General features: G+C 42.8%; 1 protein-coding gene, 1 long non-coding RNA gene, 1 other non-coding gene and 1 pseudogene across 6 annotated transcripts in view; all 4 read left to right on the forward strand.

Annotated features, from left to right (window-relative positions):
- Nucleotides 1-8,438, forward strand: part of LOC137643905 (muskelin-like) — a 148,386-nt gene extending 139,948 nt beyond the window's left edge. For both annotated transcript variants that reach the window (XM_068376655.1, XM_068376656.1), the window contains 2 exons: nt 2,612-2,751; nt 7,276-8,438. In XM_068376655.1, the coding sequence (XP_068232756.1) occupies nt 2,612-2,751; nt 7,276-7,594 (459 nt within the window). In that variant the 3' untranslated portion in view covers nt 7,595-8,438. The remainder of the gene's footprint in view (nt 1-2,611; nt 2,752-7,275) is intronic.
- An 11,933-nt stretch (nt 8,439-20,371) lies between these two features.
- On the forward strand, nt 20,372-95,142 carry LOC137643536 (uncharacterized). 3 transcript variants are annotated; one of them, XR_011044994.1, is made up of 5 exons: nt 20,372-20,690; nt 31,259-31,730; nt 57,098-58,024; nt 92,594-92,726; nt 93,333-95,142. It is a non-coding gene; the product is annotated as an uncharacterized lncRNA (long non-coding RNA). The 3 variants fall into 3 exon arrangements; XR_011044995.1 differs by lacking the exon at nt 92,594-92,726; XR_011044993.1 differs by lacking the exons at nt 92,594-92,726; nt 93,333-95,142 and having other exon boundaries at nt 20,375-20,690; nt 57,098-58,342.
- Nucleotides 38,005-38,123, forward strand: LOC137644729 (5S ribosomal RNA; annotated as a pseudogene).
- Nucleotides 61,739-61,857, forward strand: LOC137644682 (5S ribosomal RNA). Its single transcript, XR_011045172.1, has one exon. It is a non-coding gene; the product is annotated as a 5S ribosomal RNA (ribosomal RNA).
- Nucleotides 95,143-144,179: the final 49,037 nt, after the last annotated feature.

Consider the following 144,179-nt stretch of genomic DNA (forward strand, 5'->3'; position numbering starts at 1 on the left):
CCAATATTTGCTTCTCAATGAGCAATTTATTTTTCCTATATTCAGGTAAGTCATCATCATTTGATAGTGGCTAGAAGGGCTTCAATTTCTCAGGTATATTAGCTCTGAATCATTACCCAGGAATCTTGATGCTTGGTAGTTTCATTTGGTTTCTTTTGCTGTGGAGACTCGTGCTTGTGCAAAGCACTTCACTGGTGTGTACTCATTTTCCTATGAATCAGTTTCTATAATTTTGTACCATGAGAGATGCCAATTTGAATCTCTGCAAGATAACTCCTTAATCGAATAGGCTTTTCACATTAAAACCTCTTGCATCCCAGTGGTCTTAAATTTGAGTGCCATACTTTGGTTCCTCACCATGTTCATCTTTGCTGCATTAGCGTACATCACACTTCTTCACAGAGTACTGCAGATTTTCTTACCAGACTTAGGCTCCTTCAGATACTGGAACCAAGCATTATAACACAAATAAAACTCACATCAATAGTGCCTTGGAATCGCCCTACAATTTTGCTAGTAGTACCTCAGAATGGATGACAATTATGTCAATAACACCTAGGATTTTCACTCATACTGTATAGCACTTCTACATTTTCTACTAATAGCTCCTCTATTATTCTCTCTTCTGTATCTTAAATTTATAGCACTGCGAAATCTCATGCCAATCGCTCCTCTGATGGTAGCATTAGTCGGGCTGCTAATGCTCTTGACACTTAAGGTCCCGTGCCTTGTTCGTCTAGTGCATATGGGTCATGTGCTCGATACGTTTGTGACCTGCATTTTAGAGCCTCGTTTCATAAGATCCCCTGAAGTTAACAACTATCATAAGGAGAGTCATCATTTAATGAGGAAAGATTTTACTTTTCATAAATCTTCTCTGAATGTAGAATGTTCACAAGAAGACCATATAGAAACTGTTATTTCTTTTGCTTTAGTAGTAAGTCAAGGAGCTTTCAGTAGATAGCAATCTGATTCAGGAGGTGATTGAAGTCATTATGGAGTAAAATTCCCCTTCCTTTCTTATAAGATTATAATACTGTATCTTGAAAGAAGAGGATGACTCCAATGCTGCGTTTGCCTTACCAACAATTTTTTTTCTCTGCTATACAAACCTGAGCTCATTAAGCTTCACTTCCTGCCTCAACCACCCCGCAAGGCCTGGGTGAAGGTCAAAATTGCTTCTGTGTGTCCTGGCGAGTGGGTGGAGCTTCTCCTGCTACCCACCAATAATTACCAACACACCTTGTTCAAGTTTTAACAGCTGAAGTTCCAGCCAAGTTTTAACCATACTCTTATATTAAAAGACTTAGGTTTGTATAGTTAGGAAAAGATTTTATATTAATATAAAGATATAAAGAACTCATAACTTTTCACTTACAATTTTTGTTTTGATTACTTCTGATAACAATAATCTGTGATAAGTGGCTGCTGAAATTCTGCGTGGAATACCTTGTGCAGTCTAGAGAATGCATGGAAGACACACTGTAGGTTATAATACCTTACATGCAATATGAAAGTTCTTAATTCAAAGTCACATGTAGTAATGATATTTTTACTCTCAGAACCACCTCATATTATAAGAATATGAGTTTTCGCTGTAAAGAAAAATATACATTATACTATTACTCTATTCTGCAATAATGATGTAAGTCAAGGACATATGCTCCTCAACATCCAGATTTCAGCATTGATAATGTTTCTTTAACTCTGTATGACTTTAAGAATTTTAGGTGTAATTCTCAACAGTAAATTTACTTTAGAGAAACACATTAGGTCTGTGTCTTCTCCAATTGCACAAAAATCTGGCTTATTGAGAAAATCTTATAAGATTTTCGGTGATCAATCTATTTTGAAGAAGCATTTTAATCTTTTAATTTTACCTGGCTTTGAGTATTGTTCTGTCTGGTCTTCAACTGCCGATTATCTTCTTAATTTGTTGGGCAGCAACTTATGGACTATTAAATTTCTTATTCCTGATCTAGGTTTTAATCTCTAGCACCTTTGTTTAATGAGTTCCTTATGCATGTTACATAAAATTTTTCATAATTCTCACCATCCTTTACATTCAGATCCTTCTGGACAGTACTATCCTGTTCGTAATACTAGGTATGCAGTTAATTCTAATAGTAATGCCTTCTCCTTCATGAGGCTCAATACTACACAGTGTTCTGGAAGTTTTATTCCAGCTGTAACTAAGTTGTGGAATAATCTTCCTAATCAGGTAGTTGAATCAGTAGAACTTGAAAAGTTCAAACTTGTAACAAATGTTTTTATAGTGAATAAGCTGGCCTAAGTTTTTTTATAATTTATATATGAAAGATCTGTATTAGTGTTGTTACTGTTCTTAAAATATTTTATGTTAATTGTTCATTACTTCTCATATAGTTTATTCATTTCCTTATTTCTTTTCCCCACTGGGATATTTTTCCCTGTTGGAGCCCTTGGGCTTATAGCATCTTTCTTTTCCAACTAGTGTTGTAGCTTAGCTAGTAATAATAATAATAATGTTTTATGTAAAAATGGATGTCATTGAGATTCCTGAAGCAAAGTTATTGAAGATCACTAATGCAGATTAATTGCAGCTTCTGTATGTTTTGTTATTTCATTTCAGGTACACTACCTGTTTGGAGGCAACCCAGGGAAAGCATCTCTTCCTAAGATGCGGTTAGATGACTTCTGGTCGTTACGTCTCTGTAGGCCTACTGCAGAGCAGCTCTTGCACACTTGCATCCTGCTCATCCGAAAGCATAGGTATTCACAGTTTCCTTTTTACTGGCACCTGCTTTTATGCAATTTGATTCAACTTTTCAAAAGTAGATAGTTAAATGATCTATCAAATAAAGATTCAATTATGACATGTACTAAATGGTGATATTTGTTCCTATGCATATATAAACTTTCTTGGGGCTTTGAAATAGGAAATGTCTCCAGAGGATCTAGAACGGCTGCTGAAGTCGTCAATAAAGTACTTGACAAAGATTTCACTTTTGTCTTTGCCACAATAAGTATGGATGTATAGAAAGTCCTCAACTTACAAACTTAATAGGTTCAAAGAAGCTTTGTGAAGTAAAATTTTGTTAAATTTTGACCTAGGGTAGGCTTTACCTAACTCACATACCTACAATTTTCAGCTGCAGAAGTCAACAAATAGTCCTGTTTCATATTGAAAATGTCATCTTACTTACTGCATTAAATTATATAATATTGTTTTATTGCAGTATTTCATTATGAACTTTTGATATAATATCTGAGATTTATGATTTCAGTTAGATTTGTGTTTGTATCACTGGATGTTTGTAAGTCAAATATTTGTAAGTTGAAGACCGTCTATTGTTGTATCTTACTTAGAGCTGTTTAATCTTTTTCTCATACAGTATTTGTAGTGTGAACAGATGATTCTGGCTTTGTGATAGTGATGAAACGAAGCAGGATTTTGCAGGAGATTGAAGGATGTACACCGCTTTGGTTTATGGCTAAACCGACGATGAATCCATATTCACTCTACACCATAAGGACCATTAGGGGCTTGATTTTTCACAGTTATCCTCATATGGCTAATGTAGATCCTGGCCTCCCATAAGGCAAGCACATCCTTTGAGGAGCAGGAAGGTTAAGACTTCTTCATAATTCTTGGCAACTCTCATGACTATGGTGGGGAGACTGCTTAGCACTTACTTCTCATCAATTTTGCCGTTCAGTGTAGCCCCTGGGTTGGTCCTTAGTAGTATGTTTCAGGAGCAACAAAAAAGTGGATCTACTTCAGGGAGTATTTTCAGGGTTTGTGGAGTATGATGTAATTGCCACACTCCATCATGGGTTGGAAGCTCTTCTTTGCAGGTAAACGACTAGTAACCTGCCTTGCAGGTAGGCCCTCAGTTTCATTTTTGAGGGAGATGGTTGCTAAGGCTACTTTTCCCTCTGTGTCCGCAACGTTAATGGTGAGACCATTGATATAGACTGTCTGTGATCCCATTCCAAGCACTGCCCGGTGGTATCTCACCAGCGTACCCCAAACCAAGAAAGCAGCTAAGGAGGCATCTCAGAAGCTTCATCCCCTGTGGAAGTAAAATAGTAAAGCCTGAAAGGTCTGTGATCCCATTCGAAGCACTGCCCAGTGGTATCTCTCCAGTGTACCCCAAGCCAAGAAAGCAGCTAAGGAGGCATCTCAGAAGCTTCATCCCCTGTGGAAGTAAAGTAATGAAGCTTGAAAGGTCCTGGGCCTGTAAAAATGTGATTGTAGCTTCAGTGCCATTCACCCCTAAGCCAGTCACCTAAGTACCAGTAACCCCCGTCCTTGTGCCTTTTGTCATGAGTGCCAGTCAAAATGCCTACCCCTTCCCCTGTAGTTTCTGTTGGAGCAACACTGTTGTTCCCCCTGTGGGGAGCTTTGTTGTCGATGGCTGCTCAGACGACTTATTTGCTTGCAGTGCCTGAGGGGAAAATTGGTAAGAGTTATAAGTGAGTTCACTCCTCCTCCTCTTCCCCTCTAATTCTAATACTTCTTTAAAGAAGTAGTCCTGTAAGACTAGTGTTAGTCGCAAGAATAAGGCTCTTGACAACACCACCTCTCCTACGGGAAGGTGAATGGCTCCCAGACCATGGCATTACCGTGTAGGTATTGGACCTTGCCCAAATATCAATGGAAGCAGAGAACCCAGAATCTAAGTGTGCCTTTATTGAGGTTGTTACACTGGATCGAGTTAACGATCAGATCTGTGGATCTAAGATTCTCACTATCCAACTCCACACTTTGAGGCAGTGAAAGTTATAAGGGCCTGAGTCTTCTACCTCAGCACTGCTCCCGGATACCTATCAGTGTGATCACTGAGAGGGAGACTCCCATGGAGAGACTTCTGGTATGACTACCCTCCAAGCAGTCTCATGATTAGACCAGTGATCATGTGTGTAGATGTACAGTACTTTGCAAAGATGGCAGGGTTATCAACTCCTGACTTGTTAGAGAAGTACAGGAGTCTTGTGCTGTCGGGTGGAGAGAAATGATCTTTGATCACCCAAGACAACAAACCATTTGCTGTCCGGAATGTGCAACTCAGTCAAGAAGAAGCTCCACGTCAATTGCCGAGAGCTGCAATTTATTCTAAAAGCCATATCATTCTTGTTACTCCACCAGGTTGCTCATCCACTCATGTAACCGTTGGTAAACATGGATTGCTAAGGTATGCCGCCTAGCACGGTAATCGTTGGTATAGAATCTAGTAATGATCAAGACTGTCTCTCTGTACTTGGACATTCCACTGCATTGTCTTATTTGAGAAAACATGGAGAGACCAAGTTGAGGCTACTTACCCAAAATACATTTGATTCCACCCTCCTCCCCACATCTAATGGAGACAAACATGAAAAACGGATTATGGATGCCAGCCTAAGGCTACCATATAATGGTATATTGTAGGAAGGCTAATTATGAATATTATTATTATTATTATTAATATTATTATCATTATTATTATTGTCCAAGTTGCAGCCATAGTTAAATAGCCGAATTCTACAAGCCTAATGGCTCCAACAAGAAAAGTAACTCAATGCAGAAAGGAAAAAGAGATGTAACAGAAAAACTATAAATAAGAAATAATGATTTTTTTTAAATTATTAGGATCTGATGTAACGTTTAATATTCAAGTCATACGTAAGCAATGAAAAGAGACTTACATGACCCGTGCAATAGAAAAGCATTTGCAACAAGTTTAGACTTCTCAAGTGCCACTGGTTAACTACCAAATTAGAAAGACCATTTTACTGTCAGGTCACAGCTAGAATAGAGCCTCTGGAACACTGTCATATTGAGCCTGTTGATGGGGACGACAAGACTTAGAATTGAGTGCATACCTAGAATGGTGTATTGGATGTTATGGAAGATATGATTGCAAGGTATGATAAGAATTGTGAAAAATATTTTGCAACATTCACAAAGAACTAACTGAATGGCAATTCCAGGGATTAATATCCAAATCAGGAATAAGGAATTTAATAGACTACCAGCTTTTATCCAAAATTTATGATGGGAGTCTCCAACTGAAGACCAGACAGGAGAATAATATTCAAACATGGCAGGATAAAAGAATTTAAACATTTCCTCAAGATGGATTGATCACAAAAAAATTCTCAGAACTTTCTCAATATGCTAGTTTTTTAATCAAATAAAGAAGCAGACCAGATGTGTTTCTCCAAAGTGAACTTTCAGTCAAGAATCAAGCCTAGAATTTTAAATGAGCTGTATGTAGACATTTTCAGTGAAAAGATCTGCGTGTTGATCTACTCACAATTATATTTAAAGTTTTGATATGATTCATCTTCATCCCCCATAATTTCCACTATGCACTAAATTTAGTTAGATATCTATTAAGGGATTCAAAACCCACACAGCTATATTCAAGAGATGGAATTGATGCAAAGAGAGTAGCTTCACCTGCACATGCTGCAAGCTTGTTTTCAAGGTCAAAGTTCATATGCGCATATAATAGGAAAAGTAATGGGTCGAGAACATTTCCCCTGAACACCAGATATCACATTCCTATAGTCACTATGGTTCCCATCTACAACTACTCTGCAGTTTGTTACTTGAAAATTCAATAATGGTGCTAGGAAAAGACCCACCTACGCTCATCTGTTTTAAGATTGATAGCAGGGGCCTGACGACTACCATGGTCAATGGCAGTACTAAAATAAAGGTCACAATCAGGTAATTTCTGTACAGAATTGGAAATTTTAAGAAGAGCCTTACTTGCTCCAAGGCCTTTGTGAAAAATAATATACAAACTAGGGATCAGATGATTACCTTCAGTATACCTAATTAGAATGTTGGGTAAGTATTGAAATAATTTTATTTTCAATATTATGACATTACTTTAAACCTTAGAAAAAGGTGGAGAATAAAAATTAATGCATATTTACATCAATGTATTTTTCTGTTCCTTTAATATGGAAAAGCTGATTACACTTCGAAAGTAATACCAATGAGTGTTGGCAAATTGTTAAATTTGCCTGAAGGTTTTTCATTTTTCAGGACAGTCGTTTTTTATTGTATAGTTTCAATTGATCTTGAAGTGGAAATCATTAGGTCGCATGTGGAACTGGCTCAAATGGTTTTTTTTACACAATTATATATCTATTTAAAAAATTCAATATTTCAAAGATTCAAGACATGTGTTAGCCAAGGTAATATTGTTACCTAAACCAAGTAATTGGATCAGATTAGTTTAACAGTCTCTGAGAAGAGGCAGAATTTCTATAATTTAGAATACCATTTCTTTGAAGGTTTAGCGAGCTGGCTCGTGATGATTCAGTTTCTGCCTTGAAGTACCTGCAAACTCAACTACATAATGCTGTAGACCACTCTGATCCAGTACAAGTCCAAGAGTTCCAAGCACTGGCCTCGACACTTTTCCAGCCTCCGGAAGAACCTACTCTTCTACAGGCAGCTCATTGGGAGGAAGGGGAAAACTCAAAATTAAAAGGAAGCAACCTGGGATGGCATCATAACAGTCGAACATTGTTATTTGATAAATTAACACAGTTTTTCCCTGAACATATGACTCAACCCAGAGGTAATCTAGTGGACCTCATACCTTATTGAATTTGGTAAAGGTATTTGCAAGATGAACTTGATCTGGATTTGATTGGCAGCTTTTTCAAGATCAGGATGAAAACGGCCATGAAAAGTCCTCGTTTTTTAATATGCAATGGAATATACCCCTTCACACACACACCCCTGTCTCTCCCTCTTCTCAAATGTTTACATTGATTTTTTTACCCTAAATGGCCTTGTTTTGCTCTTTTTTTGTTAGTTGCATTATATTGTAACTTGTATTGGAAGAGCTATATGATAATTGCTATGGATTTATTGAATTGGCTGTAGTTCAGTAAAATATGTGAAATAAGACAAATTATGTTATAAGCTGAAGTCACATCTGTTGAGACAAAACTAGTTTAATGAATGTCATTTAGTAGTTAAAACATAATTATCTTCACTTTTAAAATATTAATGAAGGAATTTACAGTACTTTTCTGTAAAGATGCTAAAATATTTTGCCTTTATTTCAAAGTGCAATTGAATGTGGCAAATAGAATGATGTACAGTTACATTAATTGCCTATTCCTGCATTTTTAGAATTCATGTTTCACAGCATTAATTGGTAGGCTTTCAAAACAAAAATTCTGCAATAGAATTATTTCTTCCAAATTACAAGCTGTAATTGTTTTTACCAAAGATTCCACAGTATTTTGTAAATTATGATTTATTGGAAACTTTTCATTTTTCCACCTCTTCCCCCCCCCCCCACCACTTGAGTCCTTGTATTTTTATATGGAAATATGGATTATCATTTTTTCCATGTTGATTACTTTTGACATTTGTCAACAATTTCTCCTTTGGTTTATTCACACTGTATGTTTATATTTTAATAAAGTTTGTTGAGTCATTAGTGTATTCATTTATTGTATTAATATCTTCTTGTTGGAGGTTAGGACCCCTGCCTTGCAGTAAAGGTACAATACGAAATTGGATTTTATGTTGTATAGTTACAGTACATTCCTCAATTATTTTTTATACTGGTTGATGTTAAGTGATATTGAGATTCCTTTGCAATATCTTTATTACATTAAGAGATGATACAATATCTGTGAAAGATGAGACTAACATCTTCAAGCTTATTTTTCTCAATTTAACATAAGGATGATATTAATATAATATATGGCACCATTTACAACATTAACTAAAGCATGCTCGGCATATGTTAAACAGTACAAATACAGTATACTAATACTGTTCTAGATTTAAGAGCCAAATGCCCTGTAGAGGGCTACTGTTTTTGTACCTCTTGCAGTGAACTGTAGACATTAATTAAGGGTTTTGACAGCTTTCCTCTGTAGTCTAGCTACACTTGCTTTATATTCTTCTGCTTTACCTCCGTTCTTGCTTCATTCCTTCCTTCCATCTTCTTTTCCAGCCTCTTCTAAATTTGACCTCACAGTTTAAATAAGCTTTTATCCAAGATACACCTGGCTTCTGGATGGCATCACAGGCCCGAGACCTGGGCTACACTATGTAGCCCAAATCTATAAACACAATCCTAAGCAAAACCCACTCAAGTCATTATATCATGTACTTAAACTTGACGTCTAAACATATTGAGCTTCAAGTTGGCAACTATTATACCAATTGGCCAGTCATTAGATAAAGACTAGCAATATTCTAACCCAGTTAAGATCTCGAATTAGTGTGCTCAGTCATAACTGCATCAAGCCTTATTGAACACAACATCCCTTGTAAATACATGTTTGAATAGATGGTTTCCCTTTACTTTGTGGTTCAATACTCAAGAATAAAATGTATAATGATACTCATACCAAACCATTCATAACTGTCATTGAAACAAAGTGATATAAGAAATTATGGTCAACATCAGTGTAAATGTTGCAATTCTGTAGATTAAATTGCCATCATCCCTACATCATCAAGAAATAATATCAAATTTAAGTTAGGTCATAGTACTAAAGTAAATACACATAAGCTTGAAATACGTGTGCAGTATGTACATGAAGTTCTCATTTTATTGGCAAACACTTACAATTTCTCCCCTGAAGGGAAACTCACTTGTTATCTTTGGTAAGTCTATGCTCTAATTGAAATACTGTACTTCAACTCTTTTACATAGAATATTTTCAATTTTGTTTAGAAATTAATGTTTAATGGAAACTAGGTTATATGATAAAATACAGTGTAATAATGTAAGATCTACTTGAATATTCAACATGAAGTAGAAAAACTTAAATACTGTACAGTAATCATTATATATAACTCTGCCAGTTAGCAAAGGATACTGCTCATTTTCGTGTAGTATTCTACAGGAGTCAGGAGAACCGGGATCTACAGTGACAAGTTTTTCATGCTTTGGTGGTGTGTGGAATTCTCCCAGCAACAATCTCACTCCAACACATGCTGAGAGCTCTCCCATTGCCATGCAGACATCTGCTGATGAGTTTGACCTAAGGAAGACATGGCTTTCTGTAGGTCTTATAGGTAGGCCCTTTATAACTTTAAATGAGCTGATACTTAAGACTACTTCACCACTAGTGATCCCAGTGCCATTAATTTTGACTTTTAAGAGTGTGTCTTCAGTGCCCATCCCTATGCTAGTAACCTCAGTGCTTGTTAAGCCTGCCTCCGTAGGGCCTAAAAAAAAAAAAAAAAAAAAAGCCTTCATTGCCCGCACCTGTGTAAGTGGCCTCTGTACCAGTGAGACTGGTGTCTGGTAAACCTAAAAAGGTGCCCCTAGTGCTTGTCCCAGTGCCAGTGACTGTGAGTTTCAAGAAAGAGACCAAAGTACCCATCACACTTGTGATCCTGAGACCCATGGCTCCCACGTTGATCTCTTTGACAGTGACCCACCTGTGACGCCTTCTCTAAAGACCAGTGCTTGTTTGCCAAGTGATAGTTCCCTCCTCTTCCTCGGTGACAGTGACCTCAATTTTTGTGGTCCTTGTCAGTGGAACTGCTATGGTTCTTCTCACCATGGGGACATTGATGATGGTCACTCAGACCTCAACTCCTCTGCTGCATGCAAATTCTGTGAGGAAGTTCAATAAGGTGGAGAATAAAGTCCAAGAAGGCTGATCACAAGAAGTCTCGTAAGACTCAGTGATTTCGCTCCTCCTTTTGGAAAGGTGGATGGCTATGGCTGCCCTGGTAACCAGGTCGGCTGAAAGTACATGGCCTTGTTGGGGCCTGTTTGTGTTTTCTACCAGCCAGGTGTTGGAGGAGCTTGACTGCCCTTCCTCATCCTTCCTGCTCAGATGTGGGAGCACTGTTCTCTCCTTTTCCACTAAGATAGAGACATTGTATCTTTCGAGGATGTGTGCATCCAGCGACCTCGTGTGTGACAGGCCTCAGCCAGTCTCCGACCACGATCAACATAGGGAAAGGTACGTATACTATCGCTTCTGCCTGAAATCAGTCTCTGATGTCCACCACAGCTAGTCTCAGCCTTGTATCATCAGCCCATGATTACATTGCCAGCTGGTCCCTTGTCTCTTGCTTTGGATGAGAGCGCTTAGGATTTCCCAGACTGGAAGGCTCTGGACCTTGGCCCAGTATCAGTGTAGTCGGTACTGTTTTGTTTTTGTCATTTATTTAATGCTTTTTTATTTCTGTGGATTTTTCTGAAATGGTTCTAATATTACAGCCCTTGGACTTAAGAATTTTGCTTTTATGACTAGGCTTACTTAAATGAATTGAAGGTTACAAGATATTTATTAAAAGGTTCAGTTAATACTGTATGCATTTTTGAAAATTAGCAAATTTAAATTTTACTTTGGTGTGCTATACAGAACGAGATCTACCTCAAAGAATACCTTGCATTAGTTGCTCAGATAAATAGATCCACCATAAGTGTTAATGTGTTCACTGAGAATTTACAGATTCCTCTTCACTGCTAAATGAATTTTGAAGAACAGCAAATTAAGGGGATTGACATTACAGCCTGTCCGTCAATCCAGAAGAAGGTGATGATAGCAAGGTTTTGGTCTACTCATCACTTGTGTTACTAGAAGTAAAATTCACATAGTGTTAGAATTCTGTAATGTTGGCTGTGGAGGGTGAAGGTAATCTGCTGCCCCACTGGGCTAACTTTTAATTGAAACATTGTATTCACTTGCACAGGGAATAAACGTAAATTAGTGGGCAGAGTATTTGAACTTGCAAATGCAGAAACCACTAGGCTTGAACTACAATGTACAGTATAAGCATATTTATGTGATTATTTAATGAATTGCAACAAGATCCTTTAATTTTACTGAAGAGTTATAGATAAGAAATAAAGAAAATATTTTATGTTAAATATAATGGAAATATATTTATTAACTACATAATCGTATACTCTCCTAGCAAAACATTAAAAGAAATTGTCAAAAGGGAAATTTACATGGATCTTTGTACAATACTGGAATAACCCCTATTCTTGTTACAGTTATTGATTGAGACAGATTTAGATAAGATTGGTCTTTAAGGCAGTTCTCTTACATTTGACAAACTTAATTCTATAAATACAATAAAGGATTGGACCTGGCCCTTCTTCAGAATACTTCTTTTTATACTTTAGCAGATTAGTAGGAGATTACCAAGTTATACATAGCGCTTATCTTTCATGTAGTCTTCCAAATACTCCAATGGTTTAGCAACTTCAATACTGTAGATCATATTTCAACTGCAGACATTATTGCATGAAAAGCAATATAGATTGAAACCAGAATGCCATATGTTCCCTCCTTTATTGGAAACTTATGGTATTATGCATAAAATCTATTTGCCTCTAAAAAGACCGGCTATTTAGCAAAGGCAATTCTTTCTGTGAAAATAGTAAAGAAATTTGATACAATTAAGCTGAAAAAGCAGCTCCAGTCCTACAATTGTATGTTAAGGGCTTAGGAAGCATACTGCCAAAAGCAAAATCCCAAACAACTTGAGCAGAGGCTGCTGAATTCACATTTTTTTGGGAAACTATGAATTCTTAATACTGATCATATCATCCTTTCCTAATTTACAGGCATCAAACTGGCAGCATGTTTCTATGAGTCTAGCTGAAAGTTAAAAGATTTCAAATGCAGTACTGAAGTTTTTTTTTTTTATCAAAATTATGGAATATGGCAATGATTTACCATTTAGTACTGTACATAACAATTTGAGTTATAAAACATGGGCTTAGCATACTAAATATTCATCTTAACAGCCCCACCATCATACCAGACATGCCATCCCACCTGCCTCACAATCTCCATTACCAAAAATGGAGAAAAATAATTGCCAGCTTATGTATCAATTTCCATCGAATGTTTTGCTATCGATTTTGGTGTTAAAAAGGAACAAAAAATTATAATGGATTTCATACTTTTATCCCTAAATCCCAAAATAATACATGACTTCACCAATGTTGGGTTGATAGAATAATTTCTTGTACTGTATGTATAAAAAAAGTGGTCAAAATTAACTTTGGCACTATTTTATTAAATATGTAGGATAAGCTTATAGTAAGGTGCTTTTACTGGAGAGTACTGTATGTCCTGTCTTTGGGCATTTAATGAGTCAATTCTATGCGAAAGCTGTCTTACTTGCCCCTCAGCTTCTAAAGAGGACCTTAGTACAAAATATCTGTGGCCTACTATTTTAATCAGCCTCTACATTTTCAGTATACCATATTCAGTAAGTATTTAAGAAATTTTTGAGAATATGGAATAAGCCATGTCTCACTAGGCTACTACCCACCCTCTTATCAGTAGGCATTTTTTTTTTTTTTTATTTAGATCCCTCGCATTCTATTCTACTTTTGGTGGACCACAAGACACAGGTGAAGGGAAACCAATTTGCCTTAGGTCCACCATTCATGTAAAGGTTAATTTTGTGGTTTAGAATTATATATTTATCTATTACAGTCCGTAGAAACCCAATATCATTGAAGAAGGTGAGGTGAGATGTGTCTGTACATTCACAATATAATGGAGAAAACAAAAATATTTTAACTAGTTTTATTTATTTTTCCTTTTACTTTTTAATCTCCATGGAATGCACCTTCAATCTATCCCTTTTTCTTCTGCGCTACTATTAGGGAAAATAATTGAAATTTATTCTTTGGCAACAGAGAAATGGAGAAAGAGAGAGGGGAAGTACTAATATATTTGGGGAATAGTGCAGATATCAATGACTTTGTTATACAGTATTTTTTGTTTCTGGTATATATCTCTTGAAAAGGCACATGACAGCATACTAAGACAAGAAATATGGAGAGATGTTTGGAGGGGGGAGATGGTAGCCTACCAGAAAAGTATGTCAGAATTATTCAAGAGTTGTACAGGAATGTACATACTAGAGTGAGAAGCAGTGTCGGAGAGACATACGGATTGGAGACAGGAGTTGGATTATACCAGGGGTCGGCACTTAGCCCAGTCATCTTTAACCCTAAAACGGGCTACGCAACGATTTTATCAATGCATTGTGAGCTGTCAAAGGATGACATTGATATAATCAATGCTTTATTTTACAATTTTGCGGGACTCCCGTACCTTCTGCGATTATCTCGGTGACGTATATACATTCTTTAACTAATCAGCTTGCGGTTGGAGGAAACTATTGCCAGATACTGCATTGTTATGCATACAGTAAAAGGGAAAAGGTAACATCAACTTCAGGGGGTGGTTCGAGCTATCGATGTATTTTTATGTGTTAGAGGTAAGGATGTTTTTCATTTCTGATACATTTAATCATTATTTAGTTTTTATTCATTAGTATGACCTTCCATGATAATAATAATGATTCTTTATCATATGCCAGTGACTTTGACAGTGATTGTTACATATTGAATGATGACAGTTACGATTGTCCAAGTGCAATCGGTAAAATTTGTGGGTACTGTACTAGCGAATCTGCTTGAAAAGGAATCTGAAATAATGATGTATAAAATAAAAATGGTCTTTGAATATGTAGTCTACAAATATGAATATATTTTGAATATTTTTTTACATATGGTTATGTCTTCTTTCTTGATTCATAAGGTAGGTAATAATACAAGTGGGTTGGAGTGTGAGTATGCAAATACACACACTCACACATCCATTCAACACAGAATTATTTCTTGTAGCCTATACTGTATCCATCAAAAACAAAAAAGTTCTAAATGTGTTTATCAATTTTAATTCTTTAAAATTTTCAAGAAATATATTCTTTACACTTCTTTGAGATTTCATTATTGGTTATTAATCTCCATTTCAAGGACATTCCTATGATATATAAGTATTGGGTAATTTAGTTCCTAATAAATCAAAAGATTAGTTTTATGTTAAAATCGCGAAACTAATGATGCGGTTGTTGTCCTTTGGCAGCATTCCCTTAGCACTCCGTGGATTAATGTCGTGATCGATGTAATGACCAAAGAAGCAGTGCCATGATGCATGTTATATGCAGATGTAGGCCTAATAGTGCTGTGTGTAGAGAGGAGTTAAAGAAGCTGGAGAGGTGAGGTGGAGAACAGCACTTGAGAGAAGAATGAAAATAAGCAAGCCAAAGACCGAATATATGTGTGCCAGTATTACTGAGGATTGTGGACAGAGCATAGTAATGGATGAAGGAAGAAATAAAAGAGTACAGAAGTTCGAGTACTTGAGATCCCAAATAGATGCTAATGGAAGCAAGGATCAAGAGGTGAGACTTAAAATCTAAACAGGATGGAACAAATGGAGGTCTGCATTTGGGAATCTCTGTGACAAGAAGGTTCCTCTTAGATTGAAGGGAAAGTTTCATAGGACGGTTGTAAGATAAGATACATTTATATGGAACAGAAACTACAAGTAGAGAAAGACGGATGTAGCAGAAATGAGAATGTTGAGATGGATGTCTGGCGTATCAAGGGAAGATAGGATTCGAAATGAGTAGGCTATATGAGGATCAATAAAAGTATTTGAAGTATCAAAGATAATACATGAAAATGAAGGAAGGGTTTGATGATATTGTCTCTGGTTACGAAGATGAACATCAATGTTGGGAGACATACAATGGATATGGAAGTTCGAGGTAAGTTGACTGATTCATAGGGAGAAAGGAAGACCAAGAAAGAAATGAAGACTAGGATAGCAGGAGGAAGGCTAAGATTTGTGAAAGGGATAGAAGAGGGGAATAATGATTTGCTGAAGGCAATTCTGGAAGAAATGAAAGCAAATGAAAATAACAGGTGGATGAAAGAGACTAGGAAATGGATGAAAGATATGGAAATGAACGATAGAACCTTTAGGAGAATGGGAAGAGATGAGCCCAAGGCCAAAATTAGAGAAGTAGATGGTAAAAAGTTGAGGGATGAGATAAAAGATAAAAATAGTTTAGAAATATACAAACAAAAGGTAAAATAGGAGAAAGAATGTTTTATGATAACAAACCTGATTCTATTATCATGTACAGAGTTAGGGCCAACTGTTTGAAATTAAATGATAGGAAAAGACATGAAGTAGGAGGTAGGGTAGAATGTATGCTATGTGGGGGAGGTAATGAAGACCTCGCCCATTTCATTCTATTTCTTGACTGTCCAGACCTCAGCCTCAGCGACGAAAGAAGAAAAATAGTGGAATTGCAATAACCGTATGAAGAAGAAAAGAAGATAATAGGAAACGTGCTGTTCAAGAAAGAAGGAATGGGGAAAAGAAAAGAATATATTTATCAAATGTGGAAAAAAGAGAAGAAAATAAAAGAATTAGAATAAAGAAAACTAAGGAGGTGCCTATGGAAAGGAGAACCCTCCGGCCAACAACTGAACTGAATAGCATGATTGCATAGGGGAAGATTTGCTATGGAAAGGAAATGACGAAAACGAAACAAAGAACCTAAATCGATGGCATCGTCGGACTACTCATTCATAATGACGACCCCATGAGAGTTAAAGCAGATATTTGAAAAGTGGCGTGTTTACATTAAAAGTAACTTACAGTCATCTTTTAATTTCAAGAGGGCTCTCATGTCCCCAGGCAATAAATGCTTTGGTAAGAGATTACGTCATGGAACTAAAGTCGCCGATGTCAGTGTTGCAAGTGCGTTCCCAGAAGGCAAGTCGATGTCCTTTATAGCAGATATACATTAATGTAATAGCGAGTTTAAGACCATGAAAAATCGCGTGATATGTTTTATCAATTTTGTGATTTGGTTTTAGTTACTCTAAATTAGCGGCAGAGCACATAAAAAAAAAACACTTATACTAATGTGATATAGTTAAAATACTATCATTAAGGAATAACACACGGTTGATTAATTACACAAAAATATATCGATAGGTAACTTATTTGACGATTTTATGATGCACAGAGCAATGGTGGTACCTCGATTTATCTATCTACCAGTGCACTTTTCTTCTCTTTGCTCCTCCCTGCCTGACGAGGGATTCATCCGAGTTTAGTTGTTACTGCTAAGGTCCCACAGTCCACCCTTCCCATTATTCACCACAAATGAAGCTTCATATACTGAATCCCCTACTGCTGGAGGAAGAAGCAGGGCCTATCGGAACTGGTGGTACGTATTTGGTTTAAGTACTTTCTTTTAAGGAAATGAAGATGGAAGGTAAGCAGTTGTATATATATATATATATATATATATATATATATATATATATATATATATATATATACATATACATACATACATATATATATATATATATATATATATATATATATATATATATATATATATATATATATATATATATATATATATATATATATATATATATATATATATATAAATATATATATATATATATATATATATATATATATATATATATATATATATATATATATATATATATATATATATATATATATATATCTTCGGCTGTAACTAGTCCCTTGCAGGACAAAAGGCCTTAGACATGTCTTTCTACTCGCGTCTGTTCATGGACGTTCTATAGCAGTCTATACCTGCAAATTATTTTAGTTCATCAATCCACTGTCTTCTCTTCCCTCCCCTGATTCTTTTGCAATCTCTGGGGACCCATTATGTTTTATATATAAATATATGTATATATATATATATATATATATATATATATATATATATATATATATATATATATATATATATATATGTGTGTGTGTGTGTGTGTGTGTGTGTTTGTGTGTGTGTGTGTGTATTGTGTATGTGTTTGTGCAAACAAAATAAGGTTGTTTCAATTTTCAATCGCTGATGCATGGAGAAATCTCATGTGCAGTAAATCATCCACATCAGCCACTCCATACACATACACAGAAACCTCTTTAGCAGCACGTCAAACTCCATATAAACACTGTCCCATTCACATCTATCTTGCATTTCCTATTAAACTTCCTAGACATATAGGTCCTTTCTCTCCATCGTGTCTTTCAGAACCATTTATCCGTTCCTTTGAAGGACCTTCTCTCTTTCTATACCTCCAAAAATGTCTGAATAATAATCCTGTTGCCATCCTTTCTTTTCCATATGATCAAACTACTTCAAAATGCCCTGCTACTTCCTCTGTCATTTCTGAAACCTCTTGTATCACTCCATCCATAGATGTTGAACATCCATAAAGATATAATATACCCTTTTCCCATATCCCCTTCCACACTAAACCAGCCACTTGCATATTTACAATCTTCTTTACACACTTTGTTTCTATCATAAATCCTTTAATTGTTTTGAACAACCTATTTTCATTTTCAAATAATCCCCACACTCACATTAACATTCTGTAGAATATATTGTGAACCCCTTTTTTTCATTGTCTGTGCGTTCCTATTATAATTTTCATTTACTTTTAAACTTCTCCCTCCATTGTTTAATAATAAACACTTAATCCAGACAGTCTCCTCTGTATGTAAATTTAGGCTACACCAATTTTTCATTATCAGTCTCTTTGTCACCCGTTATACTTTATTAATTAAATGCCTACCATAAACTATCCCTGATAAGTATTGTTATTTATCTAGAATTGTAACCCGCCTTCATACCCTTTATCATGTACTCATTTCTCTCTCCCATTCCTGTATCATGTGTGTCTGGTAAGACATATGAGGCTTCAAATTTCTTGTTGGACATAATTAGATTTTAAAGATCAGATGCTGCAAAGAAATTTCAAAATTATGAAAAATACGGTATCATATCTTAACCTCATTATTTAAGTATAAATTTGTTTCTAACGTCCTTCTCATCAGTAATTATAGCTATTGATATAATTAACATAATGAGGAAATATCGTGGTAAGTTCTATTGATACTACTGTATTATATAGCAGTAGACTAATAGTGAACTTATTAATAGCTCGAAGTCTTCCCTAAGCATGCTGTAGAAGGATATTGACTTCAAAAATTCACTAATCATTTCATGATTTATTTATATTATATATATATATATATATATATATATATATATATATATATATATATATATATATATATATATATATATATATATATATATATATATATATATATTATATATATATATTAATTTATAAAAGCGATAATTTTGTTTATACAGCACATGCTCATCTTCAGAAAGGAGTAATGTCGCTATATTTTCAATGTTTTATTTATTACAGTGTTGCAAACTCTGGCTATTAAAACTCATTATTACTTCAGAAATTGTTGTTATTGGAAGTTTTTGCTAAATCTAGCCAATATATAGCTAATATTTTGTTATTTTACTAGTCTTAGTATAAAAAATGTCTTGTGCACCAGTTTGGCTTTTATTTAGAAAATTGTCTGTATTTTATAATATATATGGAATATTTTTAGATGGTATAGAGCAAAATAGAGTATTTTGTCGTACATTAAAGATCTAAAAACAACGGTGTTCATTCATGGACCTGAGGGATTAGATATTTAATAAACGATAGAATTATAATCTGGTTATATTATATATATAGCTTATGTTATATACTTATGCAGTTTAGATAAGTCAAAACACAGAATTTAAGCATTGCAAATCAATGGCTAAATTATCGATGTCTATCCTAGCCATTTTCTTTAAAATAATACGAAAATTACTCTCCCTGCAATTTCCCGTTCTCTATGAATTAGTGCTCTACTCTACTGCTCTTGGTAAGCAAGTGGCCACCTATTTTCGGCATATAACCAATAAAAAGTTATATTGTGTTCTTAATCTTACTTTTTCATGATGATAATATATTTAAGGCATTGGATGTTACCACATATTGTTTTTTGTGATTTTAATTGACTTTTAGTTACGGTATAATAGGCATTTCCAGTATTCTGAATTATATGGTCATCTTATTACTATATTATTTACATATTCGTTAGACACAGGGCTGCCGAAACGTGGAATTTACGTCATCGATACGGCTAATCTGCTCCACATCTTGATCAAGTGTGGAATGTGGAATCCGAGTATTAATAAATTCCACACTTTGTAAAGAGATGATGTATGTCGATTAAAATGTAATAAAAAGTAATGAATAATTATTACGAGTGTTTTATTATTTATTTTCCCCGTGATTTCTATATAAAAATTACAATAATTGTAAAGTCTATGAAAGTGTGGATGCTATGGGATTAGGAGGCTCAGTGGAGTTCAGCGTTTGATGTTGCCGACTCACTGAAACACTGATTCTTGAATCAGTGTTGAGGGAAGTTATTGCAATTGCCGCACAACAGTTGCCTTTTGACGAATTGATTCGTCAGCTCAAGAAAAATCTATTCTTTTTCATGTGAGTATCTTTTTGCAATTTCTGTAGATAAAATACTGTGAGACTTAGAGAGGTGAAACTAGGACTAATCAGCGACACCGCTGACGCTGAGCGTGGAGTTGCCTAGTGTGGAGAATCCGGCAGCCTTGGACACTGACTAGGAGGCTCAGTGGCGTTCAGCGGAATCAGCGCTTGATCATTGATGTTGCCGACTCACTGAAACACTGATTCTTGAATCAGTGTTGTGGAGTTGCCTAGTGTGGAGAATCCGGCAGGCCTGGTTAGACATCGTTGGCTTTATTTGGCACTTGTACCATAGCCTAAGAGGATATCAGCCTAAGGTTAAGGACATATTGTCCAAGGTTAAGGGACCAATTTGAAGGTTGACTGCACTGGTAAAGATATAGATTCATGGAAGGGCTTTAGGCCTAGTTTGCCCTGACCAGACCACCCCTCGTCGTTATTCCCTCAATTCTGTCCGTCAGTATTCTGAACTTTATCCTATTGTTTGGCTATATCCTAGCGGAGGTTTTTTCGTAGTTGATAATTAACTTTCCTGCTAAGGCTTTTTGTTCACCAGAACCGAAAATAGATTTAATTTGTATTTTGATTAAGTGGTGTCATTTATTTATATGTGTTTATAATTGTGCCATTTCAGTTATCATGAATTTTACGTGGTATTATTTTACTGTATTACAGGGCAATGTAACCTAGGGAAAAAACAAATTTTTTCTAAAGAAAAAATTCCGCTCCGTAAATTGACACTCTATCCCGTGGAAAATGAATAGTTTCAGAAATATATATATTTATATCCAACGATAATGTGGGACCCCAGTGGGAACTCGGGGTTTTGGGTGGGAAAAACATACAAGGGAATGGTATATAATGGTAAAACAAGCCCTTTCTTCCCTATATATTACCTTCTTGGATAAACCGATGAAAAAATATGGAAATTTTGAGCTCCGCAATCTAAGAGTAGCAATGTCAGCGTAACATGCTATCATTAGCAGTGTTTTTCAATATTAAACTTACCCGATAATCATGTAGCTGTCAACTCCGTTGCCCGACAGAATTCTATGGAGGGATACGCCAGCTATCACAATACTAGAAGGGGGTGTACTTACCAGCGCCACCTGTGGCCAGGTACTCAATCATTTGTTGTTGACACCTCCTCAATTATTCCTCTGTCGTGCTTCCGGCTAGACGTTCTGGGATACGCTCATGGTCTTCGAGTTTATTCATGGATATTTGGTGAAGTATTCTCTTAGATTAACGGCTGTCGCATACTGGAATCCTTTTTATATTAGCTAGTTAGCTTTTATATAAACTCTGATTAACGGTTAATGAATTTTTGCTTGTTTTTGGATCACCCTTTGACTTACTCTTTGAAACAAGATGTCTGACGTTTCGCAAGCTCCCTCCCATAGACGATGTAGGTCTTGCAATAGGCGTATTCCGAAGGTCTCGGTAGATCCTCACACCGCTTGTTCTGACTGTAGGGACAGGCCCTGTCTATTAGAAAATCGGTGTGAGGAGTGCGCCGGACTTTCGGAATTGGATTTTGTACGTCTTTTAAAATATTCATCCAAGTTAGAGAGAACTAGAGTTAGGAGAAGTTCTTCTCACTCTTCTATGTTTTCCTCACCTCATGATCCCCTACCTTTTCCTACCCCTGTAGTGGCTACCCCCGAACCTACTGTGTGCCCTCCGCCTGATATGTCAACTGTTTTGCGTGCTATTCAGGCTTTAGGAGATAAAGTAGAATCAGTGGTAAGTGACCATAAGTCTCTGATGGCCGAGGTTAAAGAACTGAAGGTCAAGAGTGCAGTGGGTGGAAATAGTGCCAGTGCTGTGACGAGTGCTAGTGTCTGTGCAGTGCCAAGTGCTAGTGGTGCCAGTGTGGTGCGTGAGGATTTTTCTGTGCGAGCCAGTCGTCCTCCCAGTCCGGGACCTCTTGCAAGCTCCCATGCCCAGGGGAGAAGCAATGTCGAAGGGCTTAAGGGTTCGACAGGCCTTGTTAGGCGCACAGAATTATCCTCGGTGGTTGCGGGCGTGTCTTCCTTAGACCGTCACTCCCACCTGCAGACGATTGAGCCCGTCTTCTCGTCCGCTGATCTTCATGCAGGGAAGAAACGTTGGTCTCAGGTCTCGAGACCGCTTAAACGTAGAGTTCAGTCAGCGAGTGCTCAGCCAGGTTGCAGTCATTGGCTCAGCTCCGACTCGCCTCTGTCATCGGTCGACTGTACTCCGCCCAAGAGGAGTAAGGTTCTGCCTATACAGACCCCGACTGTGACTTTACCTCAGTCTGTTATCGTTTCTGCCGACCCCAAGTGGACCCTGCTTCAGTCCATGCAAGTTCAGCTTTCGGACTTGATGCGTGAGTGTCGGGCTGAGAGTGTTGCACCTCCTGCACTCCCTCCACCTGTTCTCGCTGCACCTGTGCTCGCCCAGCCTGCACCTGCTCCGCCTGTGCTCGCCCAGCCTGCACCTGCTCCGCCTGGTCGCAGCACCATCTGCCAGGCGTACGATGTTGAACCACTTTCGGAGTTTGCTGTTCACAGTGTTGTTCAGCCTCAGCCTTCTTTAAGGCAACCCTTGCTTTGGGATCAGGAGAGTTACACTCTTCCTCCTCCTCCCCTTGCTGCTCCACCAGTGGTGCAACTCTCGGTTGGGGTACAACAACCACTCCCCTCCGTGAGTCTGTCTGCTCAACCAGCGCTGCACCGAGTTCAACCCTCATCTAGGCAAGCTCATCTACACCATGCACTTGCGCCTCAGGAGCCTCAGCTTGCTAGAACTTTACCTTGTTCTGCGCAGCCTCAACCTTCTCATGCTCCACTCATCTCTCAGGAACAGGAACGGACTACTCCGCCTCCGTCCTCCGCTCAGCTGGTGCAATCCTTGGGTGCAACTCTTGCTAGGAGTCAACCTCCTTCACCCTTGCACCTGCCTTCTGCTCCGACTGTTGTTCAGCCTATGCAGTCTGAACCTCAGGTTTTCCCTCAAGTTGAGGAAACCTCTGTTGTTGTTCCTACCCGTTCTGACTCTGCGGTTCAGCATTCTGGTCCTTTTGCTTCGCTACCTTCTGCTGATGAAGTGTCGGATGATGAGGAGGCACATCTTGATCCCTCATCAGACGTGGAGGAGTCTAAGCTTTCTCCATTGTCTGTTGATTTTAGAAAGGTCTTGGCTCTACTCAGGGAGCTTTACCCTGACCACTTCGTCTCTGCTGTTCCCCGCTCTCCTCCATCTGAGTTTTCGCTAGGCGTGCAACAAGCTAAGTCGAGCTATACTAAGCTTGTCCTAGCTAGATCCTCCAAGAGGGCCTTAAGGACCTTAGGGGAGTGGCTTCAGTCTAAACAACACCTGGGCAAGACTTCCTTCATGTTCCCTCCAACGAAGCTCGCATCGAAAGGTTGCGTTTGGTATGCCACAGGGGAAGCACCAGGCTTGGGAGTTCCTGCCTCTGCCCAGGCTGACTTCTCAAGTCTGGTGGACTCGCCTAGGAGGACTGCGATGAGACGCTCGAAGGTTTGTTGGACCTTCTCAGACCTGGATCATCTTCTGAAAGGGTTGTTCAGAGCTTTCGAAATGTTCAACTTTCTCGACTGGTGCCTGGGAGCCCTCAGCAAGAAAACATCTCCTGCGGACAAAGACTCTGCCATGTTAATTATGTCCTGCATGGATAAGGCTATCAGGGATGGATCGGGTGAGCTAGCGTCGTTATTTGTATCAGGGGTGTTGAAGAAAAGGGAACAACTGTGTACCTTCCTCTCAGCCAGCATTACACCGTGCCAGCGGTCACAGCTCCTTTTTGCTCCACTCTCAAAGTTCCTCTTTCCCGAGGAGCTAGTTAAGGACTTGTCGGCTGCCCTGATACAGAAGGACACGCACGATCTTGTAGCCTCATCGGCTCGTAAGTCTAAGGTTACCACCTCTGTCCCCAAGACTTATCGCTCTCCAGTGGCTGATACCCCGGCCACTAGGTTCATACCGCCCTTTCGTGGTAGAGCCCCCAGCCGAGGAAGCTCCCGTCCAGACTCTCACAGGGGCAAGTCTAAGAAAGGACCCAGGACATCTAAGGGAAAGCACTGACTCTCAGATTCTCCAGACAACAGTAGGAGCCAGGCTCAAGATCTTCTGGCAAGCCTGGGAGAAGAGAGGTGCAGACGCACAGTCTGTCAGTTGGCTGAGGTACGGTTACAGGATTCCATTCTGCCTCAAACCGCCTCTGACCACATCGCCCATCAACCTCTCTCCCAACTACAAAGAAGAGGACAAGAGGCTAGCATTGCAACAGGAGGTGTCGCTACTTGTGCAGAAGAAGGCAGTGGTTATAGTCCGGGACCATCAATCCCCGGGCTTCTACAACCGTCTCTTTCTTGTGGCCAAAAAGACAGGAGGTTGGAGACCGGTGCTGGACGTCAGCTCTCTCAACGAGTATGTCACCAAGCAGACGTTCACAATGGAGACGACCAAGTCGGTCTTAGCAGCGGTCAGACAGGAGGACTGGATGGTCTCGTTGGACTTGAAAGATGCATACTTTCACGTTCCCATTCATCCAGACTCCCAACCTTTCCTGAGATTCGTTTTCGGAAAGGTTGTCTATCAGTTCCAAGCCCTGTGTTTTGGTCTAAGCACAGCTCCTATGGTCTTTACTCATCTGATGAGGAATGTAGCGAAATTCCTGCACTTATCGAACATCAGAGCCTCCCTCTACCTAGACGACTGGCTGTTGAGAGCCTCCACGAGTCGTCGTTGTCTGGAGAACCTCTCTTGGACTTTAGATCTAATCAGAGACCTAGGTCTATTAGTCAATATAGAGAAATCTCAACTCATTCCCTCCCAATCCATTGTGTACCTGGGAATGGAGATTCAGAGTCGGGATTTTCGGGCTTTTCCATCGGCCCCCAGGATAAACCAAGCCCTACAGTGCATCATGAGCATGCTGAAGAGGAGCAATTGCTCAGTGAGACAGTGGATGAGTCTCACAGGGACCCTCTCATCTCTGGCCCTGTTTGTCGAGCTAGGGAGACTCCAGCTCCGCCCTCTTCAATTCCATCTTGCAGCTCATTGGGACAAGGGCTCGACTCTAGAAGCAGTCTCTATCCCTATCAACCAAGAGATGAAGACCACTCTCCGGTGGTGGAAGCACAATCTTCTTCTCAAGGAGGGTCTATCATTGGCCATCCAGACCCCCCATCTTCATCTCTTCTCGGATGCATCGGACTCGGGCTGGGGTGCGACCTTGGACGGACGGGAATGCTCAGGAGTATGGAACAAGGAACAAGGATTACTCCACATCAACTGCAAGGAACTGTTAGCAGTCCATCTTGCCCTGTTGAACTTCAAGTCCCTCCTGCTAGGCAAAGTGGTGGAGGTGAATTCAGACAACACCACAGCCTTGGCTTACATCTCCAAGCAAGGAGGGACCCATTCGAGGAGCCTTTACGAGATCGCAAGGGACCTCCTCATTTGGTCAAGAGGTCTAAACCTCACACTGGTCACGAGGTTCATCCAGGGCGATATGAATGTTTCAGCGGATCGCCTCAGCAGAAGGAATCAGGTCATTCCCACGGAATGGACCCTCCACAAGAGTGTGTGCAACAGACTTTGGACGTTGTGGGGTCAACCTACCATAGACCTGTTTGCCACCTCCATCACCAAGAGACTTCCGCTTTATTGTTCCCGTTCCAGACCCTGCAGCGGTTCATGTAGATGCTTTTCTTCTGAACTGGTCCCATCTCGACCTGTACGCATTCCCTCCGTTCAAGATTATAAACAAAGTTCTGCAGAAATTCGTCTCGCACAAAGGGACACGGCTGACGCTGGTTGCTCCCCTTTGGCCTGCAAGAGAATGGTACACAGAGGTACGTCAATGGCTAGTCGACTTCCCCAGGACTCTACCTCTAAGAGTGGACCTTCTACGTCAACCACACGTAGACAGGTTGCACCCAAACCTCCACGCTCTTCGACTGACTGCCTTCAGACTGTCGAAAGATTCGCTAGAGCTAGAGGCTTTTCGAAGGAGGCAGCCAGTGCGATTGCCAGAGCTAGAAGAATTTCCACTCGTAGAGTCTACCAGTCTAAGTGGGAGGTCTTCCGAAGCTGGTGTAGAGCCAATTCAATATCCTCTACCAATACCTCTGTGATCCAAATAGCTGACTTCCTTCTTCATCTTAGGAATGAGAGATCCCTTTCAACATCTACGATTAAAGGGTATAGGAGCATGTTGGCCTCAGTCCTCCGCCACAGGGGTTTGGACCTGTCTTCCAACAAGGACCTTCAAGACATTCTCAAGTCTTTTGAGACGTCTAAAGAACGTCGTCTTTCCACTCCAGGCTGGAATCTGGACGTAGTCTTAAGGTTCCTTATGACATCTAGGTTCGAACCTCTCCAGTCAGCTTCCTTCAAGGATCTTACCCTCAAGACTGCTTTTCTCGTTTGCCTTGCAACAGCTAAGAGAGTCAGTGAGGTTCATGCCTTCAGCAAGAACATTGGTTTCACAACCGAATCAGCTACATGTTCTTTTCAGCTTGGATTCCTAGCAAAGAACGAGCTTCCTTCACGTCCTTGGCCTAGATCGTTCGAAATACCTAGCCTCTCCAACATGGTAGGTAACGAACTAGAGAGAGTTCTTTGCCCTGTCAGAGCTCTCAAATATTATCTGAAGAGGTCTAAACCTATTCGAGGACAGTCAGAAGCCTTATGGTGTGCCATCAAGAAACCCTCGAGACCCATGTCCAAGAATGGGCTTTCGTACTATATAAGGCTTCTGATCAGAGAAGCACATTCTCACTTAAAGGAGGAAGACCTTGCATTGCTGAAGGTAAGGACCCACGAAGTAAGAGCTGTAGCTACTTCGTTGGCCTTTAATAAAAACCGTTCTCTGCAGAGCATTATGGATGCAACCTATTGGAGGAGCAAGTCAGTGTTTGCATCATTTTATCTGAAAGATGTCCAGTCTCTTTACGAGAACTGCTACACCCTGGGACCATTCGTAGCAGCGAGTGCAGTAGTAGGTGAGGGCTCAGCCACTACATTCCCATAATCCCATAACCTTTTTAACCTTTCTCTTGAATACTTTTATTGTTGTTTTTATGGTTGTTACGGTAGGCTAAGAAGCCTTCCGCATCCTTGGATTTGGCGGGTGGTCTATTCATTCTTGAGAAGCGCCTGGGTTAAAGGTTTGGTAGAGGTCCTTTAGTAGGGTTGCAACCCCTTGTACTTTGGCACCTTTGGGTTGACTCAGCCTCCAAGAGGAACGCTGCGCTCAGTAAGGAAGACGAACTTTAAATAAAAGGCAGAGTAACGGTTCTATTCGACTTCCTTACCAGGTACTTATTATTTCATTGTTATTTGAGATAACTGTTATATGAAATTTGGGATACTTAGCTATCCTTTAATCATGTACACTGGTTTTCACCCACCTCCCTGGGTGTGAATCAGCTACATGATTATCGGGTAAGTTTAATATTGAAAAATGTTATTTTTATTAATAAAATAAATTTTTGAATATACTTACCCGATAATCATGATTTAATCGACCCTCCCTTTCCTCCCCAGAGAGAACCAGTGGACCGAGGAATAATTGAGGAGGTGTCAACAACAAATGATTGAGTACCTGGCCACAGGTGGCGCTGGTAAGTACACCCCCTTCTAGTATTGTGATAGCTGGCGTATCCCTCCATAGAATTCTGTCGGGCAACGGAGTTGACAGCTACATGATTATCGGGTAAGTATATTCAAAAATTTATTTTATTAATAAAAATAACATTTTTCTTTTACTTTTTGGGTAAAGTTTTGGATTCAACCAAATTGGGAAATGTATTATATTAATATATTTTCCTAGTAAAGCACGTGATAACAAAACACTTCTTCTCAATACATTATTGTCGCTAATGCATACTTACAGAGAAAAAAAATATTTCAGGAATTGAAGGTCTTGACTTTTTTAAGTTTAGTGTTTATCTTTCCATGGGCACGCAAGGTAACTCTTGTTCGTTTGTATGTCTGTTTTTATCTTACTTGGCTCCGCCCCATTGCGCAATGTGACAATATTTACTTGAATGCGCATTTGCTCCTCCCACTAATGTCGCTCCTCCAATCGAAATACTACTTGGTTCTTTTCAAGGGTTATTATTGGACGATTCATTGGTCTCTCAGTCTTGTTTCAAGGATCTGTTTTTCGTGCAATATAACATTGTAAACGATACTCTTTTGTTTTTTTCCCTATTTCATTATGGGAGAAACCCGTGATTGTCGTTTGTTTTCGGTTTTCAAAAGTTCCGGTTTCTATATTTTCATCACACGTCATTTTACTGTCATGGATCCTCCGGTACGGTTGTGTGAAATATGTCGTTATTCCTATTTTGATGTGATCGGCCGATTTCATGGGAATTATAATGGAACTCCTGAAGTAGTGAATCGTTTTCTAAGGGAGCATTCCGTATTACCTTTAAGTGTCCAGTGTGGTAAATGTGATTCGCCTTTACATTTTCGTGAGGATAGACATGTGTGGTATTGTACCAAATCTGAACGTATTCCAGTACTTGATGATTCAGAAGAGGGTAAACCACAACCTTCCACATCTTCATCATCATCTTCCGTTTAAGGTAAGAAGTGATTTAACAAAATATATATATATTAAAATTTACCCCTGGTTAAAGGGGGGGGGGGTCGCAGGGGGGGCGAAGCCCCCCCCGTTAGGGGTACAGGGCCCCTAGGTTAGGTTAGGTGGGTTTGTTAGGTTCTGTGGTGCCTTGAAAATTACTGTGGCCATAAGGGGGGGTCGCAGGGGGGGCAAAGCCCCCCCGGTAGGGGTACAGGGCCCCTAGGTTAGGTTAGGTGGGTTTGTTAGGTTCTGTGGTGCCCTGAAAATTACTGTGGCCTTAAGGGGGGGTCGCAGGGGGGGCGAAGCCCCCCCCCCGGTAGGGGTACAGGGCCCCTAGGTTAGGTTAGGTGGGTTTGTTAGGTTCTGTGGTGCCTTGAAAATTACTTTTGCCATAAGGGGGGGTCGCAGGGGGGGCGAAGCCCCCCCCCGGTAGGGGTACAGGGCCCCTAGGTTAGGTTAGGTGGGTTTGTTAGGTTCTGTGGTGCCCTAAAAATTACTGTGGCTTTAAGGGGGGGTCGCTGGGGGGCCCTACCCCCCTCCCCCGGTAGGCCTAGTTAGGGGTATGGGGGAGGGGTGCTGGAACATTAATTATTCATTTATTGCAAATATCATTCAATGCCCCAACACCCTCCCCCCCCCTTCCCCCACCCAAAACCCCGGTTCCCAAAGGGTGTCCCCCATAATTGGTGGGATGAACTAGGGTATACATAGTAAATCTCTAAATCGGTTGGTTTGCAGTCAAAATAAACGTTAAATTCATTGAAACCACACTATTTCTGATGCAACAAATATATTTTTATTGCATTTTTCCAAATTTGGCTGAAACTAAAAATTTACCTATTATCGTAGCATTGGTAACGTTAGCAATGCCATCGCAACGTTGGTAACGTTGCGTAACATTGCTAATATTAGCGTTCACAGTACATACGTGAGTGAAGTGACATGGAATTTGAACACGTCATTATATTTAAACATTTTAACAGAATATATATATAACAAAAGACATTGTATTGAAATATTTTAACAGAAAATATGTCTTCCTGTAGAAAATAACGTGATTTAACCGGTTTTCACCTTCATTTCATCTGTAATAACAGCAACCAGTTCGGCTACTTAAAGTTAGTTGAATTAGTTATTCTGTTTGTTTGCGGTTGAAGTGAAGGTCAAATTCATTCAAATCACGTTATTTACTACAGGAAAACATATTTTCTGTTCAAAATGAGATTCCGCAATACAGTAAAACTTTACCTTTTGCGTTCTCATGTTGTTAGCGTAGGTGAGAGCTTTTCACTAATGAAACCTTCCTGATTTATGTGGCACTTGCTGTCATTGTCTTAGTATATTTACATTTACAAATAGATTTCTAGATGGCAAAACTATATTTTAGGATAGATCACCATTGTATAGTATTAGGTCCAATAAGAAGAATTATACTGAAATATTTTGTAGCCCAAACTGTCCATTTATATCAGGATAACTTGATGTCTCATCACTTAACAGGAGAAAGCTTGAGCAAAGAATATATTTCTCAGGCTTTGCCGTATTTTCATTGAAAGAACTAATTAAAATAGGGTCAATTGATTTGAGGCCAGTGGTCACAGGAAAGTTTTCCTTGACTCATAAAGTCGCGGTAAGATGCCCTCTGTGATAACATGAATTTATCCTATCTTTGCATAGGCCTACACATAGGATGTACTTGAAATTACCTCAAATTGGAAACAAAATATTATTGAATATCTCCTTGTTAGTGTAAGGACAGATTTACTGACGTAGGTTAGATTGAGGATGGTAAATTTCAAGAACAGTTCCATCTTGGAGCAGCATATCGTGCTTAATGCAAGTAGGCAGCGCAATACTAATGGTCTATTTATTCATTGGTCTAGGTTACTTCCCTTAGGGTACTTTGAATTGTTTCCGTTTGCTATTATCCCATTTTAATCTTCAGCTTTTACAATTTTTTATAGGCCTACTTCAAGTTTTATTCTATATGTACAGTACAGTACATTACAGTATTCAAGAATAGATCTGACTGGTTTAGCAGTGTCTAGAAATTGTTTATTGTTGTATAATACTGTACGTGTTTATTATCATTTATTGAACTGAGATTCTGGTTGAGAGCATGTTACTTGTAGCAATTTAAACAAATTATATGATTGTTTTTATCTTATATTTCAGATTTATTGTACATTAAACCCAATACTGTATTTCTTATGAGAATTGGGTTTGAGGTTACTTGTTGGCAAATGATATATAATACAGTGCTGTAATTATTTTTATGAAAGTCAAACATTTCCCTTATTCCTTGATTTTATAATTTTCCTTCCTTGATAAGATTTTTTTCTATGTATGATTATGAATTACATGTACAGTCCAATGTAGTGTGGCTCGTGTTTATTATTCACAAAGTAAAGTTTTTTTTTTTTCTGTTCCTCAGGCAGACGTTGATAACGCCATCGAGTAGGCTATGTTGACCATCCTAATCTTAGCAGTGGTGGGAAAGGTCAGCTGTCATATTGCCATTGTGAGTTCTTTTACTTCCTTAGGAGTACCATCGTACAGGGTCTGAGGCCATTGCCATCCAGCCTCTTAGCAGCCAATGAATTCTTAGTTGGAACCTCAGTTCTTCTCATCAGGGACCTTCATAGCTCATATTCCAGCTCCCTTCATCATTTTCAGCGTTTGTAAAGTCAGATAAGACACTTCACAGGAGAAAACCATATATCGGAAGCCTGTATCGCACAGTCTTTGGCTCCTTCTTCCACTATTAGAAAGAAGAAATGAAGAGAGGGATACTGTACATCTAGAAATAAGGAAATAGGTGGTTTTTCTACTTCGAACTGCCTTATCTAAATGATAAAGCTTACAGTTATTGGGTGAAGGAACATCTACTTAAGGCTCTTGCATTGGTGAGTTTGAAATCAGTTTGTTGGGTACCTTGCCATACTCACATATAAAGTAGAAACACTCTTATTGTAAATGTGCTTTTATTGTTCACTTTCATAGTATTGATATGGTCTATTTTTGCCCAATTTTTGGTATTATTAGTTAGGCAGTTGGTAACGAGCGAGCAACAGGGAGAGAGAATTATATTGTTGTTTACCCTATAGTTTACTGTATTGCATTTGTTCATACTTCCATCTTGAATATCTTAGTACCGTAAGTATTCCAAATTTGATACCTTACAAAAGCAATAGGATCCCATATAGGATTGCGATGTTTCATAAAATTGTGAAGTCAGATTGATAGGTATTGTTTTAGGCTTCATTGCCTCATAATGTATTTGTCCTTCAGTCGTGATGAAAAGATTTTAGGAAAAATTACCTTTTAGTTGGAAAAAAAGCTCACTTGGAACATATGTTAAATGTCGTAAGGTATACCAGACTTATCTGAATGTACCAAACCTACTGGATAGCTGTCTTAACATGTGTCTAGAGGTTCAATTCAATCTAGAAGTCTGATCCTCAAGTCCCACTACATTTCTAACATCTTTATGTCCAGCCTCTTAACTGCTACTTGTTCCGTAACCGAAATACAAACCACGCTATTTACATTGGGTTTACCTTTTAGCGTAGCTGAAATGGCGAGCCATTAGAATTTAACGAGGGTGTATTACCCCCGCGCTAGTTAGCGGGTGGGTAGGGGAGTGGTAGCTAGCTACCCCTCCCCCCCCCTCACACACCGGTGAATGCTCACTTTCACTTTTGGCTCGGACATGGACAGACGTCTCTGTCTTTGTCCTCGCTTGGCAGCCATTGTTTGTTTTGTCTTTACTTAATCACTTACTTTTCTTTTACTCAATATATATGTAAACATTTTCTCATGTTTATGTATATATTTGAGTATAGAAATCAGTAAGTTTCATTTTCAGAGTTTGTGCTTGTGTGTGTAGTGTACGATATCTCTGTGGAGCCCTCGGCAGTTAGGCCACCATGGTGTAATTTTATGGGTCGCGATCGAGTTTGACTTCGGTCTTTCTCTCTCTCTCTCTTTGAGGTCGTTCACCCTTTTACTACGTTACCACGCCTTTTGTAGCTTCCTTCCCGAGTGGGGGGGGGGTGGGTTGCTACGCCGTACGTTTTGTCTCAATTAGTTTATGAATCTAATTGTATTTGTTGATTTTTCAGTTTTGTAGAACGATTCCTTTCGGGGTTTTCGTTCTTTCTTTAGTGTTCATTCATTTTTTAAATTACATAGTTACATAATTATAATTGTTATAATTCTGTGTTGGTTACAGCTCTCCTTCCGTGAGTGTACAGGTAAGTGGTTGTGAGGGCACGTGCCTGATGTGTAATTCTTGTGTTCTATTCCCTCAGGATTCCTCTTCGGAGCCTTCCCGGGGGAATGAATGTTAACTAATGATTTTGTTTTATTTTTTTACGGTTACCGATCTAGTTCGTTTCTGTAATGTGACTACGGAGTGAGCTGTCTTGTTGAGGCTTGGGGTTTCGGCTGTTGCTGCCTCCCCTATAGATCTTCGTCAGGGGCGTGTTCTCCTTCTTCTGGAAGTACTCCCGTGACGACTGACAGCTCTCCAGTTCATTTTGGAACTCTCAGGAGGCTTGCCTCCTTGGGTGGGTAACTTTCCTTCCGAGGGAAGTTTTTTTTCCTGTCCAGGCTTGAGTTTTTCCCCTTTGGGGGGTTCTTCTCTTGCCCTTTTTTTCGTGCGACTATGCTCTTGGTGCTGAGCGGTCGCACCTGCAGTTACGCTCAAGAGGCTGGGCGACTGCAGGAGCCCCTCTTCGGAGGATTGCTCTTTTTAGGTCACTGGTTGACCCGTCTCTTCTGCGAAGTGTTTCTCTTTCGTTCGCGAGAGAGTACACTCATAGAGACTCCTCTTCGGAGGACTCTTCTGCTGTTGTTGCTGTTGGCCTCCTTCGCCGTAAGGCTCACCGTCCGCTACGTCGTAAGGGCCTCCCTTCTCCCTATAAGGGTGCTAAGAGGCGCCTTTTTGAATCTCCGTATGCAGCCTACAACTCCTTCTTCTTGATCTTCGCCCCTGGTGCAGATGGACAGCAGTCTGACCTTGTCTTCCGACGGGCAACGGTCTTCCCGACGGACAACGGTCTTCCCGACAGACAACGGTCTTCTGACGAACATCGGTCTCCCGATGGACAGACAACGGTCTTCCGACGGACTTCAGTCTCCCGACGGACAACGATCCCTTCGGGGCAAAGGGTTGCCTCCCACGGGGGTTCTTCCCTTGCGCGTCAGGGATCCCCTGCGTGCCCTTCTGCTGTGTTCTCTACTGCTCAGTGTTATCTGTGCGCTCTCCTGCAGTGTTAGCGCACAGGCGCTCTCCTGCTCATCAGCGCTTTCCTGATCGCTAGCGCTCTCCTGATCATCTCTGCTGTTCCTGTTGGTTCCTGTTGTGCGCCCACGTTCGCCTTCGCGATCTAGAACTTCGGTTCAGGTCTTGGACAAGGACTCTTCTTCTATGCACAGGCTTCCACGCGTTGCCTTCTGCTCCCCAGCGATCTCCAGCTCGCCAGCGACCATAGACGCGTCAACGTTCGCCTGCTCGTCAGCGATCTCCTACGCGTCAACGATCGTCATCGATCTGCCACGCGTGTCAGTTTCCCTGGACACCATCAGTAGCGATCTAGCGCTCGCCTGCTGTGGATCACGATCTCCGGTAGCTGAGTCTTGCCGTAGATCTTCCTCCTGCTCGCCAGTGCTCACCTTTACTTCTGTCCTTCTGTGCTCCAGCTTTCTTCTCGCCAGCGCACATCTGCGCGCCCTTTTCTGCCACGCATCAATGGGCGCCAACGGTTTTTCTGACCGTCTAGGATCGCTTGATTAACAGCTTGCCTCGGCGCTCACCTTCCTGATTCACCTGCGCGCTAACCATCACTAGTCTCTCTCGCGATTCTTCACCTGCGCGCTAGCGTTGTGGAGGATTTATTTTTTGTTTTATTTTATTTTTGGTTTTGCCAAATCCTGTGAGAGAGAGAGAGAGAGAGAGAGAGAGAGAGAGAGAGAGAGAGAGAGAGAGAGAGAGAGAGAGAGAGAGAGAGAGAGAGAGATATTGTGTTAGCGAGCGAAAGTAGTTAGGTTAACGATCGTTTGTGGTGAGAAAGACTTGGTACAAATGAGATTGTTTGTTTATGTTTTAGTTAGGTTACGACAGTGGTGAATGTCTTGGGAGAATGCTTATTTTGATTTCGACTGCAGCTAGAGGCTGTTGTGAATGCTGGATTATTATTTTTTTGACCAGCGTGGAAGTGATTTTTATGTTCTGAGTAAGTACAGTTTTGTTTATCTTTGCTTGTAGTGATTGTGAATGATAGGAACAATTTATTATTTATCTTTGATTATAGTGCGATAGTTCAGTTAGCTAGAAGTGTTCGTAAGTGTTTTTCTTTCTTTATTTTTGGCAGGCCGTGATTCCTCCTTTGGAGAGGTTTTCTTAAAATGTAAAATTGTTTGTTGACGACTTGGCCCGTAACCGAATTTGATAGAACTGCTCAGATTGATTTACTTGTTGACGACCTGGACTGAATGAACTTCCGATTATTGTTTTGAGGATTGCTGCTGATGATGATGATGAAGATGGTGATGACCCCGATCAGGGAATTAAATTAGCTGTGGCAAATTGCCGCCCGATAGACTGTTTAGCACAAAGCTGTGACAGTGGTAGTTTGCCATAAAAGACAGTTGGCAGTGTGTGGCGACAGTGTTGGTGTCGCAATATCTATAAACATATTTTGAGTTGGTGTGCGCGTAAATTTTACGATTTGTTAGGTTTTTTTTGCTTTATTTGAATGATGTTTTGTTTGTTTGTATGTTTAGTGTAAGTTTTGTTAGTGCTTTATTGGTTTTTGAGGGTTTAATTGATTGTGGAAGTTATTTTTAATAATTTTAGTTTGTAAGAAATATAGTTCTAAGGATATGTTTTTGTTTATTTCGTCCTTTTGTCTAAGAGTCTAGTTTTAGATAACGTAAGGGGAAAGTTTGTGTTGTGGGACCATTGTCAGTAAGTAAGATTCAGGGTGTGGGGCTTGTTTTTTTAACATCCCGCCACAGCGTTTTGTTAACGCACCACCACTCGCCGACGCGCCATCGCTTGCCAACGCGGCCTCACTCGCCTACGGGCTATCGCTCGCCAGAATGCGCCATCGCTCGTCAACGCGCCATCGCCCGCCTATGCGTCATCGGTCTCCCGACCGCCTGCGCGTCCACGTGCCCGCGCGCCTACGCTCATGCGCGACCGCGCACATGCTCTCCAATGTTCGCCCGCGCGAAATATCGGTTTTCCATCGCGCGGACGGACGGTGTTCCGTCGCGCGGACCTACGGTGTTCCGTCGCGCGGACCTACGGTGTTCCGTCGCACGGTCCGACGGTGTTCCGTCGCGCGGTTCGACGGTGTTCCGTCGCGCGGTCCGACGGTGTTCCGTCGCGCGGTCCGACGGTGTTCCGTCGCGCGGTCCGACGGTGTTCCGTCGCGCGGTCCGACGGTGTTCCGTCGCGCGGACCGACGGTGTTTCATCGCGCGAACGTCGGCTTGATTCCTGCAGTATCCATTGCTCGCTTACGGGTCATCGCTCGCCGATCACCAGCTCTCGCCCTTCCTACCACGCTTGCCCTCCTTCTGCGCTCCTTCACGCACTTTCGTTTGCGTTCCTGCGTGCCCGCGCATGGGCGCTTCCACTTTCGGCCACGCGCGAACCATTGATTTACCTTCGCGCGAGCGCCAGGGCGATTGCGACCGCGATTCCCGTTGGGGTTTCGCTGCATGGCCAGCCTGGCGAGTCTTCTGGAGCGTATTACCAGAACACGGCCTCACCCCGTAAACGCAGAGCATGGCACATGCAAGAGCATGAAGAATCTTCAGGGAAGTCTGAGCAACATTCTTCTTTCCAGAACCTGGGTTAGCCCTTCCCCGTCATTCCCGGGAAGGGTTTTTGCCAGGGATCTTTCCGTTCGAGATTTCTCCTTCGGCCAAGGGGTGACTGGTTTTCCCATTCCTCTTCTCCATCTTGTGAAAGGAGCTTTCCAGGTCTTTTCCCTCCTCGGTTGCGACCTGAGGTTTTGTTCAAGGAAGCTACAGGATGATCATGGGTACTTTCCTACTCTCGGGCTCAAGCACCTTGGCGTTTCGTCGCCAAGTTTCAAACTTGCAGGCAAGTTCGATGTTGGACATCTGGACGCAATGACCGAGGGCTTCCTTTCGGGTGTCTCATCCGTGGATGTCGACAACCTCAGACACCCTTCCATCCTTGGGAAGAGCTTGTTTGTGCCCAAGGACACAGACATAGTCAGCGATTGTGAGGAGGAAGTCGACTCCCGTTTTCACTCCTCCAAGGCGCTTTCTTCCAGACCCTGCAGGCCTCCAGCGCCTCTTTCTTTCTGCCTCGTCGGCCTAAGTTTTTGGACCGGCTGCGACAACTGAGACAAGGTGTGCTATAGCAGTCCCCTCCTGTCAGGAACAGGTAGCACGTGAGGCTCTCCGGGGGGGGGGGGATGATCCTAGAGGGAGCGCCTGAGTTCATGAACTCTAGGATTGACTACCCCCCCCTTGCAGGTTTCACGCTGGGAGGATGCCGAAGGTTACTCATCCGGATAACAGCTTCCCGATGCCGATTTCTGCACGATCTCCGTGATCAGCCAAGGATATCGCGCCTGCCGTCTCTGTCAGCGAATTCAGTGTTCTCTGAACCTCTATGCCATAGGGTCGGCAAGAGTTTGCCCGTTTGGGCAGAATGGTCCATGCCTTTGGAGAAGGTTCTCCATAGGATCATCGACGGCTTCACCCCCGGCTTCTTCAGTCGATCCTTTCTCGTAGGAAAGTTTCTGAGACGAGAGCCCGTAGCCGACCTCTCAACTCTGATCAAGTTTGTCGAACAAACTTCGTCCAGCATGGAACAGCGGAATCGATCAGACTGGTAACGAGGCGACAGGACTCCTTAGGCCCTGGATCGGAAGGACGGGTATTTTCAGTTTCCATTCCATCCATCTTCCAGGAAGCTCTTGGAATTCAGCCTAGACTACAGGCCGCCGTGGCATCGCAGGTTTTTCTCCAGCAGGCTTCCGCTCCTTCACCTTTTGGAGGTCTGGTCAACTCCGGTAAGCTCGGGTTCGACCTTCTTCAACGCCGGGACATGAGTGGGGTTTCATGGTAATTTGCTGGGAGCCTTCTCTTCTTCGGCTTCAACATCTGGAGTATCTAGCCAGGATTTTGAGTCAACAGCCATACCACGTTGGATACCCCGCTTCTCGTCCGTCCAGCGAGGTTAAGCAACGTCGGTTCTGGTCGGTACTTGGATGGGTTACCGCCTCGGGACGCCAGATTCTGTTGTCGCCTCCTCCGAGCCTTCCCTTCAGTTGACTCTGGCAAAGCTGAGGAGACTCGCAGTCCCTGTTTTCAGTCAGGCAGAGCTTTCAGCCCTACCTTGGAACGTTTCTTAGGTCTCTTTTCCTCATTGACCCGTCTAAAAGTTCCGAATGGTCGCCTCAGAATAAGTTCCCTGTGGGGCGGCCCAAGTTCCGGTGGTTTCAAAGCAACGATTAACCGGACTTTCTGGCCCCTATGGGACCAGCGGAACGATTAGACCTGCAATGGGTGTTGACCTATGGAACCTCTTGATGGGAGTGGATATCCTCGTCCTTTCCCCACATTTTTTATGCGGTTCTCTGACTCATCAAAGAAAAGGGGGGGGGGGTGGCATGTTCCGGTCCAGGCCTATGGTCAGGACCTGAAGGATACCTCTCCATCATTCAGGCAGGCTTAGGGGCCGTAGTCTGGCCCCTCTACAGATCATACAGCTCCTGCCGAGTCGCTCCGTGCGTGACGACTTCATGGTACTGGCGTGTTCTAACCAGCAGGGGACGCATTTTCATATCTTCGCATCTTGCAGTAGTGATACTGAGATGATTTGAGATCCTCTCAATACCACCATCGGCTCGCGCATTCCGAGCAGAGGAATGTTCTCTCCGACTATCCGAGCAGAGCCTCGTAGAGAGAGTGTACCTAGGGGTCTTTGGCCTTGAGTAACCAGCAAGTCCTGGCCTGGGGGACCTGATCGCGACAGCTTGGAACCTCAAGCTTCCGCTGTTCTTCCCCCCAGTTTCAGACCCCGAGACTCTGGCAAGATGCATTCCGGTGATGGTGGGACAACATCGACGCCTGCGTCTTCCCTCCTTGGCTGTCTGTTGAGAATGGGTCTCAACAAGACCAGGTTGTCTGTCAACCTTTCTATGGCCCTGAGAGCTCCACTGGGACTTTACGCAGAACGGTTTCCGGACCCTCTGCTTCCCCTGTCGGAACTCCCGGGAGAGCTTCTCCCACGGCACAGGCTACTCTAACAACCACACTGCAACATCTTTCGCGAACCGGGGCGTCGCTTCGGCTTCATGCCTGGAGACACTACGCCGCCTCCTCAAGAAGAGATAACCCGCTACAGTCGCAGGGCGGAGGTCGCGTCTTCTGCTATAGTCATCCGCAGGGGTCTTCCAGGCGAAGTGAAGAGTGTTCTGTGGTTGGTGTCGTGGGAGATATACATCTTCCCTTGAGGTCTCTTCTCCAGCAATAACGAACTTATTGCTTTGCGGCAGGAGAAAACTCCTTTCCGCTCTCGGCATTGTAGCCTGGCGCTCAGCCTTTTCCTGACCTTCAGGCTTAAAGGAATAACTTTCCTTCCCGCTGGACCTTTCCTCGCTCATGCGAAGCTGCGAACGTCCCTGCCCTAGTCGGAGTGAGACCTCCACCATGGAACATGGCTCGGTCTTTTTAGTCCTTTAAGAGATCTTCTCAAGACCCTTTACGTCAGGCCTCTTATCGTATTCCGTCTTGGGTCTCCTGCTCACTCTGGCCGCGGCCAGTGTGTAAGCAATCTTCTTAGTCTCGTACGGCTCCGCCCTTTCTGAGGAATGGGGGAAGGCAACATTCAGGTTCGCTCCTGAGTTGTTGGCTAGACTCAGAATCTTGGGGACCCGGCCCTTCGGTCCAATTCCTTCTAGATTTCGAGTCACCATTCTGTATCTGATGTCCCAAAACCTTCTCCTTCTTGCCAGTAAAGGAATTGAGAGGTTAGCTTTGGGAACAGCTGCAGTTTGTCCTCACGCGCAGCCGGTTTGGGAGCACAAAAAGGACACGGGGGAGAGTCACCAGTATACCTCTTCAGCTCGGACTCAAGGACATTCATCTCGACCTGAATCCAGACCCTCCCCCGTCACGTCGCCCTACAGCACGATGTTGGATACATCGCAACGTCCCTCGCCTTCGAGTAATACTACTCTATTACGCAGGTGCTACAAGCTGGAGTTTGGAAGCGTCTAATGACCTTCGCAGCCCGCTTCCTGTAGGGCGTGACCCACAGGAGTTTCGATACGGTTCTATCGCTCTGTGGTGGCTAGACAACAGCTGGTCTAACCTCAGGCTCCTTTTTGGACAGGTAGCAGAAGGTTGAGGGCATTGTTATCAGGTTTTAGTCTGCATGAACGAAAGAAGTATGTCTGGCCCTTACTTCTTTCTTCATCATCCCCTCTACTGGGAAGCAGCATCCTGGTCTCTGCATAGCTGACCTCAAACCTCTGCAGGTAAACCATGCTTCCTTGTGTTCCGAGTATTGAGTCAATACTGTCGCGTCCCCCATACCCTGACAAGGTGGTATTGGGAACGTCCTAACTCAGAGTTCCTTCTGGAACTCCAGGTCAACTGCCTAGGACGGGTCACACTTCTTCCTTCACACACGAGCTTATGTAGGCCACACGGTTCCTTGCGGAGCAAGGAACTTGTGAGGTGCAGGGACTACTTTTCTCGAGTGCGACTCACTCGGATTCTGAGTCCCCGGGTAAAGCCAAAGCCAGTATGGCTGGGGACTTTCCACCCTTCCTAAGGGGTAAGTCACCCAATGTAAATAGCATGGTTTGTATTTCGGTTAAGGAACAAATGACAAATTTGGAGATAATTTGTATTTTTCCTAACCATACAAACCTTAGCTATTTACACATATTTGCCCGCCAGCCCTGTCCCCCAAGACAAGTCCTACCTCTAAGTGAAGTAGTTCACCGGTGTGTGAGGGGGGAGGGGTAGCTAGCTACCACTCCCCTACCCCCCCCCCCCCCCCCCCGCTAAGTAGCGCGGGGGTAATACACCCTCATTAAATTCTAATGGCCAGCCATTTCAGCTACGCTAAAAGGTAAACCCAATGTAAATAGCTAAGGTTTGTATGGTTAGGAAAAATACAAATTATCTTCGAATTTGTCATTTCACAGTGCAACTGCAAGATTTACTCCCAGTTGCACCTGTTTACAAAAGTCTCCCTGCTTCCATTACAGGTTCATGTGGTCCAATTTCCATACATCCATCCACCTAAAATAGATGATACTAAAGAGGTTTGGCTACAAATATGAATGGCTTTGATCTCTTGAGAGTGATTTAATGATTTATACAAAGCAATAACTGTACATAGCATACAGTACAGTGAGCCCTCGCTACTTTGCGGTTCGACCATCGCGGATTCACCACTTCGCGGGTTTTTTTCATAACCCATATATATATACATATCGCGGATTTTCCGGAAATTTCGAAAATATCGCGATATCTGAAGACCCCAAATACGATATTTCGTTACCTGTAATTCCATTAATACTGTAATTATTAATATCTGCTCTTACTGATTGTTCATTGCATTACATATGACATATAATTCAGCACAGAAAGAAATAAAACACGAAAAGAGAATGTGATCATACGATAATTCAGTACTGTATACAGTACGTAGTAAAATTAAATCGAACATGAAATGCAAATCAGATGCAGTCATACCATATTAGAATGGTGTAAGGCTGCTGATGGCTACTACTGTACTACAAATGTAATGGATGTGCTTCTCTTCCATGAATCTTTTGTATGTATACGTACGTAGTACTGCATCCAATAATATTCTTTGTTGCAAGAATCACATCTCGAGTAAGCGTACGAGAGAGAGAGAGAGAGAGAGAGAGAGAGAGAGAGAGAGAGAGAGAGAGAGAGAGAGAGAGAGAGAGAGACACACATCCTACAATAAAACAAGCGTAAAATAGCGTACGTAAAGCTGTATTATTATTATTGTTATTATTATTATTATTGTTGTTGTTGTTGTTGTTATTAAAATTATTATTGTTATTATTATTATTATTTTTATTATTACTGTACAGTATACGTTGGGTATCTTGTACTTTGAATTGGTAACCTACGTAGCATATAAGACGGGTTGTGATTGGTTCAAGCGCTGATAGATGACGAATCAGAACCCAAGTTTTGTTATCTAGCTTGTGATTGGTGTTTTGCCCGCATCTCCAACTTCCAGCATCTACGTATTCGCGGTCACTTTCTCTCCCGCCGTATCGCTGTCTAGACGTTAAGTTATTGTGAACTTTAATCTGTGCTTTGCGTGACTGTTTTAAGTTGAACTTTTTGTTGAACTCTCTGTTAAACCCTACTGTACAATGCCTCCCAAGCGTTCTGCTTCTACTAAGGCTGGTAGTGAGCCTAAACGCCACCGAAGGATGAAGACGATTGCTGAGAAGGTGACGCTTCTCGATATGTTAAAAGATGGTAGAAGTTACGCGGCTGCAGACCTCGAAGACCTGACGAAATCGGCCAGTGAAGAAGACAGTGAAACACAGGAAGAGATCCAAGAAATTGTCGAAGAAACGGGCTTAACATTAGAACGGCTTGCCAAGCTCTGCAACCTTGCGAAGGAGGTGAAAGAAATGTCGCAAGAGTGGGACGAGGATATGGTTCGGTCTATGCAATTCTGCAACAAGATCGATGAACACATGACTCCCTACAGGATGCTTTTCGAGCGAAAAAAGAAGCAGCGGTAGCAACATCTGATCGCAATGTTCTTCCAGCCTCGCAAAAAAGACCCAGTTCCTCCTGCTAGTACGCCTTCGGAAGAAATTGAAGAAGTTTCCCAGGAAGAAGTTGAAGAGGTGTCCCAGGAAAAGACACCTCCGTCTGAAGAGACGTAAAATACTATCATTGGCTGCACAGTAGAAGACATCATCAGCTTCATCATCATCATTTCTACTGTGCCGCAAATTCATCGCCATCATCATTCAAGTTTTTCTTGAACTTCTTTCATGGTGAGTACAGTAACAATCTTTATTTTTTACTTTAATATTCTAACATTTTAATATTTGTGCCTGTTTTAGTTTAGTACTGTATGCATTAAGTTAAAGGGAAGGTTTTAAATGTCTGAAGAGTATACATGTTGTAACCTATCATATTTTTTTTGTTTAAGATTTACATTTACGTACGTAAATCAATCAATCTCTCTCTCTCTCTCTCTCTCTCTCTCTCTCTCTCTCTCTCTCTCTCTCTCTCTCTCTCTCTCTCTCTCTCGTAAATTGTTTTCCTGCTTTGCTACGTACAGTATGTACTGTATGATTTTATATAGATACGGTAAATAATATTTGTAATAACATATTTTCTAAAAGCTTTTACTGTAAATATCATTATTTATCACTTTCATCATGCGCATTAAATGCCTTCTTTGTTTACTGAGCGTACTTTATGACGCCGTCGTTTCAGGCGGCGTCATAAAGAAAAACATTTCATTTGGAAGTCCTAAGAAAAATTAAGTAAAACATTGTTAATAACAAAATCAACATACTGTATAATCAATATAATCGATGCAAAAACTAACCTATACAGTACACAGATGTGTACTCTAAATGCGTTTGTTTTTTCATTATGATCAGAGAAACGTAAACAAAACATTGGTTGCCATTTTTTATCGTGCTTTTTGGCGTGTTTAGGAAACGCATGATATAAAATCGCCTTTAATATTTGTGCCTGTTTTAGTTTAGGGTACTGTAGTACATGCATTAAGTGTTCTGTACATTAAAGGGTAGTTTGTTAACAGTACTACGTACAAGGGAAGGTTTTAAAAGTCTGAATATACATGTTAAATAAATAGGTAAATATGGTGTCACTACTTCGCGGATTTTCACCTATCGCGGTCGGGTCTGGAACCTATCTACCGCGATAAACGAGGGTTCACTGTATTACCAATTGCTTAACAGGTCCCCTGTCAGTTATTCAGGTTTTGAGCATTAGCCAATCTCCAACCATTAACAAATGGATTAGCCTATACAGTACATTATTTTTTATTTATATAGGAATTGTTGTATAATTAGAGTAAGAGCTCACATTTCTAAGGGCACTATTTAGTCTAACTTGAATTGTGTTGTCCATTCAGTCCTAAACTGAACTGTCATTTGGAAAGGCCATGGTAATAATTTCTAAGGGTCTTTGGGATAATGTCTTTAGTAGTAATAGTCAAGTTTGTTTCGTAACCGAAATACAAACCACGCCATTTACATAGGGTATTACTTTCGGCGTAGCTGAATGACGAGCCATTAGATTTTTAACGAGGGTTGACTACCCTCTCGCTAGTTAGCGAGTGGGTAGGGGAGGGGTAGGTAGCTACCCCTCCCCCCTCACACACCGGTGAACTGATTCACTTCACTAATGGCTCGGATGATGGTCAGACGTGTCTGTCTCACCCTCGCATTTTTGACAGCCTTAATCTTTTCTTTGCTTTTTTTTGCAGTTGTGTGTACGGAAGTTGGCCTCTACCTCTATCATGCGGAAGTGCCCTGGCTTACCTGACTGCCCTTGTGGGATGTTTATGTCGGCGGTCGAGACGGACCCTCACACCTTGTGTCCGTACTGCAGAGGTCAACGGTGTGATAGAGATAAAACTTGTAGTGAGTGGTCTACCTCCCAGTGGGAGAGGTTTTCCCGGCGACATAAGAAATCTAGGTGTGACCTTTCTCCTTCAAGGGCTTCTTTGAAGAAGGAAGGTTCCAAAGACACTTCTTCCGTTGCCCGAACCTTCTCCGAAGCTCCCACTCGATCAGTCTCTCGTGAGAAGCCGTCGAGTGGTATCGTAGGCCATTCTTTTGTTGACCAACCTCAGGGTTCGGGAGAGGGAGTTGCCTCCCATAGCGAGGCAGCTCCTCCTCCTCCTCCGGGGGAGGATATTGATAACTCCGTTGTTAATGATGATCTTTTGCAGCTTTGGGCTTAAGGGGTCGCCCTCCAGGGAAGCACTGATTGACCTGATCCAGTTGGGTGCAGCTGTCAAACAGTCGCCGGTGATAGCAGAGGTAGATCCTCTGTCTATTGTCGACATTGTTGTGGCAGAGGCTTCCGACGGGTCGGGTCAAACCCCTGCTGTTGTTGCTGATGTTGCTGAAGGCTCAGTTCCCCCGTCCGAACATCCTTCGAGGGAGGAGCTGAGTCCAACGGTCTCTCCTGCGGTTGATTCTCCCCCTCTGGGGAGTTCACTGACAGAGACTCCTCTTCGGAGGATCGACGATGGTGTTGCTGCCCCTCGAGGTCGTCTTCGCTGTAAGGCTCGCCCTCCTCTTCGCCATAGAGGCCTTCCTTCTCCCTACAAGGGAGTTAGGAGGCGCCTCTTCGGTTCATCACCCTCAACGTCCCCCGCAGAGGATCCTCCTCGACATGAGCAGACCGTTGCAGCCGCTTCTCTAGACCTCTCAGCAGATAGTTTTCGATCTCCTACACCTGCCAGGCCTGGGAGTCTTCCTTCTCCGTTCCTGGACGCAGATGCACAGTGAGCGCCAACGCACCCCGTTATCCAACGGGCATCGGTCCTTTCGAGGCAAAAGGGCTCATCTCACAATGTGAGTAAGTTCCTTAAGTGCCAGGTTTTACTTGCGCGCCCGTGCGCAGTAGCGCGCAAGCGCTCTCCTGCTGTTGCTGAGGACCAGCCCTCTTCAGACTCAACGCGCCAGCGATCTCCTGCAGCAGAGTCATCTCGCCATCGATCTTCTGCTCGCCAGTGCTCACCTGCGCGCCAGCGCTCACCTGCGCGCCAGCGCTCACTTGCGCGCCAGCGCTCACCTGCGCGCCAGCGCTCACCTGCGCTCCAGCGCTCACCTGCGCGTCAGCGCGCTCCTGTGCGCCAGCGATCTCCTGTGCGCCAGCGCTCTCCTGCTCGCCAGCGCACATCTGCGCGCCGTGTGCGCCCACGATCGCCTACTCACCAGCGCACATCTGCGCGCCCTGTTCCTGATGCGCGCCCACGTTCGCCCGTGCGCCCACGATCTCCGGATCTGGGCGCAGGCAAGGAGATTCTTCGTTCGCCTGCGATCACCTGCGCGCCCTCAGAACTCGCCCACGCGCCAGCCATCGCCTGCGCGCAATCACGCGCACTCACCTGTGCGCTCTTCTAGAATGGGACGAGACACTGCGCGCCCACGAGAAGTCTCCTGTTCGCGCCCACGAGCGTTCTCCTTTGCGCGCTGCTACACCTTCTGGTCCTGCGCCCCAGCTGTTATCTCCTGACCGCGCACCAGCGATCTCCTACGCGCCAGCGATCTTCTACACGCCAGCGATCTCCTGTGCGCCCGTGCGATCCTTCGCCTGCGCGCAAGCGTTCTCCAACGCGCCCGCGCGCCCACGCTTCTGATCGCCGAAGGTCTCCTACACGCCCACGCGCTATCTCACCTGTGCGCAGTTGGTCACCTTCTCGCCATCGCTTGCCAACGCGCCATCGCTCACCTGCGCGCCGTCATTCTCCCGGCCGCCAACACTAGCCCTTAAAACCGCGCGCACTTTCGCCTGTGCGCCCACTCGCTCGCGCGCCCACACGCACCCTCGCCCACACGCCTACACGCACCCACGCCTACACGCACCCGCGCTTTCATCTCCGCGCGCATGTGCGCCAACGTTCACCCTCATGCAAAGCTGCGATTTTTCCATCGCGCGAGCGCCAGCACGATCTCGACCGCGATTCCCGCCGGGTTTCGCAGCTCGAGCAACCTTGCGAGTCTTCAGGAGCGTGTACTTCCAGGTCATCGTCTTCACGATTCCCCCCCCCCCCCCCCCCCCGTAAACACAGAACAGCGCACTTGCAGGACGAGGGAAAATCTTCAGAGAGGTCTAGGCAACACTCTTCATCTATTTCTTTTCAGGCAGGCCCTGTGGTGTCTACTCCAAAGGATCACCCGATCCCCTTCCCTCCAGCGGGAGTCTCTGACACTGCGTCTGTCAGCAGTCAGCCTTGGTTTGGGTCCCTGATCAGAGTTGTCGTCCAGGCTGTTAAGCCGGCCCTCGCTGATCTGGGCCTCAAACCAACGGCAGCCTCGTCTCCGCTGAAGAGGAAGAGAGGAGTAGACTTCGTGGTGACTTCTCCTAGGGTTAACCTGGCTCCTAAGAAGTCCGTCAGGAAGGCCCCTTCCCCCTCTCAGATGTTCTCTCCTTCGCCTGTGAACGAAGCTTTTCTGTCTTCAGGAGAATCCAGCGAGGTGAGACCTCCCACGGCACCAATTGGAGGAACCCCACCTTGAGTAGGAGAATCGTCCCGTGTGGGGGCGGAGAGGAGCCCTCAGACTTCTTTACTGGAGTCCTGTATCCCTCCTAGAAGGGAGCCCAAGGACTCGAAGACCGTCCCGAAGTCTTCTTCCCGGATTCGACCAGAGCCAGCAAGACCCCAGGAGAACGTCCACGTGTCCCCCCAAGTAGAGCAGTTGGGAACAGGAGACTTTGCTGCCATTCCACCAGAAGGAGAGCAGCATGAGTTGAAGCATGCCTTCTGGCAGGTCCTGAATCTGATGAGGCAGCTCAATAGGTGTAAGGACCCGGAGACCGCCCCTCGCGAAGGCAAGGATACGGTCCTGGACCAAGTCTACGGCACTCAAAAACCCTCGAAGGCCAGTGCGGCTCTGCCCTGGTCCCAGGGGGTAAAGAGCACCAAAGACAAGGTTGAGGGCCAGCTTTCCGAACTCGCCTCCTCCAGCCATTCCTCTTCCGGTAACAAGCTCCTCCCACCTCCTCGTGTACAACAGAGGAGGTACTTTGAGATCATGGGGGAGCCTTGTTTAGCTCTTCCTCTCCACCACTCTGTGGAAGAGCTTACCAGGGGAGTTTCTCTTGAGAGACTGTCCACCCGCCAGGTGACATTCTCGGCTACAGAGATCCTGAGTCAGGAGAAGGTTGCAAAGTGTGCCATGCAGGCCACTTCATGGCTGGATGTCTGGCTGGAGTTCTCTGGGCATCCTGTTTTGATCAGAGGACCTGTCCAAGGAGAGCACCAGGAAGGCCAAAGACTTTCCTCCTTTCGGGCACACGCACCATTGAGTTTCTGGCCCACCAAGTTTTGAACTTGTGGGCAAACTCGATCTTGAAGCGTCGTGATGCGGTGGCCGAGAGGTTCCTCTTGAAGGTCCCAGCCGTGGATGTCTGCAAGCTGACACTCTTCCATCCTTGGAAAGAGCCTGTTTGAGCCCAAGGATGTGGAACAGGCAGCTGAGAGGTGGAGGAAATCAAACCACGATTCTCTCCTCCAAAGGGCTCTTACATCCAGACCCTACAAGCCTCCAGCACCTCAACAACAACAGCCTCGTCAGTCTAAGACATCGAAACCGGCACCGGCAGCAAAGGCAATGTAGTCGAAAATGCAGCCCTTTCCTGTCAAAGACAAGAAGGGCGGAAAGTCCTCCAGGGGAGGCAGGAATCTTAGAGGGAGCGGCCGAGGTCGCAAACGCTAAGATTGGCAATCCCCCTGCATGTCCACCAGTGGGGGGATGCCTGCAAAGTTGCGCGTTCAGGTGGCAGCAACTTGGGGCCGATTCCTGGATGATCTCTGTGATCAGCCAAGGATATCGCGTCCCATTCATAACATCTCTCCCTCCCCTGACAGCGAATCCAGTGTCGTTGAGCTCCTATGCCATGGGATCGGCAAAGGGGCTAGCCCTTCGGGCAGAAGTCGAGACCATGCTCAAGAAGGATGCTCTCCAGGAAGTCGTCGACAGCTCCCCAGGCTTCTTCAGTTGACTTTCTCGTAAAAAAGGCGTCTGGAGGCTGGAGACCCATCATCGACCTCTCAGCCCTGAACAAGTTTGTCAAACAAACTTCGTTTAGTATGGAGAGCAGACACAGACAGACTTGCAGTGAGACCGCAAGACTTCATGTGCACACTGGATCTGAAGGACGCGTACTTCCAGATCCCAATCCATCCGTCTTCCAGGAAGTACTTGAGATTCAGCCTAGACAACAAGATCTAGCAGTTCAAGGTGCTGTGTTTCGGTCTCTCCACAGCACCACAGGTGTTCACCAGAGTGTTCACCCTAATATCTTCGTGGGCACACAGGATCGGCATCCGTCTCGTTCGCTATCTGGACGACTGGCTGATCCTGGCAGACTCGGAGTCGCCCCTTCTTCGACACTGAGACAAGCTTCTGGGACTTTGCCAAGATCTAGGGATCATTGTAAATCTTGAGAAGTCGTCTCTGCTTCCATCTCAACGACTGGTATATCTAGGCATCATATTGGACACCAATCTCCACAAAGCCTTTCCATCAGACGACAGGATAGCAAGGCTGAGGAGGGTCGCAGATCCTTTCCTCAGACGAGAAGAGCTTCCAGCCCAATCATGGTTACGTCTCCTAGGTCACCTGTCTTCCTTGGCCCGTCTAGTTCCAAACGGCCGCCTCAGGATGAGATCCCTGCAATGGCGTCTCAAGTCCCGGTGGAATCAAGGCAACGATTCCCCGGACATTCTGGTCCCTATGGGGCCTGCGGAACGGACGGACCTGCAGTGGTGGTTGACCGACGAAAACCTTCGAAAGGGAGTGGATCTTCTCGTCCTCCCCCCGGATTTGATGCTGTTCTTGGACGCGTCAAAAGAAGGGTGGGGGGCCCATGTTCTGAACCAAAGGATCTCAGGCCTATGGTCAGAATCAGAAAAGTACCTCCACATCAATCTGCTAGAAATGAAGGCCGTATATCTGGCACTTCAACAGATACTGGCGGGTCACTCCGTGGTGGTGATGAGCGACAACACCACAGTAGTGGCTTATATCAACAAGCAGGGAGGTACCTTTTCACAACAGCTATCCCATCTTGCAGTAGAGATACTGAGATGGACCGAAGTCCACTTGATTCCACTATCAGCTCGCTTCATTCCGGGCAAAAGGAATGTGCTCGCCGACATTCTGAGCAGAGCATCGCAGATAGTGAGTACCGAGTGGTCTTTGGATCCTCTAGTAGCCAACAAAGTCCTGACTTTGTGGGGTTCCCTGACAGTGGACCCCTTCGCGACAGCCTTGAACTTCAAGCTGCCACTGTACTGTTCCCCAGTCCCGAACCCCAAGGCACTCTGGCAAGATGCCTTTCAACAACGGTGGGACAACATCGACGTCTACGCCTTCCCACCGTTCTGTCTGTTGAGAAGGGTGCTCAACAAGACCAGACTATCGGTCAACCTGTCAATGACCTTAATAGCTCCACTATAGCATCATGCAGAGTGGTTCCTGGACCTTCTGCAGCTCCTGACGGAACTTCCGAGAGAACTTCCTCCACGACACGAGCTACTCAAGCAACCACACTGCAACATCTTCCACAAAGCCATAGCATCGCTTCGACTTCACGCCTAGAGACTATCCAGCATCTCCTCACAAAGAGAGGCTTTTCACAACAAGTTGGGGAGAGGATGTCTCAACACCTCCGAAAGTCATCTGCAGGGGTCTACCAGGCGAAGTGGAGAGTCTTCTGTGGTTGGTGTCGTGGAAGAGGTATCTCTCCCCTCGATGCCACTATTCCAGCGATAGCGGAGTTTCTTGAATACTTGCGGGAGGAAATGCGCCTTTCGGTTTTGGCGGTGAAAGGCTATCGCTTAGCCTTAAGCCTGACCTTCAGGCTGAAAGGAATAGACATTTCTTCCTTGCTGGAACTTTCTTTGCTCATACGAAGCTACGAACTTACCTGCCCTCAGTTGGAAGTGAGACCTCCTCCATGGAACGTGGTTCGGGTCCTCAGGTCTCTTAAGAGACCCCCGTTTAAACCATTACGCCAGGCTTCTGATCGTCACCTGACTTGGAAGACGGTGTTCCTGCTCGCTCTGGCCTCAGCCAAGCGTGTCAGTGAACTTCATGGTCTCTCGTACAGTGTCGCCCATTCAAGGGGAGGGGGGGAGGTAACTTTCAGGTTTGTCCCCGAGTTTGTAGCCAAGACTCAAAATCCTAGAGTTCCGGACCCACGGTTTGACTCCTTCAGGATTTCGAGTATTTGTTCTGTAACAGGTGACCCAGACCATCTCCTACTATGCCCAGTAAGGAGTATGAGGCGTTATCTTAAAAGAACAGCTGCAGTTCGTCGTCGTGTGCAAGCCCTGTTTGTGAGCACAGGAAGGACGAAGAGGAGGGTCACCAAGAATACCATCTCGCTTGGATTCGGAGGGTCATCCATCATGCCCTGAATCCAGACCCTCCTCCGTCACGTCGCCCTAGAGCACACGATGTCAGAGGCATCGCTACATCCCTGGCATTCAAGAGAAACATCTCTGTGACGCAGGTGCTACAAGCTGGGGTCTGGAAGCGTCAAACAACCTTTACAGCCCACCACCTGCAGGACATGACCCACAGGAGTCTCGATACATTCTCTGCCGGCCCTGTGGTGGCTGCACAACAGCTGGTCTAACCTCAGGCTCCTTAATGGACAGGTAGCAGAAGGTTGAGGGCATTGTTACCCGGTTTTGGTCTGCATGAATGAAAAAGTATGGCTGGCCCTTACTCTTTTCTTCATCCTCCCCTCTCTTGGGGAAAGCAGCATTCTGAGTTCTCTGCATAGCTGACCTCAAACCACTGCAGGTAAACCATGCTTCCTTGTGTTCCTAGTATTAATATAATACTGTTGCGTCCCCCATACCCTAACGAGGTGGTATTGGGAACGTCCTAGCCTAGAATTCCATCTAAAGGACTTCAGGTCAACTTCCTAGGACGAGTCACACTTCATTCCTTCACACACAAGATTATGTAGGCCGCACGTTCCTTGCATAGCAAGGTGCTAGCGAGGTGCAGGGACTCCTTTTCTCAAGTGCTACTCACTCGGATTCTGAGTCCTCGGGCAAAAGCCAAAGCCAGTAAGGCTGGGACTTTCCACCCTACCTAAGGGTTGTCACCCTATGTAAATAGCGACTACATAAAACCCACCGCATTAGAAAATATGGTATAAATATGACAAATTCGGAGATAATTTGTATTTTTCCTAACCATACAAACCTTAGCTATTTACACATATTTGTCCGCCAGCCCTGTCCCCCGTGAAGTCCTACCTCTAAGCGAAGTGAATCAATTCACTGGTGTGTGAGGGGGAAGGGGTAGCTTGCTACCCCTCCCCTACCCCCCCTCGGTAACTAGCGAGAGGGTAGTTAACCCTCGTTAAAAATCTATTGGCTCGTCATTCAGCTACGCCGAAAGTAATACCCTATGTAAATAGCTAAGGTTTGTATGGTTAGGAAAAATACAAATTATCTCCGAATTTGTCATATTTATTCCAAATTTTCTACTGCGGTGGGTTTTATGTAGTCGCTGAGCATGATTTCATCTAAACAGTAGCCTTCCCAGTATTTTCTGTCTGTCAGTCTTGTTTTGTTTTACCTTAATAAGATTTAAAGTTTGCAAAACTTATGAATTTAGGCTAGGCTTAATCAGAAATAGAGACTATTGAGAAGAATAACAGCAGAAAGTTTTGTTCTAAGCACACTGAATATCAGAATAACTTTACTTCTAGTTACATAACTTTAGAGTAGGTATCGAGTTGAAAATTATTAAGCTCTGGCTTATAGCCTATAATGTACTGTGCTTTACTCTGATCTCTCTGTAAGGATGTGATACTTGAGAGAATGTGATTTCAGATTAAATTTAGATTTCATGTGGATTTCTTCCCAGAATTGTATAACTATGGCAAAGAAATACTCTGTCAAACCGTGTGTATTTAGCCTGCCTCAGCACACACACAAAAGCCTTATGACTGAACCTCTGGCATAGTAATTCAAGTATGGGAGATTTCAAGAACAATCCCATTTGGATTATCATGCCCAACATGTAGTAGGCAGTAATATGGATCTGTTGGGCCACAGGTCTATGTTACTTTCCCTGACATACCTCGCTGCCATTCTATTTGCTATCTTCTTACTTAATTGTTCAATTTTCTTATTCCAAAGTTTCTGCTCTTTAATTAAAAACATATCCGGCTTAACAGTTCCTTTAAAAAGATTATACAGGACTGTATAATACTGTATCTATGATCATAATCAGCTTCTTGCAAAGATTTTAGGAATGGATTCCCTTCTTGTAATATGAATGCTACACTGTTCTTACCATATACAAACTTTTTGTCCATTAAAATAGGGAATGGGTTCAGTGAAATTTTGATAAAATAGGGAATGTCTTCAGTGCAGTCTGAAACATCTATTTAATTTGTTAATGAGGTAGTTAACAACTGATGGTACCAATAGGAGAGTAGCCCCACCCAACCTGCTGTCAAAAACATCACTTTTGTCTTCGACAGCAATGAGGTGATGGGAGTGCAATAAATATCAAACCCATTGGTTATCATATGCCAGATATTTCATTCCAGACTGCATCCCATTCAGGGGAGAAAGAGTCCCCCATAGATCACATACCAGGTACGTACCAAGTATGGGCTTGGCCGTATCAGCATGTTCATCACTATGATGGACTGATAGGGGGTTGCTGGTGTTATCCCCCTTGCTCCCGTACAGAACCAGGGAGACTGGCATAATCCAGGGAAGAAAAAGAACCAGTCTGTTCAGTTTTAGGGGACACGCTACCCTCCAGTAAGTGAGTCTCCCTATTTTAAAGGATGAAAGGTTTGTATATACATCAGCATCATCATCTCCTCCCACACCTATTGATGCAAAGGGCCTTTGTTAAATTTCGCCAGTCGTCTCCATCTTGAGCTTTTAAATCATTGCTTCTCCATTCGTCATCTACTTCACATTTCATAGTCCTCAGCCATGTAAGCCTGGGTCTTCCAACTCTTCTAGTGTTTTGTGGAGCCGAATTGAAAGTTTGGTGAACTAATCTCTTCTTTAACAGAAATGTGGGTGGGGCTATGTGGCCACGTGCACCCCATGTCATTCACTATCTTGTTAACGAATTGAGTGGCTGTTTCAGCTTAAGCTGAAGATATTCCTTATTTTAAAGACATTTATTTAAAGACATCCCTTAATTTAAAGATATTCCTTATTTTAAAGGACTCTGGTTTGTGTAACTGGGAAAAACACAAGTTAATAATAAAATTTCTTGTTTTTGGAATGAATTAACTAGGTGTGTAGAAGGACTGGGTAGAAGGAATTATGTAGTTGTTATGGGTGACTTAAATGCTAGAGTGGGTGCTGGAGAGGTAGAAGGTGTCATTGGGAAGTATGGCGTACCAGGTGAAAATGAGAGTGGTGAGAGACTGGTAGATATGTGTGTTGAACAAGAGATGGTAATAAGTGCTAGCTTTTTTAAGAAGAAAGATAAAAATAAGTATACATGGGTAAGAGTGGCAAATGGAAGAGTAGTAGAAAGGGCATTAATGGATTATGTGTTGATAACTAAAAGGATGTTTGGAAGATTGAAAGACGTGCACGTGTTTAGGGGTATGGCTAACGGTATGTCTGATCATTTTTTGGTGGAAGGAAAATTGGTTATAGCAAAAGAGTGGGGGAATAGAGTAGGTGGATGTAAAAGGGAGCTAGTGAGGGTTGAAGAGCTAATAAAACCAGAGGTAAAAAGTAAATATCAGGAAAGGTTGAAAATGGCATATGACGAGGTGAGAGTAAGAGAAACTGGTAATTTAGAGGAGGAGTGGAAGTTAGCAAAAGAAAATTTTGTTGGGATTGCAAGTGATGTATGTGGCAAGAAGGTTGTTGGAGGCAGCATGAGGAAGGGCAGTGAATGGTGGAATGAAGGAGTGAAGGTAAAAGTGGAAGAGAAAAAGAGGGCTTTTGAAGAATGGCTGCAGAGTGATAGTATAGAGAAGTATGAAAAATATAGAGAGAAAAAGGTGGAAGTAAAGCGCAAGGTACGTGAGGCAAAGAGGCCAGCTGACCTGAGGTGGGGTCAGGGACTGGGTCAGTCATATGAAGAGAATAAGAAGAAGTTTTGGAAAGAAGTGAAGAGAGTAAGAAAGGCCGGCACAAGAATTGAAGAGACAGTGAAAGATGGAAATGGAAGGTTGTTAAAAGGAGAGGAGGCAAGGAAAAGGTGGGCGGAATATTTTGAAAGTTTGCTGAATGTTGAGGATGATAGGGAGGCAGAGATAATTGCTGTTCCAGGTGTTGAGGTGCCAGTGATGGGAGATGAGAATGAGAGAGAGATTACAATAGAGGAAGTGAGGAGAGCACTAGATGAAACGAGAGTAGGAAAAGCATCTGGTATGGATGGTGTGAAAGCTGAGATGTTGAAGGAAGGGGGTGTGACTGTAATTGAATGGTTGGTGAGATTGTTTAATGTGTGTTTTGTGTTGTCAATGGTACCAGTAGATTGGGTCTGTGCATGTATTGTACCACTATATAAGGGTAAGGGAGATGTGCATGAGTGTTGTAATTCAAGAGGTATTAGTTTGTTGAGTGTAGTTGGAAAAGTGTATGGTAGAGTACTGATTAATAGGATTAAGGATAAAACAAGAGAATACAATCTGGGAAGTACAGGGGGGTTTTAGAAGAGGTAGGGGTTGTATGAATCAGATTTTTACAGTTAGGCAGATATGCGAGAAATATTTAGCAAAAGGTAAGGAGGTGTATGTTGCGTTTATGGATCTGGAGAAAGCATATGATAGAGTTGATAGGGAAGCAATGTGGAATGTGATGAGGTTATATGGAGTTGGTGGAAGGTTGTTGCAAGCAGTGAAAAGTTTCTACAAAGGTAGTAAAGCATGTGTTAGAATAGGAAATGAAGTGAGCGATTGGTTTCCGGTGAGAGTGGGGCTGAGACAGGGATGTGTGATGTCGCCGTGGTTGTTTAACTTGTATGTTGATGGAGTGGTGAGAGAGGTGAATGCTCGAGTGCTTGGACGAGGATTAAAACTGGTAGACGAGAATGATCATGAATGGGAGGTAAATCAGTTGTTGTTTGCGGATGATACTGTACTGGTAGCAGACACAGAAGAGAAGCTTGACCGACTAGTGACAGAATTTGGAAGGGTGTGTGAGAGAAGGAAGTTGAGAGTTAATGTGGGTAAGAGTAAGGTTATGAGATGTTCGAGAAGGGAAGGTGGTGCAAGGTTGAATGTCATGTTGAATGGAGAGTTACTTGAGGAGGTGGATCAGTTTAAGTACTTGGGGTCTGTTGTTGCAGCAAATGGTGGAGTGGAAGCAGATGTACGTCAGAGTGAATGAAGGTTGCAAAGTGTTGGGGGCAGTTAAGGGAGTAGTAAAAAATAGAGGGTTGGGCATGAATGTAAAGAGAGTTCTATATGAGAAAGTGATTGTACCAACTGTGATGTATGGATCGGAGTTGTGGGGAATGAAAGTGATGGAGAGACAGAAATTGAATGTGTTTGAGATGAAGTGTCTGAGGAGTATGTCTGGTGTATCTCGAGTAGATAGGGTCAGGAACGAGGTGGTGAGGGTGAGAACGGGTGTAAGAAATGAGTTAGCGGCTAGAGTGGATATGAATGTGTTGAGGTGGTTTGGCCATGTTGAGAGAATGGAGAATGGCTGTCTGCTAAAGAAGGTGATGAATGCAAGAGTTGATGGGAGAAGTACAAGAGGAAGGCCAAGGTTTGGGTGGATGGATGGTGTGAAGAAAGCTCTGGGTGATAGGAGGATAGATGTAAGAGAGGCAAGAGAGTGTGCTAGAAATAGGAATGAATGGAGAGCGATTGTGACGCAGTTCCGGTAGGCCCTGCTGCTTCCTCCGCTGCCTTAGATGACCGCGGAGGTAGCAGCAGTAGGGGACTCAGCAGTATGAAGCTTCATCTGTGGTGGAAATGTGGGAGGTTGGGCTGTGGCACCCTAGCAGTACCAGCTGAACTCGGCTGAGTCCCTGGTTAGGCTGGAGGAACATAAAGAGTAGAGGTCCCCTTTTTTGTTTTGTTCTTGTTGATGTCGGCTACCCCCCAAAATTGGGGGAAGTGCCTTTGGTATATGGATGGATAATATTGCAATGTACTGTACTTAAGGATCTACAGCTAATAGAATATATATTTATACTCTATTAACTTGCCAGGTTATGTTTAACACCATATTGCTTGGTTAACAGGTTACCTTGTTCTTTACAAGCCTATGGTAAGCTATGAATATATAGTACAGTACATATTGTTTACTGTACAATACTGTATTGCACTATCTTTAGCCAGATCAAGCATTTCACATTATTCTTCATAATCTTGTTCTTTTTATTCCTTAACGTAAGCACTTTTTTATGTTTATAAATAATATGTAAACCACAATACATTGTATTTCATTGCTATTAAACTCAGATTTGCTTATTGTATTCTTAAAGTAATTTTTTTTCCAGAGAGGCCCTTAAAATCATTATTGGATATGTCGTCCATCCCAACCAAGGTAATATAAGGAGACTGCAGTGGCATATTTGTAACGTGTATAATTAGCTACTACAGTACTTCACAAGTGCCACACCGTAGTCCATTGTCAACCAGAATTGTAATGCCTCTGTCTTCTGTGTTGGAGCCAAAGCCCACCATTTCCTTCTTCGGTGTTGGCGGAGCCATACCTTTCACTGAAGTTGCACCTTCTATCACCAATTTCAACATTCTAATTCTTGCTCCCATCTTCCAACATTGGCATAATATGAATATTTGTAATCACTACTGTTATTTCAGAATCAACAAACATTTCCATGGAATGAATCTAAAATCCTTGTTGCTTACAAAGCTGACCTATTCAGAATAGAATGCCATGACAGGAAAAATAGAAAATGGACAAAAATATCAGAAAAAAAGTATATGCTTGTAATCAGTGATGCTGGTCAGAAGAGCAAAAGCATTGTTGTACCGGTGGTATACACTTTAATCATCAATATCAGCATTATAGTTCAACAGTGATGGGATGAAGAATACGTTCAGGTGCTGAGTATCATGATAATGTATTACAGCCTATGGAAGTGCGAAAAGGAAATCGTGTATTGAATTGTGCAGTGGAAGTTGATTATTGGAATGGAGTACTTGAAAAATGGCCAAATGGAATTCTGTACCTTACTTGGAAAAAGACTCACTTCTAAAGGTTGAAGATTTCAGAAGCTCTTGAACTACCAGAGAGAAGAGTAGTTATCCAGAAAGGGTGTAGCAGAAGATCTAGCAGTTGTGTAACCAATACCATACTCTCCGGGGATACTGAAGCAACAGGAACAAGACCTAAACCTAATTCTCTTAGTTTCCAGTGATATGGGAAAAGAAAGAAAAAAAAGAGAAACTCAAATGTAAATGTGAGTACTTTATTATCAGATACATACAATATTTGATTCCATAAATACATTGCAGGCACTGAACCTATCCAATCAAAATTTTGCTGCGAGAGGAGTCCCCAGGTTGGTGGAGTCCAACATCATGTCTTATTTGCTGTGCTGCCCATATCAGGATCTTTTTTAAAGCTAGCAATGGCTTTATTTCTTAATTTAAAGGAGCTGTTATAATGTACGTTACCAAGACCAACAATCTTATCACTGTTAACTACTAAAAGCAGCAAAATTCCTTGAGTACTTTCTTTAGGAATTTCAAAATTCAAAGGTTTAGTTGTTCCGTAATCAAAATACAAACCACGCTATTTACATTGGGTTTACCTTTCGGAGTAGCTGAAATGGCAAGCCATTAGAATTTAACAAGGGTGTATTACCCCCGTGCTAGTTTGCAGGGGGGTAGGGGAGTGGTAGCTAGCTACCCCTCCCCCCCCCCCCCCACACACCGGTGAACCACTTCACTTCACTTTTGGCTCGGACAATGGACAGACGTCTCTGTCTTTGTCCTCGCTTGGCAGCCATTGTTTGTTTTGTCTTTACTTAATCACTTACTTTTCTTTTACTCAATATATATGTAAACATTTTTTTTCGTGTTTATGTATATATTTGAGTATAGAAATCAGTAAGTTTCCTTTTCAGATTTGTGCTTGTGTGTGTAGTGTACGATATCTCCGTGGAGCCCTCGGCAGTTAGGCCACCATGGTGTAATGTCATGGGTCGCGATCGAGTTGACCACGGTCCTTCTCTCTCTCTCTCTCTCTTTGAGGTCGTTCACCCTTTTACTACGTTACTTTTACTACGTCTGAGTAGCTTCCTTCCCGTGTGGGTGGGGTTGCTACGCCGTACGTTTTGTCTCAATTAGTTTATGAATCTAATTGTATTTGTTGTTTTTTCAGCTTTGTAGAACGATTCCTTTCGGAGTTTTCGTTCTTTTTTTAGTGTTCATTCATTTTTAAATTACATAATTACATAGTTACATAATTATATTTGTTATAATTCTGTATTGGTTACAGCTCTCCTTCCGTGTGTAAGTGGTTGTGAGGGCACGTGCCTGTTGTGTAATTCTTGTGTTCCTTTCCCTCGGGATTCCTCTTCGGAGTCTTCCCGGGGGAATGAATGTTAACTAATGATTTTTGTTTTTATTTTTCACATTTACCGATCTAGTTCGTTTCTGTAATGTGATAACTGAGTGAACTGTCTTGTTGAGGCTTGGGGATTCGGCTGTTGCTGCCTCCCCTATAGATCTTCGTCAGGGCTGTGACTCCTTCTCCTGGAAGTACTCCCGTGATGATTGACAGCTCTCCAGTTCATTTTAGAACACCCAGGAGGCTCGCCTCCTTGGGTGGGTAACTTTCCTTCCGAGGGAAGTTTTCCTGTCCAGGCTTGAGTTTTTCCCCTTTGGGGGGTTCTGCTCTTGCCTTTTTTTCATGCGACTTTGCTCTTGGTGCTGAGCGGTCACACCTGCAGTTACGCTCAAGAGGCTGGGCAACTGCAGGAGCCCCTCTTCGGAGGATTGCTCTTTTTAGGTCACTGGCTGACCTGTCTCTTCTACGAAGTGTTTCTCTTTCGTTCGCGAGAGAGTACACTCATAGAGACTCCTCTTCGGAGGATTCTTCTGTTGTTGTTGCTGTTGGGTGCCTTCGCCGTAAAGCTCACCGTCCGCTACGTCGTAAGGGCCTCCCATCTCCCTATAAGGGTGCTAAGAGGTGCCTTTTTGAATCTCCGTATGCAGCCTGCAGCTCCTTCCTCTTTAGATCTCTCCGGGAATCGATCTCCAACGCCTTCTTGACCTTCCGCCCCTGGTGCAGATGGACAGCAGTCTTACCTCGTCTTCCGACGGACAACGGTCCCTTCGAAAAGGTTGCCTCCCACGGGGGTGCTACCCTTGCGTGTCAGGGTTCCCCTGCGCGCCCTTCTGCAGTGTTCTCTCCTGCTCATTGTTAGCGCACAGGCGCTCTCCTGCTCAGTGTTAGCGCACAGGCGCTCTCCTGCTCATCAGCGTTTTCCTGATCGCTAGCGCTCTCCTGTTCGCCAGCTCTCTCCTGTTCGTCAGCGCTCTCCTGATGATCGTCGCTGCTGTTCCTGTTGGTTCCTGATACGCGCCCTGTGCGCCCACGTTCGCCCACGCAATCTAGAACTTCGGTTCATTTCTTGGACAAGGACTCTTCTTCTACGCACAGGATTCCACGCGTTGCCTTCTGCGTGCCAGCGATCACCAGCTCGCCAGTGACCACAGACGCGTCAACGTTCGCCTGCTCGTCAGCGATCTCCTGCGCGTCAGTGATCTCCTGCTCGTCAACGATCGCCATCGATCTGCCACGCGTGTCAGGTCCCCTGGACACCATCAGTATCGATCTAGCGCTCGCCTGCTGTGGACGATCTCCGGTAGCTGAGTCTTGCCGTAGATGTTCCTCCTACTCGCCAGCCCTCACCTTTACTTCTGTCCTTCTGTGCGCCAGCTTTCTTCAATCGGCAGCGCACATCTGCACGCCCTTTCCTGCCATGCACCGATGGGTGCCAACTTTTTTTTCCTGACTGCCCAGGATCGCTTGATTGACAGCTCACTTCAGCGCTCACCTTCCTGATGCACCTGCGCGCCTTCTGTTTAGTGCGATGTGCGCTAACCATCCCTAGTCTCTTACGCGTTAGCTTGTTTGTGCGCAAGGACAGAGACATGGACAGCGGTTGTGCGGAGGAAGTCGACTTCCGTTTTCACTCCTCCAAGGCGCTTTCTTCCAGACCCTGCAGGCCTCCAGCGCCTCTTCTTTCAGCCTCGTCGGCCTAGTTATCGGACCGGCTACGGCAGCTAAGACAAGGTGTACAATAGTAGTCCCCTCCTGTCAGGGACAGGTAGCACGGGAGGCTCTCCCGGGTGGGCATAATCCTAGAGGAAGCGGTAGAGTTCACAATCTCTATGATTGGCAACTCCCCCTTGCAGGTCTCACGCTGGGAGGATGCCTAAGGTTACTCATCCGGATAACAGCTTCCCGATGCCGATTCCTGCACGATCTCCGTGATCAGCCAAGGATATCGCGCCTCGCTCTTACCATCTCTCCGTCTCTGTCAGCGAATTCAGTGTCACTGAACCTCTATGCCATGGGGTCGGCAAGAGTTTTGCCCGTTTGGGCAGAATGATCCATGCCTTAGGAGAAGGTCCTCTATAGGGTCGTCGGCGGCTTCACCCCCCGGCTTCTTCAGTCGATCCTTTCTCGTAGGAAAGCATCTGAGATGGGAATTCCGTCGTCGGCCTCTCAGCTATGATCAAGTTTGTCGAACAAACTTCGTCCAGCGTGGAACAGCAGAATCGATCAGACTGGTAACGAGGCGGCAGGACTCCTTAGGCCCTGGATCGGAAGGATGGGTACTTCCAGTTTCCATTCCATCCATCTTCCAGGAAGCTCTTGGAATTCAGCCTAGACTTAAGGTGCGGTGTGGCGATCCCGCCGCGGCATCGCAGGTTTTTCCCCAGAGAACTCTCCCTGCTTTCCTCATGGCCGCTCAGGAGCAGGCTTCCGCCCCCTTCGCCTTTTGGAGGTCTGGTCAACTCCGGTAGGCTCGGTTTCGACCTTCTTCAACGCCGGGACAAGCTTCCGGGTCCTTACCATGAATGAGGGATCATGGTAATTTGCTAGGAGCCTTCTCTACTTCTGCCTCAACATCTGGAGTATCTAGCCATGATATTGAGTCAACGGCCTTACCACGTTGGAAACACCGCTTCTCGTCCGATCAGCGAAGTTAAGCAACGTTGGGTCTGGTCAGTACTTGGATGGGTAACCGCCTGGGGATGCCAGATGCTGTTGCCTCCTTCTCCGAGCCTTCCCTTCAGTTGACTGTGGCAAGGCTGAGGAGAGTCGCAGTACCTGTTCTGAGTCAAGCAGAGCTTTCAGCCCTACCTTGGAACGTTTCCTGGGTCACTTTTCCTCATTGACCCGTCTAAAGTCGCGAACGGTCGCCTCAGGATAAGTTCCCTGTGGGGCGGCCCAAGTTCCGGTGGTATCAAAGCAACGATTAACCGGACTTTCTGGCCCCTATAGGACCAGCGGAACGTTTAGACCTGCGATGGGTGTTGACCTATGGAACCTCTTGATGGGAATGGATATTCTCGTCCTTTCCCCACATTTTGATGCTGTTCTTGGACTCGTCAAAGAAAAAGGGGGGGGGGGGGGCATGTTCCGGTTCAGGCCTATGGTCAGGACCTGAAGGATACCTCTCCATCAGTCAGGCAGGCTTAGGGGCCGTAGTCTGGCCTCTCTACAGATCCTACAGTTCCTGCCGAGTCGCTCCGTGCGCGACGACTCCATGGTACTGGCGTATTCCAACCAGCAAGGGACGCATTTTCATACCTTCGCATCTTGCAGTAGAGATACTGAGATGATCCAAGGTCCTCTCAATACGACTATCGGCTCGCTCATTCCAGGCAGAGGAATGTTCTCTCCGACTATGTGAGCAGAGCCTCGCAGATAGAGAGTACCTGGGGGTCTTTGGCCTTTGGTAACCAGCAAGTCCTGGCCTGGGGGACCTGATCGCGACAGCCTGGAACTTCAAGCTTTGGCAAGATGCTTTCCGGTGATGGTGGGACAACATCGACGCCTGCGTCTTCCCACCATTGTTGTCTGTTGAGAATGGGTCTCAACAAGACCAGGTTGTCTGTCAACCTTTCGATGGCCCTGAGAGCTCCACTGTGACTATACGCGGAACGGTTTCTGGACCCTCTGCTTCCCCTGACGGAACTCTCGGGAGAGCTTCTCCCGCGGCACAGGCTACTCAAACAACCACACTACAACATCTTTCACGAGCCATGACATCGCTTCGGCTTCACGCCTGGAGACACTACGCCGCCTCCTCAAGAAGAGACAACCCGCTACAGTCGCGGAGCGGAGGTCGCTTCACCTGCGATATTCATCCCCCGGGGTCTACCAGGCGAAGTGGAGAGAGTTCTGTGGTTGGTGTTGTGGGAGAGATACCTCTTCCCTTGAGGCCTCTTCTCCAGCAATAACGGACTTATTGCTTTTCGGCGGGAGGAAACTCCTTTCCGCTCTCGGCAGTGAAGCCTGTCGCTCAGCCTTTCCCTGGCCTTCAGGCTGAAAGGAATAGACTTTTTCCTTCCCGCTGGACCTTTCTTCGCTCATGCGAAGCTGGGAACGTCTCTTCCCCTATTCGGAGTGAGACCTCCTCCTTGGAGCATGGTTCGGAATTTTTAGTCCCTTAAGAGATCTCCTCAAGAACCATTACGTCAGGCCTCTGATCGTATTCCGTCTTGGGGGACAGTGCTCCTGCTCACTCTGGCCTAGGCCAGTGTGTAAGCAATCTTCTTGGTCTCGTACGACTCCGCCCTTTCTAAGGAATAGGGGAAGGCAACATTCAGGTTCGCTCCTGAGTAGTTTGCTAGACTCAGAATCTTGGGGTCCCGGCCCTTCGGTCCAACTCCTTCAAGATTTCGAGTCCCCCTTCTGTATCAGATGACCCAAACCTTCTCCTTCTTGCCAGTATAGGAATCGAGGGGTTATCTTTGGGAACAGCTGCAGTTTCTCCTCACGTGCAGCCGGGTTGGGAGCACAGGAAGGACATAGGGGAGAGTCACCAGTATACCTCTTCTGCTCGGACTCAAGGACATTCATCTCGACCTGAATCCAGACCCTCCCCCGTCACGTCGCCCTACAGCACGATGTCGGATACATCGCAACGTCCCTCGCCTTCGAGTAGCACTACTCTGTGACGCAGGTGCTACAAGCTGGAGTCTGGAAGCGTCTAATGACCTTCGCAGCCCGCTTCCTGCAGAACGTGACCCACAGGAGTATCGATACGTTTCTGTTGCTCTGTGGTGGCTACACAACAGCTGGTCTAACCTCAGGCTCCTTTTTGGACAGGTAGCAGAAGGTTGAGAGCATTGTTATCAGGTTTTAGTCTACATGAACGAAAGAAGTATGTCTGGCCCTTACTTCTTTCTTCATCGTCCCCTCTACTGGGGAAGCAGCATCCTGGTCTTTGCATAGCTGACCTCGAAAAAACTATGCTTCCTTGTGTTCCGAGTATTGAGTCAATACTGTCGCGTCCCCCATACCCTGACGAGGTGGTATTGGGAATGTCCTAACCCAGAGTTCCTTCTGGAACTCCAGGTCAACTGCCTAGGACGGGTCACACTTCTTCCTTCACACACAAGCTTATGTAGGGCACACGTTTCCTTGCGGAGCAAGGAACTTGTGAGGTGCAGGGACTCCTTTTCTCGAGTGCGACTCACTCGGATTCTGAGTCCCCGGGTAAAGCCAAAGCCAGTATGGCTGGGGACTTTCCACCCTTCCTAAGGGGTAAGTCACCCAATGTAAATAGCATGGTTTGTATTTCGGTTAAGGAACAAATGACAAATTTGGAGATAATTTGTATTTTTCCTAACCATACAAACCTTAGCTATTTACACATATTTGCCCGCCAACCCTGTCCCCCAAGACAAGTCCTACCTCTAAGTGAAGTGAAGTAGTTCACTGGTGTGTGAGGGGGGGAGGGGTAGCTAGCTACCACTCCCCTACCCCCTGCTAACTAGCGCGGGGATAATACACCCTCGTTAAATTCTAATGGCTTGCCATTTCAGCTACGCCGAAAGGTAAACCCAATGTAAATAGCTAAGGTTTATATGGTTAGGAAAAATACAAATTATTTCTGAATTTGTCATTTCTGGGTCGACCTGCGACGGCCGGTGAAAAGTCCTTCTATCTACCTTTTCTGATATAAATCTTCCAAATATACCAGAGAAAAATAAAAGCATGGAATGCAGAGGTTACTACCTTCGCGCGAGCACCTCGTGTGTGTCGTGTCTACATCGGGGGCGTGTGTAAAACCACTATTCACAGGCTGTCTTCCAATCAGATAACTCCTTCATCAAAGGGAAGGGCCCTAACAAAGACCCCAGAAACCACACTTGTACCACGCCACTGCCACCCACACGAACACACTCCAGGTCATCCTTCTGTTTTGGACTTGCCCACAAAGACGAGATTTTTTTGCCCAGTGTTTTTTCGAAGTGTTTGTCGTTAATTCAACATGACTGACGTTGCTACTTCACCTTTACCAATGTTAAGTACCATAGTTTGTTTTGACAGCTTATTGCAGTACCGGGCATTTGTTCTGTTTCCAGTATTGTGGTTTTTAATTTTGGAAGCGATTGGTCTGCCTCAGTATCGGCAGCCATTTCGGGTTCCGTTCGCTTCGGTAAATTTTCAAGTTATTATTGCCCATCTGGTACTCTGTCATCTAGGTTATATCACTTACGTTTTATGACCAATTTATTATAATTATTTATTATTAGTTTTTACTATGGTATTTATTTGCTAGCAAGTCCAATTTGGACCTACGAAGAATAGCGATTTAGTCTTTGTTAGTGTTGTACTCGCCTCAGGATGCGCGATTTAGACTAAATCTTTGTTTATTTGTTACGTTGTCGTTATTCTTCGCTCATGGTTATTACAATTACTGAGAAAAAAGCAATCAATTTTTTATTTTTCTTATCATATTATTGTGTGATGTTGGTTTTTTATTATGTAACCCTGAGAGCGAGAGCATAGAGTGCTCGTTTCCTGTTCTACAGATACGAGTTACTCCTCTCGTTTTCTTTATTAGTTCGAGTAAGAGGGGTGGATTTCCCATTTTCCGTTTTTTTACGATAACGAGTTATTCATGCCTTCTCTTATTATCCGAGTTGATGATATTATGTTTAATGTTATGCACACTTTATTGATGTGGTTACTGTTAATATAGCTAGCACTATTAATATGTTACGTTAGTGTATGAGTCATTAATTGGGGTCGTTTTATGCCGACACCCTTAGCTCCGCCTTGAGTTATACTCCGCTATAATGGATACTCATTAGGTCAGAACTAGTCAGATATTTGGAGTGCAACGGTGAAATCCGGCACGCAGACTCCGGCTGAGGCCTTTTGCACACGAACCTTTGTCATGTTTGATCACAATTACACTATTACGGCCCCTTTTTTCATCGAATCTCCGGCTTCACTGGAGATAACACAGACATTAAGAATTGAGGTTAATGTTATCGTACTGATGACGGTCACGATATCACGATGACAGGCCTTTGTCACCGGATCTCCGTTACAAACAGAGATCAAGCAGACGTTCAGAACCGGAGTTAACTATGTGATACCGATGAAGATTATATTTTCATGTTACGTGGTTACTGATTATTAATATAATTTCTTAATATATTAAGGTGTTAGCTTGTTGATCAATCAGACGATAAGAAACCAGGGTATGAACCCTTTTTCATGAATAATCACAATATCGTTATTACCGTCCTTTTCATCGAATCTCTGGCTTAACCGGATATCGTACAGGCGTTCAGCATTGAGGTTAATATTAGATTTCCTCTGATGTTCACGTTTTCACTGTGACGGACCTTTCTTACCGGATCTCCGGTGGAAACAGAGATCACTCAGACCACGGGTGGCCAAGCTTTGGTTTTAGCTGTAAAGGAAAGGATTTAACATGAATACAAAGTAAACTGTACTTACTTTAATGACACTTTGAATTTGCGTTGGTAATATTCATTAGCTATTTTCGAAAGTCCTAATGAAAATATATGAACATAATTAGCAATTTTAAAGAAAAGTCATTCAATTTACTATCTTGGGGTATAGTGCGTTGGGGTATAGTGCGTCACTTGTAATCATTAAATGCGCCACTGTTGGCGCATGCGCCATAGGTTGGCCACCCCTGACTCAGACGTTCAGAACCGGGGTTAACATTATTTTACCAATGAGGTTATAGTTACATGTTATGTGGTTACTGGATATTAGTATTCTATTGATTCATCTGTTCACTGACCAGATTCTCAAGGAACAGTAGATAGCCTCTCATGGCATGGTTGGTTTCGACCTGGCTTTTCATTAGAAGGGGCTAGCGTTCGGTTCCAAGTACTGAGTGGAAATTTATTGCTATTTGAACACGATTTTGTATGGATATTTATCCATATTTATACATAGTTAGAATTAAATATATGCATCAATATATTCATAATTAATTTATTTCTATTTTGAACATGATGTTGTATGGATATTTATCCATATTTATGCATAGTTAGAATTAAATGTATGCATAAATATAGGCATAATTAATTTATTTCTATTTTGAACACGATGTTGTATGGATATTTATCCATATTTATACATAGATAGAATTAAATATATGCATAAATATAGGCATTTTATTAGTTTTACGGCTGATCCCAGCCTGGGAATAGGATCACTAACCAAAGTTTCAAGGAACATCACGACTTATGTCCCCTTTCTTTTACAGAAGGTCTGCCCACATGGTATGGTTCCCGGAGTCATGCACGTTCTGCTACGAGCTGTCCTCGCTACTCCGGACCCATGATGTAAGTTGGTTCTAATATGTTTCCTATTGGTATCCTTTGGCGATGATTTAATTTGATCCGGATTAATGTATGCATTGCTTATTGAGGAGAACGGTCTTCTCCTTCATCACTAATCCCCTCACTTCTTTCAGGATGATGATGATTCTCTCCGGCCTGCAAGAGAGGCTCTCCGCCCTTGGGTATCAAGGTTTCGAAGGAATGCTCTATCTAAAGGTCCCTATCTCCTCGGAGTGTCCTCTCTAAGGTTGGACGTCGACCCCATGGACGGGCAGGTAGGTGGCGATGAGTTTTGAGCCTTCAGCTTTGCAATTACCTGCGTCACCGACCTAGGACTCTCAAAGGATCCTGATGTTCATGTTACCTTGCATAAAACCGTGACTGCTAAAAGCAACACAATCTAGGGAAAGCCAAGGGGCTATGACGGAGCTCAAAGATATGGTGGTGAGTCGGATCCGTTCAGGAACTCGGATGACTCCCCCTACAGCCCCAGGCGTATCGAAGTAACCTCCTTTGATAAAAACAACACATAGATATTTGCCTTATATGTTCCATATGTAGATGGTACCATAACTCTGTATGACATATACGTCCGCCCTCTGGGGGACCTAGAATTTACTCTCAGGTACTAGAATTCCCATTCAACGGATTCGTTCGATTGAAAGAGCATGCCTTGGTTAGGTTAGACAAGGTACCGAAGGTAACGGTATTATTTCCTAACGGGCAGGCCCGATCTGTCTGGACCAGGATGTTGTCGGTCTGGGGGGCTACGTTAATTCCAGGGTCACCCCACACAATGGGGAATACGACATATCTACAGATGCTCTCATTGTTGCCTTGCCTATTATGGATAAATGAACAGGTCTTACTATTCAAACTGACAAAGAAGGTTCGGCCATAGCGGCTCTTAAAGAGCCGGACCCCACCTCGGGGAGACACCCACGAGGTGCTCGCGCAAGGGTAGTAACCTCTGCATTCCATGCTTTTATTTTTCTCAGGTATATTTGGAAGATTTATTTCAGAAAAGGTAGATAGAAGGACTTTTCACCGGGCGTCACAGGTCTCTCCCCAAAAATAGATTTTTCCTTCGTCAAAATCCCTTATTAACTGAAAAAATACTGAGCAATACTGAGGTAAGACACGCCTGAACACCTTGGTTACGAATTTCTTATATTATTATTACTAGCTAAGCTACAACCCTATTTGGAAAAGTAGGATGCCATGAGACCAAGGACTCCAAAAAGGGAAAAATAACCCAGTGAGGAAAGGAAATAAATAAACTACAAGAGAAGTAATGAACAATTATAATGAAACACTTTAAGAACAGTAACAATATTAAAATAGATAAAATGACTTTCGCTGCTAGTTTAAACTTTTGAAGTTCCACCAATTCAACTACCTGATTAGGAAGATCATTCCCCAACTACTGTGTAGAATTAAGCCTTATGATGAAGGCATGCCCAATAGAATCAATTGCATACCTAGTATTATGAACAGGATGGTACTATACAGGGAGATCTGAATGTAAAGGATGGTGAGAATTATGAAAATTCTTATGCAGCGTGCATAACGAACTAACTAAATGGTGCTAGAGATTTATATCTAGATCAGGAATAAGAAATTTAATAGACCTAAGTTCCTGTCCAAAAAATTAAGAGGAGATTCACCAGCTGAAGACTAAATAGGAGAAAAGGGATTTTGACGAAGGAAAAATCTATTTCTGGGAAGAGGCCTGTGACGCCTGGTGAGAAAGGTCCTTCCTTATACCTTTCCTAATATAAATCTTCCAAATATACTAGAGAAAGATAAAAGCATGGAATGCAGAGGTTACAACCCTCGCGCGAACACCTTGTAGGTGTCGTGTATTAAACAAAGGCGTGTGTAAACCACTATTCACAGGTTGTCTTCCATTTAGATAATCCCTTCATCAATGGGGAGGGCCGTGACAGGCCCTAGATAACATGGTTGAACTCCCCAACGACACCTACCACGCGCGCCCTCTAGGACATCCTTCTGCAAGAACATATGGCTTGGCAAGGAAAAAGAGGGGTGGGGTCCGTATCAAATAACCGGGAAGGGTTTCACCGGGCGTCACAGGCCTCTTCCCAGAAATAGATTTTTCCTTCGTCAAAATCCCTTTTCTGGGGGGCCTGTGACGGCCGGTGAGAATGTACCAGAGAATGCCTTCCAAGCCCAATAAATTAATAACATAATAAGGAGAAAACAAACACCATGTAAGGCAATAATATAATACTGTAAGTAAACATAAATCATAAACTAGCCATAGGCATAGGGGATGTAATGCTAAAATAATATGAGGACCAGGGATCACCTGAGTGTCCCGTCGTGAAAGGAATCAACCTTACATGTCTAAGCATATCTAAACTTTACAGGAATGGTAATTACAATAACAGTTAAATCATAACAATTAAACATGGCAAAATAACTTGGGGCTAACGAACCACCCAGGAGAGTGGCGACGTGGTGTGAGAGGTGGTCAGGAGGGAGGAGAGAAGAGATGGAATAAAGAAATAATCAGAGATTAATGGGGGGAGATAAGACTCCCCGCTGCAACCGTAGGGTATTTAAGGGCCTGTAAGTTCTTTAGATAGTGGCGTTTGAAAACCATAGGAGATTTCCAACCCGTGTATTTTTTTAAGGTCATCAAAGTCCATGTTCTGGAAGTAATTGATAGAGGTAGCTATTGACCGTATATCATGAGCATGGGGAAATGATTCCGGGTTAGCATGTTTAATGAAGTAGAGGATTTGTTGTCTGATACCTTGAATGGTCAAAGTACCACCTTGTTCCCTGATAAATAAGGGGCCAGACGAGCGGGTGGCAGATCTAGCTAAAAAGGTCCTGAGAGTAGTGACTGGACACAGCGAAGGATCCTGGGGAAGAGAGATGATCTTCCAAGGGGACCACCTATTTTGCGGGTCCTCATTTTTTGCTAGGAAAGCTCTGTCTGGGGTAAGCAGTACTTCGCCTGTAGGGAGGAAATCTATGTTTTCCGGGTTACGTGAGAGCGCTGCTAGTTCTGAGATTCTAGCACCTGAGGCCATAGCTGATAGAAATAACGTCTTCCTAAGCAGAGTGATATAAGAGCAGGACTCGTTGTCAGTGTCCGACGCGAGTTTGAGGACATTGTTCAGAGACCAAGAGACTTTTTGTGGCCGATCCAACGGCCGAAGCCTAGCACATGCTTTTGGAATAGATGAGAAATAGGAATCAGCTAGATTAATGTTAAACCCAACCAGGAATATCTTCTTCAAAGCTGACTTGATGGTAGTTATAGTGCTAGCTGCCAAGCCCTTGTCAAATAAGAACCTAAAGAACGAGATGGCTAAATTCGGAGTCATACGAGTGTGGTCTGAATTCTTTAAGAAACCTGCTAATTTCTTAACAGCCGAATCATATTGACGAATTGTCGAGTCCCTTTTGTCCGCTTCGATGAAGAGAACGTTTTCCGGGTCAATGTTTGCGTCTTTATGAGCTGCAAACTTCATGAAGTCCACAAAGTTAGGGTTTTGGCTATCCTTGAGGAATCTGACACAGTCTGTGTTTGAATTACTTGGGTTAGTTTGGGGAATGGAATCCGGAAGGGTCGGAGTTTCAGCTCGAGGAGGAGAGGAAACCAACTGCTCTTTGGCCAGTGAGGTGCTACTAAGGCCACTGTCCCCCGGAAGGAGCGTAGTTTGTGCAATACTTTCATTAGAAGATTCACTGGTGGAAATAGGTAAATCTTCCTCCAATGGTTCCAATCCAGGGTTAATGCGTCTATGGCATAAGCCTGAGGGTCCATGTTTGGTGTCACATAACAAGGAAGTTTGTGATTCATCTGAGTTGCGAATAGATCTACCTGAAGGCCCGGAACCAGCCTGAGTATCCACTGGAATGAAATTATGTCCAGAGACCATTCTGATTCCAGTGGTTTCATCCTGGATAGTGAGTCCGCTATCACATTCTGGACTCCCGCTAGGTGGGTTGCTGACAGGAACCAGTTCTTTTCTGCTGCCAAGGTGAAGATAGTGACCAGGATCTGATTCAGGTTGGGCGACTTGGATCCTCCTCTGTTGATGCAGTGTACTACGGCTGTGCTGTCTGACACTACTCTGATGTGGGTCGACCTCGGAGGAGAGAGCCTCTTCAGGGTCAAGAACACTGCCATGGCTTCGAGAACATTGATGTGGAAGTGTTTCATGGCGGGTGACCAAGAGCCCTGAAACATCTGACGTTCGTAGTAACCCCCCCATCCACTCAGAGACGCGTCTGTATGAATTGTCACTTGTGGGGGTGGGAATTGAAGAGGAACCGATTTGGAAAGGTTCTTCGATTCGGACCATGGCTGTAATCTCATTTTCAAGACAGAGGGGATTTTCGAGACCTTGTCTCTTAAAGGTACTGTGGCTCTCTTTCTCCAAACTCGATTGATGTCTTTGAGTTTGGCTTTCAATAGGCGATCTGTTACTGAGGCGAATTGCAGAAGGCCGAGGATTCTTTCTAAGGCTCTTCTGGACACCTGCCTGTGTTTTAGAAAATTCTTGACCTTGGAAGCTATTTCTCTTACCTTTTTGGGAGGTAGAACCAGCTTGTGCCGTGCAAGGTCCCACTGTATGCCTAACCATTCGAAGCGGTCTGATGGAAGTAGGCGGGATTTTTGGAGATTGACCCGAAATCCCAGGTTGGCGAGAAAACGAAGTACTTTCTTCGAAGCTCTGTTGCACTCCAGGGCTGACCGAGCCCAAATAAGCCAATCGTCCAGATAAGCAACGATCTGAATCCCTTGGTTCCTGAGTTGTTCTAGCACCGTCTCTCCCAGTTTCGTGAATATCCTGGGTGCAATGTTGAGGCCGAAGGGCATGACTTTGAATGCAAAGGCTTTCCTGCCTAGACGGAAACCTAGGTAAGGAGAGAAGTTTCGAGCTATTGGTACGTGATAATAGGCGTCGGTAAGATCGATAGAGGTGGTGACGGCCCCACGGGGAAGCAGGGTACGTACCTGAGAGATGGTCAACATCCGGAACTTGTCGCAGAGGATGTAAGAATTTAGCTTTGACAAGTCCAGGACCACTCTCAATGCCGACGAGCCTTTCTTCGGAACTGTGAACAGGCGGCCTTGGAACTTCAGCGATCGTACCCGTTTGATTGCTTTTTTCTGTAGTAACTCGGTGGTGTACTCTCTCAGAATGGATGTGGGTCTCTGGAAGAAGGTCACTGGTGGAGGAGGGGAACCTCGTGACCATTTCCACCCCAAGCCTTTGGAGACTATGCTGTGAGCCCACGGACTGAAGGTCCAACGGTCTCGAAAGTGGTAAAGTCTCCCCCCTACCGGAACTATATCATTGCGAGGGAGTGAATCTAGGTCCTTTCCCTCCTCGAGAACCCCTTGTCCTAGGTCCGCCTCGTTGACGGAACTGTCCTCTAGCCCTGTAGCTACCTCTCTGGTGTCCACGAAAGGGACCTGAGGGTCCGTAGCTAGGGATGTATGCGGGTGAGGGCATCCAAACGGGGTTGGGTTGGGTACCTGGGGGAGCAGTGAGGTAGACCACCTGTTGAGGGTGTTTCGGCTGTAGAGGAGACGAAGCAGTGGGAGATTGTGAAGACGAGTGGGCAATCGACGATTGTTGGTAGTGACCTCGGCTCGTCTTGTAAGGGGCAAACCTCTGTTTCTTCCTGAAGAAGTTTTGTTTTTGCCCTTCAACCCTCTTTTTGGCAGTGAGGCCCCACCTCACTTGCAAATTTTGATTTGCTCTCGCAGCGTCTTGTAGTACCTTGTTCACCTCCTCCTGAGGAAAAAGGTTCTTACCCCAGCAGGGGGAAGCTATCAGCCTATTCGGTTCATGCCTGATCGTGGCCTCAGAAAGAACGTGCTTCCTGCAACTAACCCGAGCCGAACAAAACTCGTGTAAGTCGATTTGGAAGGACAGAGACAGGTTCTTTGTGAATACCCGGAACATGGTCTCGGTCGGGTAAAGTGAGGTTAGGGACTCCACGGAGGTAATGGAGTGGAGAGACCTAGCCAACCTATTCCGTGCCTCAAACTCAGTCTTGAGAAGAATATCTGGTAATTTAGGAAGCTTCTCGGAGAACAGATTAGAGGCACAGTCTGGGTCTAACTTCCCTACTGTGAAAGTAGCGGGGGCATCATCCCAGATAGTAACGGTACTCGGAATGAGCATGGAGGTGGGATCGGTCTCTTTAAGAGCTGGCATGGCAGAACCTTCTTTGATAGCCTGAAAAGTAAGAGCTGCCACTTTATCTGTAATAGGCAAGGTAATACCTGGAGAAGCTGTAAATATGGTGTAGGCTCCTTTGTGTGGGGTGAGCTTGGAATTAGTGCAACCCCAGTCTGACAACGTCCTGGCCCAGAAAGATTGGGCCTGCTCTTTAGGGAATATTACCGTTTCCTTCGGTACCTTGTCTAACCTAACCAAGGCATGTTCTTTCAATCGGACGAAGCCGTTGAATGGGAATTCTAGTCCCGGAGGGTAAAATTCTAAGTCCTCTAGAGGACGGGTGCCTATGCCCTCTAGAGTTATGGCACCATCAATATATGGAGCATGTAAGGCAAACCTCCAAGGGTTGTTTTTCTCGAAGGGAGGTAACTTCGATGCGTCCGGGGCTGAAGGAGGGGGCATCTGAGTTCCGGAGCGGATGAGACTTGCCACCATATCTTTGAGCTCCGTCATAGCTCCTCGGTCTGCCCTAGACTGTTGAAGATATTGTTGTATCTGCTCTTTCACAATATCCCTGACCATGGCGGCGGATAAAGGGGGCTCCCGAGCTTGATCCTCTAACGAAGCCCTGGACTTAGTAGACTTTGACTTCTTAGGAGTCACGGTTTTAGGTATAGCAATATGAACATCAGGATCCTTTGAGGGTCCCGGAACCGGTGACACTGATAATGGCAAAGCTGAAGGCTTAAAGGTACGTAGTGGCTTCACCTTGGGTCGTACAGGAATGGAGGAACCTAGAGGAGAAGCCGTAGGTTTATCAAAGCCGTGAAAGGAAGTAGAAGAGGAAGGAGTGTGGGGTGAAAGGGGGTCCACCAACTCAACACCACCTACCTGCTCATCCATGGGTTCCTCGTCCAGACCTAGGTAGGGCTCGGCCTCCGTCACTAAAACCTCTTCCTCAGTTAGAATGGTTTCTCTAATCACTTCAATTAACGGGGCCGCTGTCTCCGGTGGAACTGCTGCAGTAGTAGAGCCTGGGAATAGGCGAGAAGCCATGTCTCCATCAAGAAGATAGGGTGCGCCAGCAGGCGCATTCCTCCCAAACCCTGACACCCAAGGCCGGAGAGTAGCTCTCGCCTCCCTGAGAGATTCATCATCAGCCTGAAAGAGGAGAGGGAATTAATGATGAAGTCAAAACTGAAGTCAATATACAAAGAGCAATTAATTCTTCGCAAAGAATATTAACAGGGACACTAGAACCAACTTACCTCCTCGCTCAGGAGTAGGGCTGACAGCCCATAGCAGAGCATGCATGCCTCCGGAAACCATATCGTATAGGGGGCTTGTCCCGGTTCCCGAGAGAAGGATATGGCGCAATGGGCATGGGCCCGGCATAGAACATGGCCCATGGGATCAGTAAAGGCAGCGGAGCAGCCCCTGGCAGTGCAGCGGACTTTCTGTAAAAAGAAAGAAGACATAAGTCTGGATGTTCCTTGAGATTCTTGTCATTGACTTATGAATCAGAAACACTTAAATCTTAATTAATGTGTGAGTATGGTAGTAGCTAACACCTTAATAAAATAAGAAATTATAATAGAAAACCAGTAACCACATAGCATGAATCTCTAAACTTCATCGATATCACACTGTTAACTCCGGTTCTGGACTCCTGCTTGATCTCTGTTTTTACCGGAGGTCCGGTAGCAAAGGCCCGTCATCGTGATATCGTGACCGTCTCCGGTACGATAACATTATCCTCAATGAATGAGTTATCTCCAGTGAAGCCGGAGATACGATGAAAACTGGGGCCTTAACTGTGTAATTGTGATCAAACATGACAAAGGTTCGTGTGTAAAAGGCTTCAGCCGGAGTCCGAGTGCCGGATTTCACCGTTGCACTCCAAAAATCTGCTCCGGAACGATAACTAGTTCTCACCCAATGAGTATCCATTATAGCGGAGCATAACTCAAGGCGGAGCCAAGCATAACTCAAGGCGGAGCTAAGGGTGTCGGTATAAAACGACCCCAATTAATGACTCATACACTAACGTACCTAATAAACGGATTTTGAGCGAAGCGAAAAATCTATTTTTGGGTGAGATAGCCATGGCGTCCTGATGGAAGGTTCCTTTTTGGTAGCTTCCTTGGGTATAAGACTACTAAGATATTCCCAGAGAATTTAACCACAGGTTATCACAGAATTCTAACTTCTGGAGCGAGTATCTCAAAGGTTTCCCCTTAAGACATCGTAATACAACAGGGGACGCGCATGTCTGAACGCGCCACATAGCTATCTTCACCCCGAACTGAGTTAATGCTTCGGTGTGTAAGGACTGAGAATAGCTGGGAGCCGTTCCACAGCTAATCTCACTCGTGGCTACTACTGATACTCGAGACGTAAACAAACGGACGCCATTGCTCTAATGACGTCACGCCCGTCTCCATCCTTTGTTTAGTAGCTGCCCTACTTAGACGGATTTTCCCTGTGTTAACTTTATCGTTTTGCATCTTCGCTATGTCGTTACCTTCAGCCTCGCCTTCTTCTGGAAAGTTGAGTACAAGGTTCCAGTATTGTTTAATTAAGCTCTGGCCGTAAAGTAAATATTACTTTTCGAGATAATTGCTGTTTTGTGGCAGAGCTGTGCCTCTACCGGACCCGCCATTTTATGGCGTCGTTGTTGTTATGCATGTCTTATTTAGTTAGCCACAACAACGTTTCCGGCATTATATACTAATCGAATACATTAGTTTATTTAGTCTTCATAGCTAGGAACTTTTATATCATGTTTAGACGCTTTTTATCGGTCATCGATTGACCTCATACCAGTCGGCTACTATAGCCCCCAGGCCAGGAGCCTACATACAAGTGTTCATGCATGATTTATTAGTGATCCTAGACTAAGTTATGAAGATAGTGGCATTATTTTACAATACTTTTGACAGTGATGCAAATGTTTTCGCCTTCAGGGACCATATAGGGGATAGGCTAGTCAGTGATTCTTTCTAGCCTAACCTAATGTTAGGACCCCTATATGCTTCCTTCATCCCCTGCCTTGGCATTCCCTCTATTTAGCCTTGATTCCTTTTCTGAGTAAAGGGATTAATTGTCTAATAGAGTATATATCGCCTCTCTGTCCTCCCTAAAGGAATGAACCCCCTTTAGGATTGCGTCCGAGAGTGAGGTTAGGCTAGCCTACCTCTATGGCTAGGATAGTCTATGACTTTCCTGCGATAGCGATATGTCTTCTTCCTTTCCTAGTTCAGGACTTTTAGCCCTGCTCTAGGTTAGGTTAGGAAGGTTTCTCTGTTCCATGCTAAAACTGTACTCTTGCACCGTTTTAGCTGATCTGCCTGATCTTAGGTTAGGGAGTGTCCTCCCTTTCCTTAGTGGCCGCTCTGGTACAGAAACCCTTCCTGGGAAGACTTCTCTCTTCTCCCTCCCCACCTATCTCTTGTATAGCCTAGCCTATGCTTAGGTTAGTTTATACCCATCTGTCCCCTGTCCTACAACTCCTCCTTAGGGTGGAATAGTAGGGCTACCCGAGCTTCCTTGTGCAGTCCGCTCTGGTACACATACCTTCATAGTGTCCTATAAGGTTAGTTACTAGTATAGCTCTGCATATGGGAGTCTCCCCCCCTCCTTGGGTGTACCCTAGCCCTCCCTTGGGCTACCTTGCTCCCGGTCCCTAGTGACCCTGCTCATGGATGTTAGAGCCTGCCTCTATCATGGGTACACCCCCTCAGGGAGGGGGAGGGATGTTTGGAATCCTGATGGTACTTCCTACATCCCTTCCCCCCTCCCCCCTGTCTCTCTCCCTATCCGGGTGCCGGTCTCTTGCCGCCTCTACTGTCGGCAATACCTGCCTCCTATTTGGTGACTCTCCCTAACCTTGCCGCCAGCCCCCCGTGTACCGAGGGACTGCCGGCTGCCGCCGGCTACTACCGGCGGCTCTCCTCCTCCTAACTAGTCGTCCGCTTGCCGGTCGACCGCCGGAGTGCCGGCATATACTGCCGGCAACCCGATTCAGCCTTTACCATCCTTATCCCAGTCACCAACCTGGCATCCTCCGACTGCCGGAGCCGCCGCTCCCTGCCGGCGTGCCGCCGTTGTGCCGGCGGCCGCCATCCTGGTATTTGACTGACTTTGAACATTGTCTGTCCTAATGCCAGAATCTATGCTGGAGCGAGCTCCGGCATGCCGGCGGCTTGCCGGATGCCCCGGAGGCGTCAAGAATACTTGCACCCCCCTTACTGTAACTATCATAAGACTATGATAGCCCTATATCGCAAACAGATAAGCTGCTTCTGCTATTAAGATAAGTACCTAGTACTGCTCTATTAGTGATCATGCTGTCTCTTTGCATTCTTCTAATTCCAGCATGCTATGTGCATCTTAGCACGGCTGGTTGCCAGAAGCAGTTACCTTTTAAATGAGGCCTTCTGGCCCTTAACTGGGAACCGAATGAATTCGGTCCCAATCTTGTCCTTGGATTTTTCCATGGAATTCCAAAATACTTGGAATTCTAGGAAACTATATCCAGTGCCCTCGGTCACTCGGATTATCCAGGGACCAAGCTTATGGTAACCAGCCGGGCGAGATGCACGGAAGGAAGAAGACATATCGCTATCGCAGGAAAGTCATAGACTATCCTAGCCATAGAGGTAGGCTAGCCTAACCTCACTCTCGGACGCAATCCTAAAGGGGGTTCATTCCTTTAGGGAGGACAGAGAGGCGATATATACTCTATTAGACAATTAATCCCTTTACTCAGAAAAGGAATCAAGGCTAAATAGAGGGAATGCCAAGGCAGGGGATGAAGGAAGCATATAGGGGTCCTAACATTAGGTTAGGCTAGAAAGAATCACTGACTAGCCTATCCCCTATATGGTCCCTGAAGGCGAAAACATTTGCATCACTGTCAAAAGTATTGTAAAATAATGCCACTATCTTCATAACTTAGTCTAGGATCACTAATAAATCATGCATGAACACTTGTATGTAGGCTCCTGGCCTGGGGGCTATAGTAGCCGACTGGTATGAGGTCAATCGATGACCGATAAAAAGCGTCTAAACACGATATAAAAGTTCCTAGCTATGAAGACTAAATAAACTAATGTATTCGATTAGTATATAATGCCGGAAACGTTGTTGTGGCTAACTAAATAAGACATGCATAACAACAACGACGCCATAAAATGGCGGGTCCGGTAGAGGCACAGCTCTGCCACAAAACAGCAATTATCTCGAAAAGTAATATCTACTTTACGGCCAGAGCTTAATTAAACAATACTGGAACCTTGTACTCAACTTTCCAGAAGAAGGCGAGGCTGAAGGTAACGACATAGCGAAGATGCAAAACGATAAAGTTAACACAGGGAAAATCCGTCTAAGTAGGGCAGCTACTAAACAAAGGATGGAGACGGGCGTGACGTCATTAGAGCAATGGCGTCCGTTTGTTTACGTCTCGAGTATCAGTAGTAGCCACGAGTGAGATTAGCTGTGGAACGGCTCCCAGCTATTCTCAGTCCTTACACACCGAAGCATTAACTCTGTTCGGGGTGAAGATAGCTATGTGGCGCGTTCAGACATGCGCGTCCCCTGTTGTATTACGATGTCTTAAGGGGAAACCTTTGAGATACTCGCTCCAGAAGTTAGAATTCTGTGATAACCTGTGGTTAAATTCTCTGGGAATATCTTAGTAGTCTTATACCCAAGGAAGCTACCAAAAAGGAACCTTCCATCAGGACGCCATGGCTTGAGCCCAAAAATAGTGTTAGCTATATTAACAGTAACCACATCAATAAATCGTTTATAATATTAAACGTACTATCATCAATTCTGATACTGAGAAGAGGCCTGAATAACCCGTGATCGTATAAAAACGGAGAACGGGAAATTCACCTCTCTTACTCAAAGAAAACGAGAGAAAGGATAACTCATACCTGTAGAACAGGAAACGAGCACTCTATGCTTTCGCTCTCAAGGTTACATATTAAAAATTAACATCACACAATAAATAAGAAAATTAATAAAATTGATTGCTTTTCTTAGTAATAGTAATAACGAAGAATAACGACAACGTAACAAAAAAACAAGGATATAGTCTAAAACGAACCCTCCAGGAGGGTACAAATTAACAGACTAAATCGCTAAGCTTTAAATCGTTACTATGCTTTAAAACGCTATCTTAAATCGCTATTCTTCGTAGGTCCAAATTGGACTTGTAAGCAAATAAATACCATAGTAAAAATTAATAATAATTAATGATAACATAAAAGGCCATAAAACGTAAGTGATATAACCTATCTGACAGAGTACCAGATGGGCAAAATTAACTAGAAAATTTACCGAAGCGAACATACCCAAAATGGCTGCCGATATCTCGGCAGGACAATCGCTTCCAAAACTAAAAACCACCATAATGGAAATAGAACAAATGCCCGGTACTGTCAAAAGCTGCCAAAACAAACTATGGTACTTAACATTGGTAAGGGTGAAGTAACAACGTCAGTCATGTTGAAATAACGAGAAATTCTTCGAAAAAACACTGTGCCCAAAAAAACTATGCTTGCTTCAAGTCCAATTAAAGAAGGATGTCCTAGAGGGCGCGCGTGGTAGGTGTCGTTGGGGAGTTCAACCATGTTATCTAGGGCCTGTCACGGCCCTCCCCATTGATGAAGGGATTATCTAAATGGAAGACAACCTGTGAATAGTGGTTTACACACGCCTTTGTTTAATACACGACACCTACAAGGTGTTCGCGCGAGGGTTGTAACCTCTGCATTCCATGCTTTTATCTTTCTCTAGTATATTTGGAAGATTTATATTAGGAAAGGTATAAGGAAGGACCTTTCTCACCGGCCGTCACAGGCCCCCCAGAAATACAGTTTACTCGAAGCAAGGCAGAATGAAAAAATTTAAACACTTCTTCTGAATAGATAAATGACCAAAAATCTTGAAAGACTTTCTCAAAAGGCAAATTTTTTGTCCAATTGAAGAAGAGACTGACCAAATGTGTTTCAATAAAGTAAATTTGCTATCACGAATCACACTTGAAATTTTAAGAATCAGACAGAGTTAAAGAAACATTATTACTGTAGTGATCCAGATGATTAGGAACCACTATCCTTGACCTATTTACAATTATGCTTTGAGATTTGTTAGGGTTCAACTTCATTCCCCATAATTTGCACCATGCCATAATTTAAGCTAGATTTCCAATAAGGGATTTAGCAAAGAGAGTAGAATCATCTGCATATGCAATGAGCTTGTTTACTAGGCCAAACCAAATGTCATCTAGTATGAAAAGTAATGGGCCAAGAACACTAACCTATGGAACACCAGATATCACATTTCTCTACTCGCTATGGTGCCCATCAACGACAACTTTATGCGATCTGTTACATAAAAATACAATAATTATGCTAAGAAAAGACCCATCTACTCCTAACTGTGTGAGTTTGAAAACAAGGGGCTTATGATTAACAGGGGCAAAGGCAGCACTAAAATCAAGGCCAATCATATGAACTTCTTGACCACTATCAAGGTATTTCTGTACAGTACAATAATGAAGATTGCAAGTGGGGCATCACATGCTCCAAGGCCCTTACAAAAGCCAAATTGCAAACTAGGGAGCAGATGATTACCTTCAGTAAACATGTTTAGACGTTTTTCCAAAAGACGTTCAAAAACTTTAGATAATATGGGATTTATGGAGATTGGGCAATAATCAGCTGGACTAGAGCTTCCACAAACACATCTACATAATGGCGTAACATTACCAATTTTCCAAGTGCTAAAAGAGCCTTTTTTGCTAACTTACAGAAAATAACAGATAACCTAAGAGATAAGAAATCTGAAGTTTTTATAAAAATCAAAATGAAAAATACTATTTGGGCTACACCTCCATAAGCATGAAGGTCTATCAAGAGAGCTTTAATTTCATGAGACAGAAAATCTAAACTAGTTAGCTTAGCCTCAGAAAAACAGGAATTAGGGAGATCAAGTTTCCTGTCTAACCAGCCAAAAGGGTTGCCTTTTTCTTTGGACAGCTTGTGTCAGCCATCGGGTTTTAGTAAAGGAGGAACTTTTACGTCTACAAGGAAGAGTGCAGATTCAAGGGTAGCCCACCACTTACTGTGTATTCCTGGGTTGTACCTTAAAGGGTTTCTTTTATAGTTAAATTGTATTCCTTTCTTGTTGAAGCATAAACTCTGAGTCAAAGCTCTTAGCTGAGTATAGTATTCCAAGTCAGATCTGATCTATTACCCTTTCAAAAATGATAGGCCTTCTGCTTCTCCAAATAAACATGTCTGCAATTATCATTGAAGTAGGGTTTGTCTTTCACTTGGTACTTATAGCACACGAGAAGTGATGCACCTATCAATATTTGACCAGATTTTCATTCAAAAGAACAAAAGGCTCAACACTATTATACAATTGTGACCAATTCAAGTTCAAAAGGTCACTCTAAATGCTATTCCAGTCTGCTTGAGGTTTCATATAAATCTTACATGAGTAGTATCGATCAGGTACAGGCTGCTCAATCTTCACCACTAAGGAAATCAGGGCATGATCAGATGTCCCTACTGGAGAACCAACCTTACTAGTTATAATGCCAGGGGAGTCAGTGTACAGTTTATTAGGTCCAAGCAGCTACCAGACTTGTGAGTAGCTTCACTTATGATTTGCACACAGCCTGATTCAGAGGCAAAGTCCAAAGCTCTTAAGCCATGGCAATCACTAGGAGAGATAGAATATAACCACTCCCTATGATGAGCATTGGAATCCCCAACAAAAACAAAAGAGGCATTTCTATCACCTTGTATCTTGGCCATAATGGTAAGAAGACTCGAATATAGAATCATCCATGTCTGGATTCCGATAGATCAAACACAAATAGAACTTTTAATGCCTGCCTCAAACTTTTATTGCCTGAATTTCATAACCTCCCCATTTGTAGTAGGAGTTATGTGAAGCAGGGTACATAGTGCTAATATATACTGCCATTCCCCACTTTCAAAATTATTGCATCTTAAAACCAGTAATAAGGAACTCAGATGAGTGCCTCATTTGAGAAACCAAAGTTTCTGAGCATAAAAAAAAATATCATACTTTCTGGATGCAACTGCAAGGTCTTGAATATTGGCATGCAGACGACAAATATTGCAATACAGTAGACAACACTGGCGAAGTCTAGGATGTACTGGTCTCCAGACAGGATAAGAATTAAAAGCAATAACAAGGATTCATCATACCAAAAATCAAATTTAATAATGACAACAAAAACAATATGTACAGAAATATATATAAAGTAATGATACAACTTGTAGACTGAAGATAAAAAGTCCGATAAAGTTGGTCAAGGCTAAGTACCCTCCAAGATAGCCACTTCAACTGAAGGGAGGTCATTAAGGATGGTTTTAAAATTGAATACTTCTGAGGAAGATAAAAAAAATAGATAAGAAGACCTTTAGATAAACCACCAGGCATTTATGGCCCTTTCATTAAACTTGCCCGAGTGTACCATCAAGCAAGAGAACTTTACCCCATGGCAGTGGATGATCATGGTACAGAGGCTCATAGCATCTTGCTTTTTCAACTTGGGTGGCAGTCTGGCTAGTAATAATAATAATAATATGGCACTAACCAAAACTAGAGAACAATGGTTTGAATTTGGAGTGTCTGCGAAATGAGCTGCTTACCATAACTAAAAATTTTCTCTTACCCTTACCAAGAGGAAAGTAATCACTACAGGTACAGTGCAGTAGTTAACCCCTTGAGTGGAGATGAATTGTTTAATAAGCTCAGTGTTTTGTGGTGTATGAGGACAGAGAATGTTGAATATATAGGCCAGACTTCTCGGTGTATGTGTAGCCATGTTAAGAAAGTCAAAGAGAGTCCTAAAATTGACGTCTACCCGACTAAAATCCTCTTTCTGGGTCGATCTGTGACGGCCAGTGAAAAGGGTCCTTCTTTACACTTTTCTAATATAAATCTTCCAAATATACTTGAGAAAGATAAAAGCATGGAATGCAGAGGTTACAACCCTCGCGCGAGCACCTTGTTGGTGTCGTGTATTTAACAAGGGCGTGTGTAAACCACTATTCACAGGCTGTCTTCCATTTAGATAATCCCTTCATCAAAGGAGAGGGCCGTGACAGGCCCTAGAGAATACAGTTGGGCTACCCCACCGACACCTACTACTCGCGCTCTCCAGGTCATCCTTCTGTTTTGGACTTGCCAGCTAAGTCGGTAGTGTTTTGATCAGTGTTTTTTCGCGAGTGTTTGTCGTTAATTCAACATGACTGACGTTGCTACTTCACCTTTACCAATGTTAAGTACCTTAGTTTGTTTTGACAGTTTATTGCAGTACCGGGCATTTGTTCTGTTTTCAGTATTGTGGATTTTAGTTTTGGAAGCGATTGGCCTGCCTCTGTATCGGCAGCCATTTCGGGTTTTGTTCGCTTCGGTAAATTTTCAAGTTATTATTGCCCATCTGGTACTCTGTCATCTAGGTTATATCACTTACGTTTTATGACCAATTTTATTATCATTATTTATTATTAGTTTTTACCATGGTATTTATTTGCTAGCAAGTCCAATTTGGACCTACGAAGAATAGCGATTTAGTCTTTGTTATAGTTTTGCACTCGCCTCTGGAAGGTGCTCGTTTTAGACTATATCTTTGTTTATTTGTTACGTTGTCGTTATTCTTCGTTCTTGGTTATTACAATTACTAGAAAAAAGCAATCAATTTTATTATTTTTCTTATATTATTGTGTGATGTTGGTTTTTTATTATGTAACTTTGAGAGCATGAGCATAGAGTGCTCGTTTTCTGTTCTACAGATACGAGTTACGCTTTCTCTCGTTTTCTTTATTAAGCTCTAGTAAGAGAGGTGGATTTCCCGTTTTCCGTTTTTTTACGATCACGAGTTATTCCTGCCTCTTATTCTCCGAGTTGATGATATTACGTTTAATGGTATTCACGTTTTATTGATGTGGTTACTGTTAATATAGCTAGCACTATTAATAGGTTACGTTAGTGTATGAGTTATTAGTTGGGGTCGCTTTATGCCGACCCCCTTAGCTCCGCCTTGAGTTATACTCCGCTATAATGGATACTTATTGGGTGTGAACTAGTCAGATATTTGGAGTGCAGCGGTCAAATCTGGCACTCAGAGCCCGGCTGAGGCCTTTTGCACACGAACCTTTGTCATGATTGATCAGAATTACATTTTTACGGTCCCTATTTTCATCGAATCTCCGGCTTCACTGGAGATAACACAGACATTCAGTATTGAGGAATGTTATCGTACCGCTGAGGGTCACGATTTCACGATGACGGACCTTCGTCACTGGATCTCCGGTACAAACAGAGATCAATCAGACGATCAGAACCGGAGTTAACATTTTGATCAATCAGACGATTAGAACCAGGGTATGAACCCTTTATCATGAATAATCACAATTTCGTTATTACGGTCCTTTTAATCGAATCTCCGGCTTAACCGGATATCGCACAGGCGTTCAGCATTGAGTTTAATATTAGCTTTCCTCTGATGTTCACGTTTTCACTATGACGGACCTTTGTCACCGGATCTCCGGTGGCAACAGAGATCACTCAGACCACGGGTGGCCAATCTTTGGTTTTAGCTGTAAAGAAAAGGATTTAACATGAATACAAAGTAAACTGTATTTACTTTAATGACACTTTGAATTTGCGTTGGTAACATTCATTAGCTATTCTCGAAAGTCCTAATGAAAATATATGAACATAATTAGCAATTTTAAAGAAAAGTCATTCAATTTACAATCTTTGGGGTATAGTGTGACACTTGTAATCATGAAATGCACCACTGTTGGCGCATGCGCCATAGGTTGGCCACCCCTGACTCAGACATTCAGAACCGGGGTTAACATTATTTTACCGATGAGGTTTATAGTTACATGTTATGTGGTTACTGGATATTAGTATTCTATTGATTCATCTGTTCACTGACCAGAGTCTCAAGGAACAGTAGATAGCCTCTCATGGCATGGTTGTTTTCGACCTGGCTTTTCATTAGAAGGGGCTAGCGTTCGGTTCCAAGTACTGAGTAGAAATTTATTTCTATTTGAACACGATGTTGTATGGATATTTATCCATAGTTATAATTAAATATATGCATAAATATAGGCATTTTTATTAGTTAGAGTTATACGGCTGATCCCAGCCTGTGAATAGGATCACTAACCAAAGTTTCAAGGAACATCCAGACTTATGACCCCTTTCTTTTACAGAAGGTCCGCCTACATGGTATGGTTCCCGGAGTCACGCACGCTCTGCTACGAGCTGTCCTCGCTACTCCGGACCCATGATGTAAGTTGGTTCTAATATGGTTCCTTTTGGTATCCTTTGGCGATGATTTAATTTGAGCCGGATTAATGTATGCATTGCTTATTGAGGAGAACGGTCTTCTCCTTCATCACTAATCCCCTCACTTCCTTCAGGATGATGATGAATCTCTCCGGCCTGCAAGAGAGGCTCTCCGCCCTTGGGTATCAAGGTTTCGAAGGAATGCTCCATCTAAAGGTCCCTATCTCCTCGGAGTGTCCTCTCTAAGGTTGGACGTCGACCCCATGGACGGGCAGGTAGGTGGCGATGAGTTTTGAGCCTTCAGCTTTGCAATTACCTGCGTCACCGACCTAGGACTCTCAAAGGATCCTGATGTTCAAGTTACCTTGCATAAAACCGTGGCTGCTAAAAGCAACACATTCTAGGGAAAGCCAAGGGGCTATGACGGAGCTCAAAGATATGGTGGTGAGTCGGATCCGTTCAGGAACTCGGATGACTCCCCCTACAGCCTCAGGCGTATCGTAAGTAACCTCCTTCGGTAAAAACAACACATAGAAATTGGCCTTACATGATCCATATATAGATGGTACCATAACGCTGGATGACATAAACGTCCGCCCTCTGGAGGACCTAGAATTTACTCTCAGGGACTAGAATTCCCATTCAATGGATTCGTTGTTTGAAAGAGCATGCCTTGGTTAGGTTAGACAAGGTACCGAAGGTAACGGTATTATTTCCTAAAGGACAGGCCCGATCTGTCTGGACCAGGATGTTGTCGGTCTGGGGGGTACGATAATTCCAAGCTCATCCCACACAATGGGGAATACGCCATATCTACAGCTGCTCTCATTGTTGCCTTGCCTATTATGGATAAATGGACAGGTCTTACTATTCAAGCTGACAAAGAAGGTTCGGCCATAGCGGCTCTTAAAGAGCCGGACCCCACCTCGGGGAGACCCTAGCCTCGATTTATCCCACTGAGACTTTGTTTCAGATATTCAGGAAGAACCAAGCTCTGCCCTTCCAATTCGACCTACACGTTTGTTGGTCTGATCGGCTTAGTTGTGGGAAATACGTTCTGTCTGAGGCCTCTATCAGACAGGAATCGAGCAGGCTGATAGTTTCCTCCTGATGAGGTAAAACCCTCTTCCCTCAGGAGGAGGTGAACAAGGTTCTACAAGATGATACGAGAGCAATCCAAAATTGCAGGAAAGGCGGGGCCTCACTGTCAGAAAGAAGGTCGAAGACCAAAAGCAAGCTTTCTTCAAGAAGAAGCAGAGAGTTGCCCTCTACAAAACGAACCGGGGTCACTGCCATCAATAGTCAGTTACCCACTCGACATCACAGTCTTCCTCTGATTCGACGACTATGCATCCGGATCCCCCCTCATCGGGTGGGATACCTCACTGGTTCCCCAGGTACACAGCCCAACCCCGTTTGGATGCCCTCGCCTGCATTCAGCCCTAGCTCTGAACCCTCAGGTTCCTTTCTTGGACACCAGAGAGGAAGATACAGGAGTAGAATACAGTTCCGCCATCAAGGCGGACCTAGGAAAAAGGGGGCTCGGGGAAGGAAAGAACCTAGGTTCACTCCCTCACAACGAGGTAGTCCCGGTAGGGGAGAGACTTTACCACTTTCAAGACCATTGGACCTTCAGTCCGTGGGCTCATAGCATAATCTCTAAAGGTTTGAGGTGGAAATGGCCACAAGGTCCTCCTCCTCCACCAGTGACCCTCTCCCAGAAATCCACTCCCATCCTGAAAAAGTACACCACAGAGTTACTCAAGAAGAAAGCAATCAAACGGGACCGATCACCGAAGTTCCGAAGAAAGGTTTGTCGGCATTGAGAGTGGACCGGGACTTGTCAAAGCTAAACTCTTACATTCTCTGCGGCAAGTTCCGGATGATGACTATCTCTCAGGTACGGACCTTACTTCCTCGTGGGGCCGTCACCACCTCTGTCGATCTTACCGACGACTGTTATCATGTGCCTATAGCTTGAAGCTTCTCTTCTTATCTGGGTTTCCGCCTAGGCAGGAAAGCCTTTGCGTTCAAGACAGGCTCTTCAGCCTCAACATTGATCCCAGGATATTCACAAAACTGGGAGAGACAGTGTTAGAACAACTCAGGAACCAAGAGATACAGATCATGGCTTATCTGGACGGTTGGCTCATTTGGGCCCGGTCGGCCATAGAAGGCAACAGAGCTACGAAGGAAGTACTTCGATTTCTCGACAACCTGTGATTTCGGGTCAATCTCCAAAAATCTTGCCTGCAACCATCAGGCCACTTAGAATGGTTAGACATTCAGTGGCACCTTTCGAAGCACACGTTGTCTCTCCCTTCCAAAAAGGTAAGAGGAATAGCTTCCAAGATCAAGAATTTTCTCAAACACAAACGGATGTCCAGAAGAACCTTAGAAAGTATCATCGGCATTCTCCAATTCACTTCAATAACAAAAATTCAAAGACATCAATCGAGTTTGGAGAAAGAGAACTACAGTACCTTTAAGGGACAAGGTCTCGAAGATCCCCTCTGTCTTGAAAATGAGACTACGCCCATGGTCCAAACCAAAGAACCTCTCCAAATCGGTTCCTCTACAATTCCCACCTCCACAAGAGACATTCCATACAGCCGCGCTTCTAAGTGGATGGGGGGATTACTCCGAACATCAGATGTTTCAGGGGTCTTGGTCACCCGCCATGAAACAGACCCATATCAATGTTCTCGAAGTCATGGCAGTGTTCTTGACCCTGAAGAGACACACTCCTCCGAGGTCGAGCCACATCAGAGTAGTGTTAGACAGCACAGACGTGGTACACTGCGTCAACAAGGGAGGATCCAAGTCACCCAACCTGAATCGGATCCTGGTCACTATCTTCGCCTGGACAACAGAAAAGAACTGGATCCTGTCAGTAACTCACCTTGCGGTAGTCCAGAATGTGAGAGCAGACTCACTAGCCAGGACGAAACCACTGGAGTCGGAATGATCTCTAGACATAATTTCATTCCGGTGGATACTCAGGAACCATTAGAAGAAGGTTTACCTATTTCCCCCAGTGAATCTTCTAATGAGACTTTTACACAAACTACGCTCCTTCCGGGAGGCAGTGGTTTTAGTACCACCTCACTGGCCAAGAACAGTTGGTTTCCTCTCCTCCTCGAGTTGAAACTCCGTCCCTTCCGGATTCCGTTCCCCAAACTGACTCGAGTAATCCAAACTCACTGTGTGCTCAAGGGTAGCCGAAACCCTGACTTTGTGGACTACAGGAAGGTTGCAGCTCGTAGAGACGCGAACATTGAACCGGAAATCGATCTCTTCATCGAATCAGACAAAAGGGACTCGACAATTCGCCAATATGATTCGGCCGTTAACAACTAGCAGATTCCCTAAGAGTTCAGACCATACTCGTATGTCTCCGAATATAGACATCTCTTTCTTGAGGTTCTTATTTGGCAAAGGCCTAACAGTTAGCACTTTAACCACCATCAAGAAAGCTTTGAAGAAGATCTTCCTTGTTGGGTTTAACATTAACCTAGCTGATTCCTATTTCTCATCTATTCCAAAAACATGTGCTAGGCTTTGACCTTCGGTTTGGCCACAAAAGGACTCTGGTGTATGAACGGTGTCCTCAAAACTTGCGCCGGACACGGACAATGAATCCTGCTCTTATCACTCTTCTTAGGAAGACTTTATTTCTAACGGCTTTGGCCTCAGGTGATGGAATATCAGAACTAGCAGCTCTCTCACGAACCCGGAAAACATAGATTTCCTCCCTACAGCCGAAGAACTCCTTTCTCCAGACAATGATTTCCTAGCTAAGAAATGAGGATCCGCAAAATAGGTGCTCCCCTCGGAAGATTATTCATCTTCCCCAGGATCTTTTCTCTGTGTTCAGTCACTACTCTCAAGGCCTTTTTTAGCTAGAACTGCCACCCGCTCGTCTGGCCCCTTGGTTATCGGGGAACAAGGAGGTACTATTTCCATTCACGGCATCAGGCAACAAATCCTCTACTTCTTTAAACATACTAATCCGGAATAATTTCCCCAGGCTCATGATATACAGACAGTAGATACCTACATCAATTACTTCCAGAACAGGGACTTTGATGATTTTTAAACAAAAAATATACGGGTTGGAAATCCCCTATGGTTGTCTTACGCCACTATCTAAAGATTTTGCAGGCCCTTAAATACCCGACGATGGCAGCGGGGAACCTATTCCCTCTCCATTAATCTCTGATTCTTCCTTTCTTCCATCTCTTCTCTTCTCCCTCCTACCCGCCACTCACACCACGTCGTCACTCTCCTGGGTAGTTCGTTAGCCCTATGATATTTGCCATGTTTAATTCCTATGGTTTAACTGTTATTGTAGTTACCGTTCCTTTAATGTTTAGATATGCTTAGACATGTAAGGTTTGATGCCTTTTGCGATTCAACACTCAGTTGATTCCCTGTCGTCTTAGTTATTTAGCCTTACGCTCTCTATGTCATTTGGCTAGTTGGTAATTGGACGTTTCTTACATTATTATATTATATTATTGTCGTACATGGTGATTGTATTCTCCGCATTATGTTATTACTTTATTGGGCTTGGAAGGCATTCTCCGGTACATTTTCACCGGCCGTCACAGATCGACCCAGGAAAGGGATTTTGACGAAGGAAAAATCTATTTCTGGGGAGAGACCTGTGACGCCTGGTGAAACCCTTCCCGGTTATTTTTGTACGGACCCACCCTTTCCTTGCCAAGCCATATGTTCTTGCAGAAGGATGTCCTGGAGAGTGCGAGTAGTAGGTGTCGGTGGGGTAGCCCAACTGTATTCTCTAGGGCCTGTCACGGCCCTCCCCTTTGATGAAGGGATTATCTAAATGGAAGACAGCCTGTGAATAGTGGTTTACACACGCCCTTGTTAAATACACGACACCAACAAGGTGCTTGCGCGAGGGTTGTAACCTCTGCATTCCATGCTTTTATCTTTCTCAAGTCTATTTGGAAGATTTATATTAGAAAAGTGTAAAGAAGGACCCTTTTCACCGGGTGTCACAGGTCTCTCCCCAGAAATAGATTTTTCCTTTGTCAAAATCCCTTTTTTATTCAATTCGTTCTATCTGAAATTTAAAGTGCTAAACCTCTATAAATGCCAATTGATCAGCTTATCAGCAATTTTGAAGAACCACAGAAAGAGGGAAGTTGGGCTATGATTGTTGCAGTCTGCATTTGAGTAATCCTTTGTAAGGTGCACAGCAGTATTCTCTAATTTTACATATCTTACTGAAGTTTATGAAGGCTAACAAAAAGCAGATTGTGTGGGAATTAATCAAGAAAGTCAAACATTAAGAAAAGGAGCATTGACAATTTTTCATCCTGAAATGAAGTTAGCTAATGAAGTCTATACAGTACTGGAGTTGTATAATTTAGATGAGGCCATATGGAAAATATACTTCTATACGTTTTATTGGTAAGTTGTAAAAGGATTTAGTCGAGTACCAGAATATAGAGTTAAGTGAGATAAAAAAAAAGTGAAAAAAAAAAATTTCTTTTCTGGTTTTGGTCTTCTTGTACATTACTATTGTTTACTTGAATTTATCATCATCATTTTGCATGTGTATCCTTTTATTTTGATTGTAAGTAGTTTTGTCCAGAAAGATGATCTTTATGTTTTGTTGAGCATGTTGTCTAGATTTGCATATTTGGTTTGGATATTGTGATAGCCATATCAACTCACCGACAATTATGCCTTTCGTTTAGTTTTCAACTTTCTGTGTCTTTGTTAAGAAATTTATTACTGTAGTGGGAAAATGATTTTAAATGAAGTTGTATTAAAACAAAATAGTAAAATATAGTAGTCAAATTATCAAACAACTCATGGTATCAGCAACGATATGGAGGGAGCTAATAGGGATTTATAGGATGTGAAGGTGGGATTAGAAAGGATTGCTTTATCATAAGTAAAGATTCTTGGAACCAACTCACTAGTAAACATCAATGAGAGATGTTTTTATGAAAAGTTTTATGATCAGTGTATTTTTGTGTTATGGTACTCTACATGCACAGTACTGTATTAAGTTTTCGTATCTTGTATTTATTCTTGAATGAAAACTAAAGCAGAAGAAAGTTGGAAAATTGAACATTCATGGGGAGCAAGCACAAAGGGAATGGATGAAAAGTTAAGGAGAAAAAATAATTGAGTTCACGAAGTTCAATTCAGAAAGAACCATTGGAACTGCTTAGACAATTTCTGAAATGACTTAAAATTTCTTAGTGACTTGTTAATTCTATACTCAACTGTTTCTTTGAAGGGGGTTACATTTCCCTCGAGTGTCATAAATAGTTTTCCTCCATGGTCTCCCTGTCTCACCGGACTATCCTTTAGTCTAGTCGTGTGGAAGTATGTTATAAAAGTGGTATCTTGCTTAGCTTCATAAAATAGCTCAGTCATACACTTGATCTGAAAATATTAATCTTGTTCTTATTTGTAGGTCTTGTGGTTAATTAGTTTAACTAGAACACTGAGTCAGGAAACTTAAATTCTCTTATGGCCAACTATAAAAGCCGTGTGCAAATTGTATTTTATAATGAGAATACAACTATATCAAGAAATGTGTTGAAATGGTTTTCATTTTATTGTACTGTACTTTAGAAATACAGATTCTGTGAAAAGAAGGATCCCCAATCATGTGTCATCTGCACCATTTATCCTGCGACATATTTAGATAAGGAGAGAGACAGGTCAAAATGCTGCTGGAATTTTTAGTAAATTTTACAATACCAAGGTGAGTTTGCCAATTCTAAGCCATGTTGGTAATCTACAATAAAATCTATTCTAGGATATTTGATAATATAAGGAATAGGACTAATAAGAACTTCAAAGCTATTGCAGGTGTTTTTTTGTTGAGCAGGTTGACATAAGTCTCATTTCATAGTACAGTATGTATATGACTGAATATGAAGACCATTAGCAACGTTACATAACTTTATTACTGATCTTGATGTCTGTTTTGGTATTGTTTCTCATTTAAAGCTTATTCGATACTTCTTTATTTCCTTGACTAGTACATTAATGTTAATAACATGTAACAAGTGCTATAATAAGAGTAAATATTGAAGCTACTGGACATGAATTGAAAAAATTCAAGCAGTCATTTTGTTTTATTTTGGATAGACTACACCATTTGCCATTTGATTCTGTCTTGACTCCTTAGCTTGAAGGATTGAGAGAAACATGGCCTCAGCACTGGACAGCCATTGTTCCTCACTTATTGAAATACTGGTTATTTCTAATATACTAAATCTTCAGCCTTTTTTAATTAATATATGTCATTAATCATTGTAAATAACTTCACAGTGTGTTTTATTCATTCATGTTTTTTCCATTACAGGAAATTAATTGTCAATGGATCATCATCTAAAAAATTCTTGCGTAAACCTTTTTGATGCTGTGTGAAAAAGAAGTCACTGTTGATGACATCGCTGCTGCAGTTATGCCCTTTAGCTCTGGCACCAGAATTCCAGAACATTTTGGCTAGAACAATCCATCTCTACCACCTCTAATTAGTTCTTAGTTTTTTTTTTCTATTAATTTTACATCTGGAAAATGCTAACCTATTACACAGAAGCATTACTTTTTTTCAAGCAACAGTGCCAGACTAGTCAGGATTACAGATATTTTCCAAAATTTAAGGTTCTGTAGTTTAATCACCATTCACAAGTTGACTTTGTCAATTAATAATTTGGTCTTATACAAATACGAACAGTTACTATGTCCTTTAATAGAAGTATGATTTCATTTAGTCTGGAGCAGCCGTTAAAAATGTCACGAGGTAGTTATAACCACCGTCAGGCTCATCTGCAAGCAGTACACACTCACTCTTGCTTCCTCTCAAATTTTGACTTAGTAAATGGATATGTGTGGAGACAGGCTGTTGTATGCAGGTAAACCATTATAGATTAAATGGACAAGTACTTTACAAGGATATGCAGTTTTTTTCCAGATAAGCTGGAAATATGTGACGGGTTTATATACAAACCTTCTATTAATCTCATCATCCTTGGGCCTTTTGCAAGGATCACAGTTGTTTGCTGTGGGGCTGTATGATAATGATGAAAATCTGAACCAAATGAAGTTGGTCTTCCTTGAGCATAGCTGGTGCTTCAGTACTGGGAGAGTATTTTTTTTTTTTTGCTGCTGTCATGATTTCTAAGGCTGCCCTTTTGGCGGTGTCCTGACTCCTGCTACTCCCATGAAGCCGCTTAAGTTGTGGTATCTATTGGTGTTGTCGCTGCTGTTTTTGAAGTATCATCTGGTGGTCTTGGATTCTCCTGTGGAAGCTTGGTTATTGGTCTTGAATTTTCCTGTGGAAGTTTGGCTATTGGTCTTGGATTTTCTTGTGGTATTGATCTTGGATTCTCTTGTGGAAGCTTGGTTATTGGTCTTGGATTCTTTTGTGAAAGCTTGGTTATTGGTCTTGGATTCTCCTGTGGAAGCTTGGTTTTTTATTTTCAAGACCTCAACCCTGAAGAAGGATAGTAAGAAGTGTGTATGCTGCTCCTCTTCTAGTTCTTCCCTCTTCTTACCATTGGGCCATAGTTAATGCTGTCACATACTCCTGCGTGACTGATCAAGATCACTTAATAGTTGACAGTGCCATCCATTGCTACATATTTGTTCTCACGTACTTATGAATGAGTGATCAAGATCACCTGTTGCCTGCTCTTTCTCTGCTTAGCCAGTTCATACATCGGGAAGTTCTCACTTACGTACTTGCAAGACCAGGAACAGGAACAGATGACCACTCAAGACTGCTCTCAGTGCTCTCATGAGGGTTGAAATGCAATCTACATCAAGGCTCTACACCACCAAGCGACTTTTATGCAATCAGTGTGCGTGTGCTGTACCTGATACTGCTCTTACTTTTTCACTTATCAAAAGCACAAGTATGCTGTACTTCATCAATCTCTGGGGGCTGGGGTCAAAGACAATAGTGCTTTTGCAGGGAAGGCTGATCGTCGTACAGGGCCATGCTTCAACTTCTTCAGGGTACGCTTCCAATCCAGTTCTCAATCTAGATCATGTATATTTTGTTAAAAGAAAAAAAAAATCTTTTGAGGGGCTTATTGATACTTCTTTTCAACGCTTGTCTTGATGATGTTTAATTTTGGTCTGGCCTAGCGGAGGCAAAGAATCCCAAGAATGAGTGCTTTTTCAATATTAATCTTACCCGATGATCATGTAGCTGTCAACTCTGTTGCCCGACAGAAATCTACGGTCGGGATACGCCAGCGATCGCTATACAGGTGGGGGTGTACACAACAGCGCCATCTGTGGTCAGGTACTCCAGTACTTCTTGTCAACACCACCTCAATTTTTCCTCTGTCGTGCCACCGGCTAGACCTACTTGGATACGCTGTTGATTCTGGAGTTATTGTTCACGATTTGGTGATGTATTTGCTCTAGAGTTTAGCCTTCGCTATTCAGGAAGCTTTATCATTAGCTTAGCAAGTTTTTGGAATTAATTTGATTTGATTTTGGTGACGAAGAGAGTATGAACTCTCACTTTTAAATGGCCGACCCTTCCCTTAGACGGAAGTGTTGGTGTCGAAGAGAGTATAGACTCTCTTTCTTTATTTTGCTTAACAAAGTTATAGATTTATTTTATATCTCTCCGCCTTTTACAGGCCTCTTCGATTAACTAACTTTTATTATAAACTTATTAAAATTAATTTTTATGTTTGTTTATATGCGACCTTTCCTAATAGTAGGCGGTCTTTTCTTGGAACCGAAGTTAATTAACTTTGAGCCCGTCATATCGTTTTTACCTGTTAAGATTTTATGCTATTTTAGGTTTTTGAACGAATTTCTTTGATAGTCTCGTACTGTTTTCAAAGTTGAACTAACGTTTTGTTTTGTCTCCGCAGTTGTTGACGTTCAGAACGTTCAACTTGCGCTCTATCGTTACGATAGAGAGAGAGTATTCACGGTTTCACGTTGCAGTAAGAGTAAACCGATTCTAGCGTTTTGTTCATTCTTTCTTAGCTTAAATGGTTTTAATTCTAATAAAGGAACTTTTTATTTGGGAAATCTTTCAGTTTTTTTTCCTTTAACAATAATATGTTTTAACGATATATATAATTGGGCTCATCTCTCAGGCTCTAAGTCAAGAGAGAGAGAGAGAGAGATAGAGACGGAGGGAGAGAGAGGAGGATAAACGTTTCGTTCAAGCGGGTAACGTTGTTATCGTTTTTGCTCTTCTCCCTAGTCTCTTTAGGGGAAGAAGGTAAACGTTTTAGAGTTTTATTCTTGTTCCCAGGCTTTATGCGGTGAGAGATTTTAACGTAGTTTATTTGATCTAGTGTTTAGTCTCTTTTCCAGCCACTGAATTTTTTATCTTTCATTATGTTTTTCTGTTACATTGTAATACTGTTTTCGCAATTACTAACTTTTAATGAAGGATAGAATTGCGTGTTTCAGGTACAAACCACTTAAAGTTTCGAGTTCAGTGAAATAAGTGTAAACAGAAATTCAAAAGTGATAAAGTGATAAGCGCAAAGTGTTACAGTGTTGCGTTCGAGGGTTCGTCTGTTCGTGCCAGTTGTTCGCCTAGTCTGGGACCTCTTACAAGCTCCCAAGCCCAGGGGAGAAGTAACGTCGAAGGACTTATGGGTTCATCCGGCCTTGATCGACGAAGAGACGTTTCCCTCCGTGGTTTCGGGTGTACCCACTCACGTAGCCGACGTGATCACCCCACCCACACAAAGACGAGAGAGCCCATTTATTCCTCGTCTGCGGAAGAGGTTTCTCGCAGAAACCATGGACCAAATCTTGCAGCTTTTAAGTGCAAGTCGGTCCCTTCCGCGCAAGTCCAACTCCTAGGTGTAGCCATTAGCACTGGGTCAGTTCGGACTTGCTGCAGTACGACAACTGCACACCTCCCAGAGAGGCAAGGTGGTACCGCAACAGGCAGTAACTCCGTCTGTTGCCGCACCAGCTGTTTTAGACCCTCAGTCTCAACGGACAGTAGCTCCGTTTGTTGTTGTCTTTCATAGACCCTACTGGTCCATGCTGCAGACTATACAGTCTCAGCTTGCTCCTTCATACAGGAGTATCATGCTGGAAGGTTGACAATGTAGCCTGTTAACCTACAACCCGCCGAGGTTGTGCGCTCAGCAGATACTACGGCTGCCTGCTCCCACCCTCCACCTGTGAGAGCTCCACCTCCGATGCGCAGTCCACCCTGCCAGACGCATGTTCTTGCTGCGCCTCCTGCTTTCATGCGTGAGTTGCCGCATCGGGAGTTGCCGGGTTCCAGCACTATGAGGCAACCTCCTCAACCCATGAGGCAGGAGCCTCATGCTATGCGGCAACCTCCTCTACCCATGAGGCAGGAGCCTCATGCTATGAGGAGCCTCAGGCTATGCGGCATCCTCCTCAAACCATGAGGCAGGAGCCTCATGCTATGCGGCAACCTCCTCTACCCATGAGGCAGGAGCCTCATGCTATGCGGCATCCTCCTCAAACCATGAGGCAGGAGCCTCATGCTATGCGGCATCCTCCTCAACCCATGAGGCAGGAGCCTCAGGCTATGAGGAGCCTCATGCTATGCGGCATCCTCCTCAACCCATGAGGCAGGAGCCTCATGCTATGAGGAGCCTCATGCTATGCGGCATCCTCCTCAACCCATGAGGCAGGAGCCTCATGCTATGCGGCAACCTCCTCTACCCATGAGGCAGGAGCCTCATGCTATGCGGCATCCTCCTCAACCCATGAGGCAGGAGCCTCATGCTATGCGGCATCCTCCTCAACCCATGAGGCAGGAGCCTCATGCTATGCGGCATCCTCCTCAAACCATGAGGCAGGAGCCTCATGCTATGCGGCAACCTCTTCAACCCATGAGGCAGGAGCCTCATACTATGCGGCATCCTCCTCAACCTTGCATGAGCCTCATACCATGCAGCATGAGCCTCATCCCATGCAGCATGAGCCTCATCCCATGCAGCATAAGCCGCATGCCATGCAACATGCTCTGCATACCTTACAGCATGCTCTACATACAGCATGCTCTGCATACCTTACAGCATGCTCTGCATACCTTACAGCATGTGCATACCTTACAGCATGCTCTGCATACCTTACCGCATGCTCCTCAGTCACACATCTTTGGTTGTTGCCAACTCACAAGACTGTCAAGCAGTTTCATAATGTTGCCTTCTGGTCTGCTGCTTTTGCACCAGTGAAACCCTCACTGAGAGAACTTAGCTTTTCTCGGATATGGTTCCTGTAGATGAGAAAGTGCTATTCTCCCTCCTTCTGATATTCCCTTGAGGACTCTGTCATTTGGAGAGGAGCCTTAAGCTGCTTAGCCTCCTATGGACTTTTATTTAAGCATAACATGCTTCCAGGGAGGGTAATGGTTCCGCTTCAGTCGCTAACCCCGTCTGTTGCCACACCTGCTCCCATAGACCTTGAGCTTTGTTGCAAGACATGCAGTCCAAGCTTAGTCCTTGTTAGAGGATTTTTTGTTTACGGAGTCAGTGTGTCACTGGGAAGACGTTCAACAACCAGCAGAAGTGACTTGTTGTGACGCAGTGCGGCAACCTCAGCAACCCGATAAGGAGTTGTCTGTACGACCCAGACAGTCTAGACAGTTTCGGGTTGTCGCTGTACTTCCTCGCTTCCCCATGCTTGACAGTTCACAGACTGTGCAGCAGTACCATGATCTTGTGTCCGGCTCCGTCAGACGACTGGCTTTTAAGAGCTCCCACAAGTCGTCGCTGTCTGGAGATTCTCAGATGGACTATGGATCTGACCAAGGAACTGGGCCTCCTGGTCAATTTTGAGGAGTCCCAGCTCGTCCCATCCCAGACCATTGTCTACCTGGGTATGGAGCTTCAGAGTCGAGCTTTTCGGGCTTTTCCGTCGGCCCCAAGGATCTACCAAGCCCTAGAATGCATCCAGAGTATGCTGAGAAGGAACCGATGCTCAGTCAGGTAGTGGATGAGTCTAACAGGGACACTTTCATCGCTGGCCCTGTTCATCGAGTTAGGGAGACTCCACCTCCGCCCCCTTCAGTATCATCTAGCTGCTCACTGGATAAAGGACATGACGCTAGAGACGGTCTCAGTCCCTGTTTCCGAAGAGAGGAGGTCTACTCTCACGTGGTGAAAGAACAGCTTTCTTCTCAAGGAAGTCTACCTTTGGCTGTTCAGAAACCCGACCGCCGTCTCTTCTCGGACGCATCAGACACGGGCTGGGGTGCGACTTTGGACGGACAGGAATGCTCGGGAACATGGAATCAGGAGCAAAGGACACTTCACATCAATTGCAAGGAGCTGTTGGCGGTTCATCTGGCCTTGATAAACTTCAAGTCCCTCCAGCTTAACAAGGTGGTGGAGGTGGACTCTGACAACACCACAGCCTTGGCTTACATCTCCAAGCAGGGAGGGACTCATTCGTGGAAGTTGTTCTAGAGCGCAAGGGACCTCCTCATCTGGTCAAAAGATCGAAAGCTCACGCTGGTAACGAGGTTCATTCAGGGCGATATGAATGTCATGGCAGATCGCCTCAGCCGGAAGGGTCAGGTCATCCCCACAGAGTGGACCCTTCACAAGAATGTTTGCAGCAGACTTTGGGCCCTGTGGGGTCAGCCAACCATAGATCTGTTCGCTACCTCGATAACCTAGAGGCTCCCGTTGTATTGTTCTCCGATTCCAGACCCAGCAGCAGTTCACGTGGATGCTTTTCTGCTGGATTGGTCCCATCTCGACCTGTATGCATTCCCGCCGTTCAAGATTGTCAACAGGGTACTTCAGAAGTTCGCCTCTCGCAAAGGGACACGGCTGACGTTGGTTGGCTCCGCTCTGGCCCGCGAGAGAATGGTTCATAGAGGTACTGCAATGGCTGGTCGACATTCCCAGGACTCTTCCTCTAGGAGTGGACCTTCTACGTCAACCTCACGTAAAGAAGGTACACCCAAACCTCCACGCTCTTCGTCTGACTGCCTTCAGACTTTCGAAAGACTCTCAAGAGCTAGGGGCTTTTCGAAGGAGGCAGCCAGAGCGATTGCCAGAGCAAGGAGGACATCCACTCTCAGAGTCTATCAGTCTAAAGGGGAAGTCTTCCGAAGCTGGTACAAGGCCAATGCAGTTTCCTCAACCAGTACCACTGTAACCCAGATTGCTGACTTCCTGTTACATCTAAGGAACGTAAGATCCCTTTCAGCTCCTACGATCAAGGGTTACAGAAGTATGTTGGCAGCGGTTTTCCGCCACAGAGGCTTTGATCTTTCCACCAACAAAGATCTACAGGACCTCCTTAGGTCTTTTGAGACCTCAAAGGAACGTCGGTTGTCCACTCCAGGCTGGAATCTAGACGTGGTCCTTAGGTTCCTTATGTCATCAAGATTTGAACCTCTCCAATCAGCCTCTTTTAAGGACCTCACATTAAAAACTTTTTTCCTCGTGTGCTTGACAACAGCTAAAAGAGTAAGTGAGATCCACGCCTTCAGCAGGAACATAGTTTTCACATCTGAAACGGCTACATGTTCCTTGCAGCTCGGTTTTTTGCTAAAACGAGCTTCCTTCACGTCCTTGGCCTAAGTCGTTCGAGATCCCAAGCCTGTCCAACTTGGTGGGGAACGAACTGGAGAGAGTACTTTGCCCAGTTAGAGCTCTTAGGTACTATCTAAAAAGGTCATAACCTTTACGAGGACAATCAGAAGCCTTATGGTGTGCTATCAAGAAGCCTTCTCTTCCAAGGTCTAAGAACTCAGTTTCTTACTAATTCAGGCTTCTGATTAGGGAAGCACATTCTCATCTGAAGGAAGAAGACCTTGCTTTGCTGAAGGTAAGGACACATGAAGTGAGAGCTGTGGCTACTTCAGTGGCCTTCAAACAGAACCGTTCTCTGCAGAGTGTTATGGATGCAACCTATTGGAGAAGCAAGTCAGTGTTCGCATCATTCTATCTCAAAGATGTCCAGTCTCTTTACGAGAACTGCTACACCCTGGGACCATTCGTAGCAACGAATGCAGTAGTAGGCGGGGGCTCAGCCACTACATTCCCATAATCCCATAACCTTTTTAACCTTTCTCTTGAATACTTTTTATGGGTTGTACGGTCGGCTAAGAAGCCTTCCACATCCTTGTTGATTTGGCGGGTGGTCAATTCTTTCTTGAGAAGCGCCGAGGTTAAAGGTTGTGATGAGGTCCTTTAGTATGGGTTGCAGCCCTTTATACTTCAGCACCTAAGAGTCGTTCAGCATCCTAAGAGGACCGCTACGCTCAGTAAGGAAGACGTACTTAATAAAGGCAGAGTAATGGTTCAAGTCGTCTTCCTTACCAGGTACTTATTTATTTTATGTTATTTTTGAATAACTAATAAAATAAAATACGGGATACTTAGCTTCTTTGTTAACATGTATGCTGGTCTCCACCCACCACCCTGGGTGTGAATCAGCTACATGATCATCGGGTAAGATTAATATTGAAAAATGTTATTTTCATTAGTAAAATAAATTTTTGAATATACTTACCCGATGATCATGATTTAATTGACCCACCCTTCCTCCCCATAGAGAACCAGTGGACCGAGGAAAAAATTGAGGTGGTGTTGACAAGAAGTACTGGAGTACCTGACCACAGATGGCGCTGTTGTGTACACCCCCACCTGTATAGCGATCGCTGGCGTATCCCGACCGTAGATTTCTGTCGGGCAACAGAGTTGACAGCTACATGATCATCGGGTAAGTATATTCAAAAATTTATTTTACTAATGAAAATAACATTTTTTAATGAACTTTTACTCATTAGTGAGTGCAGTGACCTGACATAGGCTACCAAGGCTCCTGAGAGTGTTTGTTTGATGCTTATTAATCGATGTTTCAGCGCCTCTCAAGGATCAAAGACCTCACTCAAATTGTGATGGTCAGAACTCCCTCACATGGCCATGGACAGATTAAATTTTCAGATCTTTGGGCCTGAGGATTCACTTGGGTCGAGGCAAATTCTGCAAGACTGTTTTTTCTTTCCGTCGATCCATCAATTTCTGTATTGATCGCTATCTTACCTATTGGCTCTCAAGTATACTACCATAGAAACCTTCCATGGCCAGCCTCTAGGTGTCTTTCTGTCTTGACCAGTGGTCCGGTGCAGTCACTTAGTTTGCCACTATTCAAGATGGGGAAGTATTGTCCAGCAAGTTGGTTCTGTCTGGTGTGAAGGCAGTGATCTTCGTGGCCCATCAGTCGGTGAATCAATGGGCCAACTGGGTCCTGAAGAGAAGTGATGCTGTTGTTTACTTATTCACCAGGAAAGTTGGACAAGAGGCGACGTCGACATTAAGGAATGGAGCGTTCCTTAATGTTGACGTCATTTTGGTGGCTACGTCTCTCTTTCTTCAAAGGTACGTAGGGGCAACAATGGAAAAAGGCTAGCCATGTCTCCATCATCCACTCTGCAGTTACCTTTGAAGGTGCTGCATTGAGACTATCTGCCATACCTTCATTATCATCTTTGAAGATGCTCCAGCTACCTCCAAAGCCCGATCAGGACTTTTAGTTGCTTCTTCCCTCTAAGAAACTTCCTGACATTGTAGAAGTAAGAAGGAAGGAGTGTGACGCTAAAATCAGCAGTCCCCTTCCTGAGTTGCTTCGAGGTGGGTTTGTATGTCTTTACATTGGGCCTGAGTGGTAGGAGTCCTGTGGGACAGATGCCTCCTGCTTTTCATAGTTCTTTGACCTCCCCTCACTCGCACTCTGATGGTGTTCCGGAGTTACTTTCTGAAATTGTCAAAAGCTCTGCCCTTAATAGCAGAGGTGAAAGCCATAGAGAAGATTGTCCTTAAAGTCGTTTGAGACGGTTCCCCAAGTCAATTCTTTCTGGTGGAAAAGTCAATAGAAAACTGGAAATCAATCATCGATCTGTCGAAGCTTGTTTCTCAAACTCCGTTCGTCAAGAAGACAGTAAGTACCGTGTGGTCTGCCATCAGAGACATATCCTGCCTCAAGTTCCTGTCCAAAGGTTAAAATTTAGTGTCTAGGTGACAGATTGGTGGACAGGGCTTCCCCATCCCTTGCCAGTAGTTATAGCTACCTCGTTATTACGAATCGAGTTTGTACAATCAGGAAAAATACAAAGTACTTAAAAATCTTTAAAATAATGACTTTTGACATTGTCAGTAATTTTGGAGACGGCATAGAAGTCTCGTAGTTTTTTCTTAAAATCCTCATGCAATTAGATAAATTAGATCTTTTAATGTAAACAGTACTGTATTAATGTTAAAATATGGGATCTTAAATATTTGAACCATAAAGGGAGTTGATTTTGAGAAATCACTTGAGCTTTGAGTTTAGCCAAGGAATGATCATTCTGAAGTTATAGTAGATTAAATATTGTGTTGGGATATGCTGTTCATAAAGTTTCATTAGAACAGTTTGATGTCATCTTTGAATTGGTGACAATTTTAAACCCATGGACTTTCTTTAAATAACCTACATGTCCTGATCCTTTATACAGAGGCTAGTGGTCAATACATACAGTTAGACTTATATTAATGTTATATTTTAATCAGCTTTTACTATCAATGTTTAGTAACAAGACAGTTTAGGAATTTTGCAAGAATATTCATCATTATTTCAATAAATTCTTGTAATTATATGTTAGTCATTGAAATTATTTTTGTTAATTTTAGTAATATATTCCCTAGGCCAAGCGTATTAGGCAAGCCTCTCTAAGTTGAATGTCAAACAACTTACCCTGTTTGAGCTTCAGATTTTGTTATTGTTGTTGTTATTAATATTATTATTAGTTGTAGTTGCAGTATTAGTAAATCATTTAAACTGACTTTTACTCAATTAACTTACTAAGCTCTCTGGACTAGCTTCCCCATTTGTTAACTGGTCTGGCACTGTTAGCAGTAGGCTGTTAAGTCTTTTTGTAAAACGCTGGATTGTCGGTACGGATATCTAAAATTGTAAAATTTTCTAGATTTTATATATTCATTTACTCTTGAGGCAAGATCCTCTAGTTAAGAACCTTCTTTTGCCAATCTGTCAGTTTGTGTTCCTTTATTATAGTCTTGTGATTGGGTCTATGCAATGTAAGGATGTTTAGTCTATACTGAGACTTGCGGATGTATTGCTGTGTAATGCCTCAAGAGTAAATGGATTAAGATTCAGTCAGTGTTATATTAGAGTAAGTATAAGTTAGGGATGTAGCATTTGGTCTTGGAAAGCCTAGCTTTGTGTTTAATTGTACAGTATAAACAAACCACAGTTTTAAATACAGTGTGTGCATATGAGAGAGAGAGAGAGAGAGAGAGAGAGAGAGAGAGAGAGAGAGAGAGAGAGAGAGAGAGAGAGAGAGTGTATGTGTGTTTGTATGAGAGAAGAGAGAGAGAGAGATTTAGTAACTTAGGCTCCTTCATAATTATGCATTAATGATTCATGCTTCTTGTATTGTCCATTGAACTACTTGCATTTGTTTTCCATTCTGGCTTTGGCTTATCCCTTATCCAGCTCTGTCAAAAAGAGTGTATATGATTGAAACTGTGGCTTGTTTACTGTTAAATACCGAGATAAGAAGCAACTTTTGAGAGAAACTTTATTATCTTCACTTACTGTGAACTGATTTAGGCATCAAAGAATATAAAGTATTAAATGCTTTTGGTATGATTTATAAGGTAATTTAGTCTTTTTTTTTAAATATGTTATTTTTATTAATAAAATAAATTTTTGAATATACTTACCCGATAATCATGTAGCTGTCAACTCCGTTGCCCGACAGAATTCTATGGAGGGATACGCCAGCTATCACAATACTAGAAGGGGGTGTACTTACCAGCGCCACCTGTGGCCAGGTACTCAATCATTTGTTGTTGACACCTCCTCAATTATTCCTCGGTCCACTGGTTCTCTCTGGGGAGGAAAGGGAGGGTCGATTAAATCATGATTATCGGGTAAGTATATTCAAAAATTTATTTTATTAATAAAAATAACATTTTTCAATATTAAACTTACCCGATAATCATGTAGCTGATTCACACCCAGGGAGGTGGGTGAAAACCAGTGTACATGATTAAAGGATAGCTAAGTATCCCAAATTTCATATAACAGTTATCTCAAATAACAATGAAATAATAAGTACCTGGTAAGGAAGTCGAATAGAACCGTTACTCTGCCTTTTATTTAAAGTTCGTCTTCCTTACTGAGCGCAGCGTTCCTCTTGGAGGCTGAATCAACCCAAAGGTGCCAAAGTACAAGGGGTTGCAACCCTACTAAAGGACCTCTACCAAACCTTTAACCCAGGCGCTTCTCAAGAATGAATAGACCACCCGCCAAATCCAAGGATGCGGAAGGCTTCTTAGCCTACCGTAACAACCATAAAAACAACAATAAAAGTATTCAAGAGAAAGGTTAAAAAGGTTATGGGATTATGGGAATGTAGTGGCTGAGCCCTCACCTACTACTGCACTCGCTGCTACGAATGGTCCCAGGGTGTAGCAGTTCTCGTAAAGAGACTGGACATCTTTCAGATAAAATGATGCAAACACTGACTTGCTCCTCCAATAGGTTGCATCCATAATGCTCTGCAGAGAACGGTTTTTATTAAAGGCCAACGAAGTAGCTACAGCTCTTACTTCATGGGTCCTTACCTTCAGCAATGCAAGGTCTTCCTCCTTTAAGTGAGAATGTGCTTCTCTGATCAGAAGCCTTATATAGTACGAAAGCCCATTCTTGGACATGGGTCTCGAGGGTTTCTTGATGGCACACCATAAGGCTTCTGACTGTCCTCGAATAGGTTTAGACCTCTTCAGATAATATTTGAGAGCTCTGACAGGGCAAAGAACTCTCTCTAGTTCGTTACCTACCATGTTGGAGAGGCTAGGTATTTCGAACGATCTAGGCCAAGGACGTGAAGGAAGCTCGTTCTTTGCTAGGAATCCAAGCTGAAAAGAACATGTAGCTGATTCGGTTGTGAAACCAATGTTCTTGCTGAAGGCATGAACCTCACTGACTCTCTTAGCTGTTGCAAGGCAAACGAGAAAAGCAGTCTTGAGGGTAAGATCCTTGAAGGAAGCTGACTGGAGAGGTTCGAACCTAGATGTCATAAGGAACCTTAAGACTACGTCCAGATTCCAGCCTGGAGTGGAAAGACGACGTTCTTTAGACGTCTCAAAAGACTTGAGAATGTCTTGAAGGTCCTTGTTGGAAGACAGGTCCAAACCCCTGTGGCGGAGGACTGAGGCCAACATGCTCCTATACCCTTTAATCGTAGATGTTGAAAGGGATCTCTCATTCCTAAGATGAAGAAGGAAGTCAGCTATTTGGATCACAGAGGTATTGGTAGAGGATATTGAATTGGCTCTACACCAGCTTCGGAAGACCTCCCACTTAGACTGGTAGACTCTACGAGTGGAAATTCTTCTAGCTCTGGCAATCGCACTGGCTGCCTCCTTCGAAAAGCCTCTAGCTCTAGCGAATCTTTCGACAGTCTGAAGGCAGTCAGTCGAAGAGCGTGGAGGTTTGGGTGCAACCTGTCTACGTGTGGTTGACGTAGAAGGTCCAATCTTAGAGGTAGAGTCCTGGGGAAGTCGACTAGCCATTGACGTACCTCTGTGTACCATTCTCTTGCAGGCCAAAGGGGAGCAACCAGCGTCAGCCGTGTCCCTTCGTGCGAGACGAATTTCTGCAGAACTTTGTTTATAATCTTGAACGGAGGGAATGCGTACAGGTCGAGATGGGACCAGTTCAGAAGAAAAGCATCTACATGAACCGCTGCAGGGTCTGGAACAGGGGAACAATAAAGCGGAAGTCTCTTGGTGATGGAGGTGGCAAACAGGTCTATGGTAGGTTGACCCCACAACGTCCAAAGTCTGTTGCACACACTCTTGTGGAGGGTCCATTCCGTGGGAATGACCTGATTCCTTCTGCTGAGGCGATCCGCTGAAACATTCATATCGCCCTGGATGAACCTCGTGACCAGTGTGAGGTTTAGACCTCTTGACCAAATGAGGAGGTCCCTTGCGATCTCGTAAAGGCTCCTCGAATGGGTCCCTCCTTGCTTGGAGATGTAAGCCAAGGCTGTGGTGTTGTCTGAATTCACCTCCACCACTTTGCCTAGCAGGAGGGACTTGAAGTTCAACAGGGCAAGATGGACTGCTAACAGTTCCTTGCAGTTGATGTGGAGTAATCCTTGTTCCTTGTTCCATACTCCTGAGCATTCCCGTCCGTCCAAGGTCGCACCCCAGCCCGAGTCCGATGCATCCGAGAAGAGATGAAGATGGGGGGTCTGGATGGCCAATGATAGACCCTCCTTGAGAAGAAGATTGTGCTTCCACCACCGGAGAGTGGTCTTCATCTCTTGGTTGATAGGGATAGAGACTGCTTCTAGAGTCGAGCCCTTGTCCCAATGAGCTGCAAGATGGAATTGAAGAGGGCGGAGGTGGAGTCTCCCTAGCTCGACAAACAGGGCCAGAGATGAGAGGGTCCCTGTGAGACTCATCCACTGTCTCACTGAGCAATTGCTCCTCTTCAGCATGCTCATGATGCACTGTAGGGCTTGGTTTATCCTGGGGGCCGATGGAAAAGCCCGAAAATCCCGACTCTGAATCTCCATTCCCAGGTACACAATGGATTGGGAGGGAATGAGTTGAGATTTCTCTATATTGACTAATAGACCTAGGTCTCTGATTAGATCTAAAGTCCAAGAGAGGTTCTCCAGACAACGACGACTCGTGGAGGCTCTCAACAGCCAGTCGTCTAGGTAGAGGGAGGCTCTGATGTTCGATAAGTGCAGGAATTTCGCTACATTCCTCATCAGATGAGTAAAGACCATAGGAGCTGTGCTTAGGCCAAAACACAGGGCTTGGAACTGATAGACAACCTTTCCGAAAACGAATCTCAGGAAAGGTTGGGAGTCTGGATGAATGGGAACGTGAAAGTATGCATCTTTCAAGTCCAACGAGACCATCCAGTCCTCCTGTCTGACCGCTGCTAAGACCGACTTGGTCGTCTCCATTGTGAACGTCTGCTTGGTGACATACTCGTTGAGAGAGCTGACGTCCAGCACCGGTCTCCAACCTCCTGTCTTTTTGGCCACAAGAAAGAGACGGTTGTAGAAGCCCGGGGATTGATGGTCCCGGACTATAACCACTGCCTTCTTCTGCACAAGTAGCGACACCTCCTGTTGCAATGCTAGCCTCTTGTCCTCTTCTTTGTAGTTGGGAGAGAGGTTGATGGGCGATGTGGTCAGAGGCGGTTTGAGGCAGAATGGAATCCTGTAACCGTACCTCAGCCAACTGACAGACTGTGCGTCTGCACCTCTCTTCTCCCAGGCTTGCCAGAAGATCTTGAGCCTGGCTCCTACTGTTGTCTGGAGAATCTGAGAGTCAGTGCTTTCCCTTAGATGTCCTGGGTCCTTTCTTAGACTTGCCCCTGTGAGAGTCTGGACGGGAGCTTCCTCGGCTGGGGGCTCTACCACGAAAGGGCGGTATGAACCTAGTGGCCGGGGTATCAGCCACTGGAGAGCGATAAGTCTTGGGGACAGAGGTGGTAACCTTAGACTTACGAGCCGATGAGGCTACAAGATCGTGCGTGTCCTTCTGTATCAGGGCAGCCGACAAGTCCTTAACTAGCTCCTCGGGAAAGAGGAACTTTGAGAGTGGAGCAAAAAGGAGCTGTGACCGCTGGCACGGTGTAATGCTGGCTGAGAGGAAGGTACACAGTTGTTCCCTTTTCTTCAACACCCCTGATACAAATAACGACGCTAGCTCACCCGATCCATCCCTGATAGCCTTATCCATGCAGGACATAATTAACATGGCAGAGTCTTTGTCCGCAGGAGATGTTTTCTTGCTGAGGGCTCCCAGGCACCAGTCGAGAAAGTTGAACATTTCGAAAGCTCTGAACAACCCTTTCAGAAGATGATCCAGGTCTGAGAAGGTCCAACAAACCTTCGAGCGTCTCATCGCAGTCCTCCTAGGCGAGTCCACCAGACTTGAGAAGTCAGCCTGGGCAGAGGCAGGAACTCCCAAGCCTGGTGCTTCCCCTGTGGCATACCAAACGCAACCTTTCGATGCGAGCTTCGTTGGAGGGAACATGAAGGAAGTCTTGCCCAGGTGTTGTTTAGACTGAAGCCACTCCCCTAAGGTCCTTAAGGCCCTCTTGGAGGATCTAGCTAGGACAAGCTTAGTATAGCTCGACTTAGCTTGTTGCACGCCTAGCGAAAACTCAGATGGAGGAGAGCGGGGAACAGCAGAGACGAAGTGGTCAGGGTAGAGCTCCCTGAGTAGAGCCAAGACCTTTCTAAAATCAACAGACAATGGAGAAAGCTTAGACTCCTCCACGTCTGATGAGGGATCAAGATGTGCCTCCTCATCATCCGACACTTCATCAGCAGAAGGTAGCGAAGCAAAAGGACCAGAATGCTGAACCGCAGAGTCAGAACGGGTAGGAACAACAACAGAGGTTTCCTCAACTTGAGGGAAAACCTGAGGTTCAGACTGCATAGGCTGAACAACAGTCGGAGCAGAAGGCAGGTGCAAGGGTGAAGGAGGTTGACTCCTAGCAAGAGTTGCACCCAAGGATTGCACCAGCTGAGCGGAGGACGGAGGCGGAGTAGTCCGTTCCTGTTCCTGAGAGATGAGTGGAGCATGAGAAGGTTGAGGCTGCGCAGAACAAGGTAAAGTTCTAGCAAGCTGAGGCTCCTGAGGCGCAAGTGCATGGTGTAGATGAGCTTGCCTAGATGAGGGTTGAACTCGGTGCAGCGCTGGTTGAGCAGACAGACTCACGGAGGGGAGTGGTTGTTGTACCCCAACCGAGAGTTGCACCACTGGTGGAGCAGCAAGGGGAGGAGGAGGAAGAGTGTAACTCTCCTGATCCCAAAGCAAGGGTTGCCTTAAAGAAGGCTGAGGCTGAACAACACTGTGAACAGCAAACTCCGAAAGTGGTTCAACATCGTACGCCTGGCAGATGGTGCTGCGACCAGGCGGAGCAGGTGCAGGCTGGGCGAGCACAGGCGGAGCAGGTGCAGGCTGGGCGAGCACAGGTGCAGCGAGAACAGGTGGAGGGAGTGCAGGAGGTGCAACACTCTCAGCCCGACACTCACGCATCAAGTCCGAAAGCTGAACTTGCATGGACTGAAGCAGGGTCCACTTGGGGTCGGCAGAAACGATAACAGACTGAGGTAAAGTCACAGTCGGGGTCTGTATAGGCAGAACCTTACTCCTCTTGGGCGGAGTACAGTCGACCGATGACAGAGGCGAGTCGGAGCTGAGCCAATGACTGCAACCTGGCTGAGCACTCGCTGACTGAACTCTACGTTTAAGCGGTCTCGAGACCTGAGACCAACGTTTCTTCCCTGCATGAAGATCAGCGGACGAGAAGACGGGCTCAATCGTTTGCAGGTGGGAGTGACGGTCTAAGGAAGACATGCCCGCAACCACCGAGGATAATTCTGTGCGCCTAACAAGGCCTGTCGAACCCTTAAGCCCTTCGACATTGCTTCTCCCCTGGGCATGGGAGCTTGCAAGAGGTCCCGGACTGGGAGGACGACTGGCTCGCACAGAAAAATCCTCACGCACCACACTGGCACCACTAGCACTTGGCACTGCACAGACACTAGCACTCGTCACAGCACTGGCACTATTTCCACCCACTGCACTCTTGACCTTCAGTTCTTTAACCTCGGCCATCAGAGACTTATGGTCACTTACCACTGATTCTACTTTATCTCCTAAAGCCTGAATAGCACGCAAAACAGTTGACATATCAGGCGGAGGGCACACAGTAGGTTCGGGGGTAGCCACTACAGGGGTAGGAAAAGGTAGGGGATCATGAGGTGAGGAAAACATAGAAGAGTGAGAAGAACTTCTCCTAACTCTAGTTCTCTCTAACTTGGATGAATATTTTAAAAGACGTACAAAATCCAATTCCGAAAGTCCGGCGCACTCCTCACACCGATTTTCTAATAGACAGGGCCTGTCCCTACAGTCAGAACAAGCGGTGTGAGGATCTACCGAGACCTTCGGAATACGCCTATTGCAAGACCTACATCGTCTATGGGAGGGAGCTTGCGAAACGTCAGACATCTTGTTTCAAAGAGTAAGTCAAAGGGTGATCCAAAAACAAGCAAAAATTCATTAACCGTTAATCAGAGTTTATATAAAAGCTAACTAGCTAATATAAAAAGGATTCCAGTATGCGACAGCCGTTAATCTAAGAGAATACTTCACCAAATATCCATGAATAAACTCGAAGACCATGAGCGTATCCCAGAACGTCTAGCCGGAAGCACGACAGAGGAATAATTGAGGAGGTGTCAACAACAAATGATTGAGTACCTGGCCACAGGTGGCGCTGGTAAGTACACCCCCTTCTAGTATTGTGATAGCTGGCGTATCCCTCCATAGAATTCTGTCGGGCAACGGAGTTGACAGCTACATGATTATCGGGTAAGTTTAATATTGAAAACAGTTAATTCCAGTTAATTAGTTAATTCAAGTTTAACGGTGATGCACCTTTTCATAAGTTACGTACGATTCAAAGTGTGTGTGATGAAAAAACTAGGATTTCTAGAGAATTTCATTTTTAGAAGTCAGTTAAAAGTTAATGATATGTACAGTACATTCCTTAATGTAAAACAAGGAGCGGTAGAATACTGTAGGTTTGCCATTTCATTTTGGATCCGGACTTGATCAGCCAAACTATTAAGTGAATGAAGCAAAAGAGTCATTTGTAGATGTTGTCTAGGTTAGATAATCCATATTGAAGGCTTTTCAGTTCATTTTGAAGAATTCAATAGTTCACATTATTTCAGCAGTCTAGTTCTGTTCCTAAATACTGTATCAGTTTGTTTGATACTAATTCAGTTTTGTATGGTACTCTAGATAGTTATAAAAGTGTGTAAGCAGGTCCCATATAACCACCCCTTTATCAAGGGGTTGTTACTCAGAAAAAGTCAGTCCTAAAAAGAGGTCAAAGAACATCTAATGCAAGGGGTGTGGGAACTAAAAAGAGGTCAAAGAACTTCTAATGCAAGGGGTGTGGGAGCTAAAAAGAGGTCAAAGAACTTCTAATGGAAAGGATGGGGGAGCTTAAAAAGTGGTCAAAGAACTTCTAATGCAAAGGGTGGGGGAGCTAAAAAGAGGTCAAAGAACTTCTAATGCAAGGGGTATGGCAGCTGAAAAGAGGTCAAAGAACTTCCAATGCAAGGGGTGTGGGAGCTTAAAAGAGGTCAAAGAACTTCTAATGCAAGGGGTGTGGGAGCTAAAAGGAGGTCAAAGGACTTTTGATGGTTATGCATTGCTGTCAGTTTCTATCATCATATTTGGCATTTTATTGTTCTAAATGATTTAAGGAAATTGTTGTGTCAAGTCCTTCAGTTTTTTGTACACTTAAGATATAGTTCATACATTGTGGCTTTTTAACCAAAATATTTTATGTTAGTTGGGCCATAATGTTTCTCCACAATATTGGATATTAGAGCCAGACTTGACTAACCAAACTACATGTAAATAAAGCAAAGGAATCATTTGTAGATGTCTAGGTTAGATCATCCATATTGAAGGCTTTTCAGTTAATTTCAAAGTATTCAATAATTTCCTTTTTTCAGCTGTCTATTTTTGTGTTCCTAAATGCTGTATCAGTTTCTTTAATGCTGATTCAGTTTCATACTCTAGATAGTTATGCAAGTATGTAAGCAGGTCCCATATTACCTTCCCTTTATCAAGAGGTTTTTACTCATAAAAAAAGTTAGTCCTATTTTTCCTGTTATTGGATTATTATGTATTGCTGTCAGTCACCATGATCTTAGTTGGCATTTTATTGCTCTAAAGTATTGAAGGAAATAGTTATGTAACAACTCTTCAAGTTGTTTTAAACTTAACAAATAGTTCCTACATAGTGGATTTTGCTCCACAATACTTGATGTTAGTACGGTCATGTTATGTGTTAGGTTATGTCTGTCTGTTTCCTCTTGTCTAGTTTTTGTAGGTTTAGAAAACAATACTTCCCCTTAGTTTTTTTCATGGCCAATTAAATTCTTTAAGATTTCATGACTGTTATACTTGATATGTTCAAATATGATTGTTCCCATGAAGGTACAGTTATTAGCCGAGTCCTATAAATCAGAAATTTTGCTTTTGTGGTTAATAATAGGAAGATTAATAACATTGCAGGTTTTCTCATTTATACACTAAAATAAAGGTTAAGATTCTTTAGGTTCCCAATTGATTTTTATGGTCAAAGAAATTTTGCTATATGCTGTATATAATCTAAATAACTTTTTAGAATTATTTTTATTTGGGTAGGGACAGAATCTTTCAAAGACAAGTGTCAGTAATAAAGTTTTGATTATCAATATATATTAATCTTAATAATGATATTATATATTTGTATCACTTTGATCAATTAGTTTTGGGTGTCATTGCCAAAGTGCCATTTGAAAGTTTTTATTGTGCTTTCAATTTATTACTACTAAGTTGGTAAGTTGTAATTGAGCGAGTGATAACCTTTAACGGTAATACTGTAGAATGGCTAAGATTTACAATGCCTACCTTCTTTATTTAATTTGCAACTCTACCTATCTCTTACTTAAGGTCCTATCTTAGTTCAGTGACTTAATTTACATATCTTTGGCATTAAGTGTTTTATGTACTTTTGAAAGCTGCTTAAAGTTTAAGCACGTTATGAAATTACTAATTTTGATTACTGCTCCGACATATTTCATGATTAGATATTTCTTTTTGTTTTTTACTTTTGAAATAGTATTTTGCATTTTATCTCAAAGAAAATTCTCCAGTTCTCAAATAGGTGCCAAAAATATAACGTCGGAAACATTAAACTTTTTTCTAATGTAGAGCTACTTCTGTATTCATTTGATTTACTTATATTTTGAATTTTATAGATCCCCTAAGAAGCCAGTAATGATAGATGTCATTTGCAAAACTTTGACCATAAGAATACTGCATCTTAATTATTAGTAAAAAATTAGTTGAACATTTGTTGAAAGGCACAAAGCCATCTAGATAATGCTATCAGATTTTAGGAATCTAATTTTATTAAATCCTCATGCTATTTCCAAGCTCTTTTTCAAACATTATAAATATCTATAATCGAAGACCTGCAAGTTTTAATCTTGGATCAGGGCCATCTATTAGGAATGTCTTAGCCATGTTGTAATCCTGAAGTACGTCACCTCTTTTGATAGAGTTTGTATCTTAACTGTAACCTTTTTTCTCCTACAGCATTTGGAAAGTTTTAATTATTACTTTGCCTTCTGGCACTTCTTGGTTTGTGTGGGGCAGGGAGTGCAGTGTGGCTGCTCATCTGAAAAGGAGGAGAAGGAAAGAAGAGGAATAGTTGGTGGGGAGGAGGTATGGGATCCCAGACACTTCTTTTTCAACCCCCCCCCCCCATCTCATACTCCCTTCCCACTTTCCTTGGTAACTGAGTTTCTCAGATTCTTGCCCTCAGTGTCTCTCTCTCTTGCCAAAGTCTGTTTCAACCATTTCCCTCCAGATATTCAGTGCTATAACTATGGTCTGTATTGTGATGACTGCCTAGTATTGCTGTATTTCATTAGTTAAATTGGCTAGAAAGAATATTTTGTATAGGAGTGACTCTTTAATAGTTCTTACTAGTAAGTTTGTTTATTTGTGAAAGGACTTTTAATGTTCTTGATGAAAATATTGTTAACTGAAGTTAGTACAATGTTGCATTTGTCAAAATCATTTGCCTGTTACCTTCACTGTATACAGTTATTTTGATCCAGTTATTTTAGTCATAACTTTTCTAAAGAATGCATATCAATACTTTCATGTGTTCTATTTTTTCTGTTTAAGCAAATTTAGAAATGATTATGTACATTATTTGATGTATTTTGTGTAAGAAAATGACTTAAATGTAGTGCATGACACTTTTAAAGTTTTTATTTTAGATACTTCTTGTTTTCATTAAGGAAATATTGTACTGTCTCCTATAATTAAAAAGCAAGATTGTACTTACTGCTTATAATCTGTACATTGAAATCTGGTTGACGATAATAATGTTTGAATTAGTTTAACGAAAGATAATGTCATTATTCTTGTAATGGAATTGTATTTAAATGTTATTAAAGTCTTTGCATGTTGCAATGTCACATATGTTTAGTAGAACTGAGATACAGAATGAAATGTAAAGTATCATTTGAGTAATTGCCATGTGTACTGTAAAAGTTACTTTTTTTTAATGGTCTCAAAAGACTGTGTATAGCATTTTTATGCTGCAGTAATTGAATTGGTTATGTTAAATTATCATTAGGAGTATATGACAGCTGTATTCACCATGTGTGCAGATAGATGCATTGATATTGCAGGTGTGTTTAGATCTCTTGGGTTAGAGGGGATCGTACAAAGCTGGCTGCAGTCGGTAGTGCCGTTTAGACATCTGTGATCCTGTAGGAAATTCTGAATAGTGGTGTCATGTTATCGTCTTGTTCTTGTCTTTGCTATGTCACTGAACTGGTGGGTTTTCAGATGTCTGGGAGTCTAGGAAACATTGTTGGTTGAATGTTGTGAACCCTGTGAGAAATGATAGGGATTACTGTTTTTGTCTGATGTATCCCAAAAAAGGCCCTTTTTCTTCATTTCCTTTTTTGTTCCAGAAGCATTCAAAGTTCTGGATATTGGGGCTTTTGTCTCATGAAATTGTTGTATTGAAAACTGTGCTTTACACATTCTTTTTCCAGCATTTATAATGCTGTTTTTTGCATTTGAAGAATAGTATTATGTTGCCATACTTTTGGGGAAATGATTGGTTAATATTATTCCCCCAAATAACAAGCCCAGCCTTTTATCCTTCCACCCCATATGTTGGGAGACAAATGAGGAAAAAAGATTACAATCAAACTTCAGATGAATAAAATAGAAAAAATATTTTACACAAAAGCCATTGTCGGTTGGTTTAAGTTCTGAGACAAATTTAGTGCATTGGGAAAGCTGTTTCACTTTACTTTTCCACTTTTTGAATAAGGACAACACAAGTGTGATGAGAGAGATTGAACCGAATAAATAGCATATTCTAATACTGTGAAATATTAGCTCCTGATAACTCTAGCTTGCTGTTTGAGTTTGGACTCAGAAAGGGATATTTATCCCCAGATACCATGTAAAAGAGATTTCCACAAGAACAATTCCTTTGCTGAAGGCATGATTGTGCCGAATGACTTCACTGGTCCCAGTGTCCCTAAATATTATAATTCCATTCGAACTAATTCATTATATGCAATAGGATATGACTTATGTCGAGGTCTTATCCCTTCTTAAACAGCTACTATTGATTTGTTAGGACAGTATTCTATCACAGTTAAATTCAACACTTAAGTTGGTTCATAGATTTGTATAGGCTTTTTCCTTAGAAATAGGAAGTGAGCACTGGAAAAATGCAGAGTTTAAGAAGTTACACAACTATGGGGAATGTGGCCAAGTGCAACCAGATAAAGTAAAAAAAAAGCTGTCGACCATTGAAAACCAAGACTTCAAATTGGCACTTCAAATAGCTTAATGTACCAAAAGCTTTGAAGAAGAAAAAGTGGGTATTATGTACTACCCCATTTTAGTCATAAAGACCAAATTTTGCCCTGCTTAAATTTTCAGTCAGCTTATCACCTTCAAGTAATGTCCTGGTGTACTTTAAAAAGCATTGCAGTTAAGAGACAGTATTGACAACATCAAAGGCATATGCAATTGGCCACAGTTTATATCACACCGTGTAAAATCTCAGCTCTTGATCAGTCTGAAGAAAGAACTGCCAGTGATTTCAGCCTTCTGGAAGCATTGTAAACATTGTAGAGGCTGGGCAATGAGTGCAAGGGCTGGCAAGCGAGGAGATGAACCTTTACGAGGCTCGGGCAAATGGCGAGATGGCAAATGTGGATGCCCCTGTGAGCGCCAAGCTCAGGCTAAGTGTGAATTTGGTCTTTGGTACAATCTTTATCCAGATAATACAAAAGACATTTCGATAAGAACCATTCTTTTATCAAGTAAATGGTGGCACTGTGTGATATCACTAGTTCCAGTGCATGGCCTTTGACATGAATTTTATCATTCCAATCTAATGCATTGCATTGTAAGTGATAAACCATGGCCTTATGTCAAGGTCCTTCCCTCTTTCCCACTGTATATTGATTTGAGATTGTTTTCATTCTAAAGCAGTTGAACAGATCACTTGAGTTGTTTTGTAAGATTCTGTAGGATTTGACTTTAGAAATGAGATGTGAATGCATGAACATTGCCTAGTCGGAGAAGTTACATAACTATGTGGGACGCAACCAAAAGTGATTGGATTAAATTAGGCAGAAGGTCATTTAAAACTCAGTGTAAACTAATGCTTCAAAGAGCCCAAGTATGTAGGACCATTGGGAGAGTATTAAGTATTGAATTGTGTACCCCATAGAAAGATCTCATCTCTCACCTTCCTTAAAGAGAAAATTGTAACCTCCAATTTTCAGTTACCTAATCTCTTCTTTCAAGTACCAGTAAATGTTTTTAAATCTTGTTATGATTAGGTAAACAAATGCTGTTGAAAATAACTGCTTTATCTTTAAAAATGATTTGTGGCAAATTTGATGAAATATGGATAGAAAAATATTTATGGGTTGTGGTTGAAGACATTTTTAAGAATCATTTGGGAATCTATATTCTTGTGGATAACTTGAAGAAGTCTGTGCGAAATTGGATTTTGAAGACGGATTCAAGATTGAAATGAATAAGAATGTAGTTTGTGAAAATAGGTGTGAAATGATAGAGCAGTATTTTCTGTTCAGGTAAAACAGTTTATATACTTTTACATTCCAAACTCCAAAGCTCACAAGTACAGTTAGAGTTGAAAGTGTTTTGATCCTTCATCAATAATCTTTCCATCCAGACTGTAGAACAGTTTGATGTTGTCTCAAAAGTAAACTCGATGAGAAGTGTTTTGTTGTATTGCATACATATAAAAATTAATTTTTGGCCTTAAGGCGATTTACATTTAAAATAGCAACACCCCTCCATTGAATAAACCTAAAGGTCCACTCTTTGTTGGGTAATCTTCCTCAGAATGGAATGTCTTAATTGAAAGAGAGAAACAACTACTGTACATCCCAATTGATAAAAATGGGGAAAATTAAAGCCAAGTGGTACACCACTAAAATATAGTATTGGCTCCAAAACTTGTGAGCCTCAATTTCTGAAATTGTCACAAACTAGTAAAGGAACAATGGGATCTTTAAAATGCTGTGAGGAGAAGGTCAATAAAAATCAGTTTTGTATCATCAAGTGAAAGCTTTGAAAATTACCTTAAGCATTTTTAAAACATAGAAATGCACATATACTGCAATCTATATTTGAAGTGACAATTTTTTCTGACTCCTGTGATCGGCCATTTTTCGAGTTACAAGTCCACCATCTGGAAATCTGTTCTGTTTCTCCAGTTGTATGACCTTCCTTCCTTTAATATGTAGACAAATCTGGCAAATCCTTCATGGTACGGTTAGCCTAACTCCTTGTTTTTTTCTGGGACTGTTCTGGAGAAGGTTAGGTCTTTCTTTAGCCTTTAAGAATAGAGAAGTAACCAGATTGTGGCAAGACCTTAATTATTTTTCTTTTAGTCCTGTTTCTAATAAGTCCAGATTAGATGAAGCCCATGAATTTCCTCCAGTAATTTGAGGGTTTCGTATTGAATGCAACTTTAAATGATAGCTAGTTAAATCTGTTGGTAAAAACGGTTAGTACAAGAATCTTGTTTAGCGTTTCAAGCTATGAAGAATCCTTATTCTTCTTCAAAAAGGAAGCAGACAGTTTGACCTCTTGTGGTTTTATTTCACAATTGTTTGAAGAAATTTAATTGAAAGTTCTTGCCTTGTGATTCTAATATATCCAAGAAGCTCGTGTAATATCACTTGAAAAAGCAAGTAGGTTAAATTAAACACTCATTTTGAAGTGATTGAATTTAAGATGAGCATCTCTCTTTCTCTCTTGGTCTTGTCACCAAAGAAATAAGAATCTAGAATGTTCAGTATTCTAGTTACTAACAAAGCACTGGTATGATGCAAGTATTAGTGCAAACATTTCTGTTTGAAAGAATCAGAACTTATATGAAATTGTTCTGCCAGAATCAGATATACACTTGAATTGTTACCCAATCATTGTCTTCAATAAACAAAGAATGAAATAAAAAGAGCACCTACCCATTTCCAACCATATTGTAGATTTCAAAATCTGAAATATGTATTCTTAGAAGCGAAGAAAAATGCTGTCCCTAATGAAACATTTCATTCTTGGAACAAGCTGAAAAGGTTTAAAGTTAGTAAACAAACTTTCTGTGGATTATATTTATTTCTGGTTGTAGAAATAATGCAAAATAGTGAAAGATTAATGAAAATATATGGTGGAACTTATCAACTAACTAATGTCTACAGAAATGAACTGTCGTCTTTGAAAGGTGTCTCTGAGCATGACAGCAAAACAGTGTACAGTAGGGTCCCGAATTACACGTGTTCTAATTACACGATTCCTCAATTACGCGATCGATAGTTTTTAAAAATTAATTTTCCTGTATTTGCGAGGAGCATTCTAAATCCGCGAGTCAAGCACCGCGAAGCATAGGAAATCTATTGTTTTCTTAATTGTATTGGGGGGGGGGATGGTTTCCCGATGTCTGAGAAGGGGGGGGGGAGAATGTGAGAGAAAGATTTCTGTTCAAACATTTTAAGACTAGTTTTGGATGAAAAAATGTTAAGGTTTGCCCTTCTGTTGTGTGAACTAGTCGCTAGGCCTAGCCTAACTGTCCAACACCTATATGTATAATATTCCATATTTATACTAATTAATTTCTATACTTACGTTGTGATTATGGTGAAAAATCCTTATTCATTAAACTTTAAATTAAAAACCATCAAAATAAAGACTATTTTATATCATGCTACTGCCAAACATGTCACCACAACCAAACCCATTACTTTGTTTAGTACGTTCCATCGCCGATCATAACGAACTCGCTAACCAATTTTAACATCTGTCTATAGGTTAACTTTTGCGGCAAAAGATATCTTACCAGGTACTATGTAATAATAATGTTATAATTAATGTTGTTTTTATTTATCCTTAGAAAATCAAAATATATGAAATATGAGCAATTTTGTTTCGTGTTGTCAACCCCTTCTTAAAAGGAAAACGTTTTTTTTTACGTTTCATCGTCGATCATAAACGCATTTACTCCTGAAAGTGATATTGAAGAGCTTTTACTAAAGATGTTATTATAAATAAAGATTATAAATAGGTGGTAAAATATCTATAATTAAAGTGTAGCAGCATCAAGAAATGTTGGGGTTCGCCCTTTACATAAGAATGTACTGTACATTGGATTAGACAGAACGTAGAAAAAATCAATTAGGGAAAAATCGGTATTCGATATCCTCTTCATCAGCATCGTCATTCGTCAATCGGGCTTTTTATTTTTTTTATTCTCAGTCGCTAACTAGTTATCGCACTGCCAAGATCTGCACACATTCCGATAATTCACATTTGAAGGTTTTCTGGGAGAGGATGGATAGAGAAAATACCGAACTATATAAAATGTTTTTTTAACCTGTTAAGCGTCACCCACGTGATAAACCGTTCACCACGATCTACTCGGTACCGCCTTCAACTATATATTCCGTTCATGACTTTAATTGCCTTTTACAAGCCGTCAGTCTCGTGATGTTACTTTACTCGTATAGTAAGGATAGGATCACCACTTGGCAACACTCTCAGCATATGGGGACTGTGAATAGAAACTTATATGATGTCTGGCAACTATTTTTCTGAAGGTAGCTTGATGTTACAAAACTGGTTTGAACTGGTTTCCTATCAGTGCGCTCGGGCGTTCATGCATAAGTGGTTATTTGTTGTTCCTTTTGTAATGAAAGGTCTAAAGAGGAAGGTTATTTCTTTAGATGAAATAAATGATATTCTTGTTGTGGAATTAGATAATGATAACCTGTTTGATAATGAGAGCACTAGTTCTGAATCCTCCAGTGATGAGTATATTGAAGAAACAAAGTTTTCTTTCGATGTCGAAAGCGAAAATGACTTCTCATTACCGAATGACTGGACAACGAACTTTCACAAAACTATAAAGGGAAAGGAAACGCCGAGAGAGAGAGAGAGAGAGAGAGAGAGAGAGAGAGAGAGAGAGAATAAAGTGGATAAATAATGTACAAATGTATGACGAACATATTGGAAAACTACAGGAAACGATATGAAGAGAGAGAGAGAGAGAGAGAGAGAGAGAGAGAGAGAGACCTATCCCTTTCCTTTTGTTGCTTATCCAGGCGTAAGATTTACGATTGAAGATAAAAAGAACCCATTAGAATATTCAGTATTATGTAGCCATTTGAAATTAAATAATAGTAGTATTAATTGTTTTTTTTACTCAACCATTTAATTAATATCCCTACTTTTAACTATAATTACGAATTATAAGCATAAAGAAATTATATTAACTTTGAAAAATTATCATTAGTGAAATGACCGCTCAGGGCAAAAAAAGCGTGATTATCGTACAGCAGCCTATTGCACACTTGCGCCTAGTGGCCGTGTTTACGTGTGGGAGTGTCATCATGGATATACAGTACTATACTGTAATTTTTAACTATTGCTAGATACTGTATCAAACCTTGAAAACCCTTTTTTGTTTTTTGTATCTATAGGAAATAATTCTACATCATTCGGAAAATACTGAAAACAGTAAGCTATGCATAGTACAGTAGTAAATACTACAGTCATAGAAAATTATCAAAACTTTAACAACTTTTTATTGTTTTATTTATCCATAAAAGAAATTTTGTACAGTATTTTATAAAAAAAATCTATAAGAAGGATTTCTTACAGTATTGTTAAGATAAAAGCTACAGTATATATATATATATATATATATATATATATATATATATATATATATATATATATATATATATATATAATATATATATATATGTTTTATATATATACATACATACATACACACATACATACACACACACAGTGTATATACAGTATATATATAGCTAGAAAGCTAGAAATGGAGTGAAAAAAAATTGACGGGTAGGTTGCTGTTTGCCGCCATGATGTGTTTCGAAATATACGAATTTCCAATTACACGAGGCCTTTCATCGACCAAATTCTCGCATAATTCGGGACCCTACTGTAGTTCTTTGTAAATAAGCCCTTATTTTGTATTTCATGAAGTCTTTTCATGTTATATTGCATGCTTGCAGGCCTATAATGCAGAATTATTTTTGTAAAATGCACCGTTAAGTGTACTAAGTACTCAAAACCATGCACATGTTCCCATACATTGGTACAAGAGTCTTATACAGGTTTTTCAAACCTCTTAAGGTCTGTTACAAACTTCTGAGCATTGTATCTTAAGACAAGGAGGCTCCACCCATGTCTGATATAATCAAAGAATAATGCAGGTTTCAAATTTGAGAACTTTTGTTCCATAGTACAGTATTTTGAAACAGACTTATTCCAGTCAGCCTTATAAAAGCTTTCTTGGGTAAGGTCAAGCCATGAATGATGGAAAGTGTTCTTCCCTAAGAGAACTTTGCTCCTCTGTTTTCATTTTCAAGTTTTAGAATTTTTGTTCTATAGTATTTTAAGACAGACTTATTTCAGTCAGCCTTACAAAAGACTTCTTAGTTAAGGTCAACCCTTGAATGATGGAAAGTGTTCTTTCCTAAGGGAACTTTGCTCCTCTGTTTTCATGAATTTATTAGCGTCAAATCTGGGAAGATGTAAATAAAGTAAAGCCAATGCCATCTCCTGACTTTGTATCCATTAGATTTTATTATTGGTTGTTTTCTGTCTCTATACAAATTTGAAATTGAACTAAGTGACGGTCAGTAACCTTTATTGACTTTCAAGCTTAATTAAAGTTGTTCATGAATACCTTCTCTTTGACATACTGACTATATTAAAAGATAGTTTGACTTGACTATCAAGTCAAATTCTTACTTTTTGGAAGAAAAAAAATGAGGAAGAAAACGTTGGACATGAGAGAACCATGTGCAAGTGGAGAAAAAGAAGTTGATAATGAAAGTTGATTAGAAACTGATTATTAAGGATATTTTTCTTGACTGCTGTTTCTTTTACCATGTTCTTTATTTGAAACTACTTTTCATATTGGCATGTTTGTGAAAATAGATTTTAGTGACAGTGACAGCTTGTTTATTGTCCTCTTCCTTTGTTTCTTTGGAAATGAATTTGAGTCGTTTCTTGACTCTTTTTGAAACGGCTACAAACAAGGATGCTATGAAAGACATTGATGATGCTAGAGGTAGGTCTTTGTAGATCTTTTTGATGTTATAATTGACAATGTTGAGAGTGACACAGAAACCAGATATTGTTGGTGGTCATCTGTCTTGTCAGTTCAGGATTTAAATCCCTGAGATATGTTTGGTGGTCATCTGTTTGATTTGTTTTGCATTTGAAACATTAAGGATTCCAAGTCCATCATAATTACAGGTTTGTGTAACAAAGACAAAGAGATAAGGTGGTAGACCTGATATTTATACTTTTATGTTGGAGGAGTCATTTTTATTAGTGGAATCCAGTGTTCAAGTTGATGGTACTGGAAGGTCTAGAGGTCCTTTCAGGCTTTGAGGCAAGTTGAGACATATAGTCATAGTCAATTCTTAATTATAGACAGCATTTGCCAGGTACAGTGTTGAGTGTTGTGTACTCTTCTAGTTTGCCTCAGTATTTACATAGTACAAAGTAGTTTGTACTTTGGAGTAGTGTTTGAGAAGTGAGGAATTACTGTACTTAGCATTTCCTCTTATTACATTTCCCTTTTAGATGTTTAGGAGGCAAATTTCGATGTACAGTATATGGACATAGTGAAAGGTCATAACATTGAGGAAGTGTTCATCTTTGATTTTCTGGTGATGCCCTCCTTCTATTTTAGCCTAATATTCTTGTAGAATTGTTTTAAAAAATCTTGTCAGTATTATCTTTATATATTTTCTGACGTAAACTTGGATACATTTTCATCTTGTCGTTATGATCTATCTTCAGCGTTTACCACATTGAAAAATCTAAACTTATCAATGTAAGACACTGTCTTGAGTGTGTTTTCTTTAACTTTCCTTAAAAAATACGAAGTTGATTGCCATTTCAGCAGCAAGTTCACATCTGTATAAGTTTGACATGTACAGTAATCCTTTCTTAGTAAGGCAGCTGCTCTTATGGATATACATGAAGGAATTCTCTGTGTTCTAGTAGATATTCTTGTTCTTGAGGAATTCTTGACTGTAATCAGCTTCTTCTACTTTCATGTTTCTTTGTTTTGTTGAACAAACAAGGATGCTAGAAAAGGTAGTGATGATGGTGGAAATAGTTCGTTTAGAATTTTGTTGATCTTAAAGTTGAGTACGTTGAAAGTGACGCTGAAAAAATAGATACTGGCTTCTCAGTTCAAGGTCTAAATCTCAAATATCGATGGTGTCATCTACATCCTTAAGATATATTGAGGGGTCATCTGTTTCCTTTGTATTTCATTTGAAACATTAAGGATACTAAGTGCAGAAAATTTACACATTTATGTTAGAAAAACACTTAGGTATATGATAGACCTGACATTTGTCATTTATGCTTTTATGTAGGTAGAATCATTTTAATTAGTTGAAAGTTGTGTTCAAGTTGAAGATAATAGAAAATCTAGAGGTCCTTTCAGACTCTGAGGCAAGTTGAGAAGTATTGAGTCAATTTTCCAATGTATCCATCTATGTAGTCTGCATTTGTCCGGTACAGTGTTGAGAGTTGTAGACTCTTCTAGTTTGGCTCACTGTTTACAAAGCACAGTGTATTCCTTTGTACTATGCATTGGTGTTTGAGAAGTGGAGAATTACTGCATTTACCATTTCTGCTTATTCCATTTCCGTAATAAATGTTTAGGAGGTGGATTTTAATGGATATGGACATAGTGTTAGGTTATGGCATGGAGGAATTATTCATCTTTGATTTTCTGGTAATATCTCATGCAGGCTTGGTATCATATTCTTATAGGGTTTATTCAGAAAACCTTATTGGTATTGTCTTTTCTTACTTAATCTTTGGTATTTCTTCATCTCTTATTTATGATCTAACTCCATTTACTGCATTGAGAAATGAAACTTTATCAGTGTAGGATGCTTTATCGTGAGTATGATTTCATCACCTTTTCTTCAAAAGTACAAAAATGATTTCCAGTCCAGCAGGAAGTTCTATCTTGGATAAGTTTGACAAGTAGTCTTTTCTTATCAGGGCAGTTGCTCTTATGGAAATGGTTAAAGGGATTCTCTACTAGTTATAATAGATGTTCTTGATGGATTCTTAACTGTAGTCAACCTTTTCTACTTGCTTGGTATTGTTGAATAGATTAGGCTTTTGTGGATATTGATAATTCAATGACCATGAAATAATAGTTTTCAATATTTAACTTAGCCGGTGATTATAATAGCTGCAACTCTGTTGCTCGACAGAAAAACTCTACGGAAAAATTCGCCAGCGATCGCTACACAGGTAGGGGGTGTACTCAACAGCGCCATCTGTCGTTCAGATACCCAGTACTCATTTTAAACAAAGAACTCAATTTTCTCTCTGTCGGGCTACCGGCAAGACCTACTAATTCGCTGTTGCTAACTGGATTTGTTTTCACAATTATTTGGTGAAGTACACTATTCTAGTTTTGAGCTTTCGCTATGCAGGTGTTTTATCTTCATCTTAAAACTTGAACTCATTTTGGATAGATTTAATTATGGTGACAAAGAGAGTATGGACTTTCTGTCACTTTTAAATGGCCGACCCTTCCCTTAGACGGAAGTGTGTTTAGGCTTTTAGTAATTATCTTATCACGTTATAGATTTTCCTCTATGTATTTTATATCTCTCCGCCTTTATTAGGCCTCTTCGATTAACTTTCCATTTTTTTATAAACATATAAAAATAAATTTTAATGCTTTGTTTATATAGACCTTTCCTGAGAGTAGGCGGTCCTAACTTGGAAACCGAAGTTAATCAACGTTGAGCCCTTTATATCGTCTTTAGCTTTTAAAGAGCTAAGGATTTAAAACTTTTTAAATGTAATATTTTATGAAAGAATTTCTTTGATAGTCTTCGTACTGTTTTCAAAGATGAACTAACGTTTAGTTTTTTATGCTACGCAGTTGTTGACGTTCAGGACGTTCAACATGCGGTCTATCGTTACGATAGAGAGAGAGTGTATCACGGTTTCACTTTGCAGTAAGAGTAAATCGATTCTGACGTTTTGTTCATTCTTTCTTAGCTTAAATGTTTTAAATTCTAATTTAAAGGAACTTTTTATTTGAAAAACCTTTCAGTTTTTTCCTTTAGTCAAATAACATGTTTTTTTTGACGATATATAATTGGGCTCTTCTCTTAGGTGCGAAATCAAGAGAGAAAGAGAGAGAGAGATAGAGACGGAGGGAGAGAGAGGAGAGAAAACGTTCCGTTCAAGCGGGTAACGTTGTTCTCGTGTTACTCACGTCCCTAGTCGCTGTACGGGGAGGAAGGATAAAACGTTTTTAGGTTTTTATTCTCGTCCCCAGGCTATGTGTGGTGAGAGATTGAAAACGTAGTTATATGAACTAGTGTTTAGTCTCTTTCCCAGCCACTGATTTTTCTTTTTATCTTAAAATATGTTTTCTGTTTTTTGCTGGTATTATGAGCTTGCATTATACGACTAATTTCGCAATTACTACCTTTTAATGAAGGGTAGAATTGCGTGTTTCAGGTAGAAATAAGTGCAAAACAGAAAATCGAAGTGATATGCGCAAAGTGTTACAGTGTTGCGTCCGAGGCGCAAAGTGTTACAGTGTTGCGTCCGAGGGTTCGTCTGTTCGTGCCTGTCGTTCACCTAGTCCGGGACCTCTTACAAGCTCCCAAGCCCAGGGGAGAAGTAATGTCAAACGACTTATGGGTTCGAGAGGCCTTGACCAACGAACAGACGTTTTCCCTCTATGGTATCGGGTGTATCTTACCAAGATCTCCCCTACCATAAGACGAGAGAGACGTTGTTTCTCCTCGCCATCCGTAGGCTTTTCGCATAAGAAACCTGTCACAAGGTTTCGAAGCCCTTAAGCGAAAGTCAGTCCTTTCAGGACAGGTCCAGCGTCCTGGTTACAGCCATTAGGACAGCTCTGACCCTATGCAGTCATCGGATAACTGCTCGCCGCCTAACAAAAGCGTAACACAGACTCCGAGAGTCTTTTTTTGTAGGCAAAGTGTTGCGGTCACAGACGTTACCCTCGTCTATTACCACAACCATTTCCGTTGATCCTTAAGGGGTTGTATGGCAAAACATGCAGTATATGCTTGCCTCCCTTATGGAAGACTATTCTGCCGATTAGTCCGTTGAGTCTAGCCGTTTATCTCATCGATATCCTGGCTTTCAGCCAACCTAACGTTCCTTTGTGCTTACTGTTGACGTTGGCGTAGCTTAGTCACGTCAGTCAGGTTGTTTAAAACCACACTCGATGCGGTCTCGTGTGGTTTTTCAGCCGCATTTGGACGTTAGGCCACTGGCTGATGCTCCTGTTGACGTTCAAGACGTTCACTAACAATCGGAGTTGACTTGTTTTGACGCTGTGCGTCAACCTCCGCATTCTAGAGTTGTTTTGACTGCTCAGTCTAGGCAGTCAAAGCAGTCTCGAGTGGACGCTGTGCGTCCTCACGCACCTGTTGTGGTTGACAGTTCAGTTGTTGACAGTTCACAGACTGTCAAGCAGTTACATGACGTTGCGTTCTGGTCCGCTACTAATGCACCAGTGAGAGACTCAGCTTTTATCGGACAAGGTTCCTGTAGATGAGGAAGTTGCTGTTCTCCCTCCTACTGATATTCCCTTGAGGACTCTGTCAGATGGAGAGGAGCCTAAAGCTGCGTAGCCTCCTATGGACTTTAATTAAATCATGATGATTTTTTTAAGGATCTTCGTCCGGATCTTTTTGTAACTGCTGCTCCTCGTTCGCCTAAACGTCAGAGCTTACACTAGGCCTAGCTACTTCGAAGCCGTTGTTTTTAAGCTAGTGCTCTCTCGCTCTCCTAGAGAGCGTTACGTTGGCTAGGCGACTGGTTTTTCACCAGGAGGAGTTTGGGGGATACAGCCTTTGCTTTCCCTTCTTTTAAACTGGTTTATAGAGCGAGAGTCTGATATGACACGAGAGAAGTTCTCGGCTTGGGAGTTCATGCCTCTGCCCAGATAGACTTCTCAATTCTGGTAGACTCTCCCTGGCGCCTAGCCAGGAGACGCTCCAAGTTGTTTACAGGTCAACTTCACAGCTGTTGTCGAGCCTTTGAAGTTTTGCTGTACTATTATGTCATGCATAACAAGGCTTTCAGGGATGGTAAACGGTTCCGCCTCAGTCGCTAACCCCGTCTGTTGCCACACCTGCTCCCGTAGACCCTAAATGGGCTTTGCTGCAAGACATGCAGTCCAAGCTTGCGTCCTTGATAGAGGACTTAAATGCGGAGAAGAACCTTCTGGCCAACAACCTTCCAACCGGTCGGTTGTGCGCCCTGTTGACGCTGAGGTAATCTACTCGCGTCTGCCAGTTGAGGTGGTTCCTCCACCGATGCGACCCAGTGTGGGTTGCCAGCCGCACGTTGACGTTAAGCGACGCTCGGAGGTGGTTGTTGACGTTCAGGACGTTCAACAACCAGCAGAGGTGACTTGTTTTGACGCAGTGCGTCAACCTCAGCAACCCGGTAGGGTGTTGACTGCACAACCCAGACGGTCTAGACAGTCTCGGGTTGACGCTGTGCTTCCTCGCGCACCCATGGTTGTTGACAGTTCACTGACTGTGCAGCAGTTCCATGATATTGCGTCCGGCTCCGTCACGCATCCACCAGTGCGACCGGATTCAGCGAGCCAGACGTTGCCCACTCCGTTGCCGTTTCCTCATCAGTTTCGGATGAGGAACCCTCTGATGAGGACGTTGCTGAACAACAAGACGATCAGCCCCCAGCCCTGCTATCCATCCAGAAGATGCTGAAGAAGGAACGCTGCTCAGTCAGGCAGTGGATGAGTCTGGTAGGGACGCTATCATCCGTGGATCAATTTGTGTCACTAGGAAGACTAAACCTCCGTCCTCTTCAATACCATCTAGCTTTTCACTGGCAAAAGGACAAGACGCTAGAAGCGGTCTCGATCCCGGTTTCCGAAAAGATAAAGTCTTGTCTGACTTGGTGAAAGGACAATATCAACCTAAGAGAGGGTCTTCCCCTGGCTGTTCAGACTCCCAACCACGTTGTCTTCTCGGACGCATCGGACGTAGGCTGGGGTGCGACATTAGACGGTCGGGAATGCTCGGGAATATGGAACTCGAGTCAAAGGACAATGCATTTCAACTGCAAGGAGCTACTGGCAGTACGTCTGGCCTGGAAAAGCTTCAGGTCTCTCCTTCAAGGCAAAGTGGTGGAGGTGAACTCGGACAACACCACGGCTTTGGCGTACATCTCCAAGCAAGGAGGGACCTACTCTCTGACGTTGTACGAGATCGCAAGGGACCTCCTCACCTGGTCAAAAGGTCTAAACATATTACTAGTAACGAGGTTCATCCAAGGCAACTTGAATGTCATGGCAGATTGTCTCAGTCGGAAGGGACAAATAATTCCAACAGAATGGACCCTCCACAAGGATGTATGCAAGAGACTTTGGGCCACCTGGGGCCAGCCAACCATAGATCTCTTCGCAACCTCGATGACCAAGAGGCTCCCAATATTTTGCTCACCAATCCCGGACCCAGCAGCAGTTCATATAGATGCCTTTCTCCTAGATTGGTCACATCTAGATCTATATGCATTCCCTCCGTTCAAGATTGTCAACAAGGTACTGCAGAAGTTCGCCTCTCACGAAGGGACAAGGTTGACGCTAGTTGCTCCCCTCTGTCCCGCGAGAGAATGGTTCACCGAGGTACTTCGATGGCTAGTAGACGTTCCCAGAACACTTCCCCTAAGGGTGGACCTTCTACGTCAGCCACACGTAAAGAAGGTACACCAAGGCCTCCACGCTCTTCGTCTGACTGCCTTCAGACTATCGAAAGACTCTCGAGAGCTAGAGGCTTTTCGAAGGAGGCAGCCAGAGCGATTGCTAGAGCAAGGAGAACATCCACCCTTAGAGTCTACCAATCGAAGTGGGAAATCTTCCGAAACTGGTGCAAGTCAGTATCCGTATCCTCGACCAGTACCTCTGTAACTCAAATAGCTGACTTCCTCTTATATCTGAGGAACGAACGATCTCTTTCAGCTCCCACTATCAAGGGTTACAGAAGCATGTTGGCATCAGTCTTCCGTCACAGAGGCTTAGATCTTTCCAACAATAAAGATCTACAGGACCTCCTTAAGTCTTTTGAGACCACGAAGGAGCGTCGTTTGGTTACACCTGGTTGGAATTTAGACGTGGTACTAAGATTCCTGATTAATAGGATTAAGGATAAAACAGAGAATGCAATCTTGGAAGTACAGGGTGGTTTTAGAAGAGGTAGGGGTTGTATGAATCAGATTTTTACAGTTAGGCAGATATGCGAGAAATATTTAGCAAAAGGTAAGGAGGTGTATGTTGCGTTTATGGATCTGGAGAAAGCATATGATAGAGTTGATAGGGAAGCAATGTGGGATGTGATGAGGTTATATGGAGTTGGTGGAAGGTTGTTGCAAGCAGTGAAAAGTTTATACAAGGGTAGTAAAGCATGTGTTAGAATAGGAAATGAAGTGAGTGATTGGTTTCCGGTGAGAGTGGGGCTGAGACAGGGATGTGTGATGTCGCCGTGGTTGTTTAACTTGTATGTTGATGGAGTGGTGAGAGAGGTGAATGCTCGAGTGCTTGGACGAGGATTAAAACTGGTAGGCGAGAATGACCATGAATGGGAGGTAAATCAGTTGCTGTTTGCGGATGATACTGTACTGGTAGCAGACACAGAAGAGAAGCTTGACCGACTAGTGACAGAATTTGGAAGGGTGTGTGAGAGAAGGAAGTTGAGAGTTAATGTGGGTAAGAGTAAGGTTATGAGATGTACGAGAAGGGAAGGTGGTGCAAGGTTGAATGTCATGTTGAATGGAGAGTTACTTGAGGAGGTGGATCAGTTTAAGTACTTGGGGTCTGTTGTTGCAGCAAATGGTGGAGTGGAAGCAGATGTACGTCAGAGAGTGAATGAAGGTTGCAAAGTTTTGGGGGCAGTTAAGGGAGTAGTAAAAAATAGAGGGTTGGGCATGAATGTAAAGAGAGTTCTATATGAGAAAGTGATTGTACCAACTGTGATGTATGGATCGGAGTCGTGGGGAATGAAAGTGATGGAGAGACAGAAATTGAATGTGTTTGAGATGAAGTGTCTGAGAAGTATGGCTGGTGTATCTCGAGTAGATAGGGTTAGGAACGAAGTGGTGAGAGAGAGAACGGGTGTAAGAAATGAGTTAGCGGCTAGAGTGGATATGAATGTGTTGAGGTGGTTTGGCCATGTTGAGAGAATGGAAAATGGTTGTCTGCTAAAGAAGATGATGAATGCAAGAGTTGAGGGGAGAAGTACAAGAGGAAGGCCGAGGTTTGGGTGGATGGATGGTGTGAAGAAAGCTCTGGGTGATAGGAGGATAGATGTGAGAGAGGCAAGAGAGCGTGCTAGAAATAGGAATGAATGGCGAGCGATTGTGACGCAGTTCCAGTAGGCCCTGCTGCTTCCTCCGGGGCCTTAGATGACCGCGGAGGTAGCAGCAGTAGGGGAGTCAGCATTATGAAGCTTCATCTGTGGTGGAAATGTGGGAGGTTGGGCTGTGGCACCCTAGCAGTACCAGCTGAACTCGGTTGAGTCCCTGATTAGGCTGAAGGAACATAGAGAGTAGAGGTCCCCTTTTTGTTTTGTTTCATTGTTGGTGTCGGCTACCCCCCAAAATTGGGGGAAGTGCCTTGGTATATAGATAGATAGACTAAGATTCCTTATGTCAGACAGGTTCGAGCCGCTACAATCAGCCTCCCTGAAAGATCTCACCTTAAAGACTCTTTTCCTGGTATGCTTAGCCACAGCTAAAAGAGTCAGTGAGATTCATGCCTTCAGCAAGAACATCGGATTCTCATCTGAAACGGCTACATGTTCTCTACAACTTGGTTTTCTAGCCAAAAACGAGCTGCCTTCTCGACCTTGGCCAAAATCGTTCGATATTCCAAGCTTATCGTATGGTTGGAAATGAACTAGAAAGAGTCTTATGCCCTGTAAGAGCTCTTAAGTTCTATTTAAAACGAACTAAACCTTTACGAGGCCCGTCTGAAGCTTTATGGTGTTCAGTTAAGAAACCATCTTTGCCTATGTCAAAGAATGCTTTATCCTATTTTATCAGACTGTTAATACGAGAAGCTCATTCCCATCTGAATGAGGAAGACCAAGCTTTGCTGAAGGTAAGGACACACGAAGTTAGAGCTGTCGCAACTTCCGTGGCCTTTAAACAAAATAGATCTCTGCGAAGTATAATCGACACAACCTATTGGAAAAGCAAGTCAGGGTTCGCGTCTTTTTATCTTAAGGATGTCCAGTCTCTTTACGAGAACTGCTACACTCTGGGACCATTCGTAGCAGCGAGTGCAGTAGTGGGTGAGGGCTCAACCACTACAATTCCCTAATTCCATAACCTTTTTAATCTTTCTCTCGAAATGTTTTTATTGTTGTTTTTGGGTTGTCCGGAAGGCTAAGAAGCCTTTCGCATCCTAGTTGATTTGGCGGGTGGTCAAAGTCATTTCTTGAGAAGCGCCTAGATTAGAGGTTTTGATGAGGTCCTGTTGTATGGGTTGCAACCCTTGATACTTCAGCTCCTAGGGGTCGCTCAGCATCCTAAGAGGATCGCGAGGCTCCGTAAGGAAGACGTACTTAAAAAGGCAGAGTAATTGTTCAAGTCGACTTCCTTACCAGGTACCTATTTATTTTGTTTAGTTATTTTGATGACTTCTAAAATGAAATAAAAATTCTTAGCTCATATGATGTAAACATATTTTGCTGGTCTCTACCCACCCCCCTGGGTGTGAATCAGCTATTATAATCACCGGTTAAGTTAAATATTGAAAAATGTTATTTTGATAATAAAATAAATTTTTGAATATACTTACCCGGTGATTATAAATTAAAGGACCCTCCCTTCCTCCCCAATAGAGACACAGTGGACCGAGGAGAAAATTGAGTTCTTTGTTTACAATGAGTACTGGGTATCTGAACGACAGATGGCGCTGTTGAGTACACCCCATACCTGTGTAGCGATCGCTGGCGAATTTTTCCGTAGAGTTTTTCTGTCGAGCAACAGAGTTGCAGCTATTATAATCACCGGGTAAGTATATTCAAAAATTCATTTTATTATCAAAATGACATTTTTCTCTAATTCCAATCAGAAGGTAACTTAATGAATAGCATTAACACGGTATTGTGCTTTTAAGAGCAACTACATATAATGAATTCAATGAAGCAGATCTTCATTTTTGTGATCTAACATTTGAGAAGTTACTGCTGGTATCTGGACTCTGATGTAATTATTGTGCACTCCTGTAACTTGCAGATGAAGTACAATGCAGTACAGTCCTATACATTTCTTTTTTGAAACATATTGGGTCAACATTCCAGTTGTAGTTTAGTGATGGTCCAAGACAAATTTGATTGATTTGTCATAAATTCGCTTCGTACATTGATGTTGTTTTTAAGGTTGGTTTAGAAACATGGTCTTGGTTGTGCAAAGTGGCTCAAATTCTTTGGATTTTATCATATTATCATTCCACAGTACATGATGGAAATGGATTTATTGGTGCCAAGCCTATGGTGTTCCATATTCAGCCTGTAATGGTTTCCTTGCATATCTTTGACAAGGGCTTGGGGGTACCTTGGTTCTTCTATTCAGGATTTGTTACAAGTCTAGTGTAAGAGGTTCACATAGGAATTCGGTCAACTACAGGCTGTGGTTTTCTTTGGAAAATTTTCTTTGCCCAAGAGATGGAAGCATGTGACCTATGAAGTATTCTGTGTTTTTGTCTGCACATTTTGGTGTTTATGGTTTTCATGCACTTTTTAATGAAATTTAACTATAATATTTCCACAATTTTTACAAATGCAAGAAGTGCCATAAGACCTTTTGATACTATTTTATTGAAGGGACTTTTATTTACATATGGCCGGGAATGATATTTTAAATAAAAATGTGTCTAATCTCTTCTGAATATATTGTGGGATTTTGGCAATAAAAGAAATTTTGGGACCAAGTAGTAAATTTCGAAAATGTAATTTGTTTTGTTAAAGCATTTCTTATAAGATTGTTCAACCAGAGATATAGGGCAGAGTATAAGCAGAATTTTTTTTAATGTAAATCTGTTCATGAAAATAAAAAAGAAAAAAAAGATGAAAAGAGAAAATGAAAACATTCAAGGACCTAGTAACTCCTTTCTTAAAAATAAAAAACTGCTTTAATCATTTGTTACTAGGTGGGATTTGGGGTGGGCCTTGGTTGGGTTTTCATTTTCTCTTTTTTATTTAAAAAATGAAATCTTGCCGAGCTAGGAGACAGTTCATTTATGTGCCGTCGTGAAACTAGAATGATTTAAAATATTTCCTTGTCCATGTAAAGTCAGTTATTTTCTTATACAAATATACATATCAGATCATATGCTTGAGTTTTAGTATCCATCATTTCTAGAACTGCCTTTTAACAAATGACAGAAAGAATATCATAGATATTGAGAAATTTTTTTTGGAAACTTATGTACCAAAATAAGTGGTTAACAGTAATGCAATTATGAGTAACTGGTTTATGCTTTTTGCAAATGATAAAGTTATTTCATTCATTTTTATGAGGAAAATGACAAAGACCCAAGTTTTAAATGGATAAACTTACTGAAAAGAATTATTCAAGGGTTGCTCTCAAATATCATATTCCAACTAGCCATTTCAACCACTTAATGAGCCAATACCAAGGGTCGTTACATTCCAGACCAAGTTAACAGAACTGAATATTTGGATGAAACTGGTTGGAATAGAGGTTTGGTGGAGAGAGAGATTCTCTGAGGTTCAGAATAAAAGATACTCAAAGTCACCAAGAAAAGGGGGAAGGGGGATAGAGAGAGAGGGGGGGGGGGAAATGAAAAAAACAGTGTCTGGGATCCCATGCCGCCTCCCCACTAACTCTTCCTCTTCTTTCCTTTTTCCACCTTATCAGATGGGCAGCCACTGCACTCCCTGTCCCATGCAACCCAAGAGGTGCTTTTAGGCATTTTTTACTTTGCGATACTAGGTGTGATAATAAAATTTCTGCATTTATTTCTATTTTTTATTGTAGCCTCTTTAATATAATTAAATTTATTTACAAAAAAGTATGCTTTAGTGCCAGTTCATCCTACAATTTTACATTGATACTTTTAACTATATTACTCCCTAGAAAAAACCACCACCTGTAAATATGAAACACGGCAAACTAATCTACTTTGAAATGGAACATTAACATCTGCAATGTTGCTACCACCACAAAAGACTGTAAATGTTTCTAAGCAAAATCCAGATTACCAGACATCATGGAACCATTTCATGAAAAAATTAATAAATTTTACATGATCATGAATTGTATTTTGAAAATTTGCTGACGATATAAATCAGGGTCTGGACACTTAACAGTTCTTGTCTTCACTTTACATTTGAGAGTGAAGGCACTTAACAAAACCAAGATTGTCGTCAAAGGAAAGTGTACAAGACTTGGGCATGGTTCAAATAGACACATCAAGCGGAATATTGCGACAATTTCGACGCAGCATCCAGAAGTCGCACAATACTTCTAAACGTGCCTGCTTGAAACTTAATCCAGTCCCCTTCACATTCCTCTGATGCTAATTTTGGCATTGCTAAGCACCTACGCTTGTGAAAGTACAGTAAAATTGAGAACTGATTTGTCCACCTTTATTCTTGCCCGTCATCAGCAAGTTCTCAAAATGCAACTTGCGTTCATGTAAAGCGTATCAATTGTATTTTCATACAATGGCCCCACATTATCATCAATCTGTTCTTCTCTGAACAGCATTTTGTCTTATGTGTCGGTAGCAACACTGCCAACATTAATATTCCATCTCAAAATAGATTATTGGCCATATTTTAAATTTACAGGTGGTGCATTTTCTAGGGATTTTAGTATAAAATGTATGTAACAAAAGATTACACAAATATATCTGGCCAGTTAGTCTGAGAGCCTTGGAACCTCAAAACCTTGATTACTAAAATCCATAATTTGAGAGAAAAATGATATTTTAATTATAAAATAAATTTTTGAATATACTTACCCGGTGAATATATAATAGCTGCAACTCTGCGGCTCGACAGACAACATACTTAAAAAAAAACTCGCGAGCGATCGCTATGCAGGTTGCGGGTGTGCCCACCAGCGCCAACTGTCGGCCAGATACCACTCTCGAATGTAAACAAAACCTTCAATTCTTCTCGTCCCGCTGCGTCTCTATTGGGGAGGAAAGGAGGGTCGTTTAATTTATATATTCACCGGGTAAGTATATTCAAAAATTTATTTTAAAATTAAAATATCATTTTTAAATATTTAACTTAGCCGGTGAATATATGATAGCTGATTCACACCCAAGGAGGTGGGTAGAGACCAGAGATAAATATGTTTACAGCGTATAAGCTAAGAGTTTTTTCATTTTGACAGTTATCAATATAACAAAACCAAAATAAATAGGTACCTGGTAAGGAAGTCGACTTAGACGATTACTCTGCCTTGTAAGTCTGTCTTCCTCACGGAGCCCAGCGATCCTCTTAGGATGCTGAGACCCCTAGGAGCTGAAGTATCAAGGGCTGCAACCCATACAACAGGACCTCATCAAACCCCTAATCTGGGCGCTCTCAAGAAATGACTTTGACCACCCGCCAAATCAACCAGGATGCGAAAGGCTTCTTAGCCTTCCGAACAACCCATAAAAACAACATTAAAAAACATTTCAAGAGACAGATTAAAAAGATATGGAATTAGGGAATTGTAGTGGTTGAGCCCTCACCCACTACTGCACACGCTGCTACGAATGGACCCAGTGTGTAGCAATTCTCGTAAAGAGTCTGGACATCTTTCAAGTAAAATGACGCGAACGCTGACTTGCTTCTCCAAAAGGTCGCGTCCATGATACTTTGCAGAGATCTATTTTGCTTAAAGGCCACGGAAGTTGCTACAGCTCTAACCTCGTGCGTCTTAACCTTAAGCAAAGATCGGTCTTCCTCACTCAAGTGTGAATGAGCTTCTCGTATTAACAATCTGATAAAATATGACAAAGCATTCTTTGACATAGGCAAGGATGGTTTCTTAACCGAACACCATAACGCTTCAGATTTACCTCGTAAAGGTTTAGTACGAGCTAAGTAGAACTTAAGAGCTCTAACAGGGCATATTACTCTCTCTAGTTCATTGCCTACGATCTCCGATAAGTTAGGAATATCGAAAGATTTAGGCCAAGGACGAGAAGACAGCTCATTCTTGACTAGGAAACCAAGCTGCAGAGAACACGTGGCTTTTTCTGACGAAAAACCGATGTTCTTGCTGAAGGCATGAAGCTCACTGACTCTTTTAGCCGAGGCCAAGCATACCAGGAAAAGAGTCTTAAGAGTGAGATCTTTCAGGGAGGCTGAATGTAAAGGCTCAAACCTGTCTGACATGAGGAATCTTAGGACCACGTCTAAATTCCACCCAGGCGTAGCCAAACGACGTTCCTTAGAGGTCTCAAAAGACTTAAGGAGGTCTTGCAGATCTTTATTGTTGGAAAGATCTAAGCCTCTATGCTGGAAGACCGAGGCCAACATGCTTCTGTAGCCCTTGATCGTGGGAGCTGAAAGGGAGCGAACTTTTCTCAGGTATAAGAGAAAATCGGCGATTTGGGCTACAGAGGTACTGGACGAGGATACGGATACTGACTTGCACCGGTCTCGGAAAACTTCCCACTTCGATTGGTAAACTCTAATGGTAGAAGCTCTCCTCGCTCTTGCAATCGCACTGGCTGCCTCCTTCGAAAAGCCTCTAGCTCTCGAGAGTCTTTCGAGTCTGAAGGCAGTCAGACGAAGAGCGTGGAGGCTTTGGTGTACCTTCTTTACGTGTGGCTGACGTAAAAGGTCTACTCTTAGAGGAAGACTTCTGGGAAAGTCTACCAGCCATCGAAGTACCGCGGTGAACCATTCTCTCGCGGGCCAGAGGGGAGCAACTAACGTCAACCTTGTCCCTTCGTGAGAGGCGAATTTTTGCAGTACCTTGTTGACAATCTTGAATGGTGGGAATGCGTAAAGGTCTAGGTGTGACCAATCTAGGAGAAAGGCATCTATATGTATTGCTGCTGGGTCTGGGACTGGAGAGCAATATATTGGAAGCCTCTTGGTCAACGAGGTTGCAAAGAGATCTATGGTGGGTTGACCCCAAGTCGCCCAAAGTCTCTTGCACACATCCTTGTGGAGGGTCCATTCGGTTGGAATTACTTGACCTTTCCGACTGAGACAATCTGCTAGAACGTTCAAGTCGCCCTGGATGAACCTCGTCACTAGGGAGATGCCTCGATCTCTTGACTAGATGAGCAGGTCCCTTGCAATCTCGTACAGAGTCAGTGAGTGGGTACCTCCCTGTTTGGAAATGTACGCCAAGGCCGTGGTGTTGTCCGAGTTGACCTCCACCACCTTGCCTCGAAGGAGACTCTCGAAGCTTATCAAGGCCAGGTGAACTGCCAAAAGCTCCTTGCTGTTGATATGCATGCTCCTCTGACTCGAGTTCCACAGACCTGAGCATTCCCGACCGTCCAGCGTCGCGCCCCAGCCCAAGTCCGATGCGTCTGAGAAGAGAACGTGGTTGGGTTTCTGAACTGCTAGGGGGAGTCCCTCTCGTAGACTGATATTGTCTTTCCACCAAGTCAGACAAGTCTTTATCTTTTCGGAAATCGGGATCGAGACCGCCTCTAGCGTCTTGTCCTTTTTCCAGTGTAAAGCTAGATGGAATTGTAGAGGTCGGAGGTGTAGCCTTCCTAGCGAGACAAATTGCTCCAGGGATGATAGCGTTCCTACCAGACTCATCCAATTCCTGACTGAGCAACGTTCTCTCTTCAACATCTTTTGGATGACGAGCAGGGCTTGATCTATTCTGGGGGCCGACGGAAAAGCCCGAAAAACTGGACTGTGAATCTCCATCCCTAAATACAGAATAGTTTGGGATGGGATCAGCTGGGACTTTTCCAAGTTGACCAGGAGTCCCAATTCCTTGGTCAGATCTAGAGTCCAATTGAGATCCTTCAGACAGCGATGACTGGACGAGGCTCTGAGAAGCCAGTCGTCCAAATAAAGGGAGGCTCGGATGTCCAATAAATGGAGGAATTTTGCCACATTCCTCATAAGCCTCGTAAACACGAGAGGAGCAGTGCTTAGGCCAAAGCACAGGGCCCGAAACTGGTACACCACATCGTCGAAGACGAATCTCAGAAAAGGTTGGGAATCTGAGTGAATGGGGATTTGGAAGTAAGCGTCCCTTAGGTCGAGAGAGACCATCCAGTCTCCCTTTCTGACCGCTGCTAAGACTGACTTTGTGGTCTCCATGGTGAACTTTGTCTTTGTGACAAAGACATTCAGAGCACTGACGTCTAGCACCGGTCTCCAACCTCCTGTCTTCTTTGGTACTAGGAAGAGACTGTTGTAAGACCCCGGTGATTGAAGGTCCGAGACTTTGGCCACCGCTCCCTTCTCTAGTAAAAGAGACACTTCCAGTTTCAGGGCTTGTCTCTTTGCTTCCTCTCGGTACCTGGGAGAGAGATCGATGGGGGACGTCGCTAGAGGAGGTCTGCGTACAAAAGGGATTTTGTACCCCTCTCTGAGCAATCTTACAGATTGTTGATCTGCGCCTCTCTTCTCCCAGGCTTGCCAGAAGTTCTTGAGTCTGGCACCTACTGCTGTCTGAAGTTGCGGGCAGTCAGACTCTGCCCCGCGAGGACTTGGATCCTTTCCTCTTTCCTCTCTTCCCTTCGGCACGAGCACCTCCCCTGCTGGGGGCTCTGCCACGAAAGGGCGGAATAAACCTGGACGCTGGAGTGTCTATCCTAGGTCTAGCAGACGAGGCAGACAAAGGGGGGACTTTGCGAGCCGAGGATGCAACCAAATCGTGGGTGTCCTTCTGCACTTAAGACAAGGCTATTTCCTTAACTAAGAGTTCAGGAAACAAGAACTTAGACAAAGGCGCAAAGAGTAGCTCAGATCGTTGACAGGGCGTCACTCCTGCTGACAGAAAAGAGCACCGAGACTCTCGTTTCTTTAGGACTCCTGACGTGAATGAGGCGGCAAGCTCGTTGGATCCATCGCGGACGGCCTTGTCTATGCAGGACATAATGAGTAAGGAGACATCCCTATCGGCTGATGAGATTTTCCTACTCAGGGCTCCCAAACACCAGTCCAGGAAGTTAAAAACTTCAAAAGCCCTAAAGATGCCTTTAAGTAGATGGTCCAGGTCTGAGGATGACCAACTAATCTTCGAGCGTCTCATGGCAAGGCGGCGGGGAGAGTCTACAAGACTTGAGAAGTCGCCCTGGGCAGAGGCAGGAACTCCCAAGCCGAGAACTTCTCCCGTGGCATACCAGACGCTCGATCTAGACGAGAGTTTAGATGGGGGGAAGGCAAAGGCCGTCTTCCCTAAACTCCTCTTGGTTTCCAACCAATCGCCTAACAGCCGTAAAGCTCTCTTGGATGAGCGAGAGAGAACGAGTTTTGTAAAGGCTGGCATGGCAGCAGGAACGCCTAAAACAAACTCAGACGGCGGCGAACGAGGAGCCACAGAGATAAAGTGTTCAGGGAACAACTCTTTAAAAACAAGCATGACTTTTTTAAAGTCCATAGATGGTGGAACTGCTCTAGGCTCATCTAAATCTGAAGGCTGATCCTCAGGCTGAGGTTCAGCAACGTCCTCATCTGAAAGTTCCTCATCTGATAACTGATGAGAAAACGGCAAAGGGGTAGGCAACGTTTGACCCGCAGCGTCCGGCCGCACTGGTGCATAAGTGGCGGAGCAGGACGCAGCGTCCTGAAACTGCTGAACAGTCTGGGAACTGTCAACAACAACAGGTGCGCGAGGACGCACAGCGTCCACCCGAGACTGTTTAGACCGTCTGGGTTGTGCAGTCAACACCACACTGGGTTGCGGAGGTTGACGCACCGCGTCAAAACAAGCCAACTTTGATGGTTGGTGAACGTCCTGAACGTCACCAGTCGCATCAGTGAGTTGCCTAACGTCAACGTGCGGCTGGAAATCCACACGGGACCGCATCGGGGGAGGTACAACCCCAACTGGTTGACGCGAGAAAGCTACATTAATGTCAACAGGACGCACAACAGAACGCTTGGATGGCTGACGGCCAGTATCTCCATGAGAAAAACGGCTAGGTTCAACGGAAACCTTCTCTGCGTTGTAGTCTTCCATAAGGGACGCAAGCTTAGACTGCATGACCTGCAGTAAAACCCATTTAGGGTCTACGGAAACGGGTGCGGTAACAGACGGGGTTAGAGACTGAGACGGCACAACTTTGCCTTTCTTAGGCGGCGAGCAGTCATCAGATGACGGCAACGGGTCCGAACTGTCCCAGTGACTACATCCGGGACGTTGGACTTGTCCTGAAGGGACCGACTTGCGTTTCAAAGGTCTAGAGACCTTGCTCCATGGTTTCTTACGTGAAACGCCTTCGGACGACAAGGTAAAAATGGGCTCTCTCGTCTTATGGTAGGGGCGATCTTGACGAGATACGCCTGATACCAAAGAGGGAACGTCTGTTCGCTGATCAAGGCCTCTCGAACCCATAAGTCGTACGACATTGCTTCTCCCCTGGGTTTGGGAGCTTGCAAGAGGTCCCGGACTAGGTGAACGACAGGCACGAACAGACGAACCCTCGGTCGCAACACTGTTCACAACACTTTGCGCAACACTAAGCACTTTCCCACTTTCCGCAGTGACACTTTGGCACTTGAGTTCCTTCACGTCAGCCATGAGTTGATTACGGTCACTTGCTAAAGCCTCAACTCTCTCCCCCAAGGCATGAATAGCACGCAACATGTCTTGCATAGACGGCTCCTGAGTGCTAGGAGGGGGGTTAGGAACAACCACTACAGGGGAAGGATTAGGTTCAGGGGCATGTGGAGAGGAAAAATCTACGGACCTAGATGAACTTCTCCTTACCCTGTCTCTCTCTAGTCTGCGTGTATATTTATCAAATTCGATCCAATCGAATTCTGAAAGGCCCACGCATTCCTCACACCGATCTCCCAATTGACAGGTTTTACCCCGACAATTGGAACAAACAGTATGGGGGTCGAGAGAAGCCTTTGGAAGACGCCTGTTACAGTCCCTAGCATTACACTTTCGAAACTTAGGAACTTTAGAAGGCTCAGCCATTTTGAATTAGTCAAAGAAAATTCCAAAAACGATCTAAGTCATCAACAAATAATCCGATTCAAAAAAGAGTTCAAGAGTTTATGTTGAAGAAAACACCTGTACTGCGAAAGCTCAAACCAAATTAAAGTACTTCACCAAATATGATGGGAAAACTCCAGGTTCTACAGCGAGTAAAAGTACGTCTTGTCGTCAACGTCGACAGAGAAGAATTGAAGGTTTTGTTTACATTCGAGAGTGGTATCTGGCCGACAGTTGGCGCTGGTGGGCACACCCGCAACCTGCATAGCGATCGCTCGCGAGTTTTTTTTAAGTATGTTGTCTGTCGAGCCGCAGAGTTGCAGCTATTATATATTCACCGGCTAAGTTAAATATTTAAAAAAAGGTAACACAGTACTATATACAAAACTAACAAACATCACAGCAGAATTCACTATTACAAAAATTTTAATGAATTTGGTCCATAATGAAACTAGGGCCTGGCAATCCATTAAAAAAAAGTCCTAAACAAGTGGAAAAAATCTAAGATGTAGGGTAAACAAGTTGGAAAAAAAATCCCCCCAAAACCTAGCAAAAACAGATATTGCAACAGGTTAAAAAGTCTAATGACACTAGTTCTCTGGAATTAAAGATCATCCACTGCAAGAAATCAGGCCAATATTGGCGCTACTTGAAAAAGCAGTGCTGAGAGACTTAGGGACTAAAGTGGGAAAGCAACCCACTGCATAAAAATAAAGATAAAACCAGAACACATACAACATAATATCAACAAAGGACTTAAATTTCTAGTACAAAAGACTACTAAGTTTTTTGGACCAGTGGTCAATCAACCAATTTATGGCCATTACAATGAATTTGAAAGTAACAATAGAAAGTATGTACCACTAGAAAAACAAGGTGCACTAGAAATTATGAAAATCAGATCCAAAGGGTTACACCAAAAGAGGCAATGCAGGCACAAGAGTAACGACTCCAGTTCAATTAGATATATCATGTTTTCAGTCAAACAGTAATGACTAAGTATTCTCATTACAAGTTGTACTTCTTACATGCAACTGTGTGGATCTTAACAATGCTTTCTAATTGTTTCTTGGAAATGAGTAGGAATTTCTGTAGTAAAACCAGAAAAGTAACTTCCAAAAAATGCCTTTAAAAAATAGAAATTTATGGGTTGTATACTGATGACAGGAGCCTTCCATAACAGAAATAGACTGGCATGACAATAAAAAACGTTTGAAGCCTACAGACAACTAAAGAAGAAAAAGATCAGCCAAAGTACCTTACATCTCTTTGACGGGGCAAGTTTCTAAGCTACCAATCTGTATGGTATAGCTATACATCTGGAAAATCTTCCCAGCCTTCAAACAATACCCAATGTTGCACCACAGCCATTGGTCTTCATATTGACAGACCATTATGATGCTGCAATTTGAAGAAGCAGAGATTTCAAATTCTCAATTCCACTGATAACACAAAGATAAAAATGTTTGTGGAAATTGTAAAGTTATTTTTAAGTATGAATTTTAGCAAAGACAACCATTTAATATCAACTAAGATTTAAAAGCACAAATCTGAATTTAGACCAGGAAAACTAAGTTTTCAAAAATCAAAAAGTACAGCTAGTGCTAGTACTTTTAATCTCCAATAGATTATTAAAGTATCCAATTACTGTAGGTCAATTTTTAAAGTTAGTAACAATTGAAATAGGAGAAACTTCCTGAAACACACAAAAAGGAAACTTTAAAAGGCAACAAAGGAACATAGTGTCAACATAGCAAAACAGA

The sequence above is a fragment of the Palaemon carinicauda genome, chromosome 7 (genome assembly GCF_036898095.1).
Source record: "Palaemon carinicauda isolate YSFRI2023 chromosome 7, ASM3689809v2, whole genome shotgun sequence".
NCBI lineage: Eukaryota > Metazoa > Arthropoda > Malacostraca > Decapoda > Palaemonidae > Palaemon > Palaemon carinicauda.